General features: G+C 48.2%; 9 protein-coding genes and 2 pseudogenes across 11 annotated transcripts; 6 read left to right on the forward strand and 5 right to left on the reverse strand.

Moving 5' to 3' along the window:
• The first annotated feature begins 23,208 nt into the window (after positions 1 to 23,208).
• LOC125529209 (galactoside 2-alpha-L-fucosyltransferase) lies at positions 23,209 to 33,770 on the forward strand. 2 transcript variants are annotated; one of them, XM_087528659.1, is made up of 2 exons: positions 23,209 to 23,718; positions 32,094 to 33,770. In XM_087528659.1, exons 1-2 carry the CDS (start codon positions 23,424 to 23,426, stop codon positions 33,581 to 33,583), a joined length of 1,785 nt encoding a protein of 594 aa, XP_087384785.1. In that variant the 5' UTR covers positions 23,209 to 23,423; the 3' UTR covers positions 33,584 to 33,770. The 2 variants fall into 2 exon arrangements, with proteins under 2 accessions (XP_087384785.1, XP_087384786.1); XM_087528660.1 differs by lacking the exon at positions 23,209 to 23,718 and adding an exon at positions 28,751 to 29,290.
• A 1,339-nt stretch (positions 33,771 to 35,109) lies between these two features.
• On the forward strand, positions 35,110 to 39,043 carry LOC125529208 (peroxidase 2). 2 transcript variants are annotated; one of them, XM_048693616.2, is made up of 4 exons: positions 35,110 to 36,705; positions 36,870 to 36,935; positions 37,027 to 37,926; positions 38,012 to 39,043. In XM_048693616.2, exons 3-4 carry the CDS (start codon positions 37,645 to 37,647, stop codon positions 38,801 to 38,803), a joined length of 1,074 nt encoding a protein of 357 aa, XP_048549573.2. In that variant the 5' UTR covers positions 35,110 to 36,705; positions 36,870 to 36,935; positions 37,027 to 37,644; the 3' UTR covers positions 38,804 to 39,043. The 2 variants fall into 2 exon arrangements, with proteins under 2 accessions (XP_048549573.2, XP_087384787.1); XM_087528661.1 differs by lacking the exon at positions 35,110 to 36,705 and having other exon boundaries at positions 36,754 to 37,926.
• A 362-nt stretch (positions 39,044 to 39,405) lies between these two features.
• LOC147966116 (uncharacterized) lies at positions 39,406 to 39,816 on the reverse strand. The gene has a single exon (XM_087530724.1). The coding sequence runs from the start codon at positions 39,814 to 39,816 to the stop codon at positions 39,406 to 39,408; it is 411 nt and encodes a 136-aa protein (XP_087386850.1).
• Positions 39,817 to 41,587: 1,771 nt separating this feature from the next.
• LOC147966117 (galactoside 2-alpha-L-fucosyltransferase-like) lies at positions 41,588 to 44,138 on the forward strand. The gene is made up of 2 exons (XM_087528662.1): positions 41,588 to 42,060; positions 42,450 to 44,138. The coding sequence occupies exons 1-2, from the start codon at positions 41,742 to 41,744 to the stop codon at positions 43,919 to 43,921; spliced, it is 1,791 nt and encodes a 596-aa protein (XP_087384788.1). The 5' UTR covers positions 41,588 to 41,741; the 3' UTR covers positions 43,922 to 44,138.
• A 550-nt stretch (positions 44,139 to 44,688) lies between these two features.
• Positions 44,689 to 55,882, reverse strand: LOC147966118 (putative fucosyltransferase 8). Its single transcript, XM_087527112.1, has 2 exons — positions 55,225 to 55,882; positions 44,689 to 46,392 (listed from the first exon to the last, which is right to left on the reverse strand). The coding sequence occupies exons 1-2, from the start codon at positions 55,517 to 55,519 to the stop codon at positions 44,882 to 44,884; spliced, it is 1,806 nt and encodes a 601-aa protein (XP_087383238.1). The 5' UTR covers positions 55,520 to 55,882; the 3' UTR covers positions 44,689 to 44,881.
• Positions 55,883 to 58,094: 2,212 nt separating this feature from the next.
• Positions 58,095 to 60,193, reverse strand: LOC147966119 (putative fucosyltransferase 8). The gene is made up of 2 exons (XM_087527113.1): positions 59,811 to 60,193; positions 58,095 to 59,703 (listed from the first exon to the last, which is right to left on the reverse strand). The coding sequence occupies exons 1-2, from the start codon at positions 60,058 to 60,060 to the stop codon at positions 58,181 to 58,183; spliced, it is 1,773 nt and encodes a 590-aa protein (XP_087383239.1). The 5' UTR covers positions 60,061 to 60,193; the 3' UTR covers positions 58,095 to 58,180.
• Positions 60,194 to 62,144: 1,951 nt separating this feature from the next.
• On the forward strand, positions 62,145 to 87,599 carry LOC147966120 (uncharacterized). Its single transcript, XM_087527114.1, has 2 exons — positions 62,145 to 63,917; positions 87,537 to 87,599. Exons 1-2 carry the CDS (start codon positions 62,145 to 62,147, stop codon positions 87,597 to 87,599), a joined length of 1,836 nt encoding a protein of 611 aa, XP_087383240.1.
• An 11,783-nt stretch (positions 87,600 to 99,382) lies between these two features.
• LOC147966121 (putative fucosyltransferase 8) lies at positions 99,383 to 102,788 on the reverse strand. The gene is made up of 2 exons (XM_087528663.1): positions 102,249 to 102,788; positions 99,383 to 101,118 (listed from the first exon to the last, which is right to left on the reverse strand). Exons 1-2 carry the CDS (start codon positions 102,514 to 102,516, stop codon positions 99,641 to 99,643), a joined length of 1,746 nt encoding a protein of 581 aa, XP_087384789.1. The 5' UTR covers positions 102,517 to 102,788; the 3' UTR covers positions 99,383 to 99,640.
• A 2,317-nt stretch (positions 102,789 to 105,105) lies between these two features.
• On the reverse strand, positions 105,106 to 106,248 carry LOC147966122 (uncharacterized; annotated as a pseudogene).
• Positions 106,249 to 111,278: 5,030 nt separating this feature from the next.
• On the forward strand, positions 111,279 to 112,994 carry LOC125530560 (2-oxoglutarate-dependent dioxygenase 11). Its single transcript, XM_048694940.2, has 4 exons — positions 111,279 to 111,605; positions 111,663 to 111,928; positions 112,204 to 112,531; positions 112,630 to 112,994. The coding sequence occupies exons 1-4, from the start codon at positions 111,402 to 111,404 to the stop codon at positions 112,825 to 112,827; spliced, it is 996 nt and encodes a 331-aa protein (XP_048550897.1). The 5' UTR covers positions 111,279 to 111,401; the 3' UTR covers positions 112,828 to 112,994.
• Positions 112,995 to 124,699: 11,705 nt separating this feature from the next.
• On the forward strand, positions 124,700 to 126,751 carry LOC125532394 (tyrosine N-monooxygenase-like; annotated as a pseudogene).
• Positions 126,752 to 142,423: the final 15,672 nt, after the last annotated feature.

Here is a 142,423-nt window from a genome sequence, read left to right on the forward strand (position 1 = left end):
ACTCTAGTGATCCTAGTTTTGGTAAATGTCTATTTGAACTTACCAATCTTAAGCATGCTGAAGGAGATGTTGGAATCATTAATGATATCATATTCAAAGCTATAAGAACTCATAAAAGTGACCACTTTGATGATCATTTATCTAATGAATTACCCTCTCTAGGAAATGATGAGTCACAAGATCATGATGAACATGAATATTATGATGATGATGATAGTGACTTCGATCTTGATAATGCAATGGGACATTTTGGTCTTATGGCAAATCTTCGGGGATATGAATCAGGAGGAAAGGAATGGGTTCTTGATAGTGGATGTACTGATCATATGACCGGAGATGAAGAGATGTTTTGTGAGCTTGCTGAAAATGACGGCCCTCGAAAATATGTCACCTTTGGTGATAATTCAAAGGGTAAAGTGGTTGGCCTTGGTAAGGTGGCCATCTCACATGATAGTTCCATTCAAAATGTCATGCTCGTTGAATCTCTTGGCTACAACTTACTTTCAGTATCTAGACTTGCTGATTTCGGTTTGAATGTCCTATTTACTGAGGTAGATTGCCAAGTATTTCGTCGAGACAATCATAAAATGGTCTTTACGGGTATGCGTAGAGGTGATCTTTACATTGTCGATTTCTCTAAAAAGGCACAACCTAAAACTTGCCTTGTTGCTAAATCCTCAAAAGGTTGGTTGTGGCATAGACGACTAGGTCATGTTGGCATGAGAAACCTTGACAAGCTTATTAAAGGAAATCATATCCTTGGAGTCAACGATGTCATATTTGATAAGGATAGACTTTGCAGTGCTTGTCAAGCAGGTAAACAGGTTGGAGGAAGACATCCCGTGAAGAACATCATGACCACAAGGAGGCCACTCGAGCTACTTCACATGGATCTTTTTGGTCCCAACGCCTACAAGAGTCTCGGTGGAAATTCTTTTGGTCTAGTTATAGTTGATGATTTTTCAAGATTTACGTGGGTGTTCTTTCTTAATGACAAGTCGCAGGTCCAGAAGATCTTCAGAAACTTCGCTAGGAAGGCCCAAAATCAGTTTGATGTGAAGATCAAGAAGGTTCGGAGTGACAACGGAACGGAGTTCAAGAACGCAAATGTGGACACCTTTCTTGACGAAGAAGGGATTTCACACGAGTTCTCGGCTACGTACACACCTCAACAAAATGGAGTTGTTGAGAGGAAGAACCGGACGCTCATCGAAATGGCAAGAACGATGCTTGATGAATACAAGACGCCAAAGCACTTTTGGGCAGAAGCGGTTGAGACAGCTTGTCACGCAACAAATCGCTTATATCTTCACAAGCTACTCGGCAAGACGGCATACGAGCTTCTCACCGGTAACAAACCCCAAGTTGGATACTTTCGAGTATTCGGCTCAAAGTGCTACATTCTTGATAAGCATCGTCATTCAAAGTTTGCTGCTAAATCTCATGAAGGTTTTCTACTTGGTTATGGCTCAAACTCTCACACTTACCGTGTCTACAACAACTTCACCCGAAAGGTTGAAGAGACGGTAGATGTGAAGTTTGATGAATCTAATGGCTCGCAAGTAGAGCAATTGCCAATTGATGTAGGAGACAAAGACCCTTCAGAAGCAATTCAAGACTTGTCCATTGGCAAAATTCGTCCAACGAAGGTGAAGGAGAGTACTTCATCCGTCCAAGTGGAAGCTTCTACTTCACGACAAGGTGAACCAAAAATCGACACGAAAGCATCCACAAGTGGGACACACCAAGATGAAGAAAACGAGGAAGTACGTCAAGATGAACATCAACAACCTCCTTCTCCACCACGACAAGAGAACGACGACGTCAACAATGAAGAGGGCCAAGAAGAAGAACAAGATGAAGAAGATGTTCAACGAAGACCCAAGCAAAAGCTCTCACGAGTTTGAGCAAGAATTGCCAAAGATCATCCCGTCGAGCAAATCCTCAATGATATACAAACCGGGAGAATCACTCGCTCAAAAACTCGTCTAGCTAACTTTTGTGAAAACTATTCATTCATCTCTAGCATTGAACCTATGAAGGTTGAAGAAGCATTGGAAGATCCGGATTGGATAAACGCTATGCATGAAGAGCTACATAATTTTGAGAGAAACCAAGTTTGGACATTGGTCGAGAAGCCCGACAACAACCACAACATCATTGGTACCAAATGGGTGTTTCGCAACAAGCAAGATGAATATGGACAAGTGGTTCGCAACAAAGCACGTCTCGTCGCCCAAGGGTACACACAAGTCGAAGGTATGGACTATGGTGAGACGTATGCTCCCGTTGCTAGACTTGAGTCCATTCGCATCTTACTCGCCTATGCTAATCACCATAATATCACCTTGTACCAAATGGACATTAAAAGTGCTTTTCTAAATGGTGAAATAGAGGAGGAAGTTTATGTCAAACAACCTCCCGGTTTTATCAATCCTAAGAAACCAAATCATGTTTACAAACTTCACAAAGCTCTTTATGGTCTTAAACAAGCTCCTAGAGCATGGTATAAATGCTTGACCAAGTTCCTTACTACAAGTGGTTTTGAAATTGGTAAAATTGATTCTACTCTTTTTACAAAAAGGGTTAATGGAGAACTATTTGTATGCCAAATTTATGTTGATGATATCATATTTGGTTCAACTAACCCTCTCTTTAGTGAAAAGTTTGGAAAGCTAATGTTAGAGAAGTTTGAGATGTCTATGATGAGTGAACTCAAATTCTTTCTCGGGTTGCAAATCAAGCAAACTAAGGAAGGTACATTTGTCTCTCAAACAAAGTACACCAAGGACTTATTCAAGAAGTTCAATATGCAAGAATGCAAAGGTATGTCTACACCCATGCCTACTAGTGGACATAATGATTTAACCAAAGATGGTGAACCGGTTGATCAAAAGGTTTATCGCTCTATGATTGGTTCATTGTTATACCTATGTGCTTCATGTCCCGATATTATGCTAAGTGTGTGCATGTGTGCACGATATCAAGCTGCTCCTAAAGATTGTCATCTTAAGGCTGTGAAAAGGATAGTGAGATATTTAATCCATACACCAAATTTTGGCATTTGGTATCCTAAGAGGTCTTCTCTTGATCTTGTTGGCTATTCTGACTCGGATTATGCCGGAGACAAGGTTGATAGAAAGTCTACTTCGGGTACTTGTCAATTTCTTGGTAGATCTCTTGTGTCTTGGTCTTCCAAGAAACAAAACTCGGTATCCTTATCCACCGCCGAAGCGGAATACATTGCCGCTGGTTCATGTTGTGCTCAATTACTTTGGATGACCCAAACTCTTAAAGATTATGGGATTTATGTGAAACATGTTCCACTGCTCTGTGACAATGAAAGTGCTATCAAAATTGGTCATAATCCTGTACAACATTCTCGAACTAAGCATATTGAAGTTCGTCATCATTTCATTCGAGATCATGTTGCTAAGGGTGACATCAATCTTAAGCATGTTCGCACCGACAAGCAATTAGTGGATATATTCACTAAACCACTTGATGAGAAAGTGTTTTGCAGGTTGAGAGGAGAATTGAACATCATTGATGCTTCGAACTTGGAGTAGAAACGCCATTGGATACATGCAAGACATGAGCTTATGACTAATCCATGATGTATCTCTTATGATAACTATCTTATGTCTTGGATATATTTGCACCTTGCATGTTGCCTAACCCATGTAGGTGCTTGGTTGAATCTAATTCCATGAGATTGCGACTCACTCACATCTTGAGCAATCTCTACAAGACCAAGACTCTACACAATAGTGGTTGAAGACAAGGAAGCACAAAACCATTCAAACATATCCTTTGACAAATTCTATGTTAAGCTTCATGATTGTCATTTTTGGATACACAAGTGCTCTTCCTTGCAAGAACTAACCCATGTAGGTAGATGAACTCAAACTCCAAGTGGTCCTCCCAACTCTTGATGAGCTACATCAACCTTGAGCACCCACACAAGTTCAACTACATGAGCAAGAACCACACCACCACCCAAGGTATGTTATTCCATCTTAGAGAAGCTTTACTCCAAGACATGAGCCAAAGCAACTTCACAAGGTGAGAATACATCAAGATGCTTAAACGAAAAATGTTAACCCCATTTTGAGCTTAAAACGATGAGTATGACCTACGATCAAGTGTCCTCACTTGACTCCTAAGTCAATATACTCTAACATAGGTGACTATGTCACCGCCCAATTCTAGATGAAGTTCTCTTGTGTTCTTTTCTGAGTTATTGCATTTGTCCCTTGCATATTTGTTTCCTTCTTTTTCAAAAAAAAACTTCATCCAGAAACTTTCACTCTTTTCTCTTTGATTTTTGTTCTGCATATTTCTGCATCAAATTCCTTGCAAATCTTTCAGCTAATTTATTGCAAATCTTTGTGAGATCTTACTTGACTAGTGAGCTGAGGTGACAAGTGTTTTTCTCTGTGATGAACTCGGTTTCACCGAATTGCCATTTTCGGTCCAACTGAATCCCTTCGGTACTACCGAAACATGCCACTCGGTGCCACCGATTTCGCAACAGGAAAAACAATTTGCCACATATTCTATATTTCTTCTGATCCAGCTCCACTCAATGAATCTTGTCCTCTACAAGCATCACAGTTTTATTCCCTGCTTTGTAATGAATCTCAAGGACCAAACCTATTCGACGGATTCTAGGAAAAACCTTCTTGGAAATTGATGTCAAAGGGGGAGAGAGAGATCACATCAAAGCTTATCATCAGGGAGAGAGAGATCACATCAAAAGCTTATCACCTACAAAAGAGAAAGTACTAAGGGGGAGATAATACTCAAGGATCCCATATATTAAGGGGGAGAAAGAATATACTCAAGGATCCCATATATTAAGGGGGAGAAAGAAATCTCCAAGGGGGAGAGAATACTCAAGGATCCCAGATGCTTGATGTTCAAGAGGAGAGATGCCACATGTCTTTTTGGGGGAAAGACATGTTCATATGAACTCATTTGAATTAAGTTCTATTCATATCTTTCAGCCCTGATTTTCTGTTTCCTATCTTCTCCCAATATCCCATGTAAGATTCAGGGGGAGCAAGACACCTAAGGGAAAGAAATCAGTCAAATTCATTGCATATCTTTATTCTTGGGGACATGTTGAATTCAATGTGGTACCTTGTACTCACTCTCTACATGTCATCCCAGTCTTGGTATTCTTGTGGTTTCTTTTGTTTGCTCTGGCTAGTGGACGTACCTGTGTTATCTAACCTTGTTTGTGCAGGTTCATTCCATCCTAAGCCAACTCAAGACCACAAGGTAAGTATATGCATCAAAATCATGAGTATGAGGAGTTCTTGCTTATGTACATACTGTTTGCAAGAAGGGCTCATGAGCATGAAGGTATTTTCCTTGATAATCTTTTGCTCCGATGCATATGGCCAAGATGCATGTAACACACTGCCTACTCTGTCATGGTTATGCTCTCACATGTCTCTATATTTCATACTTACATGAGTGCATACATGTAGGGGGAGCCTATGCTTGTTACATGTCCTTCCAAAGCTTTACTTGCTGTTCTTTATATCTTTATCTAAAGCTTTGATGTATGTTGCCATCAATTACCAAAAAGGGGGAGATTGAAAGCACAAGTGCTCCCTAGGTGGTTTTGATAATTGATGACAACATATCTCTTGTTGGACTAACATTTCGATCTAGCATGTTTCAGATAAGTTCAACAATGGAGTGGCATGGACTAAAGGTTGTGGGAACTCCTTCAAGATGCTAAGGACAAAGGATTGGCTAAAGCTTCAAGCTCAAGACTCATCATTTTACATTTTAGTGATCCAAGATCACATTGAGTCTTTAGGAAAAGCCAATACTATCAAGGAGGGATGAGGTGTTGCTTAATGAGCCTCTTGCTTCATGTGCTTAGTGATATGCTCCAAAACCCTCAGCTACTTTCCCACTTCCACATATGACCTAAACCCTAAGCCAAACTCGGTCCTACCGATTCTTCCTATCCGGCGCCACCGAGTTTCACTTGTCATAAGCCACTGCCAAACCCTAATCAGTTCGGTCTCACCGATGGGATCTCGGTCTCACCGAGATGGGCTTGCAAACTCTCTGTTACCCATTGCAATATTCCCGGTCCCACCGAGATATGCAATCGGTTCCACCGAGTTTGCTTGGCCAAATCTCAGTTTCACTTATTACCCAAATTGGTCCCACCGAGTTTGAGTAATCGGTCAAACCGAGTTTTGGATTTACCCTAACCATAGCACATCGGTCCCATCGAGTTGATCCAGTCGGTCCCACCGAAATCTCTAACGGTCACTAGGTTTACCTTTTCGGTCCCACCGAGATTGGAAAACTGTGTGTAATGGTTGGATTTTGTGTCGAGGCTATATATACCCCTCCACCCCCTCTTCATTCGAAGAGAAAGCTATCAGAACGCATACACCATTCCAACTCATATGTTCTGAGAGAGAACCACCTACTCATGTGTTGAGATCAAGATATTCCATTCCTACCATATGAATCTTGATCTCTAGCCTTCCCAAGTTGCTTTCCACTCAAATCTTCTTTCCACCAAATCCAAATCCTATGAGAGAGAGTTGAGTGTTGGGGAGACTATCATTTGAAGCACAAGAGCAAGGAGTTCATTACCTACACACCATTTGTTACTTCTTGGAGAGTGGTGTCTCCTAGATTGGCTAGGTGTCACTTGGGAGCCTCCGACAAGATTGTGGAGTTGAACCAAGGAGTTTGTAAGGGCAAGGAGATCGCCTACTTCGTGAAGATCTACCGCTAGTAAGGCAAGTCCTGTGTGGGCGATGGCCATGGTGGGATAGACAAGGTTGCTTCTTCGTGGACCCTTTGTGGGTGGTTGCTTATTCGTGGACCCTTCGTGGGTGGAGCCCTGTGTGGACTCGCGCAACCATTACCCTTTGTGGGTGGAGCCCTGTGTGGACTCTCGCAACCGTTACCCTTTGTGGGTTGAAGTCTCCATCAACGTGGATGTAGGATAGCACCACCTATCCGAACCACGGGAAAAACATCCGTGTCTCAAATTGCATTTGATCTCTCCAAACCCTTCCCTTTACATTCTTGCAAGTTGCATGCTTTACATTCCGCTGCTCGTATACTCTTTGCATGCTTGCTTGATATGTATTGTGTGTGTTGAAATTGTGCCTAAACTCCACTTAAACCGAAAAAGATTAAAAATTGCAACTTTAGCATTAAGTGTCTAATCACCCCCCTCTAGACACATCTACTTCTAGATCCTACAGTCCAGCTTATCCGTGATGGGGTCACCGGTATGGATCTCTTGGTGGTTTTCCTTCAGTGGCGCATCCAGCCTCTTCAAGCCCGAGACCGTCCGATGTGGATGTATTCGGGTCTTGACGACACCACTCGGATTCACCCGGAGGAGGTCGATGACGACACACTGGAGAAGTGGCTGTCGGGCATGACCGGCAACAAGGACAACCCTAGGGGAGCCAGGAGAGTTCCTCCATTCGACCAGTCCCATGTACCAGAGAAGGTCCGATTCTGAGCTTTTGATTGTAATCTGAATTCACTCGCGCAGCTGCCTATACTGCGTCGACCGACTTTGTTCTCCCTGCTTTCTTTCAGGCCCTTATCGAAATGTATTCAATGCCCAACGGAGAGCAAGAGCAGGACCTAGAAGGAGAGGTGAGCGGCGGCGACAGTGGTGAATGGGATTCTGAGGAAGAAGTCGAGTCGTCTCCTCGCAGGGAGAGGCGGTCCAAGCTTGACCAAGAACGACCGAGCGCCCGTGAAAAGGCGACTGCTCAGGCTGGTCAGTCTTCAATGCGTCCTCGGACCTCTTCGCCAACTCCGACTGAAAAAGCGTCAAAGCATCCCAAAGTTGCAGAGCCGAAGCTTCGGAAGGCGTTGCCGAAGATTAAGATTGACATCCCTGTCGCTTCTGCCTGAGTGTCTCCCTTTGTATTCACTCGACGCCCCATGCTGTTTGTTTTTCTTGTTTTAACCGGACGAACTTTGCAACTGGCAGCGCTGCTACTTCCCAGACCTCAGCTTACAGGGACGATGATGAGGTAATGGAGGATGCGGTCACTTCCAATCTGGGTATGATTTCTGCCATTCTGTCTTTATTTGGTCGACTCAACTGCAATGTGTACCATTGGGTGATGTGATTTTGGCGATTGAACTTTGAACAGCTCCTAACATTATTGCCCTCCCCGATGATGATGATGAAGAGCCCAAGAGGCCTTTGACGAGGAAAAATAGGCAAGCTCCTGCAAGCAAGGTGCCATAGTCGACACCGAGGGCGGAACCAGTCGTTCAGGATGCTGGTGATGCCAATTAGGGCTGTATTACCTTCGCCATGCCATTGTCGAGTGCCTTGCCTTCTTCGTCGACTGCTCAGGCCCCTGTCGACCCACCTTCAGTTTTTGCGACCCATCATGTCCCAGAGGACGAAGTGAATGCAGCCAAGGAAGCCATACGCCAGGCGGGCATTATGATGGAGAAGATGAAGACGGTGCGGGACGCCAGTCAGGCGCCTACGACGCCAGCTCGGCTCTCCAAAGCAACGTTCAGGTTAGTTGGTCGCCGCTTGTTCTGTTAGGATATGCTATCTGAAGACTCTCTTTCCGAAAATCTTTGCATCTGTACACCCACTGGGTGCGTCGATTGAATTTTTGAACCAGTGGGAGCACACTGAGTGCACCCACTGGGTGTAGTCCCCGAGACTACGGTGGACTGCTGGCAGTCGACTGTAGTCTTTGTATTTTGATTCTTTCGCTCGATGTGGTCTGGCCGCGTCGAGTGTAAACCGAACTGGTAGTTTGTCTCTTCTGCTCGGTCTGGGCGAGTGGGATCAGAACCGGTGGGGGCACGCCAAGTGCACCCACTAGGTGTAGTCCCCGAGACCGCGGTCGTCTGCTGGCAGTCGACTGTGGTCTGAGTTCTTCTTTCTCTCCCCTTTTTTTTACTCCCTGCACTCGACTCCGGCGGGCCGGTCGAGTGGGATCATAACCGGTGGGGGCACACAAAGTGCACCCACTGGGTGTAGTCCCCGAGACTATGGTGGACCGCGGGCAGTCGACCGTAGTCTTAGTATTTGTTGCCTTTGTCATTTTTTGCTGTAAAATAACTTCTCCTCCCTGATTGCAGAAATCTTGTGATCTTGGAGCTCGCTTTGCTGACTTGGAGAAACAGCAGATCCAGCTGAACCTTGACTTGGAATTGGCCAATACAGAGCTGCAAAAGGCCAAGGATGACGCCAATGGTAAGATGAGCTTGTCGACTGGTTTGTCTTAGGCTTGAGTACCCTTCTGCTCTTTCTGAATTAAGCACCATTTCTTTGCAGAAAAACTGAGAGAAGCTCTGGCGAAGAAGGATCAGGATTTGGCTGCTACTCAAAAGGAAGCTGACGACAGAACCGCTCTGGCTGAACAGAAACTGGCTTCGGTCAGCCAGTTGGAAGAAGAGAACACCAAGATGAAATCTGCTCTGAACGAAGCCAACAAGGAGTGCATGTGCTTGAAGAAGGACAATCTCAACCTGTACGAGAAGATGGAAGGCATCGCTTGCAGGAGGGACGATCTAGAGAGCTATCTGAGGAGCCTTGCCAAGAAGTTGTTCATCAAGCTTGAAGGTACACATTTTGTTCCGACTGATGTTTTTTGTCGACTCAGCGTACGAAAATTGACTTATCCTTGGATCATGAATGCAGAGTTTTGCCAGAACTTCGAGGATGAGACCGGGTGGATTCAGCCAGGTTTGGACCCAATCAATTCTCCCGTGAAAGATGAAACGACCATGAATCTGCTCCGACTGGAATCCCGCATCGACGGTGTTGTGGACTAGTTGGCTCGACTGAAGGTCGCCATGTCACGGATCGACACGGCACTTTGGCCAGAGGCCACGCTCCAGAATGATCTTGAGTCCCTGATGACTTGACTCAACGAGATCCCTGATCGAGTGCAGGAGTGGAAGAAATCTTCTGCCCGGTGTGGTGCTGATGTGGCTCTGTCTTTGGTTCGTGTCCACTGCAAGGAGGTGCGACAAGATAAGCTGGCAGCAATCAAGGTCGCCAACACCCAGAAGCATGACTTCCGAACTTTTATGGAGACTTTCATCGCTGCAGCCACTCGGATCGCCGACGGTGTCGACCTGGACGAGTTCGTCGAGCCTGCCAGTCCTCCTCCTGCGGAGTGAACAAACTTTTATGCCCCACCTTAAATTTGCCTCGGAATGCCGAGTGGTTTTTGTAACCGCTAAACTCTTTCGGGCTGAATGCCCGAGCACTTCGATCTGTGGTCCGGAACCTTTAGGATTTATCTGAACTTGGTTTATCGTTGAATATCTTCATGAATCCTCCGTCGAGTGGAACTCGTTCTTCACTCGAGACAACTTTTGTATTTGTGGCGCAGCTCCGAAGGAGAAGGTAGCAGTCGACCTGCACCTCGTCATCCTTGCGGGTCGGTGATGGAGCGCACATTGTATTTGTGGCGAAGCTCCCAAGGAGAAGGTGGCAGTAGACCTGCACCTCGTCGTCCTTGTGGAGTGGGATGGAGCGCACATCGTATTTGTGGCGAAGCTCCCAAGGAGAAGGTGGCAGTCGACCTGCACCTCGTCGTCCTTGTGGATTGAGATGAGCGCACGTTGTATTTGTGGCAAAGCTCCCAAGGAGAAGGCGGCATTCGACCTGCACCTCGTCATCCTTGTGGATTGAGATGGAGCGCACGTTGTATTTGTGGCGAAGCTCCCAAGGAGAAGGCAGTATTCGACCTGCACCTCGTCGTCCTTGTGGATTGAGATGTGTTTCGTACTTAGGCGAGTACTGGACTGCAGCTAAGCCCCCGAGTGGGAGGCTGGCTCACCACTCGGTAGGATTTTCAAATACTTAGGCGAGTACTGGACTGCAGCTAAGCCCCCGAGTGGGAGGGTCGCTCACCACTCGGTAGGATTTTCAAATACTTAGGCGAGTACTGGACTGCAGCTAAGCCCCCGAGTGGGAGGGTCGCTCACCACTCGGTAGGATTTTCAAATACTTAGGCGGGTACTGGACTGCAGCTAAGCCCCCGAGTGGGAGGGTCTCTCACCACTCGGTAGGATTTTTCAAATACTTAGGCAAGTACCGGACTGCAGCTAAGCCCCCGAGTGGGAGGCTGGCTCACCACTCGATAGGATTTTCGAATACTTAGGCGAGTACTGGACTGCAGCTAAGCCCCTGAGTGGGAGGGTCGCTCACCACTCGGTAGGATTTTCAAATACTTAGGCGAGTGCTGGACTGCAGCTAAGCCCCCGAGTGGGAGGGTCGCTCACCACTCGGTAGGATTTTCAAATACTTAGGCGAGTACTGGACTGCAGCTAAGCCCCCGAGTGGGAGGGTCGCTCACCACTCGGTAGGATTTTTCAAATACTTAGGCGAGTACTGGACTGCAGCTAAGCCCCCGAGTGGGAGGCTGGCTCACCACTCGGTAGGATTTTTGAATACTTAGGCGAGTACTGGACTGCAGCTAAGCCCCCGAGTGGGAGGGTCGCTCACCACTCGGTAGGATTTTCAAATACTTAGGCGAGTACTGGACTGCAGCTAAGCCCCCGAGTGGAAGGCTGGCTCACCACTCGGTAGGATTTTCGAATACTTAGGCGAAACAGGTTCGCAGCTAAGCCCCCGAGTGGAAGGCTGGCTCACCACTCGGTAGGAAATTATTTTTACAAACTTAGGCAAAACGGATTCGCAGCTAAGCCACCCGCTGGGGGATTTCCCACGTAAACAAAAACAATAACAATCACTGGGAAAATTATAACGCTCTTGTCTTTGATAAATAAACTACAGAAGTTTTTCTTATTACATCTCATCCGAGTGAGAATTCAAGTATAAAAGGGGCGGAGCAGCTCCGCATTCCAGGCTCATGGCTCATCAATCTGGCGATCGACATTATAAAGGTGGTACGCTCCATTGTGGAGGACTCTGGTGACTATGAAGGGACCTTCCCAAGTAGGAGCGAGTTTGTGTGGTTTCTGTTGATCCACTCGGAGGACCAAGTCTCCTTCTTGGAAGGCTCGACTTTTCACATTTCTGGCATGGAATCGACGCAAGTCTTGCTGATAGATGGTCGATCGGATCATGGCCATTTCTCTTTCTTCTTCCAGGAGGTCGACTGCGTCCTGCCGGGCTTATTCTGCTTCATCTTCAGAGTAGAGCTCGACTCGGGGTGCGTTGTGAAGCAGGTCACTCGGCAAAACTGCTTCGGCCCCATAGACCAGAAAGAATGGGGTTCTTCCGGTCGATCAGTTTGGGATTGTCCTCAATCCCCAAAGAACTGATGGAAGCTCGTCGACCCATGCACCTGCTGCGTGCTTGAGATCACGCATCAATCGAGGTTTCAGTCCTTTGAGAATTAAGCCATTTGCTCTTTCCGCTTGTCCATTCGACTGGGGGTGAGCGACTGAAGCATAGTCGACTCGTGTGCCCTGAGAGGCGCAAAAGGCCCTGAATTTGTCGGAATCGAAGTTTGACCCATTGTCAGTGATGATGCTGTGCGGAACTCCATATCTGAATATCAACTCTCTGATGAAACTGATAGCAGTGCAAGCATCAAGATTCTTGATAGGCTTAGCTTCAATCCATTTGGTGAACTTGTCGACTGCTACTAGCACATGAGTGAAGCCGCTCCTGCCCGTTCTCAGTGGTCCAACCATGTCCAGCCCCCAAACAGCGAAGGGCCAGACGAGTGGAATGGTTTTCAGGGCTGACGCGGGCTTGTGCGACACATTGGAGTAAAACTGACATCCTTCACACTTGTCGACTATCTCTTTCGCCATTTCATTCGCTCTTGGCCAGTAGAATCCCGCTCGGTATGCTTTAGCCACAATGGTCCGAGAGGACGCATGATGACCATAGGTCCCTGAGTGGATATCATCAAGGATCATCTGACCTTCTTCTGGTGTTATACACTTCTGACTGACTCCAGTCGTGCTTTCTCTATACAACTGTCCCTTTATGACTGTAAAGGCTTTGGATCGATGGACGATCGGTCAAGCCTCTTCTTCGTCCTCTGGGAGTTCTTTCCTTAGGATGTACGCGATGTACGGTATTGTCCAGTCGGGAGTGATGACCAAGACTTCCATGATCAGGTCGACCACAGCTGGAACTTCAATTTCAGTCGGATCCGTGGCACTTTTTGGCTGCGGGGCCTCCTCAGTGAAGGGATCCTCCTGAACTGATGGTGTGTAGATGTGTTCCAAAAACACATTGCTGGGAATGGCTTCTCTTTTGGAACCTATTTTTGCCAAATCATCAGCTGCTTGATTTTTCAGTCGGGGTATGTGATGAAGTTCTAATCCCTCGAATTTCTTCCCCAGCTTTCTCACTGTATTGCAATAACCAGTCATGGCTGGACTTCTGACGTCCCACTCCTTCATCACCTGATTAACCACCAAATCTGAGTCGACATAGACCATGAGGTGACGGACGCCGAGTGAAATGGCCATGTGCAACCCATATAAAAGTGCTTCATATTCTGCCTCGTTATTGGAGGAATCAAAGTGGATTTGAAGAAGATATCTGAGCTTATCTCCTCGGGGGGAGACCAATACCACCCCGGCACCGGAACCATTCAACATTTTGGAACCATCGAAGAACATGGTCCAATGCTCCGAGTGAACCTGAGTCGGCAGTTGCTGTTCAATCCACTCGGCGACGAAGTCTGCTATTGCCTGGGACTTGATAGCTTTCTTTGCCTCAAACTTGATATCTAGAGGAAGGAGTTCAATCGCCCATTTTGCCACTCGACCAGTTGCATCTCTGTTATGCAGGATCTCTGACAATGGAGCGTCGCTGATGACTGTAATGGAATGATCAGAGAAGTAGTGAGCAACCTTCTTTGTGGTCATATAAATCCCATATACAAGCTTCTGATAATGAGGATATCTTTGCTTCGACGGGGCCAAAACATCAGAAATATAATATACTGGGCGCTGAACTTTGAATGCTTTTCCTTCTTCTTCCCGCTCGACCGTAAGTACCGTACTGACGACTTGTCCCGTGGCTGCGATGTAAAGCAGCAAAGGCTCTTTGCTGATTGGAGCAGCAAGCACCGGCTGGGTGGAGAGCAGAGCTTTGAGCTCTACAAATGCTGCATCAGCTTCAGGAGTCCACTCGAACTTGTTGGAGTTCTTCATCAATCGGTAAAGAGGCAATGCCTTTTCACCCAGACGAGAGATGAATTGACTTAAAGCGTCCAAGCAACCAGTAAGCTTCTGGACGTCGTGCACTTGCACAGGACTTTTCATTCGGAGTATAGTACCGACTTTTTTTGGATTGGCGTCGATTCCCCGTTCGGAAACGAGAAAACCGAGTAGCTCTCCGCCAGGAACTCCGAGTGTGCACTTTGATGGATTAAGCTTGATATCATACCTCCTGAGGTTGGCAAAGGTTTCAGCAAGGTCAGTCAGCAGGTCGGAACCCTTCCAAGACTTGACCACAATATCATCCATGTATGCTTCCACATTCCGATTGATTTGAGTGAGCAAACACTTTTGAATCATCCTCATGAATGTGGCTCCGGAATTCTTGAGGCCGAACGGCATGGTAACATAACAGAAGCACCCGAATGGAGTGATGAAAGCTGTTTTGATCTCGTCAGGTCCATACAGACGGATCTGATGGTACCCGGAATAGGCATCTAAAAAAGACAGTCGCTCACATCCCGCAGTCGAGTCGACTATCTGGTCGATGCGGGGGAGAGGAAAATGATCTTTCGGGCAGGCCCGATTGATATGTCTAAAGTCAATACACATGCAAGTGACTTGTCCTTCTTCGGGACCATGATAATGTTGGCGAGCCACTCGGAGTGGTAGATCTCTCGGATGAACTCTGCTGCTAAGAGCCGAGCCACCTCCTCACCAATAGCCTTTCTCTTCTGGAAGGCGGACCGTCGGAGATGCTCGTTGACAGGTTTTACTTTTGAGTCGACTCATAGGCGGTGCTCAGCCAGCCCCCTAGGAACACCCGGCATGTCAGAAGGCTTCCATGCGAAAATGTCCCAGTTCTCACGGAGGAACTGGATGAGCGCTTCTTCCTATTTGGAGTCGAGTGTTGTTGAGATATGAGTCGGAGCAGCACTGGGATCGGTCGGGTGAATGTGAGCCGGCTTCGTTTCGCCAGATGACTGAAAAGCCGATTCTGTAGCGGGCTTCTTGGCTCGCAACAAATCACTCGGGTCTGCAGTCTTCTGGTATTCCTGCAGCTCCACCACTGCCATCTGAGCATCAGCGATCTTTGAACCTTTCTGAAAACACTCTTCTGCTTTATTCCGATTGCCCGTAACAGTGATCACACCTTTGGGACCAGGCATCTTCAATTTGAGATACACATAACATGGTTGAGCCATGAAGCGTGCATAAGCCGGCCTGCCCAAAATAGCATGATAAGCACTCTGGAAATCTACAACTTCGAACGTCAACTTTTCTTTGCGGTAATTCTTGGAATCACCAAAAACCACATCAAGAGCAATCTGGCCGAGTGACTCAGCCTTCTTCCCAGGAATGACTCCATGGAAACTCATGTTGCTGGTACTGAGTCTGGACATCGGAGTGCCCATCCCTTTCAGCGTCTCAGCATATAGTATGTTCAAACCACTGCCGCCATCCATCAAGACTTTGGTCAGTCGAGTGCCTTCGACAACTAGGTCGACCACCAAAGCTTGCCTCCTAGGGGTGGCAATGTGCGTTGGGTGATCGAACTGGTCGAATGTGATGGCAGTCTGAGACCACTTCAAATAATTGGGTGTTGCCGAAGCAACCATATTCACCTCACGGTTGATAACTTTCAGTCGACTTTTGCTTTCAACATCAGCAAAAATCATCAGGGTGGAATTGACCTGGGGGTATCCATCATCACTGTCTTCCTTGTCCTCAACTTTGTCCGACTCCTTTTCCTTATCTTTGGGATGCTTGCCCTGGAACTGCTGGATCGAGAGCCGACACTGTTGAGTGGTATGTTTCGGGTAAATGAACTTACCCTCTTCATCTTTCTTGGTGTGGATGTGACATGGCAAATCCAACACATCATTTCCGTCTTGGTCTTTAACTTTCTTGGGGTTCCAAGGTCCTTTGGGTTTCCCCTTAAACTTTCCTTGAGTTACAGCCAAGGCTTCCCCAGGAGCAGCTGGCTCGGCTTTCCGCTTCTGTTTCCGATTGGAATTTCCTCCGGTTTCTTGAGCGACTGACTTGAGCTTGCCACTCGTGAGTCGATCCTCATCTTCACCATTAGCGTACTTGGTGGCAATCTCCATCATCCGATTCAGAGACATATCTCCGGTTCGACCAAATTTCAGATTCAGTTCTCTATACTTGACGCCTTCTTTGAAGGCACAGACTGCTTGGTGGTCAGGCACATTCTCTACCGTGTGATGTAACGTGATCCATCTCTGGATGTAATCCCTCAAAGTTTCATTCGGCTTCTGCACGCAAGACCGCAGTTCCGCCAGCCCTGCCGGTCGCTTGCATGTTTCTTCAAATGTGGTGACAAACACTCGGGCGAGATCTTCCCAAGTGTAAATGCTGCTGGGTGCTAACTGATTCAGCCACGCTCTGGCCGAGCCCTCCAACATGAGAGGCAGGTGCTTCATGGACACTTCATCATTGCCACCGCCAATCTGGACGGCCACTCGGTAGTCTTCAAGACAAGTATCGGGCTTGGACTCACCAGTGAACTTACTGACTCCAGTCGCCAACCTGAAGTTGGGAGGAATCACAGCGGCCCTGATGGCTCTACTAAAGCACTCTGGCCCCGAAACATGTACTCTGCTGCTGGTAGGTGCATCTCTGTCGTGACCTTCTCGGTGAGCTCTGTTCCTGTCGACCAAACCTTGAACGAGAATGGATCTTGCATCAAAGCCTGGTTCCCTGGGGTCGACTGGAATCCTTCGCCCAACACTATGAGGGCGCCTGTCATCCTGCTGTCGAGGCACATACGACCCGCTCCTCGGGGGAGGGGTGGGCACTCGACGTCGATCGTCACGATCGAATCGGTGATCATACTACTCACGGTTCCCGTACTGGTTACGCCGGTCCCCACGTCCCTCACGCCTCGGGGGCGATCTTGGGCCATGAGCCGACTGGACTGTGTCTTCAGCAACGGATCTGCTATGAATCCTGTTCCGCGACTGAGAAACAGCGGAATTCTGGTCTCCTGCTGCCCGGAGTAACGTTCTGATCTGCAGCAAGCCTCTGCCAGCCTCCGACTGGGAAGGCTGAATCGACTCTGCTATATGGGCTGCAGCTGTTAAATTCTGAATCGGAGTTCGATATACCTGCGGGGGCGGAAAGAGCTGGCGTCGACTGGATTCTGGAACCCGTTGTCGTGCACGCTCGTCGTGTGCTCGCTGGAGGTTCTCCAGTCGAGTGCGCTCGGCCAAGTTTGCCAGGCACACGTCCTCCAAGGCACGAGCCTCGGGGGTTTCTCCAACGATAGGAGTGTGTAGTGCATCCATGTTCCGGCGACGAAGTTCTTCTCTCTACAGCGACGTGAGAGGCTCGGGGAGATATTCCTCATGGGGACGCGATGGGTCGCCTCCACCTGCGCCTCCATCGGTGCGGGGAAAACCGGGAGGACTGGGCGGTCCATCGACCATCAGAACCTCCGCCGCCGGATCACTGCTGTCGCACTCGGATGCGGTCTCTGCGGAGCCGGTCGACAGGTCGAACAGGCCGTAGAGGGATTTGTCGGGCTCGATCGCCGCGACTTGAGGGGTGGCCGACTGGCGTGCCGCCGCGTGTCTCACCCACCGCTAAAGTCTCGACTGACCGGAGTGCTTGCGCCGGCGGGAAACAGGGAGGGAGGACAACACAGGAACCGACCGATAATGGGTCGACGGTTGCCGCAAGAGGACGCCGCGGACGCACGCGCGAAAGTGCGTTGCCCCGCGGACAGGGAGTGCGTCCACGTCGAGCGGAGCCTCCTGAAGCCAAGCGGAGTCGTCGGCGATGAACGTGAGCGCACCGAGACGGATCTCGTGGCCCTTCACCAAAACTCCGCCAGAAACCATGATGATTTGGATCGGAAAAGATCACAATTCCTCCAACAAATCGCTAAAACACCAGCCCCACGGTGGGCGCCAACTGTCGTGGTTCTAAGCCTGACAGTAATGTAGGGGGGTAGGTATGGAGAGGCAAGATCTTAGCTATGGAGTAGTTGTAAGCACACGAGGTTTACGAGTTCAGGCCCTTCTCGGAGGAAGTAATAGCCCTACGTCTCGGAGCCCGGAGGTGGTCGACTGGATTATGTGTGTATGAATTACAGGGGTGCGAACCCTTTACACTGAGGAGGGGGTGGCTTATATAGAGTTCGCCGGACCCCTCCGGCCCTCAGTTGTGCAGGGTTTTAAATACATTAAGGTCGGGCGTTACTGGTAACGCCCCTAATAAAGTGCTATGATGACCATAAAAGCTACTTAATAACCGACCGTTAGCGTGTGGAGTGCCTTTAGGTCTCCTGGTCGTCGAGTGGTTGGGTCATGGTCGAGTGATTGCTTCTTGGTCGAGTGTCTTCGAGTATGTCGAGTGGAACACCTCCAAGTCGATTGAAAGGTGATTTCTTCTAGAGATGTCCTTGGGTAGGGCAGTTGGGACAGGTCCATGACCCTACCCTAGGTACATAGCTTCATCACTTAGTTTCCGTAAGGACCCCGCTGCCACGGGAGGGTAGGACAAAAGATGTCATGCAAGTTCTTTTCCATAAGCACGTATGACTATATTCATAATACATGCCTACATTATATCAATGAACTGGAGCTAGTTCTGTGTCACTCTAGGTTATGACTGTTACATGATGAACCGCATCCGGCATAATTCTCCATCACTATCCATTGCCTACGAGCTTTCCATATATTGTTCTCCGCTTATTTACTTTTCCGTTGCTATTGCTATCATCACTACAAAATACCAAAAACATTACTTTTATTACTGTTACCTTTTGCTACCGTTACCACTACTATCATATTACTTTGCTACTAAACACTTTGCTGCAGATATTAAGTTTCCAGGTGTGGTTGAATTGACAACTCAGCTGCTAATACTTGAGAATATTCTTTGGCTCCCCTTGTGTCGAGTCAATAAATTTGGGTTGAATACTTTACCCTCAAAAACTGTTGTGATCCCCTATACTTGTGGGTTATCACGGACAGACATGTGTCGGCGTGTAGGGCTCATCACAGTTAAAGCAAAGGCCTTGGCGCCGCAGCTCCATCTGCTCCGCCGGAGAAAGACGATGGAAGGGTCGCGTCGTTGCTGGGGGTGCCGGCACGGCGTGAGGTGGACGGCCGGGCGTCGGGCCTGGACGTGTGGTTGGGCGGCCTCCCCGCGGTGGCGCGGCAGGCTGCATGGCCTGGGCCTGACTCTCGAAGGCGCGGGCGTAGTACATGGCCTGCTGGAGATCCTGAGGTCCACGGAGCTCCACGTCGACGCGGATGTGGTCCGGAAGGCCACCAACGAAGAGGTCGGCCCGCTGCTGGGCCGTAATGCCCGTCGCATGGCAAGCCGGGGCCTGAAAACGGTCGGCGAAGTCCTGCACCGTGGAGGTGAAGGGGAGGCGACCGAGCGCCGCCAGACGGCTCCCGCGAACCGGAGGCCCGAAGCAAAGGAGGCAGAGCTCGCGGAAATGCGCACACGCATGCATGGCGCCCTCGTCCTACTCGAGGGTGTAATACCAGGTCTGGGCCGCGCCACAGAGGTGGTAAGACGCGAGCCACGTCCGCTCCGACGCGAGGGTGTGCTGCCCGTGAAAGAACTGCTCACACTGGTTGAGCCAGTTAAGGGGATCCTCCGTGCCGTCATAGGTGGCGAAGTCGAGTTTGGCGAACCGCGGCGGTGTCGGCTGCAGCCCGCCGTGCCGAGCAGGCTCGGAGGCTCGGAACAGTGAAGCGGGGGGGGTGCCTGATCGGAGTAGTCCGGGTACTGGCTGGCGGGACCGGATGGCCCACCGAACTACGGGAACGGAGTCGGCTCAACCGGGGCCGTGGTGTAGACCGGCGAAGGCGAAGTCCCCGTCGCCCACGCTGGCAGGGGGGACGGGGACGGGGGAAACCGGATCTTATGGATCGGTAACCCGGTAGTCGAGGCCGCGCCCGAGCTGGTCCCGGATGATGATGGCGCGGAGAACGGCGGTGGAAGCAGGCCCTGGGACGCCGCCGGCGGCAGCTGGACCGGCCATGCGGTGGACGGCGGCTACTGCAACCAGGAGGCGGCCGAGGCTGCCGGCGGCACAGGCCAGAGGGGCGCCGCGACCGGCACTGGCCCGGATGCCAAGCCCGCCTGGATCAGCCAGAACGGGGACCCAGCGAGCGCGGGCGCGCCCTAGTACGGCCCTGGTGGTGGTGCAAAGGGGCCCGCCCCGCCCCTGTATTGCGGCTGCTGCTGTAGGAGAAGGCCAGGGGCGGCGATCGAGGCCGACAGCGGGTGAGTGTAGGCCCCGGCCCCATATTGCTGTTGGAGCTGAAGACCATGGACGGCGGTGACGAGGTGATGCAGCGTGGCAGCGAGTTGCTCCGGAGACAAGGCGGCCACCGGCGATGGTGCAGATGCGCCCGGGGACGGCGGCGCAGGCGACGCCGAGGAGGAGACGGGACACGCCAGCGAGGTCCCGGCGGATGTGGTCGGCGTGGTGATGATCGGCGCCGTCGTCATGGGCGTGGTGGTACCGACGGGCAGCGGCGGCGGTGATGGTGGCAGCGACATGATCGCAACGTGGTCTCTGATTACCAAATTGGTAGGACTAGGGTTCCTACCGGTGCGGCTACGCAGGTTATAGGGACAAGGTGGAGGAGAACGAGGGCTGGAGCGCGCGCGCCGGCGAGTGGGCGCCGTCGCGGCTAGGGTTTAGGTGCGGCGGCGGTTGGCTGGTGGCGGCTAGGGTTCCGGCTCCTCAGGGAGCCGGGCAACAGAAGATGATAATATCTTTATTGCTTGATTCTCAAAGAGTCTTACAACCTATATTTATAACCTAAATAATTTGCATAAGAATTAATCCTAAGATAACTTGTGGGCCAAGCACCTAACTAATGCCCGGTGGGCCTTCTCTGGTTATAAGCTAAACCGGTCATAACACACTCATAAACTTCTTCTCTCCTATTCACTTTGAAAAAATAATTTAATTACAATAGCCTCCCAAGTGAAAGAGTATACACCATGCAGACAAAGACTTGGAAAATATGTACCTTGTGTCCTCGTAGTGATATGAGTTGTTGTGGTCGGGCTAATATTGGGTTGCGTAATATCACTATTTCTACCATGATTTTGTCTTCCCCATCTGTACTCACGAGTTATCTGAATATATGCATCTCCCTATTCTGGAGCCATCCTCCAATATCTTACCCGATAAGAGCATCTCCAATAGATGGTCCAAATTTTAACGGTCCAAAATTGGAGATGTAAAATTTGGACCGTCAAAAAATGCATTTTGGAGCTCCGAAAAAGGGCCAACTCCAACAGATGGTCCAAATTCATGGTCCAAAAGAGCAACTCCAATAGATGATCCAAATTCATGATCCAAAACCGGACAGCAGCCGCGCAGCCGCTGTCCAGCCATTGTACAGCCGCACACATTGCATAAAACATGTTTTAAAACAACATAAAAAAATTCATGTCCACAACATCAAGTTATTATATAGTTCTTCAGATCCAGGAGATGAAATGCAACACAAATACAATATAGTTTTGAACAAACAAATAATGAATCTATGCGGATCTTTCGCCATGCCGTTTTCAATGCTCTTCCATCAAATCTTTCTGGAGTTGGTCATGCACATCGCTGTCTCTAATCTCGCTGTACACCTTCATGAAACGTCTGATGCGTTGTTCTTTTCGCATGGGGTTAACAAGAATGCCCATCAAGTGATAGAAGTTGTAATCTAAATCTTTTCCACGCTCGTTCTCAATGATCATGTTATGCATGATCACGCAAGCGGTCATGATGTACCAAAGGATCTTTTGATCCCAAAATCTAGCTGGTCCTCGCACGATGCACACGACCACCGTCAAACATCCTATCCAATCCCGAGTTAAATCATCAAGTTTTGTCATTTTTTTACCTTGAGGAATTCCGTCGAACACCTTGTGCGCGCGGTGGAGGAAGATGGCCGCCGGTTGGATTGGCTGCTGCTTTACGGCTGCGGACGGCTCCAGGCGGTGACGGTGATAACAAAAGAGGTTGGAGGCCGGCCAGGAGGAGCTCGGCGGGCGGCGAAGACAAATTCGGCAGTCGGGCGGAGGGATTGGTGCGGCGGTCGTCGTGCGGCCGGTGCAATGTCCGTGGACAGGCTCACGGCCGACGGGAGCAGGTCGGCGGCAGCCCGAGACCCTGCGGAGGCCTACCGCAGCAGCCGGACCGCCGGAGGGGCCGAATCCTGCGCTGTCTGCCTCCCGATTCGGCGGTGTCCGGGCGGTGGCGGGGAGCCGAGGGGGGGGGGCGACGGCGGCGGGGATGTGGGGTGGTGACGCGGGCGACGACGAGGTTTTGGGCGGTCGCGCCGGCGGATTCCGGCCGGCGGGTCGCAGGCGGGCGGACGGGCGCGGGCGAGAACGGAAATGAAGTGGCGGTTGGGCGTTCGCGGGCGGCGGCTGGTTTTGGACTAGATGCATCCCGTGATGTATATTTGCATCGCGAGATGTTGGATTTTACATCACGAGGAGGCCGCGGTCCAATTTTTTTTACATATGGACCGTCTGTTGGAGCAGTTTTTTTGCCCCAGACGGTCCAAAAGTTAAGTATTTTTACATTTGGATCGTCTATTGAAGATGATCTAACAACAATGTTTTATCTACGATGCATTTGTTGGTACAATGCCTCTATGCTGTGTGGGCTGTTGAGTCCTGATAATAGATGTCTTCCTTGATGAAAGTACTCCAGTCCAGTCGGCTCGGATCAGTGGTTTCCTAGTGGAAGTGAGGTCGATGGAGAGCACCAAGAGAAAGTAGTATAAAATAAGATTTAAAAATATGTTTGCAAAGGTCAGCACTAGGACTTCGAGCACTCCGCAAGAGAAAGTTACTGTATTTTTTTTCCTTCCTTCCGTGACACTGCAAAAATATTTCTTGGAGCATGGCAGATATAGGCCTCTCACGTCAGACCGAGTATCGTGTGGAAAGCGTCGGCTGAATAGCAGTGCTTGGTTGCCGAACCCACTGCCACGACTACGTTCCAAGCTCCGTCTTCAGCCCATCACGTCCAAACCCACGACGAATAAGGAGCCCCTGTTCTCTCGCAAGTTGCAGCGCCCACCCGATTGCCGCGGCTTTCCACAGCTTTGACCGCTCCCGTCCCCGAGCGAGACCACAAAGCAAAGCGCAGACAAGACGCTTCTTCCAGCCGGCCCGCTCTGCACGGCGAGCACGGAGCAGAGCAAACGAGCGAGCTAGAGGTAGAGCCTTAGAGCCAGCGTGGAGGCGGCTCGGTCATGGAGAAACAACCGAGCGGCTGGCGTGGGAGCAACGGCGGCCACGAGGAGAGTCTGCCCCTGCGCGGCGGCGGCGGCCTGGAGACGGAGGCAAGGGCGCCGCACCCCCACGCCGCGGACCAGCAGGAGGCGGGGCGGGGCAGGCACCGGCGCAACTGCGCGCGCGCCGCGCTGCTGCTCTGCCTGCTCACGCTCCCGGCCTGCATACTCGCCCTCTGGAACCTGCGGGCCGACTCCTCGTCGCAGATGCTCTTCGACGTCGACCTCCCAAAGGACGACGACGACGACGGGCAAGGTACCACTCGCGCTCCTCCACTTCGAATCCATACTCGACCGTAGAGGCTGATCGATGCTGCCCGGATGGATCATCGTAGACCTTGCACTTACTACCAGCCGCGATGGAGTAGTAGTAGACGCAGGGAGTGGTTTTTCGTCTAGAAAAAGAGGCCTGGGAAATGATGGGGGAAGTTCACGGAGGGAATCGTAGGGGGGCGCAAGATACCAGACGATACACATGGCTGCAAAGCAGATTCCCGTTGTCTTAATTAGCGTTGCTTATTTTACTCGGGGCGGCCAGGTCTAAATCCTAATCTGACTCTGGTCGCATCCCCTGCTAACGTAACGATAAAATACTCTTCTCTTGCTGGCCTGCTAACGATAAGCTTAATTAGACGCGAGGGCACATCAGAGGTGATCAATCGGCTAGCCAAAGGCCAGTTAAAATCGGTTGAGTTGGGCACAGAAGATCCGAGCCATGCGCCATTTTCTTTTCTGAGCCTAGTAAAATTGAGAATTTTGGGTGGACGTCGGACGACGACGGGCTTTTTCGTGGCGGAAAAGAGAGTAAAAGACAGCACCGCGTGACCGCTCAAAGAGCCTCTAGGCATCTTCGACGTGGACTCTAAAACCAAGTATCCGGTCGTGCACGTGGGCACGGAAGGAGGCCATTCAGCCGTGTAAAAATACCACAAACGTCTTCGTCTCCCATGTCCTGTTTTTTCCTCCTGGAAGTCCATAGCATGTATGTCGCTAGTCGAGGTGAGGTTCACACAGACTTGGACGTGCCGGCCTTGTGGTTGTTGCAGCCTGGCGAAAACCGTGTGGGCGATGTTAAGGACCCGAAGCTGCTGACGTTCTTCTCATCGATCGCCTGCGCCGCCAGCCACGTGGACCAGCCCGGTCACATATATCCAGCATCGAGCATGCACGGGACACGATGCAGGTGGCCCTCTCCTTCAGCACGCCGCTTCAATGCAGGTTTCAGTGACCGGTCGCGTACATTCTGAGCCGACATGAATGCAGTGAGAGGAAACGAAGGTGCAACAACGTGGTAGAGGGTGTGGGTGCGGGAGATATTTTTGGGTGGGACCGGGGTTGAGGGAGTTCTGGATTATGGGGTCCTCAGGTGTCCGGTCTATTTGATATGGGCTGCACTGATGGGTCGTGAAGACAAAGCAGAAGACCACCTCCTGTGTCCGGGTAGGACTCCTATGTGTGTAGAACGGCAAATTTAGTGTCCGGGTGTAATACTTCCTTCCTCTGTGAACCGATTCTGTATAACTCTAGGCCCCTCCGGTGTGTACATAAACCGGAGGGTTTAATCCGTGGAGGGCATCAGAATAATCGTTGGCTAGATGGCTAGGGTTTAGCCATTACGATCTCGAGGTAGATCAACTCTTATAACTTCCATACTCATCGAATAAAATCAATCAGGCCGTAGGGTTTTACCTCCTTTGATAGGGCCCGAACCTGGGTAAACACCGTGTCCCTATTGTCCCTCATTACCATCGATCCTTAGACTCACAGCTTGGGCCCCTCTACCCGAGATCTGCCGGTTTTGACACCGACAGGGGTGTCGGAAGCATACCCCCAGTCTGCGTCCGGTTTACGTAATCAAGCGAGTGCGTCCGCAGATCAATGAGGTATCATGTTGGATGGCAAAGTACGTTTTGAGGGTCCCTGCTGGAGATGCCCTTAAAGCTCGAAACTCCGGCTGTCCAAACATCAAAGTTCATCTAGGGAACCATAGGAGAACAATAGACCAGACAAAACATAGTTAGGGCAACTCTAACTCTGATTAATAAATTGACATCATCAAATGTCCGTTGACACGTTCGGTGAATAGGACGTCGACCATCCAACGGTAGTTATCAAGGCTAGAAGGATTGAGAGGAAAAAAAAAGGTGAGTGGGACACATGAGTTGTGGGGAGATGTGCAACTAATAGTGGGTGAGACGGACGTTTGGATCCTCCCTCTTTTAGTTTGGTGCTGGTTTTATTAGAAAATTCAAATGTCAAAACCACTTAACCCGCTATCCGTGAATATTTGAGGACTAGTGTTGGATGGCTAAAAATGCTCAAATCGTTCGGTGCGAACATTTGTCACATATTTGATGATCGGGTTGGAGTTGCCCTTACAAAGCATATTCCCCTTGCCTCTTGCTCATTATTTTACTTGGAGCAGCCATGTCTAAATCCCAATATGAAGTTGGTCGCACGACTGCGTCTCCTCTAGCCTCTATGGCTTGCCGGTGTCCTGAGGGCCTCGGCCACGGCGGTCTGAATCAACGTCTCCTCTAAGTCCTGGCTCATTGGTGTCGGTGTGTCCCCTGCATAAAGCCCCTTCGCCTCCTCAATCCCGGCCACCTCGTTGCCTCGCCCCTCATCAAGTCCAAGGTTCACGTCCGACGTAGCTCCCTTTCTGGTGGTGGTGGGTTTTCAACCAAAGTTTAACTTCCAACTCCCAGTTTCTGGCCCGGTGGCTTTAGATTGCTCACCCACATGCCATAGAGAAATCCATGCTCGTCTTGCCGGTTTTGGCAGCAGCATCATCAGGAGTGTTGTCCCCTCTTTGGAGGCATTGTCATGGCCTCTCTTTGCACCTCTCTTCGAAAACGAGGGAAAGCCCTACACGGGGTTTGATTCTTCGGATCGGACAATGCTGGCGTCGCGGCGTCCTTTTTCTTTCTGAAGGCACCGTCTTGCGTGCTCGTGACGCCCCCAGTGTTGGACTTGTGGTTGTTCGACTTAACGTTGGTTTGGACTGCCTCTTTAGTTAGGGGATTTAGCTATGGTTTTTGCTTGTCTGGGCGAAGCACCCCTTGTCTCTCTCCTTTGGGCACCGGTTTCACAACAACTTGCGTTTGTGCATGTGTTTTACCCTCGCTTATACTCATTCTCTTTTTTTCTATCAATAAGAAGATATGCAAAGCTTTGTGTATTAGAATATATTTTTTATATATTCCTTTGGAGGTAATTAACGATAAACCTCACTTGCACATGCGATCAACTAGCCAAAGGCCAATCAAACCCGGTTGAGTTGCACACAGAAGATCCGATCAGTAATTGCCGGCCATGCCGCTCTTTCTTTTCCGAGCATTCGTCAGCGAACACAGCCCATGCCACTGCTGAATACCCGCATTGGGTGAGCTAGAATGAAGCTTCTGGCTGGACGCCGGGCCAAACAGAAAACGACGGGCGTCCGGACAACGCCGCTGTGACGGCCGCTCAGGGTCAAAACTTGACAAAGCCGGGCGTCCGAACACCGGAGACAGAGCATCTCCGATAGAAGACGTAAAACAAAAGATGTAAAAATTTACATATTTTAAAAATATTTTTTTACCTTTAAAAAACTTCCAACTCCAACCAATGATGCAAAACGGAGATGTACAAGTGCAACTTCATTAGGTGATGTAAACTGGAGATGTAAAAATTAAAACTTCAAATACTACTTCATTTCAAATTCGAACATAGTTCGTTCAACTAGTAGTACTTCATTTCAAACATAGTTAAACATAGTCCTACTTAAAACATAATTCTAATTTGAAAGACTACTTACTAGTTCAAACCACTACATCCATCAAACTACTACTCCAACGACTACTACTAGTTCACACAACAACTACTCGAAGATGAAAGTACTTAGCGATGAGCTCTTGAACTGCTCCCAGAAATCGTCATTGTCCGGGTCGTCGCACCCCTCGTCCTCCTCCGAGTCAGCCCAGTCCGACGAGTCAGACTCGACGGGGATCACCGTCGAGGGGCCGACCTCCTCCTCGTCGTCCTCCTTCTTCTGCTCGGCCTACACATACTCCGGATGCTCCCGCGCGAACCTCGCCATTGCCGCCTCCTCGCTATCGTCGAGACCAACGACAATGGCCGACCTCTTCTTCTTGCCGTTCTTCTTCGGTATCTCATCCAGCCGGATGCCCTCCGGTATGAGGAACTCCGCATCCGCCTAGGTCTTGATCTCCGGGAAGTTGAGGCCCGTCTTTGGCCTCCTGGCACACCACACCGCCACGTCGTAGGCACGCGCGGCCTTGTCGGAGGCGGGGTAGGTGCCGAGCCAGAAGCGGCGGCCGACGTCGTTAAACTCGACGCCAAAGTAGCCCGTCTTGCTCTTCAGGAGCTTCTTCGGCGGCATGGCGTGCGGCGAGGTCGAATCGGGCAGCGATGACGTGCGGTAGGCGGGTGGAAGTGGGGTGTGGTGGGCGGGGGCGGCGGAAACACGGTGTGGGAGCGGCGTGGGAAGCGTCGGTGGGGCTTGGCGGGGGCGGTTGAGCGGCGACATGGTGAATCAGGCAGCAACGAGGTCGGACGACGACACGGTCGAATCGGGCAGCGACGAGGTTGGACGGTGTCAGGAGCGGCGGAAACACGGTGTGTGGCGGCGGCCGAAGGTGGGGTGGGGCGGCGACGGATTGGGGCCGGCGGAGGAGCGGTGGGGGAGGGGGCGAATCGCGCGGCGTCAGAGCCGAATCAACGGCGGGAGAAGAGGAGAAAAAACCGCCAATTCGCGGCGCCCGGGCGGCGGCCGATAGTGGAGGATGGTCGAAACCGGCAGCGGGGCGACGACGGGGCCGGATCTGGCACGGGGCGGCTGCGACGTGCGTGATGGGTGGGCGGGAGGAAGAAGGGAGAGAAGTGAAAGGAAACGACGGTTGACGGTTGGCGCGCGGCTTGCAAAGATACATCTCCTGTAGGTTGTAGGTGGTGATGTATATTTGCACTGTGGAGTGTTGTATTTTATATCTTCAGGGACTGAGAGGTAATTTTTTCTACATCTACATGAGAAGTGTTTTTGGAGCTGAAGATGAAAAATTAGGTATTTCTACGCCTTCTATTGCGGATGCTCTTACGATTCACAGAGCAGTTCGCTGCTTTACTGTCCCGGGTGGTCTGCGCTGTTCTTTCTTGATTTAGATAAGAAGAGTTGAGATCCCATTTTCGGCCTGGGGGGGGGGGGGGGGGGGGGGGGGGGGCACTCTGCCCGACGGATCTCGCGGACAAGCGCAGCGCGGTGCCGGTGCCGGTGCCAGCTACGGAAAAATAACGTGGGGAGTGCGGTGCAGGCAAAGCCGGGCAAGGGGACAGAACAGAAAAGGAACGAGAGACATTCAGACACTCTCCAAGCGCTGGCTGGCCTCACCCTCAGTCACTGGTCACTGCCCAGTAGCCAGCTGCTCCTGCAACCTGCTGCGCTCCCACGCGGACGAAGCGACGGCCGGACACGGACCGGCTCGGCCTCCCTGTCCCCGAAATTAAAGCGGAGCACGGCCATGGGAGCACCGGCTCGCCGCTAGCCCATGCGGGCGGTTGGGGCTGGCCGCGGACAGCCGCTGGCTCTGCTAGCTAGCTCGTGGCCATGGGGAGGAGCGGCGAGGGGCCGGCGCTGCCGCGGCGGCAGCGGGCGGGGCCGGGGGCGGGGGCGAAGGGGAAGCCGCCGCGCGGTGGCGCCGCGCAGCGGTTCGCGCTGTCGGTGTGCTTCCTGCTGATCCCGGCCGTGCTGCTCCTGCAGCGGCGGCAAGCCGGGCCGGCGCCGGAGTGGCTCTTCCGGGGGGATCTCTTCCTGCCGGAGGTGAGCCGAGGTACGTGTTCGGTTCCCGCATCTCTACCCCCTTGCGCGCGCGCGTGTTCGTCTCGTGGCCTTTCGTTTCGGGGCGAGATTAGTCTACTCTCTACTGTCTCTGTCTGTAGGCTGTAGGCTGTAGAAATGTAGTAGACGGTAGAACCACCCTCCTACATGTCGGTACCACTTGCGTGCATCAAGCAAGCAAAAATCCAGCCCCAACTTCACTGCAAGGATAGCGGCCCCACCTGTCAGTAACTTTCGTCTACCCGTGTGAACTCCCAAGGCTCCAAGGGACGAGAGCTGTTTAAGTATGAGTGTTTTATGTTTTTTTTTAGAAAAGGAGGATGACCCCCGGCCTCTGCATCTGGGCGATGCATACTGCCATTTTATTAATTATTCTCACAAGACCTTACAAAGTAATACAATAGTAAGACTAAAGCCGCCGTCTAAGCCACTCTATCCAGTTGATGAAGGGGCGTAGATAGCCTGGGCCTAATACCAAACAACCATCGCAGCCAAACCTAACATCTAAGACCTGAGATCCCATTCAGGACGCATGTCGGGCATGGGTCTCACCGGTCCGGCGTGCACTCAGAGGCCGCCGCCACCAACTTCCACCGTTCCATCTTCAGAACTGTACTAATGCATCAACCTTGCTCGGTCCAGCTATCGTCGACGCCACCACGGCGCCCAACGGCACCTCCTCCCTGCGCGCAATCAGCTGAGCACGTCGCAGTCACCACTGATACACCTCAACACCATGCTGCCAAGTACCACCAGCCGACACAGCTTGAAGTCTTTGGAAGATCTGTCGTGTGTAGCACCTGCCGACCAGGCATGACAAAGCGTAGCACCTGTCGGTCAGGCATGACTTGACATCTCCACCGAAGCTCCGTGCAAGATGAAGCCGCTCCACCTCCAGCCTCTCTGAACGGGACGGAAGCACCCCAGGAAGACACGGCGAAGAGTTGGGCACCACAATCACCACGAGAGCCGGACAGCCGACCGCCATGGTGAAGCGACACCACTAAAGAGAACCGCCGCCATCAGGAACGCCAAGAACGCGCTGTAGCTGTCCCACCTCCCCGCGGACCCAAAGCGGCGCCTTCAAGAAGGTGACGGAGCCGGGCACCGCCGCCGCCCAACCAAAGTTGTAGGTTTTCACCCGGGTGCAGGGGGAGGACGAGGGGGAGGGAGCTGGATCTCGAAGCCGCCTTCAAGAAGGAAACAACGCCTGGGGCGCCGCCGGCGTCGTGGCCTCCGCAGCCGGCCAAGAAATTACTCCGATCCAGAGATCCCACCCCACATCCGCGTAGTCCGCCAACGGATCCGGCCGGATTGATGAGGAGGAAGCAACAGCACGGGGGCGCCGTCTTCAAATCTGGCGTAGGAGAGCAGCAGGGGATCCCTCCACGTGGCGCCCGCATCCACCGCCAACTCGCCGCCCGCGCGGCCGAGAAGACGCGGTCCACAACTCCGGCAAGCGCCGCCCGCCGCCCGGACGACGCCGCCCTCACCAGCAGAGGCCGCCGCCTCAAACCCTAGGCCCGGGCCGGACGGATCTGGCGGATCCAATCCATGCGCCTGCCCAAGCGTGAGAAGCTCCCCGCCGCCACCTTCCTTGGTTGCGCCCAGGGCCTGCCCGGCGCTAGCCTCTGGCAGCGGCGAGGAAAGGAGGAACGTGGTAACGACGAGGGGCGGCGGCGCGAGATCGCCCCCGTGTCGCCCAAGCGGGGCGACTCGGGGGTATGGGCATGAAATCTTGGTGTGGGTAAAACTTGTACTGTATTACTCAACCCATCACAGTATTACAATCAGCTAAACTGAGTTTGTCCAATTATCGCCGAAAATAGGGCTATCTATTTAGAGTATCAATGATACATGGTACAACATTCTCAGGGTTAGTTGGGGTTGTTCTAGCATGTCTTTGTAACAGCCGTTTGGTTGGATGTTTATCTGTCTGCCTACCTTTGGTTATATCTGGGAGCTTGGAACTCTGTTGCTTCGTTTCATTAATGAAAATGGAGCCGGGGGAAACTCCTTTATTTCAATTTTTTTAATATATGATAGAATAAAGCATGGGCGAATTATCCGCATCGAAGCTGCAATTGTGGGTTCACCAAAAAAGAAGTACAGTTGTGGTAGGTGATTTTTTTGCGGGTAAATTGTGGTAGATGTTGGGCATGAATGATATGCTTTCTCGCGAAAAGAAGGAAAGGTGATACGTGTACCGATTGTTCTTGCTGGACCTCTCTATAGTTAGCTTGTGTGTTAATGGTGCTAAGCTGCTAGCTACTTTTGTTTGCATCAATGATGAATGCCACTAGAGAGTATCTTTTCATGCCACGCCGCTTTCTCAAGGAGATGACGAAGAATAAAGTAAGATGAGGAATATGGTGCGGTTCAAGTTCTCGATACATAGCTAATCAAACATTCACAAAAATATCCGTGGTCCTCACCTTGAGAGATAATTTGAGTTAGTTTTCGTCATAACAATCGGTGGGTACGATAGAATCATGTACATGAATGTTGGAAGGGACATATGGAACCAATAAAGAATAGTAGCTTGCCTTAGTATAGTGTTATTTCCGTTGAATTATAGGTGCTCCCTAATGTCAGTTTCCATGTCCCAATCCTTTGTAGGGTTTTTAAGTAACTCAAGTGATTGTTTCCGCTATGAGAATAATGACAACAATGTGATTCAACTTATATTTACCATTACTTTTTTTTAACTACAATATGCAGCAACCAACCAATACTATTATTTTGGTCCTTGTATTGTTTTCTTGCGCTGACTTAAAACATCTTATCTTTTTCAGATATAAGAGATGATATGCCTGATGATTTATCTCCATCGGCACAAATTGATTATGACAGACTTCTGGGTGGCCTTCTGATCGAGGGATTTGATGAAAGATCGTGTCGCAGCAGGTACCAGTTTGCACGTTATCACAGGAATGCAGCAAGAGTACTTTCTCCATACCTCATAGAAAGATTAAGGAGACAAGAAGCACTGCAGAAGAAGTGTGGTCCAGGCACCAAATCATACAACAATGCTGTAAAACAGCTCAGGTCCACTCAGAGCATCAACGGCACATCGGATTGCAACTATCTCTTCCTGATAATCCATGCCGGGATGGGTAACCGGATGCTTGAGATCACTTCAGCGTTTCTTTACGCACTTTTGACAGGCAGGGTTTTGCTCGTGGACCGTTATAAGCAGATTGCCAACACTTTCTGTGAGCCTTTTCCTGGAACTTCATGGTTGATTCCTTCAGATTTCCCTCTGAGCTATAATGAGTTCACCAAGCATAGTCCAGAGAGCTATGGTAACATGTTGCAGGAAAATGTTATCCGTGGCAACACATATCGGTTTCTAGCCAGTGCTAGGCCTCCCTATGTGTACCTCCATCTTGATGGTGACTACGCTTTCCACGACAAGCTTTTCTATTGCGAAGACGATCAACAGTTCCTGCAAGGTGTGCCGTGGCTGATCATGCGGACCGACATGTACTTTGTGCCGTCACTGTTTCTTATCCCAAGTTTCCAAGATGAACTGAGCAAGCTGTTTCCTGAGAAGGACACCGTTTTCCATCACTTGGGCCGGTATCTTCTTCATCCAACAAATGATATTTGGTATTCGGCGACAACGTACTACAGGGCCTACCTTGCTAAAGCTGATAAAGTAGTGGGGATTCAGATCAGAATATTTGAAAAGAAGGGCATCTTGCAAAGAAATGGGCCATTTCCACACGTTTTAGAACAGATCCTTTCTTGTGCTCAAGGTGAAAAGCTGCTGCCAGAAATCGGTGTGACCGATGAAGCTGCCGCTCGGAATAACCGGACAATCGCCGTTCTCGCGACCTCTTTGAGCTCTTGGTACAGTGATCAGATCAGGGAAAGGTACAGCGAGCACCACACCGTCGACGGCACCACGGTGAAAGTTTACCAGCCGAGCCACGAGGAGTACCAGAAGAAGAAGAACAGGAAGCACAACATGAAGGCGCTGGCGGAGATCTACCTGCTGAGCATGAGCGATGTGCTCATCACCAGCGGCTTCTCCACCTTCGGCTACGTCGCGCAGGGCCTCGCCGGCCTCACGCCGTGGATCATGTACAGGCCCGAGAACCACGTCGTGCCGGAGCCGCCGTGCGGCCGTGCCATGTCCATCGAGCCGTGCTTCCACCAGGCCCCCTACTTCGACTGCAAGGCCAAGAGGGACGCCGACCTGGGCAAGGTGGTGCCGTACGTGAGGCACTGCGAGGACGTCAGCTGGGGCCTCAAGATTGTAAATGAAACTCGGTTGTAGCTGTAAGTTTTCTTTTCTTTTCTTCACACGGTAACACAATTGTTTGCTAAAAAAATAGGGTAGGCTTCTTTTTAATTTACAGGAAAATATGTTTCACGAATGTATTTCTTTTTTCCTCTCATGCATTTGATCAGAACTGTAGATAGTTGATAAACAGATTCATTAATAGAAAATACTATGATTACCATGTTTTCTGTCATTCTTACTTAAGGGGAGGCATTGTTTTGCACATGTTGGTGTTAGTTGAGTTTCTGAGCAACGTTCAAATTTCGGTTTCTGCTCAGATTTCGCCGCCGCTGGAGTAAATTGCAGAAAACCCCCACTTTGAAAGTTAGGCTAGCAGAAACACTTTAGCTATATGTCAGTCACCTGAAAATTCCTTTTGGGTCAGTCGATTTTGTGGCCGTCTGATTCTGCTTTGAGATGTGTGCTGTTTTTTTTCCTGTGTCCTTTTGGTGGTGAGTTGGGCTGTGTGGTATCGATTGACCCCTATTTTGGGTCAGTCAAATTGCTTCTTGGGCTCGTTTTTGCTCTTCTAGTTTGTGTTTTTATTTTCCTTTTTTCTTTTCTTTATTGGCTATTTTTTTGTTTTGTGTGTGTTTTGGCTGAGTGCAATTATATACATACAAATACAATATAATATGTGCCAATAGTTCATAATTATTTGATTATTTTTGCATAGCACGATAAAGTGCAATTTCGGTGCAAAGTTGTGCGCAAGTTTTTTTGAATTTTCTTTCTTCTCAAAGGAAATATCAAAGCTACTAATTCATTCTTTAAAAAAATCATTATTTTGATATTGTTTTAGTCTTTACTTCATTTTCATTCTACTTTAATGTTAATACCAATGCCACTACTCATTTGTTCTTAGATTTTTTTTTTCAAAAGTTCCACTTTTATATGCTTATTCTTGCATATTTTTAAAAAGCGCAATTTTTATGTATATTGTGTGCAAGTTTTATGAGTGTTTGTTTTATTTTTTTCCCATTTTCTTTGTTGTTAAATGGTAATACCAATGCCACTAATTCATTCTTCCTTACAAATTTAATTCTTTATTTTGTGGGTATTTTTTTGTTTTATGTTTCTATGTGTTTTTCTTCTTCTTTTTCCTTTCCTTTATTGGTTATTTTTTGTTTTTTGTGGGTTTTTGGCTGAGTGTAATTATATACATACAAATACTATATATATGTGCCAAAATTTCATGATTATATCATTATTCTAGCTTATTTTCTAAAAACGCATTTTTATGTATATTTCATGCAAATTTTATCGGTGTTTGTTTTCGATTCTTTTTCCCTTTTTCTTTGTTCTTAGATGATAATACCAATGCCACTAATTCGTTCTTCCTTAGGAAATTTTATTCTTTCTTTTGTGGGTATTTTCGTTTCATTTTTCTATTTCTGTTTTCTGTTTTTGTGCGTTTTTCTTTTTCCTTTCCTTTATTGGTTATTTTTTGTTTTTTGTGACTTTTTGGCTGAGTGTAATTATATACATACAAATACTATATATGTGCCAAAATTTCATGATTATATCATTATTCTAGCTTATTTTCTAAAAAAGCATTTTTATGTATATTTCATGCAAATTTTATCGGTGTTTGTTTTCGATTCTTTTTCCCTTTTTCTTTGTTCTTAGATGATAATACCAATGCCACTAATTCGTTCTTCCTTAGGAAATTTTATTCTTTCTTTTGTGGGTATTTTCGTTTCATTTTTCTATTTCTGTTTTCTGTTTCTGTGCGTTTTTCTTTTTCCTTTCCTTTATTGGTTATTTTTTGTTTTTTGTGGGTTTTTGGCTGAGTGTAATTATATACATACAAATACTATATAATACGAGCCAAAATTTCATGATTATATGATTATTTTTGCATACTATGATAAGTGCAATTAAGGTGCAAAGTTGTGCGCAATTTTTTTTAAAATTCTTTCTTCTTAAAGGAAATACAATATTTCAGTTACATTATGTGTGAATTATAGTACAATGCGAAAAATGCACTATCATATGCTTATTCTTTGCATATTTCAAAAAGTGCATTTTCAGTGCAATTTGTGTGCAAGTTTGGAAGTTTTTTTCTTTTTCATTTTCTTTCTTCTTAAAGTGTTCCAATCTTTTCTAGAAAATTTCATCATTTGATTTTGTTTTAGGGTTTTTTTCTGAAAGGGTAATACCAATGCCATGAAAGCATTCTTCCATTGAAAACTTCATTTTTCTAGTTTTTATTTCATTTTTCATTTTCGTTTTCTTTTCTTTTGTAAGGTAATACCGATATCACTAATCCATTACTTTTTAGAAAACACTTTTTTTTGTGAAAATCTCACTGTATTATGCTGTGTTTCGCATAGTAATAATACATCTTCAATATATATGTATGTATAAATATAAATATGTGTGAGAGTGCTATTCATCGGTGAGATTGCACATGTATGAAAATAAATAAATAAATAAATAAATATATATATATAGCCAATAATCATTGCATGCAAATATGTGTGAGAGTGTTTTCGCAAAAAGAAAGTGTGAGAGTGTTATTCATTGGTCATCTGCAAACGCTTGGCCGATACTATAGCAGCCCGTAATTAGGCTGGCTTGGTAGTATACTGGACTGGAGCAGCCCATGGTCCAGTTGTAGGCTTGTTCAGACGCTGCATGATATTGTGCGGACGCTGCGTAATTGATTGAAACAGAGTTTGGGGTCAATCCACTTACCCAAAATTCATTTCCAGTCGATTGATCAGTAGCCAGTCCCTAGCGAAAAACACAACACTATGCTTCACACACCTTGTGTAACTTTTTTGCAAAAACCATCGATAGGTGGACCTGACTTTATTAAGTGAGTTTATGATAGATGGGTCCTGTTTTTTGTGTGTGGGCGTAGCCAGCCATCCCGACCGTTGTCGTTCGGTCGACCTGGCCAAAAGACCGAATCGTTACTCCTCGCTCCACCTCTTCTCCACTCTGTCTCACTTGCGCTCTCTCGCTCTGTGCTCTCTCTCTCTCTCTCTCTCTCTCTCTCTCTTTTTGTGCTCGTCGCCGCCATGCCGCGCCATGATGTCCTGGAGTGATAGCGACAGCACAACACTGTTGAGTACGTCAGCTCAGCTTCCGACGACGGCACCATGAAGGTAAGTTCTTAGAGTTACAGTTAGGGTTAGTGCTTGGGATTTGGGGATTGTTCTCAAATTTTGGATCAAATCTTTGGCTTTCCTTTGCATGCGCAAATCCCTGCTACCAACGAGGACTCCGATTTCGAGGGCCCTAAAACGTAGTTGTTTGTTTTATGTCACAGACACGGGAAGGCAGCAGAGAGGCGTGTTACTTTCGAAGAAATTCTCACTGGCAGGAGGTTTCTTTGGTCTGTAACGTACTTATGTTGATGTTACCCTTGCCGTTGTCGACTTTATTTATTTAAAGCCTGGTGCTCCTTGTGTATGTTTTTTTTTCAGGCACCCATCGATTTGAGATGACAAATCCCACGAAACGACGTCTTGGCTACAATTTTTGGTGCAAGGATCAATTATTGATCAACTTGTCACATGCAAGAAATTCTTATTTTCATCAATTTTTGAATAAATTAGTTGATACTTGAGAAATAATTGGCAACTATATTCGGGGAAAAAAATAACCCAACGACGGCAACAACAATTTTGCTGATCCACGCAAGAGAAGCTGGACATTGCCCTCCGTCACCAATAAAAGAAGTGCATCCATCCCTTACATGCGGCACACGATACACTATCAAAACCTATCGGAGCCGGTTGATGCCACCCGACACCCACAATAGCGGAGGAAACGGGCATGGAATGTCAACCGTGCGAGCTGTCACTATGTTCGCCATGCATGTTCCCTCTTGACTTAAACACCACAGCCTAGCATGCATGTTCAAAAGATCACGCACAGGCACAATCCCATGCATGCAGGCAGGCATAATGTTCATCCCATGAGCTTGTTCTCCTCAGCTTGCATCAATCAAGCTAGCTATAAATAGAGCCGCACAACACCAAGTTTGCTTCACCCATCCGTCTTCATCCTCTCTCTAGCTAGCTGGAGAGTTCATAGCAACCATGGCTGCTGTTAAGCTTGCTGCCTTGGTTCTGGTAGCATTGCTGGGTTGTGTGGCACACACATGCCAAGCGAGCTACGGGTATCCCAACCCATTGCCGCCCACCCCAAGCCCACCACCTCCCGCGGCACCCGCACCAGCAGCACTCACCGTGGGCTACTACCACAAGACGTGCCATAACGCGGAGAAGATCGTGAGGGAGGTCGTGGAGGATGCTCAAAAGGCCGACCCTGGCATCGGCGCCGCGCTCATCCGCCTCTTCTTCCACGACTGTTTCGTCAGGGTACGTCTTACGTGTGGATATTTACGCATGCATGGGTATGTTTGTGAATTGTGGGGTACTAACGTGCTCGAGCCTTTTTGCCCAGGGTTGCGATGCCTCGGTTCTCCTTGACAACACCACGGCCAACCCGCAGCCGGAGAAGTTGGGCATCCCCAACTTCCCCAGCCTCCGCGGCTACGAGGTGATCGACGCGGCCAAGGAGAAGCTTGAGAAGGAGTGCGAGGGGGTCGTCTCGTGCGCCGACATCGTGGCCTTCGCCGGGCGCGACGCCACCGTCTTGCTAATAAGCGGGAAAAAGAAGTTCAGCTTCCTCGACTTCCTATGGGGTGGCTGGAAGTCCGGCTTCGACATGCCGGCCGGCCGCTACGACGGGAACGTGTCCCTCGCCGGCGAGACCCTCCCCAACCTGCCCCCTCCCTTCGCCAACGTCAGCGTCCTGGAGGACATGTTCAGGGTCAAGGGGCTCAGCCTCGAGGACATGGTCACCCTCTCCGGCGCGCACACGGTCGGGATCTCCCACTGCTCGTCCTTCCGTGACCGCCTCCCCCCGAACCCCTCGTCGATGGACCCTACCTTGGCCGCATCCCTGCAGGGGCAGTGCAGCCGCGGCGGCGACCCCACCGTGGTTCAGGACCTCGAGACTCCCGATGACCTCGACAACCAATACTATGACAACGTGCAGAAACGCAACGTGCTGTTCAAGTCAGACGCCGCGCTCATGTCATCTGAGACGACATCGAGATTGGTGGACGGCCACGCCAAGGACCGGCAGGAGTGGTTGAAGCAATTCAAGGCGGCTATGGTGAAAATGGGCAGCATCGAGGTGAAGACCGAGGCCAACGGGCAGATCAGAAAGCACTGCCGGTTTGTGAATTAACCAGCTCACGAACGGCTGATCAGGATATGGCGTGCCTTATCTTGAGTTATTGACTCCTCACAACGGAGAGTAATCAGAATAAGCTCGTGCTTTTGTGTGTGCTAGCTAAGTTACCGGTGCTGTTTCTTTTTTCCTACGAGAATGTATTTTATTGGTTCATTCTTTGTTTTAAATCTGTATTGAATCTTTTCCGTGTACTTTATTATGGAGACATGATATTGTCAAGGTATGTTCAGTTTGCTAAAATGGGAATTTCAGCACTGCGGTGCAGGGAGCTGAATCTAAGAGCATCTCCAACAGGCGCCGAACGCGGCGCGCGCAAAAAACAGCTTTAGCGCGTGCCCATTGTCTGGTTTGGCGCGGCGCGCAACGATCGCTCCAGCAGCCGCGCTAAAATGCAGCGCGCGCCGCTCCAGCAGCGCGCAAAAAATGCAGCGCGCACGCTCATTCTACAAACTAGAAATGTAGGCATTGGAAGCATAAAAAATAAGATAGATTGCATAGATTTTAAACGATACAAAGGTATTTTACATCAGAAACATAAATTGCATAATAATAAAAACGACAAACGATAAAAAAATGAGATAGATTGCATAAAAAAACTACTCTAAGTCGCTATCATCATCACCATTATCATCCTCGGCGGTGTCGTCTGAGGTATCTAGCCAGATGTCCAGCCACCGATCATCGTTCGGCGTGAAGAACGACTGCCCACCTGCTGCAACGAGATTGGACTGCGCATTCGCCAACGCCTTCCGCCGACGCCTATCCAACCGCTCCCCGCGGCGCCTTCGCGTGTCCTTCTCGCGGCGCCTTGCCCAGTAGACCTGCTCGTAGGCGACGTCCTCCGGGTGACGCCGGCGCCACTCCGCCATGACCCGCTCATCCTCCTGGGTGACGAGGAGGCGGCGTTGCCGCTCGGCGTGCTCCGCACGGTCTTGCGCCGTGTTCAGACGAGGCGGTGGTGCGACGTCGAGCGCCTGCTGGAGCGTGTACACATCTTGGAAGTTCATCTGGCCGCGCGGCCGGCCTAGGTGCCACGCCGCCGCGTCGTACGCGCGGGCGGCCTCGCGCGCCGTCCCGTAGGTGCCGAGGCCGAGCCGGAGATCGCCGGAGCGTATCTCCGAGTAGTACCGCCGTTGGGGCGCAGGCGGACGCCGCGGTAGCCGGACGCTCCTCGGCGGCACGGCGGCATGGCGGCGCGTTGGTGGCGGGGCGCTGGAGCGGCGCGTGGCAGAGAGGAAGAGGAAGAAGAGAAGAGGCGTGGAGAAGGCGCGTGGCGCGCGCCGCACTTTATAGGCGCGCCGGAAGCGGTGCACAAAAAATGGCGCGCGAGCTGGCGCCTTTTCACGCACGCGCGCAAACGGTTCCCGCGCGCGCGAGTTTCCCGCCGCCGCAGGAGCGCGGCAAAATGCCCCGCGCGCGCTAAAAGCTTGGTTTACCGCGCGTGCGTCGTTTGGCGCAGCCGTTGGAGATGCTCTAAAGAAACACACTACTAACCCTGCTTATAAAAATTTTATTCCCTTTGTCCCAAAATAAGTGTTGCTAATTTAATACTACAAAGTTATACTTAATTAAGCCCAAAAAGGTTTAATCAGTGACACTTATTTGAAACGGAGAAAACATGATGATCGTTATTTAAGAAAAAAAATGAGCATGATGATCGATGCATTTGCACGGCTTGATTTGTTTTTTTAAAAGAATAATTACTTCCAACCTTTGCATCAATCAATGCACACAACCATCTTTATTGTTAATAGGATATCATTGGTGGTAATGCCCTCAAAATAATAAGCCACTATTGTGTGGGCCCTAGCAGCCTGACCCGACATAAATTAGTGGTGCCTTACATACTCTCGCCTTTTCGAACTATAAGATGTTCTAAATTTTATTTTGAATATATGTATATAGATAGATTTTAGTGTGTTCGTTCACCCATGTCAATTTGTATGTAGTTTATTTTAAAATATCCAAAATGTCTTATAATTTGGACCAGAGGTGTTATAGATATTCGATAGGATACATAGGCGATAAACACATGCGTTATAAGCTTCTTCGACATTGTCCATTTGAATCCTACATGATTTGTGTATTTGATTGCTTCACAAAAAAGTAATTTTTCGTTGAGATTGGATTGGAGTGGTTGCTAAATTTCTTTCGGAACGTGGAACAAATTATTCTTTAGAAAAAAATCTCAACAAGATCCAATCCTATGAATTAAATAACCACTTAGGGAATTTTCTAAGATCTTCTCAAAAAAAAAGAGAGCGGAGTTTCTAATAATTCTAATCCTCCGAAATTTCTATGAAAAATCTGTGAATCAAAAGAGGCCCTGAACTCCCGTGGGTTAGTGGGATACACCCTCCGTTTTTAAATGATAGACTTATTGTAAAGTGTAGATTCACTCATTTTGCTTTGTGTGTAGTTTGCATTGGAATCTTTAAAAATACGTATATTTAGAAACGGAGGGAGTAGTACTAAACAACTCTATTTTTTTTAAAAAAAAACCTCCGTTTTTATAACCATGCGCAAGTGGGGCAAAAGATAAGCTTCGTTTCAGTTGGTTTAGCATCAGCACTCGGCTCGTGATTCGCTGCTGTGGCTCTGCGTAATCACATTTGACGATGAACCGTGGACTCGCGGGTGCGATCCAAAAAGCATGCACGCAAGTGCCAGTACGATCCTACATTATTCTACGGTGTGATTAATTGCTCCTGTCCTGTTTTCAGTAGCGGCGGTGCAGGACAGGCCGTAGACCGTAGTAGCTCTTAAGATTTGACAAATCCAATGCGTTATCGATCGACTAAAACAAATCCGCGAGAAATGCGCAGCGCCTAATCCCGTGCAGACCCCGCCGCAGTTTCTGCTTAGATAGATAGATAGACGTCTCTGCTTAGCTTCAGTTGGTCAGCCGGGGTACACCGGGCGCGCGTCGGCGATGCAGCAGCGCAAGGCGCCCAAGGCGTGCGCGGAGGGCGCCACGGAGCAGGAGGCGTCGCCGGCGGCCGTGCTGCCGAGGACCGCCACGGCGCGCGACTTGCTGGAGGCGGAGGAGGCGGAGGACCAGTGCTCCATGACGCCGCGGAAGAAGAATAAGAGGAGGCAGGCGGGCGCCGGTGAGAGGCGGTGCAGGCCGGTGGTCAACCTGTTGCTCGTCGCCTTCGTCGTGGCCGTGCTGCTGGCCGTCGTCCTTCTTGTCGACGGCGGCCGCGCTCCCGCGGTCTGGATCGCCGCTGCCGGAGCCCAGCTGCGTCGAGGTAACCAAAGCTTAGTTTTGGCACACAGTATCATACATGCATGCTTACAAGTCTCTGTACAATAGTATGTGTTTCGATCGGGGTAGACTGGCAGTTGTAATCTTAGACCATAGATTTATCCAAGTTTTGCATTTCTTTCCAGTCTGCCGCAGGCTACATATGCGCAGCATCGGCAGCTGTAATAGCAGCATCGTGCAGACAGGGGTCACTGCTTACCGAGCTGAAAGTTAGCCATATTGCTTGCACTGTTGCACATAAGAGCATCTCCAAACCCCAGTCCACTGTTGCTTCAGTGTAGAGGCAGTGGTGTGCCAACTGACGCTAGCACTGTTCGTGCCCGATGAAGTTGACTCTGACGAGCTAAACTTTCTCTTTTCACGTGCATGCAGGTTCCGGTCACGCCTGGTTGCCGTACGCGAGGAACGCGCCGGACAAACTCCTCGGCGGCCTCCTGGCCGACGGGGTCGACGAGAAGACATGCCGCAGCAGGCACGAGTCCTCCGCGTACCGGCGGAGCACGCCGCGGCGGCCTTCCCCGCACCTCGTCTCGAGGCTGCGACGGCACGAGGAGCTCCAGCGGCGGTGCGGCCCCGGCAGCGACGCGTACGGCCGCGCCGTCCAGCAGCTGAGCGCCGGCAGGAGCGCCGTCGACGCCGAGTGCAAGTACGTCGTCTCCGTCTGCAACCGCGGCCTCGGCAACCGCATCCTCGCCGCCGCGTCCGCGTTCCTCTACGCGCTGCTCACCGACCGCGTCCTCCTCGTCGACCGGGGCAACGGCATGGGCGAGCTCTTCTGCGAGCCCTTCCCCGGCGCGACGTGGCTGCTGCCCCCGGACTTCCCGGTGGCGGGCCTCGCCAACATCACCGTCGACGCCGCCGAGACCTACGGCAACATGCTCAAGAACAAGGTGCTCACGACGGACTCGACTCACTCGACGCCGATGCAGGTGCCGGCGTTGGCGTACGCCTACCTTGAGCACGACTACGGCGACGGCGACAAGAGGTTCTTCTGCGACGACGACCAGCGCCTCATGTCCAACATCCAGTGGCTGGTGGCGAGGATGGACACGTACAGCGTGCCGGGGCTGTTCCAGGTCCCGTCCTTCGCGGAGGAGCTCGCCGCGCTCTTCCCGGAGCGCGACGCTGTGTTCCACCACCTCGGCCGGTACCTCTTCCACCCGGCCGACCACGTCTGGGGCCTCGTCTCGCGCTACTACCGCGCCTACCTCGCGCGTGCGGAACAGCTCGTCGGCATCCAGCTACGCGTCTTCGACAGCGAGCAGGGCAAGTCGCCGCACATCCTGCGGCAGATCACGTCGTGCGTGTGGAAGGAGAAGCTGCTCCCGGAGCTCCTCGCCGCCGGCGAGCCGGCCGTCACGCCGGCGCCCGGGGGCGTGTCCAGGACCGTCCTGATCGCCTCGCTCAGGCCGTGGTTCTACGAGCGCATCAAGAGCATGTACTGGGAGCAGCCGACGGCGAGCGGCGAGGACGTGGGCGTGCACCAGCCGAGCCACGAGGAGTACCAGCAGTTCGGCCGGAGGTCGCACGACACCAAGGCGTGGGCCGAGATGTACCTGCTCAGCCTCTGCGACGTGCTCGTCACCTCCGGCTGGTCCACCTTCGGGTACGTCGCGCAGGGGCTCGCCGGCGTCACGCCGTGGGTCATGTACCGCCCGCTCAACGTCAGCGAGACGCCCGACCCGCCCTGCGCCCGGGACGTGTCCATGGAGCCCTGCTTCCACACGCCGCCCATGTACGACTGCAAGCTCAAACACACGGCGGACACGGCGAGGTCGGTGCCGCATCTCCGCCGCTGCCAGGACGTGAGATGGGGCCTAAAGCTTGTTGTTGACCCCAAGTAGTAGTACCTAGTAGGCACTAGTTACACGTACGGTTTTAGACCCCAAACTCGATCACAAGTAAAATTCTGCTAGTAGAATTTTAGTACATGGGTTTTGTTTGTCTACTCTTCTTGCGGGTGTATCATGGTTAAAATCACCTCTCCAATCCAGACATGCATGTATCCACATCTTCATTACTCCTATCATATATATGAAAAAAGCAATAATATTCATAATATTTCAAAACTGCTTCCTCCGCTCCTAAATATAAGTCTTTTTTATAGATTTTTCAATAAAAACTACACACATATGTAGATAAACATATTTCAGAGTGTACATTCATTCATTTTGCTTTGTATGGAGTCTGTATTGAAATCTCTAAAAAAAACTTAGAAACGGAGGGAGTACCAATTAAGATGGCTACAGAGTTGTCTTTCACACTGTGTGTGTTCTACGACCAATGACATTGGGGGGGGGGGGGGGGGGGGGGTGGTCTTCGGCAGCAGTTTAGCATCATGTCAAGCACCGACCGCGGATATGTTGCGTGGCGGCGAAAGGAGGTATGTGGTGTGTTTCGGAAGCTTCTGGCGCACTGGCCTCGTGAGAGGTGTGCAGGCTGTTTCGGAACCTGTTTTCAGTTATTTCACTTCAACTCATTCTCACGAGACATGCCCTGATCGAGGGTATTGTTCTCTATGCTGTACATTGCTGTTGAGTTACATGCCCTCGAAAACTCAACAAACACCCAATACGTGCAAAACAATGCCTCGGTAAGTAAGAATGACAGGAAACATGGTAACTATAGTATTTTCCTATTGATGAACCTGTTTATCAACTATCTACAGTTCGGATCAAATGCACGAGATGGAAAAAAAATTACATCTGTGGAACATATTTTCCTGTAAAAAAAGAGAAGCCTACCCTCTATATCTTAGCAAGCAATCGTGTTACCGTGTGAAGAAAAGAAAAGAAAAGTTACAGCTACAACCGAGTTTCATTTACAATCTTGAGACCCCAGCTGACGTCCTCGCAGTGCCTCACGTACGGCACCACCTTGCCCAGGTCGGCGTCCCTCTTCGCCTTGCAGTCGAAGTAGGGGGCCTGGTGGAAGCACGGCTCGATGGACATGGCGCGTCCGCATGGCGGCTTCGGCACGACATGGCTCTCGGGCTTGTACAGGTTCTTCTCGGGCTTGTACATGATCCACGGCGTGAGGCCGGCGAGGCCCTGCGCGACGTACCCGAAGGTGGAGTACCCGCTGGTCATGAGCACATCGCTCATGCTGAGCAGGTAGATCTCCGCCAGCGCCTTCATGTTGTGCTTCTTGTTCTTGGACCTCTGGTACTCCTCGTGGCTCGGCTGGTACACTTTGACCCTGGTGCCGTCGACGGTCCGGTGCTCGCTGTACCTTACCCGGATCTGATCACTGTACCAAGAGCTTAAAGAAGTCGCAAGAACAGCAATTGTCCGATTATTCCCAGTGGCTGCTTCATCGGTCAAGCCGATTTCTGGCAGCAACTTTTCACCCTGAGCACAAGAAAGGACCTGCTCTAAAACATGTGGAAATGCCCCATTTCTTTGGAGGATGCCCTCCGTTTCAAGTATTCTGATCTGTATCCCCACTACTTTATCAGCTTTAGCAAGGTAGGCCCTGTAGTAAGTTGTCGCCGAATACCAAATATCATTTGTTGGATGAAGAAGATACCGGCCCAAGTGATGGAAAACGGTGTCCTTTTCAGGAAACAGCTTGCTCAGTTCATCTTGGAAACTTGGGATAAGAAACAGAGACGGCACAAAGTACATGTCAGTTCGCATGATCAGCCACGGCACACCTTGCAGGAACTGTTGATCATCTTCGCAGTAGAAAAGCTTGTCGTTGGAAGCGCAATCGCCGTCAAGATAGAGGAACACATAGGGAGGCCTAGCACTGGCTAGAGACCGATATGTGTTGCCACGGATAACATTATCCTGCAACATGTTGCCGTAGCTCTCTGGACTACGCTCGGTGAACTCATTATAGCTCAGAGGGAAATCTGAAGGAATCAACCATGAAGTTCCAGGGAAAGGCTCGCAGAAAGTACTGGCAATCTGCTTAGAACGGTCCACGAGCAAAACCCTGCCTGTCAGAAGCGCGTAAAGGAACGCTGAAGTCATCTCAAGCATCCGGTTCCCCATCCCGGCATGGATTATCAGGAAGAGATAGTTGCAATCTGATGTGCCGTTGATGCTCTGAGTGGACGTGAGCTGTTTTGCAGCATTGTTGTATGATTTGGTGCCTGGACCACACTTCTTCTGTAGTGCTTCTTGCCTTCTTAATCTTTCTATGAGGTATGGAGAAGGTACTCTTGCTGCATTCCTGTGATAACGTGCAAACTGGTACCTGCTGCGACACGATCTTTCATCAAATCCCTCGACCAGAAGGCCACCCAGAAGTCTGTCATAATCAATTTGTGCCGATGGAGATAAATCATCAGGCATATCATCTCTTATATCTGAAAAAGATAAGATGTTTTCAGTCAGCGCAAGAAAACAATACAAGGAGAGGACCAAATAATAGTATTGGTTCGCTGCTGCATTTTGTAGTTAGAAAAAAACTAATGGTAAATATAAGTTGAATTACATTTGTTGTCATTATTCTCATAGCGGAAACAATCACTTGAATTACTTAAAATCCCTAGAAAGGATTGGGACGTGGAAACTGTTAGGGAGCACCGAAAGTTTTTTTTTTTGTATCGCTTGAGTAAGCCAGTAACGGAATATTATAACAAAGTGGGTTGTACCCAAACACAATACAAGAGAAGACAGACCGAAAGAATGTCTTTTCAATGAACAATACAAAAAAATGCAACAAAGACAATTCATAGCAACTTGTGTTAGAAGTATAATTGTGTAGAGATAAGGAGTAGAGATAGAATAGTTTAAATATACTACGACTTGTCTTGTACACCAAGTCTCACCCCACGTTGTATTCATGTATATACCCCGAATAAGGGTCAGATCAATATAACAACATACAACACAAATATTCAGCCATCCTACAATTTTCTACATGGTATTAGAGCGATTAGTCTCACGACGCCGATCCTAGGCCTCTCCACCACTTCCGCAGCGCGCCGCCTCCGGGGAGATTAATCTCCTCTCCTCAGGGGCACGGCACCCGATCTATCAAAGATTAGATCGGTTCTTTAGTTTATGTTAGATCAATTTCGCAATTCCATCCCGTAGATTTTTTGTTAGCTACCAAATAAATCTTGAAGATCGGTGTCAGCTCAGCGTATGTATACGCGGCTACGAAGCACCAGGTCGTCCACCAGGGAAGTTTGGAATCACAGAAGGGCGATCTTCCGAATCCGGCTACTCGATCTGCATCAACAAAAAGCGTGCGGCCGCACTCCACCAAGCCTCCTCGAGCAGTCTCTATCGTCAAAGGTCCATCCAGCCATGCATAGGTACGCTCGTGCAAAGAAAACTTGCATGCTCACGTATCCATCCAGGAACCAGCACACGGCCACGCAAACTGATCTCCTACAAGGAGATCTGGAGATGCATGCAACAAGACTAGATGCACTTCATCGAGCCAGACGTCGACGTCGGCAAGACGCCACCGGCTGCACACCGAGCATTACGTCTACACCAGCCGTACGCATCGTCCTGCGAGCTTCGTCGAGCAGGCCAGATTTGTGTGGCTTCTTCGCGGATCAGCGTCGTACGTCGGCGCTTGCACGATCCGGAGCAGGCGTGCCGACCCCAGGCGCTGGAGCAGCCAGCTTCAACCACGCGACGCCGCGGTTCCATCCAGCTCAGGCGCAAAGCGACTTCGATCCGGAACCATCCACGCCACATGCATGGACGTGGGACCCAAAGTGACCAGCAGATTACATGTTCGCATGCAGGTTTCAGCGATGAGAAACTTCAAGCACGCGCCAGCATCAGACTGCATCGAGATGTTACACGACGCACCGTGTCTCCGATCACGGGAGGGCACTACACCAGATAGTCTTCATCGACCCCGAATCACTGCATCGAGTTGTACGACTACGCCAAGCTACGAGCCAACATACTTCTTGAGCACGACACGGATTCGACACTTCATCGCCGCATAGGGACGCCTTCAAGCGACGTATCACTGTCGACATGCCGCTGTAACCCCATCGCCGACACTTCATCGCCAAGGTCTTCATCAACGTGGTCTTCATCAACATCTTCGTCAACACACCGCCGCCACCTCGTTCACAAGATGAACACCTAGCGTCCTCTGACAGACTTTTTTGCAAGACGTGCCCCCGACGACGGCAATGACCGCGTCACGACGACGGCATCGACCGCGTCCTTCACGACGGCACGACTGCATCGACACGACGTCACTTCAGTGACGACCCTACTTGGCCACACGGTTCTGGTAAAACCGATGTGTGCTCGATGGGCTTCCTCCGGTGTTGGCAAAACCGGTGGACTCATCGCCGACGACACCCTCTGACATCCGCAAGGTGCATCGTCCACGTCTGCAGCTCCGTCATAGCGCATTTTTTGCGCCCCTGGCTTTGTGCGGTTCCATCATCTACGATGACTACACCATCGACCACGACTACCTCGACCATGGCTACATCACCATGATCGGCTACCTCGACATCAGCATATATGGCTACGTCTACAGCTACTCATCGGCAACAACTCCAGTCACCAGCGTCCGCGTCGTCACCAACATCCACGCCACTCCCGCTGTGACTGCGGGAGGGAATAGAGGAGAGACAAGGAAGACACTGGAAGGGAATGCAATCACCGCCCTAGGTGCTGACGCAATGATGAAGGCGAAGCAGAGAAGACGATGGAAGCGCAAGACTTCAAATTCAGTCGCAATCGTCCGCTTCACTCCCGCTACGACTGAGGGGAAATGTTAGAAGTATAATTGTGTAGAGATAAGGAGTAGAGATAGAATAGTTTAAATATACTACGACTTGTCTTGTACACCAAGTCTCATCCCACGTTATACTCCTATATATACCCCGAATAAGGGTCAGATCAATATAACAATATACAACACAAATATTCAGCCATCCTACAATTTTCTACAACTTGAAGCAACTTTTGTTTTAAGAATCAGTATTTTGGAAGTTGGCTGGTTGCTTGTTCTTTTCCTCGTTACAGTTACTTGCAAGTTGCAAGAGATCATGCACCTCATTTGGAGTACAATTGGGCTGCCCTTTGTGCAATTCAATGGACATGATGAGAAGAAGCAGTTCTTTGCTGCCTCCTCATGCAGTGGGGAAGGTATTAACTGGGTACAATCTAGAATAATTAACTGGACATGGACCTCTAGTTGCCCCCGGTTTTGTTCAGTGGCAGCGTATATATATATATTATGTCGTCACATTCACGTACAGCATATTGTTTCAAATGCCTAGTTGAACATTTGAATCAACGTGTGTTGTCATGTGTACAAATTTCTTCAACTTTCCTATGCGTGTTGTCATAACATATGCTACAAATATAAAGTGGTATACCCAACGTATTGATTCCTTTTATGACAAATATTTAATCACAAAAGATATTATTCTTGAAAAAAATATCCCTTCTAACATTTGGATCAAAACAATTCACAGATCAAAGCATTTTAGTAGAGTCTTAAAAAGTATCATTATTTATACCAAACTAAACACTTTTCTTTACAAAAAGGGCGTTATCACCCTTTCCATTAATTTTTCAACAGAAATAACATTATACTAAGACAAACTAGTATATTTTATTGGTTCGATATGTCCCTTCCAACATTCATGTACAAGACTATCTTACCCACCGATTGTTATGACGAAAACTAACTCGAATTATCTCTCAAGGTGAGGACGATGGATATTTTTATGAATGTTTGATTAGATATGTATCGAGAACTTGAACCACACCATATTCCTCATCTTACTTTATTTTTCGTCATCTCCTTGAGAAAGCGGTGTGGCATGAAAAGATACTCTCTAGTGGCATTCATCATTGATGCAAACAAAAGTAGCTAGCAGCTTAGCACCATTAACACACAAGCTAACTATAGAGAGGTCCAGCAAGAACAATCGGTGCACGTATCACCTTTCCTTCTTTTCGCGAGAAAGCATATCATTCATGCCCAACATCTACCACAATTCGCCCGGCAAAAAAAACACACATACCAAAATTGCAGCTTCGATGCGGCCAATTCGCCCATGCTATATTGTATCAGTTTTTTTTTTAATAAAGGGGTTCCCCCGGCTATGAAACCAAGCAACAGAGTTCAAAGCTCCCAGGCATAACCAAAGGTAGCCCGACAGATAAACATCCAACCAAACGGCTGTTATAAAGACATACTAGAACAACTCCAACTAACCCTGAGAATATTGTATCATGTATCAATGATACTCTAAATAGATAGCCCTATTTTCGGCGATAATTTGATAACTCAGTTTAGCTGATCTTAATGCTTCGATCGGCGATAATAATACAAGACCACACAAACTGGATTACAAAACACAAACCAACTGAATATGCTAGAACATTATGACAGCAAACTTTTGCTTCCCCATTACCTGCTGATAGGTCGCACCAGTGCAAAAAGTAATTAAGTAGGTGACTGCAGATCGATGCATACTAGCTCGGACATAAATCTTGTAAAATCGTAGCTGCACATTTACTTGGGTGAACAGCTTGTCTCGTCTAAATAGCGAACAGAGATGGCAAGAACGTGTGAAGTTGCAGCACAGAGAAGAATTCAATAGTAGGAGTACGTACAGTATTAGATACCAGCCTACTAATGAAATCAACATGCGTGTGAAGTAGCAGCAGAGAAAGTTGATTGGGTAAGAAATTTAAGATCTAACAAGAGTGGGGGAAATTACGATAGAGGAAAGGGGATCGAGGGCCTGGTTGAGGGAACGAGGGGGGGCTCCGGCTGGTGACCTTTCAGTGTGATTCACTTGAGAGAGGAGGAAGAGAGGTGGAGCATCGCTGGTGCCGGGTGGTGCAGTGCAGCTCAACGCCATCGATAGATGCAGATCGGGTGACGAGAGAAATAAGGAAAGAGACGAGGAGGAAGGGTCGCGGGCTCGCCAATTTTTTGGCGGACGTTTTCCGCGCCGCCGATTCGCACATGCGTTGCCGAAAACTGCACGGCCGCACGCCTAAGAACATCTCCAAGAGTGGCTGCAAAAAGCGCAAGCGCGTGGACTGTAAAATGAGATTTTAGCGCGTGCAAGATGTTTTCGTACGCTCCAGCGGATACGGGAAAATCAGGTGTGCAGGAAACGATTGCGCGCGTGAGGAAAAGCAAGCGGTCGCGCTAGATTTGGCGCGTCTATAAAGTGCAGCGCCCGTCACGCGCCGTTCCATCACTATCCACATCGCCACGCGCCCTCTCCCGCTTTCTTCCCGCTTTCTCTGCCGCTTTCTCGCCTTTCGCCGCCGACGCGTCGCCGGAGAGCTTCGGGCTACCGCGGCGTACGCACGCGCCCCTCCGGCACCTTCTACGCCGAGTTTCGGTCCGGCTACGTGCGCCTTGGCCTTGGCACCTTCGACACCCCCCACGAGGCCGGCTGCGCGTACGATGTGGCGGCATGGCGACTCTCGATGCCTCGCGCACAGATGAACTTTCAGGACGTCTGGACGCGCGAGCAGGCACAGGACCTCGCCCCTCCACCGCGGCTAGTAACTGACGCTGACCGTCAGGAACATCGTCGGCAGCAGCGCCGTCTTCTCATCACCGAGGCGGACGAGCGAGCCATGACGGAGTGGCGTCAGCGCCACCCAGAGGACGTCGCCAACGAGAACGCCTTCTGGGCAGAGAGGAGGGCAAGGCGGCGCGCGGAACGGGTGGATAGGCGTCGTCGGAAGGCACTGGCGATATCGCAGTGCGATCTGGGACATGTGTCATTCTTCTCTAGCGACGATGAGCGCTGGGAAGACACGTTTCTTGATACGTCGGATGTCACAAGCAAGGAGGAGGAGGAGGACGACTCGGAGTAGTCTTCTTTTAGTTTCTAGTTTGTGATGTTTGGTTGAACTTTGCTATTTGTATCAAACTAGTTTGTGTTGTTTGTGCTGTTTGGTTGAACTTTGCAATTTGTATCGTCAAATTATCTATTTGGTTGAACCTTGCTATTTGTGTCGTTAAATTATCTATTTCATTAAACTTTGCCATTTGTATCGTTTAATCTATTTGGCTGAACTAGTTTGTGTTCTGATTGCTCGCGCGTGCCGTTTTTTTTGAATCGTTTGTTGGAGCGGGGGGTGCGTGCAATATTTTATAGCAGTTGCCGAAGCCAGCGCCCTGCCGCAAGCCAAAAACCACTATTTCCGCGCGCAAAAAACTATTTTAGCGCACCGCTCGTTGCATGTCTGTTGGAGATGCTTTAAGTTTGATGGGGCAAGCCAAAATTGGTCCTCATCCAAATAATAGCCAAAAATTGAGGGCATGACCAATTTATTGGTATGGCCAGTTTTGGTGGCCATCCAAACGGCCCCTAAAACTACGCTAAATGTTTGTTTAGCACGGACACTTTGTGTCATCCAGTGTGGCACTGGCATCAAACATTCATGGACTGGTCTAAATGTGTGAGTTCCATCAACCGATAAGAAAGCTGGTGACTCTTTGAGAGCATCTCCAACACTGACCCGCAGTTTTGCTCTGTTACCCGTCCATGGATAGTGAGGGACCAGTCCGCGAACACGGGTGCGGGAGTAAGCCACCCAACGTTGCTCGCATACATTTGACACCAATTTTTTTTAAGTCCATGCGATCAAATAGCCACATATATAGTCTAAAATAGTTCATATGCATCAGTAGTTCAAATTAAAAAAAACAAATATTACACTCCAACAATGTTGTCACCCTTAACCGCCCACATATGCTAAATTAGATCTTCCTTTAGTTGCTCATGAGTTGCTCGATATCGAATTTGTTGATGCATTAGAGCAAACTCTTCAAATGTGGCCGGATTTCGGTGGGGAAGTTTGACATGATCATCCGTGTTCTCAAATTCAAGACCTGCGGCAGCATCCTCACCCTCATCATCAACGATTATGTTGTGCACGATCACATAATTGGTCATCACCTCTCACAAGGTCTCCCGAACCCATTGTTTAGCAGGTCCACAAACAACTGCAAAATGTTCTTGTAGAACTTCAAAAGTCCTCACGACATCCTTTCTAGCTGCTTATTCTTTGGACAAAGTGAGAATTTTTCTGACACATAAGGTTAGAGATGGTGTTCACAAAGATAGCCAAGGAGGATAGATACCGTCAACTAGATAGTAGCCCAATTTATACTCATGCCCATTGACAGTATAGTGGCAAGGAGGAGCATTTCGTTCAGCTAGTCTAGCAAACAATGGTCATCGCTACAACACATTGATGTCATTGTGAGACTCGGGCATATGCCAAAGAAAGTGTGCCAAATACAAAGATCTTGCGATGCAACTGCTTCAAGAATGATGGTGGGCTTCTTACCACGACCCTGATATTGTCTTCAATCCTATGTAGCACCTGCTTATTCACAATGAGCTGGGGATACAAGGTGTTTTTTCTTTGCCCTTGTAATGCTTTCGAGCAGTTCTTTCATTTCAATGCATGCAGTCAAGTGATCTGAGCAAACCTGGCCACTCTCTTACTTCCGAGATTGCCAAGAGCCTCTCAATGTCTGTCATAGTTGTTTCTCTGGGGTACTGAGGTCCAAACACCTCGACCACGACAGTTGCAAACTTGATCATGACATCTTCACATGTGCTCTCGGACATCCGTAGGTACTTGTCCCACAAATCAGCGACCGTGCCATATTCAAGCATTCGTAGTGCGCCCGTGCACTTCTGGTATCCAGAGAACCCAATCCTTCCCACATCGTCCTTCTTCAAGATGAAGCAGTCATCAAAGGACCGGACGCCATGGTAGAGACGATCAAAAACATTTTTGCGCATCCAAAAACATCGGCTATTGTCAGCGAAGAGGGCATCGGGGGCAAAGTAGTCATCCATTAGCGTCAAGTGGCCGTGCGCCCGGTTGCGGCTGAGCACTCGATGACTCTTGATTGATCCCTTAAAATTCAGAACACGCCCCGCACATTCCGCGTCTGCAAGCACCGTCGGCATCATCGCCGTGTCATCCATGTAGTCATCCTCGTCAGACGAGCTGTCAGACGACTCAACATAGTGCTCGTATATGTACTCTCCATATCCGAATCCATCGCTTCAAAGAAGAAGGGACAAACAAAACTTAGCTCGGGCAATTCACCGAACAGTTGCCGGGCATGGTGAGCATCATTGGAGCGGATGGTACCTGCGCGGCGGTCGGAGAAGAGGAGAGGAACGATGGCGAAGGAGAAGCTGCATGGAGCACGGGTGTACAGTTGGAGGTGACGGACTCATCGAGTTTCGGCAGGGGTGCGGCATGGCAGTCGGGGTGGTGGAGTAGCGGCGAAGGCAAGAGAGAAAGACTGGAGAAGAGAAAATGGAAGGACGAAGGTGTGGGGTCTAGGAGTGTTTTTGGGTGGCTGGGGTGTTGATGTTCTACGTGACTGCTGTCTGAACGCTTACAAAGCCCTCACTTTGTTTTGAATTTACAGAAAAAGATGCGTCCGTACCGCTCGATAGACCGATACAAATCCACGTTAGATGGCTTAATACCTTTGAACCATGCAGTCTGGACGGTTTGACGGTCCGCTTTCGAGATGACTGAGCGGTTATAGCGGTGTTGTCTTTTACTCTCTTTTGACTCGAAAAAAGACCGTCGTCCACCCAAAAATTCTCAAGCTAGTCTAGGTTCAGAAAAGAAAACCGCATGGCTCGGATCTTCTGTGTCTAACTCAACCGATTTTAACTGGCCTTTGGCTTGTTGATTGATCGCCTCTGCTGTGCCCTCGCGTCTAATTAAGTTTATCGTCAGCAGGCCAGCAAGACGAGAGTATTTTATCGTTAGCAGGCGATGCGACCAACGTCAGATTATAGGATTTAGACCCGGCCGCCCCGAGTAAAATAAGCAACGCTAAGACAACGGGAATCTGCTTTGCAACCATGCTATCGTCTGGTATCTTGCGCCCCCCTACGATTCCCTCCGTGAACTTCCCCCATCATTTCCTGGACCTCTTTTTTCTAAAGAAAAAACATTCGTCCATTCCCTGCGTCGACTACTAGCTGAGAACCTTTGTCTCTCTGGCGAAAGCCATCGCAGCTAATAAGTGCAAGTTCTACGATGATCCATCCGAACAACATCGATCAGCTTCAGCTTCTAGACTAGAGTCGCACAGTACTTGCGTATGCGTATGCGCATATGTGTGAATGGTCGAGTATGTGTGTATGCGTATGCGTATGTGGCAGTACCTTGGTAGCCGTCGTCGTACTCTGGGAGGTCGTCGACGTCGAAGAGCATCTCTGAGGAGGACTCGGCCCGCAGGTTCCCGACGACGAGGACGCAGGCCGGGAGCGTGAGCAGGCAGACCACCAGCGCGGCGCGCACGCAGTTGCGCCGGTGCCTGCCCCGCCCCGCCTCCTGCTGATCCGTGGCGTGGGGGTGCGGCGCCCTTGCCTCCGTCTCCAGGCCGCCGCCGCCGCGCAGGGGCAGCCTCTCCTCGTGGCCGCCGTTGCTCCCCCGCCAGCTGATCGGCTGTTTCTCCATGATCGAGCTGCCTCCACGCTAGCTCTAGGCTCTACCTCTAGCTCGCTCGTTTGCTCCGCTCCGTGCTCGTATAGAGCAGGCAGGCAGGCTACAAGATGCGTCTTGTTTGCGGTTTGGTTTGGGGTCTCCGCCGTGTCGGGGACGGAGCGGTCGAAGCTGGAAGGCCGCGGCCGCGTGGGCGCTGCACCTTGCGACAGGAGGGTTGAAGACGGAGCTTGGAATGTAGTGGTGGGTTTGGCAACTTATTACGAACTTTCTTTCGCTGTCATGAGTGGATTTGCGCTGTAATCCATGAGGACGTTCATGTGAGGTCCGACGGAATTGCAGAATATAACTGAAGAGGTACATGCCGTGTGATTTTTCATATGATCGAGCAGGTTTGTAAGGTCCGTCGTCTTGATCAAGTCAGTCCATCGGTCTCGACGTACGTAACAAATCTCAAGGTGCACTCCAGCTGACCGAGGTTGATCTAGTCAATGGGGACAGCGGCCTATATATCTCTGTCTTTTCTTTTTCTTCTTGATTGAGAGAGAGGCCTACATCTGTCATGGTAGAAGAAATTTGTTGCATTGTTATGGAAGGAAGAAAAAAAACTAAATACAGTAACTTTCTATTGGCGCAGTGCTCGAAGTCTTAGTGCTGACCTTTGCACACATATTTTTTTATCTTATTTTATACTTTCTCTTGGTGCTCTCCATCGACCTTGATTGTACACTAGCTGAAGTTTGGGCTTACTAGATTTTCTCTTTGACAAGGTGGGGTCTGATTCGATGCAAAAAAAAAAAAAACGAGTGGGGTCTGATTTGCAACCAAAAAGACCATGGTTAAAAAATAGGTGTTCGTTCAATAAATCATTGTACAGATTACTTACTTACTGTAGACGGTTTTGGCATGAATTGGTTAGAAACAAGTACTTCCACTCAAAACCCACTGATCCGAGCCGACTTGAATGGAGTACTTTCACCAAATGTCTTCCAATGGGAGCTTCATAGATTCATACCTGTGAAGTGTTTCCAGTTAAATATATTTGGAAACTAACAGTTAGCTATGTATGCATTCTTCTAATAGCAATTTGTTGAGCATTGTATAAGCATGATGGTTATCTTCAAATTTGGGGTACCTGGACAACATCTCTACTTCATTGGTTGCTTGTATGAAATATAATCTTGAAAGATTCGCGAGATACTTTATAGTCTCTACTTCATTTGCGTTTTTTCACACACGGTAAATTCATTACACAAAACACGGCAATTCTTGATACGAATTTGCCATGGCAAGTTTCTTGTTCATACTTGATTTCCAACTGTATGTATTTTTTGGCACACGGTAAATTCATCATTCAATGAATGTGCCATGGCAAATGTTTTGTTCATACTTGATTTTCAACTTTTTGTGTTTTTTCTCACACATGGAAAATTTCTCATTCAAAACACGAGAATTTCAATTAAATTTTCATTGCAATTTAATTAAAAATGCCATGGTATTTTTATCTTTTAGTGTCCTGGCAAATTTTTGTGTTTTTTTCACATGAATTTTCTACCTTTTGTGTTTTTTTCACATGGCAATATAGAAATTTTTTTGTCATGTCAGATTTGCCATGCTTCATTGTGGAATAAAATATGTGTTTATAAACCTTGCCATTCTAAAGAAAACAATATATTGGCAAGTAGTTGGGTCAAACTCGAATGTCAATTTTTCTGGAAATTTCATTTTTTTCTGCCATTTAAAGCTGATGGCATTTTTAGTAGCTGAGCAAAAACTAGGCTCTGATTTGTCATAGGAAAAAAAATCTCGGCCTATTCATATAATTCATTGTCAGTGGGCCTTTTATTCCTTTTTTTGATTTTCATGAGGGAAAGGGCCTGGAGTGATGGAGACTTTCGGGCTGTCGGTTCCTCCTACCGAACGAATTCGTTTGGCGGATCGGTCCTCTCATACCAAATGACTCGTTCGGTACGGTGCTACTCCTGCCACATGTGTGGTGAATATCAGTGTTTTTTTACTGGGCTTTTTTTTGTTTTTACAAGAATATATGGTAGTTTTATTCATTAGAGGATAGCAACCTTTTGTCTTTAATATGTTTTTTCTAGGTTATTTTCAGGAATGCTTTGTTGGTCCTGGAGCGGTTTTTGGGCCGACAACATTTTAATTCTTGTGTTTTCTTAGTTCTTGAAGGCAATTAGTGTTTCTGGGCTGGTCCGCTTGAGGCCATTGGGCTGAAAGACTAGAGGTTGAATGGGAGCATGTTGTTAAACGTTCGGTTCGATCGATCGTTCCCACTGCACAACTTACCGCCGGTTCTTCTTTAGCCTGCACATGTGGGTAGAATTGCTTCGTGTCACACGTATGACGTCTTAATAATATAATAATTTATGTACATTATTGATATATGAAAGCCAAAGGCTTTTTCGTGAGGACAAAACTTCCAAGGTTTTTTTGGTAAAATAACAGGCCACACCTCTTCCAATGGCTGACAGCGGGACCCACGCCACGCATGCGAGCCTAGTCAGCACCGCTTTTGGTATCCAAACGCAATTTGCATCCTTTTTACACCAGTTCAATGTATGCCGCAAGTTTTAGCATCGAAGTGACTGTTCACGCCAATTTCTAACATCACCGGTGCAATTGACTATTATGTACACAGACAAAGAAATGGGCGCGCTAGCTAAATAACTTGACGCCTCCATGCACATCCTCGCAGTGCCGGACATATGGCGCGAGAGCTCCAACGTCGCTCCCTTTGGCCGCACCGCACATCTGTCTCGGCGCGGCCTGCATGCAGGGCTCCACGGTCAACGACCGGACGCAAGCAGGCTCAGCAGGCGTCTCCGGTGACGGCGATCGCAGCAGCACCCACGGCCGTACCCCGGCCAGCCCGTGCGCCACGTACCCGAACGTCGACACGGCCGTCGTCACGATGTGGTCGCAGAAGCTCAGCAGGTATATCTCCGCCAGCGCCCTCTGGTTGTGGCCGCGCGCCTCCGTCTGCTGCACGCCGTCGTGGCTCGGCTGGTGCACCGCCACGTAATCCCCGGTCTCCGTCCGGTTGGCGTAGTACACGCCGCGGATGCGCTCGTAGTACTCCGGGGACAGCGACGTCACCAGTATCGATGTCCGCTTCGTCTTCCTGCCGTCCGGCGGCGGCACGTCGGAGGTGTTTCTCGGCGCGGCGGCATTCCGCTGTGCGGCCTTGGGCAGCAAACCCTCCTGCTCCGAGCAGCGCATGATCTGGCCGTACATGGTCTCGAACGGCACCGGCAGCTCCGGGAACACGCGCACCTGCAGGCCGATGCGCTCGTCTGCCCCGGCGAGGTAGGCCTCGTGGAATTCACGGACGATGCCCCACACGTCGTTGGACGGGTGGAAGAGGTACCGCGCGAGGTGGTGGAACGCGGCCTCCTTCTCCGGGAACAGCCGCGCGAGCTCGCGTCGGTACATCGGCATGAGGAAGAACGCGGTGGCGAAGTAGACGTCCGACTTGACCACAATCCAGTTGAACTTGGCGAGCACGCGCTGGTCGGCCTCGCAGAATGCGGCGCCGGTGTAGGACTGGATGAGGTCGAGGAATACGTAGGACGGCAGAGACTCGGCAGTGACGTTGAGATGGTCACCGCCGTTTATCGTGCGGGCCTTCTTCATGTTCTTGTAGCTCGTGGGCGACAACATGGTGAAGGTGCCGTCGAAGTCGGCGATCGGAAAGCCGGCGGGCAGCGTCCAGGAGCTGCCGGGGAAGGGCTCGCAGAAGAGGCCGTCGAACTCGTGCGACGCGTGCACGAGCATGACGCGGTCGGTGAGCAGCGCGTACAGGAACGTGGAGGCGAGCGCGAGCATGCGGTTGCCGAGGCCATTGAAGGGCGTCCACACCGCGTACTGGCACTCGGAGCGCGCGGCGTTGCGGCCGGAGCGCAGGCGCTCGACGGCTTGCTCGTAGAGCGGGGAGCCTGGGCCGCACCGCCTGTGTTGGGCCTCGTACCGCCTGAGCCGCGCCACGAGGTAGGAGGACGGGCGGAACGGTGACGGACGGCGGTAGAGAGACGGCAACGCGTACCGGGAACGGCACGATTGGTCGTCGAAGGCCGGGGAGAGCAGCCCGCCGAGGAGGCGCACGTCTTGGTCGCGCCGAGGCGACGACGCCGGCTTGCCACGGTCGGGTGCCGCATGCACGGGTGATGGCGCCGCATCGACTGCACGGTACAAGGCTTCAAGATTACGACCGCACCGCATTTGCACCGAATAAGTGCAAGCTCAACCATCGTCTCGTAAGTGAATGAATACGACCGTTGCTGCTTACCTGGTTCCTGCACGAACCGCACCCCTTGCAACGCGGACGGCAGCAGGCCGCCGCCGGCGCCGAAAGCCATCACGAGCAACGCCACGGTAGCCAACAGCCCGAGCACGACCACCTCGGCCGCGGGCGCACGCCATCCCCGCCGCACCGTCTTCCCGCTGCCGCCACCCCACGTCCCGACGCAGGCGAACTCCCGGCCGATCGCCGCGGCCTTGTGCGCTCCGCCGGGCGTGCGCGCTCTCTCCGCCTCCATCCGTTGGCCCGACGTTCCGCTGGGACAACAGCCAGTTACATCGCGCGCCACGTACGGCACAACAGAATGATCTGGATTCGCAAGCAGTCCACGGTGCCGACGGCCAACGCCTTGCTAGGGGATCGCCCGGTTAATTTGCCTCTGCGACTGCGCTTTGTGTCCCCTAGCTTAGCTTACTTGAGGCCATTCCCGCTGGGACGACGCGTGTGGGCAACGTCCACGGCACGGAGGTGTCAACGTAACGCTAGCGAGATTTGTTTATGTTCATCGTACGCTAATTAATTAATGGCGGTGTTGCCATCTTACACAGCCCAGGTAAATGCAGATGGCTAGGTCGGTGTATAATCAGGGCGTATATTAACCCTTCTCCTTTCAAGTCGTTTCTAAGAGGAGTTGTGTGTGCTCTTTTTGTCTAGGAAGCTTAATTAACACGCAAAACGTTAAGTGTTTGTTCTTGCTGCTTTTTTCTTTTTTGCGGGAAGTATATATCTCTGATCGCCATATTAAATGTCAAATGAATCAAGATAGTAATTTAGCACCGTTGTCATATGGCTTTCGATCGTCATACTTTGTGGAGGTTGCTCCATATCGAGGTTGCGGGCCTCCATATATGGAGGTTGTGGGCGTTGGTATAGAGTGTGTGCCATCCGTCAATCGTTTGTGTTGTGTGGGTGGAAAGTTTCATCTCTCTCTCAACCGCCTGCACGGTCCATCTTCTTTCTCTATCAATGGGTAGACGGACAGACGCCCATGGCACCAAGAAACATGCCAATTAACAATGGTCGCCACATGCCAACTATCCGTAGTTCGCCATATTTTCCCTTCGCCGCCCACGGCTATAAAATGGTCGTCGCCATGTCCCAATAGTTCACCTCCCCCGCCTTGCCACATTTTGCCACCATACACCTCACATCCACCCTTCCACCTTACTCCACGCCCCCAAGTCGCTTCCTCATGTGAACAGACTGGGTGCCGCTCTCAAGGAAGGAGGAGCAGATGGTGGGCATGGAGCAGGATCATCATTATGCGTTGGAGACCGTGGAGGAGGATCTTGCCCTCAATGAGTGGCTGGATTGAAGATTTTTTTTCAAAACTATGATATATTATATAGCATTTTCGAGAACTATAGCACGTAATGCAAAAAAAAAAAACTAGTAGCCCATCGGCCAGGTGTTGGCCGAAGTGGCACTTTTCGGTCGCAGCTTGGCCGAAATGGGCTTTTCGGCCAGCGGTTGACCGAAGACACGCCTAGCTGGGCCGTCGGTGGAAGTATGGCCGAAAATAGTAGCTTTGGCCTGGGGCCGACCGAAGTGGGCCTTTTCGGCCAGGCAACGGCCGAAGTACTTTCGGCCACGCATCGGCCGAAAAGTGCCGGATAAGGCACCACGCGGCGTCTCCTTCCTCTCGCCTGTGCGCCTCTGTTCTTCTTTCTCTCTCTCGTTTCTTCTCTGTACCTCACCACCCCTAGCTGATCTCCTCCGTTTGCCACCCATTTTCACATCTAAGCCACTGAATCGGTAGATTGTAGCAATCTCAAACGGCCTACGGTGTTTTTTTTGCTATGGGATAGTTTTCTGTGCGTTTGGGGAGGAGTAGCCATGGTGGGGAGGAGGAGCCATGGTGGGGAGGAGGAGATGCGGTTGGGCAGGAGGTGTTGATGAGGAGGAGCAGGAGTTGTGGGGGAGCAGCAGCTGTGGAGGAGGAGGTGCAGCTTGGGGGTGACTGGAGTTGAACCTCCGGTTGTCGAGGGGCGGCGGTGGTGCTGTCGTTGTTTGGTGGTGCAAGCACCTCCGCTAAGGTATAATCATCTCCTCACAAATTTTCTCTGAGTTGCATAGTTTAGTTAGCGTAGATAAATTATATTGCGAATTGTAGTGTTAGTTTGTATGTGGTGGCATTTTAGCGGAGTAATAATTGTGTTAGTGTAGCAGAATAATAATGATTGTGTTAGTTTAGGGGATAATAAAAATTGTGTTAGTGTTAATTTGTATGTGGTGGCATTTTAGCGGATTTTAGTTAGTGTAGCGGATAATATTAGTGTTCGTTGTGATTAATGAGAAGATGGCAATGTCTGACAGGTGAAAATGTCTGAATCAGTAAATCTGAATGTTTACTACGGCGCTCGTAATGTTCGATATAATGAGTTGGGGGTTGATCTTAGCGAGTTTAAAAATGGCGTCATGACACTAGCAGACCCGGACAGACTGGACATTAGACAATTGAAGTACTGGTTGACAACTAGTTTCGGGCTGGATCCTGAAGTATGTTCCGTCAGTATTCATGCATTGTGGACCAAATCTTGTAAAAATGTCAAGTGGGAGTTGATGCCGGTAGATAGGAGCCAGCATTGGTTGTCCTTGTTAAGACGGTGCCGAGACCGAAGAATCCATCCATATGCACTTGTGCAACCTGTGCCGAAGGAGGAGAATATCGTACAACTCCACAAGGGGTATGAACCCGGCCAAGGCAGTGAAGTGGCTAACGAGATTGTTTTATCCGGGTCACAGCCACAAGATGTGGATGCTAGGCAACCCGAGAAAGAGTTAGACTACGTGCCACACAATGTTTGTGGTCCTGATACTGGGCAGAGTAGCCAGTCGATAATATTAGCTGGTTCTGGTATTGCTGATGGGGATGAGGAAGGGGATGAAATGCAGAGGGTGATGGAGGAAGAGGACGAGGATGGATTGGTGGAGGAACTGGATTCTGAAAATTCTGAGGATGAAGTGGAGGTACCGATTCCTTCTGCATGGGAGCAGGACATATCCACCGGCCTTACGGTCAACGATGGCCATGAGACTCCATGGCAGTATAATCTGAACCAAGTACAGATAGGGGCTATGTTTGATACAAAGAAAAAATTGAAGTATGCGGTGATAAAGTGGGCTATGTCTACGCAGAGGGTTTTCCGGACACACATATCAAGTCCAACAAACTATACCGTGAAATGTGTTGTAACAGGTTGTCCTGGGAAGGTGCACGGGCACGTGCCGAAGTATGACATCCACTGGGTTGTCACCATTGTCGTCCCACATAATTGTGTGAGGAAGAACCTGCTGGTCAAGCATCCGAACCTGACTTCAAGTCTCATTGCGCAACTCATGTATACTGAGATAGTAGAGAAGAAAGATATGGAAGCAAAACACATCCAGACAGCAGTGAAGGTCAGATGGAATTATGTCATTCCTTATGGGAAGGCTTGGAGGGCTAAGCAGAAGGCTATGGAGGAAAGGTTTGGGACGTTCTTCGACTCATATGATAATGTTGTCCGTCTCCTGGGCATACTAAAGGAGAGGAATCTCGGCACTTATGTGAACGTACAACACATGAGGTTGCTGAGTATACCAGATTTCAAGGTGTTGAAACGAGTGTTCTTCTCTTTTGCTATGTGCATCGAAGCTTTCCGGCATTGTCCTCCTGTTATGTTTGTGGATGGTACATTCCTGACCGGTCAGTATAGAGGGCAAATCCTGACTGCTATTGGTGTGGACGGGAACAATCAAATCATCCCACTTGCCATGGCATTTGTGGAGGGTGAGAACTTTCTCAGCTGGGTATGGTTCTTCCGCCAAGTGAAAATTGCCATCATGAAGGACCGACCAAACGTGTGTGTCATTCATGACAGACATGCTGTTATATTGAAGGCCGTGAAGACACTTCGTAATCCAACAGATGACGAACCAACACCTTGGAGGGACTTGCAGAGCCAGTGGTGCATGCGCCATCTTGGGGCTAATTTTTTCTCACAATTCAAGAACAAGCGGTTGATGAACTTGTTCAAAAAATTATGCAAGCAGAGCCAGCAGTGCAAATACGAATTTATTTGGTCAAAACTAGATGAGTTTACTAAGAAGCAGGTCCGTGCGAGGAAGAAAATGGAAGAAGATCAGGTTAAATTAGCAGCACTCATCGCGGAGCTAGAGGAGCCAATAGGTCTTTGTGACTTGCCAGCAATTGACCCTCCTAATACTAAGAGAAAGAAGGGAAGGGCAATAAAGAATTTTTCTGAGTGGATAGAGAAAGAGCCTCCAATCAATTGGTCTTTTCTGCATGACACACATGGAGCTAGGTATGGCCACATGACAACTAATCTTGCAGAGGTGTATAACTTTGTGCTGAGAGGGAATAGAGCATTGCCACTCACAGCTATTGTGGAGGCTGTATTCCATGGCACTTTGAGATATTTCAGAGAAAGGCATAAGTTAGCAAAGAAGCATATTGAAGATAATCAGAACACACCTTATTGTAGCCCTGTCATGGAATACATGGCAAAAAAGATAGAGAAAGCAAAGAAGCACACTGTTAGACTCATAGGGAATCAAGAAAGGAGGTATGAGGTTCAGCTTCCTACCGATGGTTTTGGTTCTGGAAATGAGGTGAAGACACACGAGGTAAAAATTGGAACGGAATTTTATCCAACGTGTGAGTGTACATGCAACAAACCGAAGTTGTTGCACCTACCTTGCTCTCATGTGTTGGCTGCCTGTGGCTAGATTGAGTTGGATGCTATATCCTTCGTGTCCCCATACTATTTAAAAGAGGCAGTGCTCAACACCTGGACATGCGAGATGACAGGGTTTAGAGTCGTCGGCAATTTCAACAAGGTAAACGACGGTGAGAGATTATACATCCCGCATCCAGACCTTCGGCGAACAAGTAGGGGCAGATGAAAGGCCCGCCGCATCCAGAACGATATGGACCAGTCTGAAGCTGGTGGAGCAACCAGACAATGTTTGTTATGCGCGTCTTATGGGCATAGTATGAAATATTGTCCCGACCTGAACAAAGATGGTGCTTCCGCATCGACGAGTGCTTCCACATCGATGGCTGCGACAACAGGAGCAAGAGGCGGACGTGGTCGTGGCAGTCGAGGCCGAAGGGGCGGACGAGGAAGAAATAACTCACAAGTTATATAATGTGTCGTAGTGGGTTTTAATATGTAATATGTCAGGACTACGTTTTAATATGTAATATGGCAGAACTATGTTTTAATTTGTAATATGTCAGGACTATGTTTTAATTTGTAATATGTCAGGACTATGTTTTAATATGTAATATGTCAGGACTATGTTTTAATTCGTAATATGTCAGAACTATCTTATAATTTGTAATATGCCGTACTATGTTTTATTTGCACCTGATATTTGTTGTTTGAATTGCAGATATGTCTTCGTATCCGTTGCTTAATGGTAACATCGATAGAAAGCACTGGGGAGCCCTTACGGAAGCGGGCAACAACTTAGACGTGTTGGTCACTCGTACCCCAAAGACTAACTGGCTGATACACGATTAATGGATTGATAGGTATGTGTGCATATAATGGAGTCCATATAATGACTTACTATGTTTGACATACTTTTCATAACCGCTAACAATCTCTTTATTTTGTAGGTTAAGTTGGGCTGGACTTCTACCCTTGGCACGGCTGGTTGAGTGTACATTGGATGAGTGGGTTGATGGTCCGGACTTAGATAAGGCAGGTGAACCATTGCAGTTACACAAGAGGCAAGTGAAACGTTTCTCTTACGACAAGTCACTCCTTACCTGCTTAGTAGATAGATGGAGACCAGAGACACATACGTTTCACTTTCCCTGGGGAGAGATGGCGCCTACTTTACAGGATGTGTCTTACTTGTTGGGATTACCTCTGGCCGGTGCTGCCATAGGTCCCTTAGAGGCAGAATCTGGGTGGCAAGCAGCGATGCAGACCCATTTTTTGGCTGCGGTCCCGACTGCTAGGGCCATAGACAACGATCCTCATGGACCTCTTTTTAGATGGTTGAGCCAGTTTCAGGTAACCATCACCGCCACTTAAACAAATGTTGTTTTTTAGTTGTCCGATGTTCATACAATTATTACGTTTCTATGTAGATTGTCTCGTTAGGACATCCCGGCGTTCAGTTGTCGGAGGCACAGATTGACCGGTCCCTAGAGGCATATATTCTTTGGCTGCTCGGCAAGACAATGTTTACGGAGAACCACGTGACCACTGTCGATGCACGACTCATCGGTATTGCACGAGATATAGCTGACGCACGTTGCCCTGCGGATATTCTACAGAGGAGTTTTGGTTCTGCTGTGTTAGCGGCTACATACAGAGGCCTGTGCAAAGCTTGCTTGTTGAAGTCTAGAAAATCTAGTCTTGTTGGATGTCCATTATTGTTGCAGCTCTGGTCATACTGTTGGAAATATGCCCTAGAGGCAATAATAAAAGCATTATTATTATATTTCCTTGTTCATGATAATTGTCTTTATTCATGCTATAATTGTATTATCCGGAAATCGTAATACATGTGTGAATAATAGACACCAACATGTCCCTAGTAAGCCTCTAGTTGACTAGCTCGTTGATCAACAGATAGTCATGGTTTCCTGACTATGGACATTGGATGTCATTGATAACGAGATCACATCATTAGGAGAATGATGTGATGGACAAGACCCAATCCTAAACATAGCATAAGATCGTATAGTTCGTTTGCTAGAGTTTTCCAATGTCAAGTATCTTTTCCTTAGACCATGAGATCGTGTAACTCCCGGATACCGTAGGAGTGCTTTGGGTGTGCCAAACGTCACAACGTAACTGGGTGACTATAAAGGTATACTACGGGTATCTCTGAAAGTGTCTGTTGGGTTGACACGGATCAAGACTGGGATTTGTCACTCCGTATGACGGAGAGGTATCACTGGGCCCACTCGGTAATGCATCATCATAATGAGCTCAAAGTGACCAAGTGTCTGGTCACGGGATCATGCATTACGGTACGAGTAAAGTGACTTGCCGGTAACGAGATTGAACGAGGTATTGGGATACCGACGATCGAATCTCGGGCAAGTAACATACCGATTGACAAAGGGAATTGTATACGGGGTTGTTTGAATCCTCGACATCGTGGTTCATCCGATGAGATCATCGAGGAGCATGTGGGAGCCAACATGGGTATCCAGATCCCGCTGTTGGTTATTGACCGGAGAGCGATCTCGGTCATGTCTACATGTCTCCCGAACCCATAGGGTCTACACACTTAAGGTTCAGTGACGCTAGGGTTGTAGGGATATGTATATGTAGTAACCCGAATGTTGTTCGGAGTCCCGAATGAGATCCCGGACGTCACGAGGAGTTCCGTAATGGTCCGGAGGTAAAGATTTATATATGGGAAGTCCTGTTTCGGCCATCGGGACAAGTTTCGGGGTCATCGGTATTGTACCGGGACCACCGGAAGGGTCCCGGGGGTCCACCGGGTGGGGCCACCTGTCCCGGGGGCCACATGGTCTGTAGGGGGGGCGCCTTGGCCTACATGGGCCAAGGGAACCAGCCCCAAGAGGCCCATGCGCCTAGGGTTTCAAGGAGGAAGAGTCCTAGGAGGGGAAGGCACCTCCTAGGTGCCTTGGGGAGGAGGGATTCCTCCCCTTGGCCGCACCACCCTAGGAGATTAGATCTCCTAGGGCCGGCGCCTCCCCCTTGGCCCTCCTATATATAGTGGGGAGATGGAGGACTTCTTACCTTGATCTTTGGTGCCTCCCTCTCCCTCTCCAACACCTCCTCCTCCTCCATAGTGCTTGGCGAAGCCCTGCCGGAGTACTGCAGCTCCATCACCACCACGCCGTCGTGCTGCTGCTGGAGCCATCTTCCTCAACCTCTCCTTCCCTCTTGCTGGATCAAGAAGAAGGAGACTTCACGCTGACCGTACGTGTGTTGAACGCGGAGGTGCCGTCCATTCGGTGCTAGGATCTTCGGTGATTCGAATCACGTCGAGTACGACTCCCTCATCCCCGTTCTTTGAACGCTTCCACTCGCGATCTACAAGGTACGTAGATGCATCCAATCACTCGTTGCTAGATGAACTCATAGATGGATCTTGGTGAAACCGTAGGAATTTTGTTTTGTTTTCTGCAACGTTCCCCAACAGTGGCATCATGAGCTAGGTCTATGCGTAGTTCTCTTGCACGAGTAGAACACAATTTGTTGTGGGCGTTGATGTTGTCAACTTTCTTGCCGCTACCAGTCTTATCTTGCTTCAAAGGTATTGTGGGATGAAGCGGCCCGGACCAACCTTACACGTACGCTTACGTGAGACCGGTTCCACCGACTAACATGCACAAGTTGCATAAGGTGGCTGGCGGGCGTCTGTCTCTCCTACTCTAGTTGGAGCGGATTCGATGAAAAGGGTCCTTATGAAGGGTAAATAGAAGTTGACAAATCACGTTGTGGCTTTCACGTAGGTAAGAAAACGTTCTTGCTAGAACCCTACTTCAGCCACGTAAAACTTGCAACAACAATTAGAGGACGTCTAACTTGTTTTTGCAGCAAGTGCTTTGTGATATGATATGGCCAAAGTTGTGATGAATGATGAATGATCTATATGTAATGTATGAGATGTTCATGCTATTGTAATAGGAATCACGACTTGCATGTCGATGAGTATGACAACCGGCAGGAGCCATAGGAGTTGTCTTTATTTTTTGTATGACCTGCATGTCATTGAGAAACGCCATGTAAATTACTTTACTTTTTTGCTAAACGCGTTAGCCATAGTAGTAGAAGTAATAGTTGGCGAGCAACTTCATGGAGACACAATGATGGAGATCATGGTGTCATGCCGGTGACAAGATGATCATGGAGCCCCAAGATGGAGATCAAAGGAGCTATGTGATATTGGCCATATCATGTAACTATTATTATTTGATTGCATGTGATGTTTATCATGTTTTTCATCTTGTTTGCTTAGAACGACGGTAGTAAATAAGATGATCCCTCATAATAATTTCAAGAAAGTGTTCCCCCTAACTGTGCACCGTTGCGACAGTTCGTTGTTTCGAAGCACCACGTGATGATCGGGTGTGATAGATTCTAACATTCACATACAACGGGTGTAAGACAGATTTACACGTGCAAAACACTTAGGTTGACTTGATGAGCCTAGCATGTGTACATACATGGCCTCGGAACACAGAAGACCGAAAGGTCGAGCATGAGTCGTATAGAAGATACGATCAACATGAAGATGTTCACCGACGTTGACTAGTCCGTCTCACGTGATGATCGGACACGGCCTAGTTAACTCGGATCATGTTATACTTAGATGACAGGAGGGATGTCTATCTAAGTGGGAGTTCATTGAATAATTTGATTAGATGAACTTAATTATCATGAACTTAGTCTAAAATATTTACAATATGTCTTGTAGATCAAATGGCCAACGTAGTCCTCAACTTCAATGCGTTCCTAGAGAAAACCAAGCTGAAAGACGATGGCAGCAACTATACGGACTGGGTCCAGAACCTGAGGATCATCCTCATAGCTGCCAAGAAAGATTATGTCCTACAAGCACCGCTGGGTGACGCACCTGTTCTCCCTGCAGAACAAGACGTTATGAACGCTTGGCAGGCACGTACCGATGACTACTCCCTCGTTCAGTGCGGCATGCTTTACAGCTTAGAGCCGGGGCTCCAAAAATGTTTGGAGAGACACGGAGCATATGAGATGTTCGAAGAGCTGAAAATGGTTTTCCAAGATCATGCCCGGGTCGAGAGATATGAAGTCTCCGACAAATTCTTCAGCTGTAAGATGGAGGAAAATAGTTCTGTCAGTGAGCACATACTCAAAATGTCTGGGTTGCATAACCGCTTGACTCAGCCGGGAGTTAATCTCCCGGATGACGCGGTCATTGACAGAATCCTTCAGTCGCTTCCACCGAGCTACAAGAGCTTTGTGATGAACTTCAATATGCAGGGGATGGAAAAGACCATTCCTGAAGTATTTGCAATGCTGAAATCAGCAGAGGTAGAAGTCAAAAAGGAACGTCAAGTGTTGATGGTGAATAAAACCACTAAGTTCAAGAAAGGCAAGGGTAAGAAAACCTTCAAGAAAGACGGCAAGGGAGTTGCCGCGCCCGGCAAGCAAGCTGCCGGGAAGAAGCCAAAGAATGGACCCAAGCCCGAGACTGAGTGCTTTTATTGCAAGGAAAGTGGTCACTGGAAGCGGAACTGCCCCAAATACTTAGCGGACAAGAAGGCCGGCAAAACGAAAGGTATATGTGATATACATGTAATTGATGTGTACCTTACCAGTACTCGTAGTAGCTCCTGGGTATTTGATACCGGTGTAGTTGCTCACATTTGTAACTCAAAGCAGGAGCTGCGGAATAAGCGGAGACTGGCGAAGGACGAGGTGACGATGCGCGTCGGGAATGGTTCCAAAGTCGATGTGATCGCCGTCGGCACGCTACCTCTACATTTACCTATGGGATTAGTTTTGAACCTCAATAATTGTTATTTAGTGCCAAGTTTGAGCATGAACATTGTATCAGGATCTCGTTTAATACGAGATGGCTACTCATTTAAATCCGAGAATAATGGTTGTTCTATTTATATGAGAGATATGTTTTATGGTCATGCTCCGATGGTGAATGGTTTATTCTTAATGAATCTCGAGTGTAATGCTACACATATTCATAGTGTGAGTACCAAAAGATGTAAGGTTGATAATGATAGTCCCACGTACTTGTGGCACTGCCGCCTTGGTCACATAGGTGTCAAACGCATGAAGAAGCTCCATGCTGATGGACTTTTAGAGTCTCTTGATTACGAATCATTTGACACGTGCGAACCATGCCTCATGGGTAAAATGACCAAGACTCTGTTCTCAGGAACAATGGAGCGAGCAACCGACTTATTGGAAATCATACATACTGATGTGTGCGGTCCAATGAGTGTTGAGGCTCGCGGTGGCTATCGTTATGTTCTCACCCTCATTGATGACTTAAGTAGATATGGGTATGTCTACTTAATGAAACACAAGTCTGAAACCTTTGAAAAGTTCAAGGAATTTCAGAGTGAGGTTGAGAATCAACGTGACAGGAAAATCAAGTTTCTATGATCAGATCGTGGAGGAGAATACTTGAGTCACGAATTTGGTACACACTTAAGAAAATGTGGAATAGTTTCACAACTCACGCCGCCTGGAACACCTCAACGTAACGGTGTGTCCGAACGTCGTAATCGCACTCTATTGGATATGGTGCGGTCTATGATGTCTCTTACTGATTTACCGCTATCTTTTTGGGGCTATGCTTTAGAGACTGCCGCATTCACTTTAAATAGGGCTCCGTCGAAATCCGTTGAGACGACACCGTATGAATTATGGTTTGGGAAGAAACCTAAGCTGTCATTTCTAAAAGTTTGGGGATGCGATGCTTATGTGAAGAAACTTCAACCTGAGAAGCTCGAACCCAAGTCGGAAAAATGCGTCTTCATAGGATACCCAAAAGAAACTATTGGGTACACCTTCTACCTCAGATCCGAAGGCAAGATCTTTGTTGCCAAGAATGGGTCCTTTCTAGAGAAAGAGTTTCTCTCGAAAGAAGTAAGTGGGAGGAAAGTAGAGCTTGATGAAGTATTAACTCTTGAACCGGCAAATGGCGCAACTCAAGAAAATGTTCCTGAGGTGCCTGCACCGACTAGAGAGGAAGTTAATGATAATGATCAAGATACTTCTGATCAAGCTCCTACTGAGATTCGAAGGTCCACAAGGACACGTTCCGCACCAGAGTGGTACGGCAACCCTGTCTTGGAAATCATGTTGTTAGACAACGGTGAACCTTCGAACTATGAAGAAGCGATGGCGGGCCCGGATTCCGACAAATGGCTAGAAGCCATGAAATCCGAGATAGGATCCATGTATGAAAACGAAGTATGGACTTTGACTGACTTGCCCGTTGAACGGCGAGCCATAGAGAATAAATGGATCTTTAAGAAGAAGACAGACGCGGATGGTAATGTGACCATCTATAAAGCTCGGCTTGTCGCTAAGGGTTATCGACAAGTTCAAGGGGTTGACTACAATGAGACTTTCTCACCGGTAGCGAAGCTAAAGTCCGTCCGAATCATGTTAGCAATTGCCGCATTCTATGATTATGAGATATGGCAAATGGACGTCAAAACGGCATTCCTTAATGGTTTCCTTAAGGAAGAATTGTATATGATGCAGCCGGAAGGTTTTGTCGATCCTAAGAATGCTGACAAGGTGTGCAAGCTCCAACGCTCGATTTATGGGCTGGTGCAAGCATCTCGGAGTTGGAACATTCGCTTTGATGAGATGATCAAAGTGTTTGGGTTTACACAGACTTATGGAGAAGCCTGTGTTTACAAGAAAGTGAGTGGGAGCTCTGTAGCATTTCTCATATTATATGTAGATGACATACTTTTGATGGGAAATGATATAGAACTCTTGGACAGCATTAAGGCCTACTTGAATAAAGGTTTTTCAATGAAGGACCTTGGAGAAGCTGCTTATATATTAGGCATCAAGATCTATAGAGATAGATCGAGACGCCTCATAGGTCTTTCACAAAGCACATACCTTGATAAGATATTGAAGAAATTCAATATGGATCATTCTAAGAAGGGGTTCTTGCCTGTGTTACAAGGTGTGAAATTGAGCTCGGCTCAATGTTCGACCACGGCAGAAGATATAAAAGAGATGAATGTCATCCCCTATGCCTCAGCCATAGGTTCTATTATGTATGCCATGCTGTGTACCAGACCTGATGTAAACCTTGTCGTAAGTTTGGTAGGAAGGTACCAAAGTAATCCCGGCAAGGAACACTGGACAGCGGTCAAGAATATCCTGAAGTACCTGAAAAGGACTAAGGAAATGTTTCTCGTTTATGGAGGTGACGAAGAGCTCATCGTAAAGGGTTACGTCGATGCTAGCTTCGACACAGATCTGGATGACTCTAAGTCACAAACCGGATATGTGTATATTTTGAATGGTGGGGCAGTAAGCGGGTGCAGTTGCAAGCAGAGCGTCGTGGCGGGATCTACATGTGAAGCGGAGTACATGGCAGCCTCGGAGGCAGCGCATGAAGAAATTTGGGTGAAGGAGTTCATCACCGACCTAGGAGTCACACCCAATGCGTCGGGGCCGATCAAGCTCTTCTGTGACAACACTGGAGCTATTGCTCTTGCCAAGGAGCCCAGGTTTCACAAGAAGACAAGGCACATCAAGCGTCGCTTCAACTCCATCCGTGAAAATGTTCAAGATGGAGACATAGATATTTGTAAAGTACATACGGACCTGAATGTAGCAGATCCGTTGACTAAACCTCTCCCTAGAGCAAAACATGATCAACACCAGAATTCCATGGGTGTTCGATTCATCACAATGTAACTAGATTATTGACTCTAGTGCAAGTGGGAGACTGTTGGAAATATGCCCTAGAGGCAATAATAAAAGCATTATTATTATATTTCCTTGTTCATGATAATTGTCTTTATTCATGCTATAATTGTATTATCCGGAAATCGTAATACATGTGTGAATAACAGACACCAACATGTCCCTAGTAAGCCTCTAGTTGACTAGCTCGTTGATCAACATATAGTCATGGTTTCCTGACTATGGACATTGGATGTCATTGATAACGAGGTCACATCATTAGGAGAATGATGTGATGGACTAGACCCAATCCTAAACATAGCACAAGATCGTATAGTTCGTTTGCTAGAGTTTTCCAATGTCAAAGTATCTTTTCCTTAGACCATGAGATCGTGTAACTCCCGGATACCGTAGGAGTGCTTTGGGTATGCCAAACGTCACAACGTAATTGGGTGACTATAAAGGTAGACTACGGGTATCTCCGAAAGTGTCTGTTGGGTTGACATGGATCAAGACTGGGATTTGTCACTCCGTATGACGGAGAGGTATCACAGGGCCCACTCGGTAATGCATCATCATAATGAGCTCAAAGTGACCAAGTGTCTGGTCACGGGATCATGCATTACGGTACGAGTAAAGTGACTTGCCGGTAACGAGATTGAACGAGGTATTGGGATACCGATGATCGAATCTCGGGCAAGTAACATATCGATTGACAAAGGGAATTGCATACGGGGTTGATTGAATCCTCGACATCGTGGTTCATCCGATGAGATCATCGTGGAGCATGTGGGAGCCAACATGGGTATCCAGATCCCGCTGTTGGTTATTGACCGGAGAGTCGTCTCGGTCATGTCTGCTTGTCTCCCGAACCCGTAGGGTCTACACACTTAAGGTTCGGTGACGCTAGGGTTGTGAAGATATGTATATGCAGAAACCCGAATGTTGTTCGGAGTCCTGGATGAGATCCCGGACGTCACGAGGAGTTCCGGAATGGTCCGGAGGTAAAGAATTATATATAGGAAGTGCTGTTTCGGCCATCGGGACAAGTTTCGGGGTTATCGGTATTGTACCGGGACCACCGGAGGGGTCCCGGGGGCCCACCGGGTGGGGCCACCTGTCCCGGGGGGGCACATGGGCGGTAGGGGGTGCGCCTTGGCCTACATGGGCCAAGGGCACCAGCCCTACTAGGCCCATGCGCCTAGGGTTTCCATGGGGGAGGAGTCCAAGTGGTGGAAGGCACCTTTAGGTGCCTTGGGGGGGAGGGAATCCTCCCCCTGGCCGCCGCACCTAGGAGATCAGATCTCCTAGGCTGCGCACCACCCCCCCCTTGGCCCTCCTATATATAGTGGGGGAGAGGAGGGATTTCATACACCAGCCCCTGGCGCCTCCCTCTCTCCCCGTTACGTCTCTCTCTCGTAGTATAGGCGAAGCCCTGCTACTGTGACGCCCTGCATCCACCACCACGCCGTCGTGCTGCTGGATCTTCATCAACCTCTCCTTTCCCCTTGCTGGATCAAGAAGGAGGAGACGTCTCCCGTCCCGTACGTGTGTTGAACGCAGAGGTGCCGTCCGTACGTCGTGTAGGACTACATCATCACCGTTCTTTCGAACGCTTCCGTGCGCCATCTACAAAGGTATGTAGATGCATCCAATGACTCGTTGCTAGATGAACTCCTAGATGATCTTGGTGAAACGAGTGGGAAAATTTTTGTTTTCTGCAACGTTCCCCAACAGAAGCACCACGTGTCGTCCGCCTTGCGGACGAGAAGCACCGGCGCGGTGAAGGGTGATGTGGATATCCGGATAATGCCGGCGGCCAACATGAGTGCACATTGGCGCTCCAACTCATCCTTCTGCAGCTGAGGGTAGCGGTAAGGCCGAACCGCCACCGGGGTGGAGCCCGGCAAGAGGTGGATCCGATGATCGTATACCCGGGCGGGTGGAAGGCCCCGCGGCTCGTTGAAGATGTCGTGCTGCTGCTGCAGAAGAGAATCCAGGAGGGGGTGGTCGGCCTCCGCGGACGCAGTGGCCATCTGGAGCTGGGGCACGGCTGGCGCGGCGCTCCCAAGGTCGTCCCACCGGATACGGTGGTCCATCCGCCAGAACGTCATCGTCAGTGCGTCGAAGTCCCAAAGGATGGGACCGAGGGTTCGTAGAAAATCCACACCAAGGATGAAGTCGAAGCAGCCCAGGTCGATCCCGGCACAGGTAATGGAGAAGTTTTCGCCGCCGATGGAGATGGGAACGTCGCGTGCTAGCCCATGACACTGGAGGCGATCGCCGTTCGCCACGGTGACCCGCAGGCGCTCCTTGCCTGTCGACGGAAGTGCTAGACGACGCATGGTCGCCGCAGGCAGGAAGTTATGGGTGGAGCCGGTATCCACCAAGGCCACGAGCTGCTCGCCCTGTATGAGCACCGGCAACAGCATGGTCCGCTCGTCACGGATGCCGGCGAGGGCGTGGAGGGAGACGACGAAGGCCGTCGCTGTGGGATCCGCGGGGGTGTCCGCAGCCGCTGCAGGTGGCGGGGTCTCGTCGATCGAGGCGTCCTCCTCGGTCGACCGTCTCCAAGTAGAAGAGGCGCGGACTGATACGTCTCCAACGTATCTACTTTTCCAAACACTTTTGCCCTTGTTTTGGACTCTAACTTGCATGATTTGAATGAAACTAACCCGGACTGACGCTGTTTTTAGCAGAATTACCATGGTGTTATTTATGTGCAGGAGCAAACGTTCTCGGAATGACCTGAAACTTCACGGAGACACTTTTCAGAAAATAAGAAAAATATCTGCCAAAGATGAAGGCCAGGGGGCCCACCGTCTTGCCACGAGGATGGGGGAGCGCCCCCTACCTCGTGGGCCCCCTGTTGCGTCTCCGACTCCAACTCCACCTCCATATATTGAGTTTTGATGAGAAAAAAACCAGAGAGAAGAAATCATCGCGTTTTACGATACGGAGCCGCCGCCAAGCCCTAAAACCTCTCGGGAGGGCTGATCTGGAGTTCGTTCGGGGCTCTGGAGAGGGGAATCCGTCGCCATCGTCATCATCAACCATCCTCCATCACCAATTTCGTGATGCTCACCGCCGTGCGTGGGTAATTCCATCGTAGGCTTGCTGGACGGTGATGGGTTGGATGGGATCTATCATGTAATTGAGTTAGTTTTGTTAGGGTTTGATCCCTAGTATCCACTATGTTCTGAGATTGATGTTGCTATGACTTTGCTATGCTTAATGCTTGTCACTAGGGCCCGAGTGCCATGATTTCAGATCTGAACCTATTATGTTTTCATCAATATATGAGTGTTCTTGATCCTATCTTGCAAGTCTATAGTCACCTATTATGTGTTATGATCTGTTAACCCCGAAGTGACAATAATTGGGATACTTACCGGTGATGACCGTAGTTTGAGGAGTTCATGTATTCACCATGTGTTAATGCTTTATTCCGGTACTCTATTAAAAGGATGCCTTAATATCCCTTAGTTTCCGTAAGGACCCCGCTGCCATGGGAGGGTAGGACAAAAGATGTCATGCAAGTTCTTTTCCATAAGCACGTATGACTATATTCGGAATACATGCCTACATTATATCAATGAACTAGAGCTAGTTCCGTGTCACTCTAGGTTATGACTGTTACATGATGAACCGCATCCGGCATAATTCTCCATCACTGATCCATTGCCTACGAGCTTTCCATATATTGTTCTCTGCTTATTTACTTTTCCGTTGCTATTGCTATCATCACTACAAAATACGAAAAACATTACTTTTATTACTGTTACCTTTTGCTACCGTTACCACTACTATCATATTACTTTGCTACTAAATAGTTTGCTGCAGATATTAAGTTTCCATGTGTGGTTGAATTGACAACTCAGCTGCTAATACTTGAGAATATTCTTTGGCTCCCCTTGTGTCGAATCGATAAATTTGGGTTGAATACTTTACCCTCGAAAATTGTTGCGATCCCCTATACTTGTGGGTTATCAAGACCATTTTCTGGCGCCGTTGCCGGGGAGCATAGCTCTATTCTTTGAGTCACTTGGGATATATATCTGCTTATCATTATGAAGAACTTGAGAGATCCAAAAACCAAGATCTATCCCTCAACTACGAGGGGAGGTAAGGAACTGCCATCTAGCTCTGCACTTGATTCACCTTCTATTTTGAGTAAGCTTGCGACACCTACACCTGCTTCTGCTATTCGTTCTGATATGTCGCATGTTATTGATGATGCCACTTCTGCTATGCATGATACTTATGATGAAACTACCTCTATGCCTGATACTACTATGTCACTTAGTGCTTTTCTTGATGAACAACTTGCTAGGGCTAGAGAAATTGAAAATATTGAATCTGATGATACTGATGAAAGTGATGATGAAAAACCACTTGCTATTCCTAAGGGTTATGTATTTGATCAAGATGCTTCTTTAGCTATTTTAGCTTGCAGAAATAGAACTGAACTTAAAAAAGTATTAGCTAAATGGAGTAAGTAATCCCTAAATGATAGAATGAAACCTGACCCTACTTTGGCTACTTCACCTATCTTTGTTACTAATAAGGATTATGAATTCTCTGTTGATCCTGATATAATTACGTTGGTTGAATCTGATCATTTTCATGGTTATGAACCTGAAATTGTTGTGGCACATCTTACTAAATTGAATGATATAGCAACCCTGTTTACTAAAGATGAGAGAACTCGTTACTTTTATATCCTTAAAATATTTCCGTTCTCATTAAAGGGTGATGCTAAGATATGGTTTAATTCTCTTGATCCTGGTTGTGTGCGTAGTCCATAGGATATGATTTATTACTTCTCTGCTAAATATTTCCCTGCTCATGAGAAACAAGCTGCTTTAAGGTATATATATATATAATTTTGTGCAAATTGAAGAAGAGAGTCTCCCACAAGCTTGGGGGAGGCTTCTCCAATTACTTAATGCTTTGCCTGGTCATCCTCTTAAGAAAAATGAAATACTTGATATCTTTTATAATGGACTAACCGATGCCTCCAGAGATTACCTAGATAGTTGTGCTGGTTCTGTTTTCAGGGAAAGAACACCGGATGAAGCTGAAATTCTATTGAATAGTGTTGACAAATGAAAATAATTGGACACCTCCAGAGCCAATTCCTGAGCCTATTCCTAAACCAACTCCGAAGAAGAGGGGTATTCTATTTCTCTGTCCTGAAGATATGCAAGAGGCAAAGAAATCTATGAAAGAAAAAGGTATTAAAGCTGAAGATGTTAAGAATTTACCTCCTATTGAAGAAATACATGGTCTTAATTTACCGCCTGTTGAAGAAACATATAATCTTAATCCTTTACCTATTGAAGAAACTCATGGTCTTGATAACCCGACACAGCTAGTAAAGGTAAATTCTCTCTATAGATATGATAAAGCTGTAATCCCATTTACTAAAATTGCTAGCCATGCTTAGATGAGTTTGATAAATTTATGGCTAAGCAAGAAGATTTTAATGCTTATTTTGGTATACAATTAAAATACAACTCAAATATGCTTGGACACTTGGGTGATTATATAGCTAATGTTAAAAGTGAACTTAAACTTATTAGTAAACATGCTTCTATGGTTACCACTCAAGTAGAACAAGTACTTAAAGCTCAAAATGATTTGCTCAATGAATTGAATAGTAAATATAATGATAATGTTGTTAGAGTGGCTACTAGAACTGGTAGAATGACTCAGGAACCTTTGTATCCTGAAGGCCATCCTAAGAGAATTGAGCAAGATTCTCAGAGAAATAATTTAGACGCACCTAGTTCTTCTAAAAACAAGAAAAATAAAAATGATAGGACTTTGCATGCTTCTAGTGATCCTATTGTTGAAACACCTGAAAATCCAAATGATATTTCTATTTCTGATGCTGAAACTCAATCTGGTAATGAACCAGAAACTAATGATAATGTTAATAATAATGTTCATAATGATGCTCAACCTAGTAATGATAATGACATAGAAATTGAACCTGCTGTTGATCTTGATAACCCACAATCAAAGAATCAACGTTATGATAAAAAAGACTTTGTTGCTAGGAAACATGGTAAAGAAAGAGAACCATGGGTTCAGAAACCCATGCCTTTTCCTCCCAAACCATCCAAGAAAAAGGATGATGAGGATTTTGAGCGCTTTGCTGAAATGATTAGACCTATCTTTTTGCGTATGTGGTTAACTCATATGCTTAAAACCAATCCTTATGCTAAATATATGAAAGATATTATTACAAATAAAAGAAAGATATCAGAAGCTGAAATTTCCACCATGCTTGCTAATTATACTTTTAAGGGTGGAATACTGATATGTCTCCATCGTATCTATAATTTTTGATTGTTCCATGCCAATATTCTACAACTTTCATATACTTTTGGCAACTTTTTATACTGTTTTTGGGACTAACATATTGATCCAGTGCCCAGTGCCAGTTCCTGTTTGTTGCATGTTTTTTGTTTCGCAGAATATCCATATAAAACAGAGTCCAAATGGAATAAAAACTGACGGAGATTTTTTTGGAATATATATGATTTTGGGAAGAAGAATCCACGCGAGACGATGCTCGAGGGGCCCACGAGGTAGGGGGCGCGCCCTGGGGAGGCAGGCGCACCCCAGACCCTCATGGCCACCCGGTAAGGTGGTTGATGCCCTTCTTTCGCCGCAAGAAAGCTAATTTCCGGATAGAGATCGTGTCAAAATTTCAGCTCAATCGGAGTTACGGATCTCCGGGAATATAAGAAACGGTGAAAGGGAAGAATCAGAGAACGCAGAAACAGAAAGAGACAGAGAGACAGATCCAATCTCGGAGGGGCTCTCTCCCCTCCCTTGCCATGGAGGCCATGGGCCAAAGGGGAAACCCTTCTCCCATCTAGGGAGGAGGTCAAGGAAGAAGAAGAACAAGGAGGGGGGCTCTCTCTCCCCCTCGCTTTCGGTGGCACCGGAGTGCCACCGGGGGCCATCATCATCACCGCGATCTACACCAACACCTCCGCCATCTTCACCAACATCTCCATCACCTTCCCCCCCCCCCCTCTATCTACAGCGGTCCACTCTCCCGCAACCCGCTGTACCCTCTACTTGAACATGGTGCTTTATGCTTCATATTATTATCCAATGATGTGTTGCCATCCTATGATGTCTGAGTAGATTTTCGTTGTCCTATCGGTGGTTGATGAATTGCTATGATTGATTTAATTTGCTTGTGGTTATGTTGCTGTCCTTTGGTGCCCATCATATGATTGCGCGTGTGGATCACACCCTAGGGCTAGTTGTATGTTGATAGGACTATGTATTGGAGGGCAAGAGTGACAGAAGCTTCAACCTAGCATAGAAATTGATGCATACGGGATTGAAGGGGGACCAATATATCTTAATGTTATGGTTGGGTGTTACCTTAATGAATGTTAGTAGTTGCGGATGCTTGCTAATAGTTCCAATCATAAGTGCATAGAATTCCAAGTCAGGGATGACATGCTAGCAGTGGCCTCTCCCACATAATACTTGCTATCAGTCTAGTAAAGTAGTCAATTGCTTAAGGGGCAATTTCGCAACTCCTACCACCACTTTTCCACACTCGCTATATTTACTTTATTGTTTCTTTATCTAAACAGCCCCTACTTTTTATTTACGTACTCTTTATTATCTTGCAAACCTATCCAACAACACCTACAAAGTACTTCTAGTTTCATACTTGTTCTAGGTAAAGTGAACATCAAGTGTGCGTAGAGTTGTATCGGTGGTCGATAGAACTTGAGAGAATATTTGTTCTACCTTTAGCTCCTCGTTGGGTTCGACACTCTTACTTATCGAAAACTGTTGCGATCCCGTATACTTGTGGGTTATCAAATACCAAAGAAACTTGGAGATCCAGGAGTACCCACTATACCATGCTCCATTAAAATAAACTATGTTAAAACTGCTTTATGTGATCTTGGAGCCGGTGTTAGTGTTATGCCTTTCTATTTATATCGTAGACTTGATTTGAATAAGTTGACACCTACTGAAATACCTTTGCAAATGACTGATAAATCAACTGCTATACCTGTCGGTATTTGTGAGGATGTGCCTGTTGTAGTTCCAAACGTCACTATTTTAACTGACTTTGTTATTCTTGATATTCCCGAGGACGATAGTGCTACCTCTTGAGCACTGCGTTGGATTTCCCCGAAGAGGAAGGGATGATGCAGCAAAGTAGCGTAAGTATTTCCCACAGTTTTTGAGAACCAAGGTATCAATCCAGTAGGAGGCTACGCTCGAGTCCCTCGTACCTACACAAAAACAATAGCTCAATGCTACCAACGCGCTTAGGGGTTGTCAATCCCTTCACGGTCACTTACGAAAGTGAGATCTGATAGAGATGATAAATAATATTTTTGGTATTTTTGGTATAGAGATGCAAAGTAAAAAGTAAAAGCAAAGTAAAAGCAAAGCAATAATAAAGTAATGGAGATTGATATGATGAGAAAGAGACCCGGGGGCCATAGGTTTCACTAGTGGCTTCTCTCAAGAGCATAAGTATTCTACGGTGGGTGAACAAATTATTGTTGAGCAATTGACAGAATTGAGCATAGTTATGAGAATATCTAGGTATGATCATGTATATAGGCATCACATCCGAGACAAGTAGACCGAAACGATTCTGCATCTACTACTATTACTCCACTCATCGATCGCTATCTAGCATGCATCTAGAGTATTAAGTTAAAAACAGAGTAACACCTTAAGCAAGATGACATGATGTAGAGGGATAGTTTCATGCAATATGATAAAAAACCCATCTTGTTATCCTCGATGGCAACAATACAACACGTGCCTTGCTGCCCCTTCTATCACTGGGAAAGGACACTGCAAGATTGAACCCAAAGCTAAGCACTTCTCCCATGGCAAGAACAACCAATCTAGTAGGCCAAACCAAACTGATAATTTGAAGAGACTTGCAAAGATAACCAATCATACATAAAAGAATTTAGAGAAGATTCAAATATTATTCATAGATAGACTGGATCATAAACCCACAATTCATCGGTCTCAACAAACACACCGCAAAAAGAAGATTACATCGAATAGATCTCCACGAGAGAGGGGGAGAACATTGTATTGAGATCCAAAAAGAGAGAAGAAGCCATCTAGCTACTAACTATGGACCCGTAGGTCTGAAGTAAACTATTCACACTTCATCGGAGGGGCTTGGATGATGATGTAGAAGCCCTCCGTGATCGATGCCTCCTCCGGCGGAGCTCCGGATCAGGCCCCAAGATGGGATCTCGTGGATACAGAAAGTTGCGGCGGTGGAATTAGGTTTTTAGCTCCTGTTCTGATCGTTTGGGGATACGTGGATATATATGGGAGGAAGAAGTACGTCGGTGGAGCTTCGAGGGGCCCACGGGGCAGGGGGGCGCGCCCTAGGGGGGCGCCCTCCACCCTCGTGACCACCTCGTGGCTTTCTTGACGGAGGGTCCAAGTCTCCTGGATCTTATGTGATGAGAAAATCACGTTTCCAAAGGTTTGATGTGTGCGGTCCAATGAGTGTTGAGGCTCGCGGTGGCTATCGTTATGTTCTCACCCTCACTGATGACTTGAGTAGATATGGGTATGTCTACTTAATGAAACACAAGTCTGAGACCTTTGAAAAGTTCAAGGAATTTCAGAGTGAGGTTGAGAATCAATGTGACAGGAAAATCAAGTTCCTGCGATCAGATCGTGGAGGAGAATACTTGAGTCACGAGTTTGGCACACACTTAAGAAAATGTGGAATAGTTTCACAACTCACGCCGCCTGGAACACCTCAGCGTAATGGTGTGTCCGAACGTCGTAATCGCACTCTATTAGATATGGTGCGATCTATGATGTCTCTTGCCGATTTACCGTTATCTTTTTGGGGGTATGCTTTAGAGACTGCCGCATTCACTTTAAATAGGGCTCCGTCGAAATCCGTTGAGACGACACCGTTTGAATTATGGTTTGGGAAGAAACCTAAGCTGTCATTTCTAAAAGTTTGGGGATGCGATGCTGATGTCAGGAAACTTCAACCTGAAAAGCTCGAACCCAAGTCAGAAAAATGCGTCTTCATAGGATACCCTAAAGAAACTATTAGGTATACCTTCTACCTCAGATCCGAAGGCAAGATCTTTGTTGCCAAGAATGGGTCCTTTCTAGAGAAAGAGTTTCTCTCGAAAGAAGTAAGTGGGAGGAAAGTAGAACTTGATGAAGTATTACCTCTTGAACCGGAAAATGGCGCAACTCAAGAAAATGTTCCTGAGGTGCCTGCACCGACTAGAGAGGAAGTTAATGATGTTGATCAAGATACTTCTGATCAAGCTCCTACTGAAATTCGAAGGTCCACAAGGACACGTTCCGCACCAGAGTGGTACGGCAACCCTGTCTTGGAAATCATGTTGTTAGACAACGGTGAACCTTCGAACTATGAAGAAGCGATGGCGGGCCCGGATTCCGACAAATGGCTAGAAGCCATGAAATCCGAGATAGGATCCATGTATGAAAAACGAAGTATGGACTTTGACTGACTTGCCCGTTGAGCGGCGAGCCATAGAAAATAAATGGATCGTTAAGAAGAAGACAGACGCGGATGGTAATGTGACCATCTATAAAGCTCGGCTTGTCACTAAGGGTTATCGACAAGTTCAAGGGGTTGACTACGATGAGACTTTCTCACCGGTAGCGAAGCTAAAGTCCGTCCGAATCATGTTAGCAATTGCCGCATTCTATGATTATGAAATATGGCAAATGGACGTCAAAACGGCATTCCTTAATGGTTTCCTTAAGGAAGAATTGTATATGATGCAGCCGGAAGGTTTTGTCGATCCTAAGAATGCTGACAAGGTGTGCAAGCTCCAACGCTCGATTTATGGGCTGGTGCAAGCATCTCGGAGTTGGAACATTCGCTTTGATGAGATGATCAAAGTGTTTGGGTTTACACAGACTTATGGAGAAGCCTGTGTTTACAAGAAAGTGAGTGGGAGCTCTGTAGCATTTCTCATATTATATGTAGATGACATACTTTTGATGGGAAATGATATAGAACTCTTGGACAGCATTAAGGCCTACTTGAATAAAGGTTTTTCAATGAAGGACCTTGGAGAAGCTGCTTATATATTAGGCATCAAGATCTATAGAGATAGATCGAGACGCCTCATAGGTCTTTCACAAAGCACATACCTTGATAAGATATTGAAGAAATTCAATATGGATCATTCTAAGAAGGGGTTCTTGCCTGTGTTACAAGGTGTGAAATTGAGCTCGGCTCAATGTTCGACCACGGCAGAAGATATAAAAGAGATGAATGTCATCCCCTATGCCTCAGCCATAGGTTCTATTATGTATGCCATGCTGTGTACCAGACCTGATGTAAACCTTGTCGTAAGTTTGGTAGGAAGGTACCAAAGTAATCCCGGCAAGGAACACTGGACAGCGGTCAAGAATATCCTGAAGTACCTGAAAAGGACTAAGGAAATGTTTCTCGTTTATGGAGGTGACGAAGAGCTCATCGTAAAGGGTTACGTCGATGCTAGCTTCGACACAGATCTGGATGACTCTAAGTCACAAACCGGATATGTGTATATTTTGAATGGTGGGGCAGTAAGCGGGTGCAGTTGCAAGCAGAGCGTCGTGGCGGGATCTACATGTGAAGCGGAGTACATGGCAGCCTCGGAGGCAGCGCATGAAGAAATTTGGGTGAAGGAGTTCATCACCGACCTAGGAGTCACACCCAATGCGTCGGGGCCGATCAAGCTCTTCTGTGACAACACTGGAGCTATTGCTCTTGCCAAGGAGCCCAGGTTTCACAAGAAGACAAGGCACATCAAGCGTCGCTTCAACTCCATCCGTGAAAATGTTCAAGATGGAGACATAGATATTTGTAAAGTACATACGGACCTGAATGTAGCAGATCCGTTGACTAAACCTCTCCCTAGAGCAAAACATGATCAACACCAGAATTCCATGGGTGTTCGATTCATCACAATGTAACTAGATTATTGACTCTAGTGCAAGTGGGAGACTGTTGGAAATATGCCCTAGAGGCAATAATAAAAGTATTATTATTATATTTCCTTGTTCATGATAATTGTCTTTATTCATGCTATAATTGTATTATCCGGAAATCGTAATACATGTGTGAATAATAGACACCAACATGTCCCTAGTAAGCCTCTAGTTGACTAGCTCGTTGATCAACAGATAGTCATGGTTTCCTGACTATGGACATTGGATGTCATTGATAACGATATCACATCATTAGGAGAATGATGTGATGGACAAGACCCAATCCTAAACATAGCATAAGATCGTATAGTTCGTTTGCTAGAGTTTTCCAATGTCAAGTATCTTTTCCTTAGACCATGAGATCGTGTAACTCCCGGATACCGTAGGAGTGCTTTGGGTGTGCCAAACGTCACAACGTAACTGGGTGACTATAAAGGTATACTACGGGTATCTCCGAAAGTGTCTGTTGGGTTGACACGGATCAAGACTGGGATTTGTCACTCCGTATGACGGAGAGGTATCACTGGGCCCACTCGGTAATGCATCATCATAATGAGCTCAAAGTGACCAAGTGTCTGGTCACGGGATCATGCATTACGGTACGAGTAAAGTGACTTGCCGGTAACGAGATTGAACGAGGTATTGGGATACCGACGATCGAATCTCGGGCAAGTAACATACCGATTGACAAAGGGAATTGTATACGGGGTTGCTTGAATCCTCGACATCGTGGTTCATCCGATGAGATCATCGAGGAGCATGTGGGAGCCAACATGGGTATCCAGATCCCGCTGTTGGTTATTGACTGAAGAGCGATCTCGGTCATGTCTACATGTCTCCCGAACCCGTAGGGTCTACACACTTAAGGTTCGGTGACGCTAGGGTTGTAGGGATATGTATATGCAGTAACCCGAATGTTGTTCGGAGTCCCGGATGAGATCCTGGACGTCACGAGGAGTTCCGTAATGGTCTGGAGGTAAAGATTTATATATGGGAAGTCCTGTTTCGGCCATCGGGACAAGTTTCGGGGTCATCGGTATTGTACCGGGACCACCGGAAGGGTCCCGGGGGTCCACCGGGTGGGGCCACCTGTCCCGGGGGGCCACATGGGCTGTAGGGGGTGCGCCTTGGCCTACATGGGCCAAGGGCACCAGCCCCAAGAGGCCCATGCGCCTAGGGTCTCAAGGAGGAAGAGTCCTAGGAGGGGAAGGCACCTCCTAGGTGCCTTGGGGAGGAGGGATTCCTCCCCTTGGCCGCACCACCCTAGGAGATTAGATCTCCTAGGGCCGGCGCCCCCCCCCTTGGCCCTCCTATATATAGTGGGGAGATGGAGGACTTCTTACCTTGATCTTTGGTGCCTCCCTCTCCCTCTCCAACACCTCCTCCTCCTCCATAGTGCTTGGCGAAGCCCTGCCGGAGTACTGCAGCTCCATCACCACCACGCCGTCGTGCTGCTGCTGGAGCCATCTTCCTCAACCTCTCCTTCCCTCTTGCTGGATCAAGAAGAAGGAGACGTCACGCTGACCGTACGTGTGCTGAAGTCTGAGGTGCCGTCCGTTCGGTGCTAGGATCTTCGGTGATTCGAATCACGTCGAGTACGACTCCCTCATCCCCGTTCTTTGAACGCTTCCGCTCGCGATCTTCAAGGTACGTAGATGCATCCAATCGCTCGTTGCTAGATGAACTCATAGATGGATCTTGGTGAAACCGTAGGAATTTTTTTTTTGTTTTCTACAACGTTCCCCAACACATACGAGAGATTCCCTATTGGACGACCCTATGTCTACGTTGATAAACCTTTTGGTTTGGAGGACTTAGCTGGGACTTATGTGCCTGCTATCGGCGGCTTACCTACTATGGGATCTGTTTGGACACGGCGAGAGGTACTTTTATATTAAGTAACAATTAATTCAATTATTTCTTGCCATTCAATAGTATTACAAATGCTTATTTTGTTGTCATGCACAGAGACGGTTTGCGCATACTCAGGTTAGGGGATGCTACCCGTCCTTCATGGCACAGTTTGATAGTTTGCACGAGGATCAAGTTATTTGGGAGCCATACTCGCCTCAGGCTATATCATCGAGGTACCCAGTTGGGATTTCTGGATTGTGCACTAGAGATCGGCACTTTTGGATGAACAAGGCCAAGTTGGTGTTCGACGTGACGGTTGAGGAGATGTCTCTTCATAGGGTGATGAGACAGTTCGGTCTATATCAAGAGCCTGAGATTCCAGATATTCCACACTTGCCAGAACACGTGCACAAGTAAGTACTAATACTATTTTAGTTGTCAGCTCTGCATTCATAATATACCTAATCATGTATCGCGCATGTCAATCTCAGGGACAGTCGCCTAGGAGGAAACAAGTCCATGGCTTATTGGCTTCAGAGCACTACCCCTTACGTTGACGAATGGACTACCGCTGCGACAAATATCTGGGGTGAGGTTCGGCCCTTTAACTGGGAAATGTTTGGGTTGTATCTGCAGCGTTACCGGCATACAACGAGGATCTACTTGGTTCCATCAGCTGCTCCTGATCAGATCGAAGCCCCTCTCACCAGCGATATGTACCCAACTGCCTCTGTTGTGGGAACCAGACACCATGCGGTAAATGCCTTGGTTCTCATATGTTAAGTCTTTTGTTAATCTGGACATATTCGCTTGGTTGTCTATTCGTGGTGTCTATCATACAACGAGGATATAATTGGTTAACTCTTTGTGTACAGGGTGACTTGACAGTACAGGCGCGAGAGGAGGTTTCCGCTTTAATGCGGCGCTTTCAGAGGGGAGAAACTATCCCACCGCAAGAGGGCGTCTCATGGTTGAGGCGTCTTGATGACAAGCTACGAGGGATTTACGCAGCTGTTACGTGTAGACGGACTTTGGATGTTGCACTTTGTCGGTGTCAAAACCGGCGAATCTCGGGTAGGGGGTCCCGAACTGTGCGTCTAGGCGGATGGTAACAGGAGACAAGGGACACAATGTTTTACCCAGGTTCGGGCCCTCTTGATGGAGGTAAAACCCTACGTCCTGCTTGATTAATATTGATGATATGGGTAGTACAAGAGTAGATCTACCACGAGATCAAGGAGGCTAAACCCTAGAAGCTAGCCTATGGTATGATTGTTGTATCATCGAGTCGTCCTACGGACTAAAACCCTCCGGTTTATATAGACATCGGAGAGGGTTAGGGTTACACAAAGTCGGTTACAATGGTAGGAGATCTTGAATATCCGCATCGCCAAGCTTGCCTTCCACGCCAAGGAAAGTCCCATCCGGACACAGGACGAAGTCTTCAATCTTGTATCTTCATAGTCCTGGAGTCCGGCTGAAGGTATAGTTCGGCTACCCGGACACCCCCTAATCTAGGACTCCCTCAGTAGCCCCTGAACCAGGCTTCAATGACGACGAGTCCGGCGCGCAGATTGTCTTCGGCATTGCAAGGCGGGTTCCTCCTCCAAATTCTTCATAAAAGTTTGTAAACACTAAGAGTAGTGTCCAGCTCTGCAAAATAAGTTTCCACGTATTGCCATAGAGAGAATAATATTAACACAAATCTAATCTGCTGACGTATTCCGCAGCATGACATCACACTACGGCCAAGCCTTTATTCGAGTCGTTTTCACCTCTCCACCTCAGCGTGTTTTGCGAGGCGGTTTCCTTGGCACGTCTTGCCAAAGCAGAGATCGTGTCCCCCTTATTTACGGGATTCTCATTAATACGGACGTGGGTAACCCAATCGTGCCCGTTAGCTTGTCTTCTCGATTAAAGGCGAGTCCCAAACGGTTACGGGGAAGGCTCCTGGTATTCAACCTCTAATAAAGAGACCAAGGCCTTACTCCTTTTCTCCAATCTCAAACAAGTTCGCCCGTTGCCTCGAGTTCCAACACCCTAGGCTCCAGATTCCAGGCGCTTTGGACCTTCGACAATGTCCGGTTCCGACCTTCAAGGCCGATGGATGCCCTCCTCCGTCACGGAGGAGGACGTGCTAAAGTTGAGAGAGGCCAAGTTCTTGACCGGCGAAATTTCGCATAGGTTGCCTGCTCAAAGGCAGGCTATTCCCAGTCCCCAGCCCGGTGAGAGCGTGGTGTCCATGTCTCACTTCCTTCGGGGATTAGGCTTCCTGATGGATCCCTTCGTGAGGGGGCTGATGTTCTATTATGGGCTGGAATTTCATGACTTAGCTCCGGAGTCCATCCTCCACATTTCCTCATTCATCATTGTGTGCGAAGCGTTCCTCCGTGTTACTCCTCACTTCGGATTATGGCTCAAGACTTTTGGAGTGGAGCCGAAGATGATCGAGGGACGGCACGCAGAGTGCGGAGGCACTGTCATAAGTAAGAATGCTGATGCTCCATGGCCCGAGGGCTCCTTTCAAGAGGAGCTCGGCTTGTGGTAACGAGAGTGGTTCTATATCACCGCTCCCAGGAGCACCAAGTGGGTGGCGCCTCCCGCCTTTCGCTCGGGTCCCCCACCACGGCTAGCGTCATGGGTCAACAAAGGATTAGATTGGGGGTTATCCAAAGATGTGCCCTTGTTGCAGGGCCGCATTAGAGATCTCTTAGAAAGAGACCTCAACCTGGTCAAGGTGACGCAGGTCATGCTGATTCGCCGAACACTGCCCGGCAAACGTCGCTCCCTTCGTCTGTCGGAGTTTAATCCGGAGGGACCACGATCTCTCCAGCATTTTATGGGCGCAACGCCCGTGGAGATGTATAAAATGTTCTTCGGATAACAAGCAATGTGCCCGGATTTGACCGAGGACGCAGGTTTAAGCTGCAATCGCCCGGATACTCAAGTAAGTAACCTTGTGCCCGGACTCGCTATCCGTAAAATTGTCATAAACTCGCCCCTAAAAGAGCTGTCCTTTTAAACAGGAGTGGATAGCGAAGGAAAAGCTGATCAGGTGTCCGGCTCCCCTTCCTGAGACCAGGCTGGATCCCGTGCTAGTCAGGATGTTGAAGATCGTGCCTTTGGAAGGAAGTGAGGGGGAGGACAAGGAAACTATGGCCTCCTCAAAGGAGCCTGCTCCGAAGGGAGGAACCGACAATTCCTCTCCTAAGGGGAAGAAGAGGGCCACCTCTGACGACCCAGAGACCATGGCCTCAAAGCGGGGGGAAAAGTCCTCGTCAGAGGGTCCGACGCCGGGGAGATCCTCGGCCGAACTACGCCCTCAAAGGGATCAGCCCTCCAGCGAGCCGTAAGTAGAGAAAGATTTTCCTTTAAAGGAATGAGAGAAATCCTTGCTTTTTATCTGAGAAGATTAACCGAAATTTTACTTTGTAGCTCGGACCTCAGCCCTTCTCAGTAGAGCTCGTCTTCGGGGGATCTTCTTCTGGAGATGATGGAGAGTGGAACGCCTCCCCCTGCCGTACCGCCTGGCGAGGCGGGCGACCCTGAGGTGTCGCCGCGGAGGGTTTCTCCGAATCCGGCAGGGGTGGAAGGTAGACATATGGCCCCCCAAGGTTCTCCGCGTCCGGCCTTCGATGCAGGTCGTAGGACGAGTCCGGCACCGTCCAATGCGCGGTCGGAGGAGCTGATGATTCTGCTGGGGCGAGCTTCTATCTCAGAGGAGCACCGTGCATTGATGGGTACGGTGATTGGAAGGATTTCATCCGCGGAAAGCGGATTGCATGAGGCCGTCAGAAGTTTGCTGACGGGTTTTGAGGTATGTTTGACAATGTACTTCTTTGTCAGTTGCGCATAGACAAGATGCGCCCTGTGTAGATAGTAGCCCCTAAGACTCTATGCGTTGTCAAAATTGACGGCGTGCAGAGGATCATAATCCCAGGTCTAAAATGTCGCCTTTGTATACAGGGGGCAAAGTGTCCGGAATCGAGCCGAACTGATGATTTTGCCGAACTAAAGCGGCAACTTGACGTGGCAGATGCCGACATCGCGCTCGTCAACGAGCGGCTTGATGAGTCTCAAGGTATGCAATTCCTCGGGCGGCATCTGATAAGAGGAGCTTTATGCCAGTATCTTACAATGTGTGTGCTTGACGCAGATGGTGCGGCCGCCGTGGAGATTCTTCGGGCGGAACTTGCGCGAGCTAAGGAACAAGCCAGGAAAAGTGATGCGGTTGCCGAGAAGGCCCTTGAAGAGCTGAGAGCCGAACAGGCTGCTCATTGCCGAAGCAAGAAGGAGATGGCCGTGAAGTTAAAAAGCGCTGCTGACCGTTGTAAACTTCTTGAGAAAGAAGACCGGGCGAGACAGACGGACTTAGAGAAGGCCGTTGCTGATGCCAAGGACGCTCGCTCTGCGATGAGAGCTGCGAAGGAGGAGCTGCGTCAGGCCGGACAGATTGCGGCTGGAAAGCCCTTTATGCTGCGGAGGAAGTTTTGCGATCTGAAGTTTGCTCCGTTGGACCAGATGTGGAGTGTGGAGGACACCTATCTGGATTTGGCAGCGAGTGCTGCTGATGCGACGGAACACTTTCGAGATCAAGAAGGTCGCGAAATGCAAAGGCTTTTCTGGTCGCAGTTCCACAATCCAGAGCATCCACTGGCAGTGGACGATCGTCTGACTCAATGGGCCGAACTGAATAGATTGTCGGGACTCGCCATGAAGTACGTCATGGGTCATTTGTGGCCGCGGAGATCGGAGCCGAAGAGTTATTTCAGCTTGGTGCAGCAATTCCTTGGCACGATGCCACGTATCAATGCGATGAAGAGATCAGCATGCATAGAGGGCGCACGGATGGCTCTTGCCCGTGTCAAGACATACTGGGTAGAGATGGAGACCACCGTTGTTGCATCACGAGATTCGGACAAAAGCCGAGTACCCTCCGAGCACTATTTTCAGGAAGTCCTTGAAGGCGCTCGTGTAATAGAGACGCAGTGCTCGAAGGATGCTATGTTCTGATAGCATATGTAATTATAAAGCAATATTTTGATGAATTGTAGTAGCCTTTTATACTTGTGCCTTCAAGTTTTTGGAACACCTCCTGTGCGGCCGTTTTAAGATATACATACAAAATCTGAAAGATGGCAGTCGTTGGCTTCAGCCCCCACGCACATAGTGCGGGGGTGCTCGCAGAAGGCGCATTTTCACACTTAATCCAACGTCTTGGTCCTACAAAGGAGGTGATAGCGCAGCGAGCTGGGCAACCGGACTATAATGCTTTAACACTTTCACTTAGCCATAGGAGCTTGACAATGGGACTATTTAGGTAGCCCCTGGTGGCGACTGCGCTCGCCCGAATTCGGGGCGCGTATGTGCCTGGCCGGGAAACGGCCCTTCGTTAATGCGGAGGAATCCTACAGATTCCGGAGAGTCATCGAGTGGTTGACCAGTCTCACGCCATATCATGACAGTCGGTTTTCGGCTTTCTCTACTGAGGTGCTCGCCTGGCCAAACCAGGGCACAATCGCAGTAGTTCTCCTGGTGCCGCCTTAGCCGATAGAGCGGAACGTAAGGCGGCCGAACACAGGAGCCGGGCAACCCAACATTTGACCAAAATCATGACTCGGAGCTGATGCATATAAGGCCAAACTCGCGACGCCGAACACTCCCTAAGGTATTCGGTCTTTATGAGAGCGGGCGAGGTAACGCTCTGAGGTATAAGCCCCTAGTGTCCAGGTACGCGCAAGAATTCTGACGTGGCCACATGCCAAGACGCCAGCCTCCTCCTTGGTCATAGAACCAGGGGATGTGTATCAACAAGAGACAGTAAAAAAGGTTTACGCAGGGTCTTAATCTGAAAAGAATCCTTGGAACGGGTCTCTACTGCACGTCTGCGCCTGTGTCTCCGTTGTGCCGTATTCTGGACGGGCGCAACATGACGTTCATCTGTAAAAAGAGAGCAACTAAGTTGAAAAAGGGGCGTGCCGAACAAAAGTTATATGAAATAAACAAAGTGTAAAGTAAAATATGGAAAATTGAGCTTTATTGTCTCTTATTTTATACGTGTGAAGCCCCTAGTGCAGGGGTATGTGGCCACTAAGCCTTTATCAACGATACTTTTGTGCCGGACTCGGCTATCCGTGTTCGTGGTCTTAATGACCTGTTCCGATGTTCTGGCTGGTGAAGCCATTTATATTGTGGGGCTGTTAAAGCGGCCACACAATCCTCCGCTTGGGGGAGGCGCCCTCACTACTTCCCCTTTAAGGAGATGATGCCGCGTGGACCGGGCGTTTTAAGCATAAGAGATGCATAATGCGGTATTGCGTTAAAGCGGGCGAAAGCTTCGCGTCCCAGTAGTGCTTGATAGCGACTTGAGAATGGGACGATGTGGAAAGTCAGCTTTTCGTGACGGAAGTTATCGGCAGAGCCGAAAATAACCCTCGAGCCGGAGAAAACCCATGCAATGGGTGTCCGAACCTGGCGTTACTCCTTGAAAGGAGGTTTTGCTGTGGCGAATTCTTTTTGGGTCGATCCCCATGTGGTGGATTGAGTCCTGATATATCAGGTTGAGTCCGCTGCCACCGTCCATAAGGACATTTGAAAACTGGAGTCCGCCAATTATTGGATCGAGTACCAGGGCAGTCCAGCTTGGGTTCCTGATACTTCTAGAATAATCCAGATGATCGAAGATGATTGGTTTTGACAACCAGTGGCGGGATTCCTTTGGGATAGGCCATGGGGCACGTACCTTCATGGGTGCCGCACGTTTTCTTATGTGAAGTGAGTTTACTATTTTTACTTCTTGTGGGAAATTCTTTTGTTTCTTGGTACTCTGCTTTTGGGGTTCGTCCTCGTCTTCGCTTGGTGTGTCGAGCCCCTTGTGTTTGGCGTTGAGTCTGCCGGATTGTTTGAAAACCCAACAATCTCTGTGGTTATGGTTAGCAGGCTTTCCGGGAGTACTATGTATTTCACATATCCTATCCAAGATTTTGTTTAGGTTGGATAGGTCGTCCCTGTTATCTTGCAGGGGCGGCTTTTTCTGATTCTGTCGTTAGCTTTTGAATCCAGCATTGACTGCCGTGCTCTTCGGACTTTTTTCCTTAGTCCGGCGACGGTCCTTATTGCGTCGCGGTTTTCCGTTTCCATCCCTAGTTTCGGATGTACTTGGGTCGCTGGTGCTGCATCTTGCCAACCAGCTGTCCTCTCCTGCGCAAAAGCGGGTCATGAGGCTTGTTAGTGCGGCCATTGTTCTTGGCTTTTCTTGGCCGAGGTGTCTGGCGAGCCATTCGTCTCGGACATTATGCCTGAAAGTTGCTAAGGCTTCAGCGTCCAGACAGTCGACTATCTGATTCTTTTTAGTAAGAAATCTATTCCAGAATTGCCGAGCTGACTCTCCGGGCTATTGAGTTATGTGACTAAGATCGTCTGCATCCGGAGGGCGGACATAGGTCCCTTGAAAATTTGCTCGAAAAGCGTCCTCGAGCTCTTCCCAACTTCCGATTGTGTTTTCAGGAAGGCTTTTAAGCCAATGCCGGGCTGGCCCTTTAAGCTTGAGGGGTAAGTATTTTATGGCGTGGAGGTCATCTCCTCTAGCCATATGTATGTGGAGGATATAATCCTCGATCCAGACTCCAGGGTCTGTTGTTCCATCATATGCCTCTATGTTTACGGGTTTGAATCCCGCTGGAAATTCATAATCCAGGACCTCATCGGTGAAACATAGGGGGTGTGCGGCACCCCTGTATTTGGGTGTGCCGGATTCTGATAATGGCTTTATTGCATTGCTTACGAGAGCTTGCTTTCTTGGCCCGTAAATGGACCTGGCTGGGCCATGATGCGAATCCTTAAGTGGGTCGCACACCGGCTTAAGTGCGGCGCTGCTTGCCGCTTTATGCTGGCCATGGGGTCGTTTATCCGACCGTGTGGCTTTCTTACTTTTTGAATGCGAGGGCTCTAAGGCCTCCTCGTCGAATTTAGGCAGTAGCTTTCTCTTCGGATAGCTTTTAGTGCGGCGACTGTCGCCGTATTTGTCTACGGTATTGATTACTTTACTCCATCTGATCCTGAGTGCATCTTCCGCAGTTTTTAGCTTCCGCTTCTGCTTTTTCAGGCTGCATGCGGTTGCAACGAGCTGTCTGTGGAGGTTCTTCTGCTTCGTGGGCTTGTCCGGCGTAGGGTCGTCCGGAATGCCATTTTCGCCGGGGGAGGGATGTTCGGTTTCTCTATCCGGGTTGTCCTGTTGGGACGGTTGCTCTAAGGCATGCTCATCGTCTACCGGCTCATCCTGCTCTATGGCTGGGTCTTTATCGAGGCGGGGCTTGGGTCGGCGTTTACGCCGACGCTTTGATTGTTTTTTGAGAGATCGATCCCTCTTTCCATCCCCGTTTTCCTCGTTGTTGCTTCCTTTAGGGGTATCCACCATGTACACATCATGAGATGAGGTGGCTGTCCAATGCCCTATAGGCGTTGGTTCTTGGTTGTCTCCTGCATCGCCGTCCATACCGTCGATGTCTTCGGAGTCGAAGTCGAGCATGTCGGTTAAGTCGTCGACAGTGGCTACGAAGTGGGTGGTGGGTGGGTTTTGAATTTCTTCATCGTCCGTATCCCAACCTTGCTGACCGTAGTCCGGCCAGGGCTCTCCTGATAAAGAGAGAGACTTTAGAGAATTCAGGATGTCGCTGAAGGGCGAGTGCTGAAAGATGTCCGCGGCGGTGAACTCCATTATCGGCGCCCAATCGGATTCGATCGGCAGGGGCGCGGGGGGCTCGGAGTTCGGAGAGGAATCCGGCTCCTCGGAGTCACGGGCCATGCGGAGTGCGGGGCTGGAGTTCGGCTTGATCGCCTCTGAGATAGCAGCCCCTGAGGCAGCGTCCAACCGCTGATCCTCGATCGGCGCAGTAGGCTCCGTATCAATGGTTGGAACCGGTGCATGTGCGGCCTCTAAAGCGTTGTTCGGCGGCAGAGCTATATCATGCCCATCGAGACAGTGCGACGCGCTTGGCTGTGGCTCGAATCCGTCGAAGATCAAGTCCCCGCGGATGTCAGCCGTGTAGTTTAAGCTTCCAAACCTGACCTGATGGCCAGGGGCGTAGCTTTCGATCTGCTCAAGGTGGCCAAGCGAATTGGCCCGCAGTGCGAAGCCGCCGAAGACGAAGATCTGTCTGGGGAGAAAAGTCTCACCCTGGACTGCATCGTTGTTGATGATCGAAGGAGCCATCGGGCCTAAAAGCGACGACACAGAGGAACTCTCAATAAAAGCACCAATGTCGGTGTCAAAACCGGCGGATCTCGGGTAGGGGGTCCCGAACTATGCGTCTAGGCAGATGGTAACAGGAGACAAGGGACACAATGTTTTACCCAGGTTCGGGCCCTCTTGATGGAGGTAAAACCCTACGTCCTGCTTGATTAATATTGATGATATGGGTAGTACAAGAGTAGATCTACCACGAGATCAAGGAGGCTAAACCCTAGAAGCTAGCCTATGGTATGATGTATCATCGAGTCGTCCTACGGACTAAAACCCTCCGGTTTATATAGACACCGGAGAGGGTTAGGGTTACACAAAGTCGGTTACAATGGTAGGAGATCTTGAATATCCGCATCGCCAAGCTTGCCTTCCACGCCAAGGAAAGTCCCATCCGGACACGGGATGAAGTCTTCAATCTTGTATCTTCATAGTCCTGGAGTCCGGCTGAAGGTATAGTTCGGCTACCCGGACACCCCCTAATTCAGGACTCCCTCACACTTCCTCCTCCAGCACATCGTCCGCCACGTCCCTCTGTACAGCATTCAGAACCACGACCCTCTGTGCACCGTTCAGAACCACGACCCTCTGTGCACCGTGCAGAACCACGACCCTCTGTGCACCATGCAGAACCTCATCCTTCACAGCCAGGGAGCTCTTCCTGGCATGAGCCACCTCCTTCACAGCCAGGGAGCTCTTCCTGGCATGAGCCACCTCCTTCACAGTCAGGGAGCTCTTCCTGGCATGAGCCACCTCCTTCACAGCTAGGGAACGCTTACTGGCATCAGCAGATGAATCTAGGTAACACTACTCACTACATTATTTTGAACAGTGTAGTAATCGTTCTTGCATTCTCAGCAGTCACTGATGCTTACTGGTGGTGCTTCGTTCATGCATTTGTATCAATTTTGCATGTTTTACTTTACCGCAGGCGGCAACCAGTCGCAACCGTTCATGCATTCAGAGCAGTCATCGATCCTTAGTGGTGGTGCTTCGTACTTTGAGGGCGACCGCGAGGATGATGACCAAGCTACAAACATTTATGGCTTCTCGCAGACAGTGTTTCACACTCCACCACCACCACCGATGCAGGAGACACAGACCGTGACAGACGAGGTTAACTATGGTCGTGGTTATCGCGAGCCTCGTCCATTGCCTCAGCGCTTATCGCCTTCCCCCGCAGTGATATGCTTATCTATTTATGTATGACTCATTATCTATGTTAGTTTCAGACTATTCGCAGCTGTGTGTCAGTATTTATGTATGAGACATGCTTCATGTATGTGTTACTATCGCACTTGCTTCTATGTGATCAGGAGACATATATTGTTTTATGTATGCGAGAGACATATTACTATTAATTTGCATTCTTATTCCAATTACATTTCCAAATAGACTACAACCGATAATTAAGATACAAGTACATCTGAATTAAACGGTGCGGCTGAACTTGTGCAATACATCTTACATACTACAAAATGAAATTCAGATAGAACATAATGCCCTACAATAATACAATACAAACTAATAATGCATATACATCTGAATGAAACGGTACAACTGGAATACATCTTACATACTACATGAAGTCATCATCGTCATCCTCCGTTGATGCAGCCCTCTTGCCCTTCGACGATGCGGTCCTCTTGCCCTTCGTCGATGCAGAACTCTTGCCCTTGGTCGATGCAGAACTCTTGCCCTTCGAGGATGCAGAACTCTTTCCTTTGGACGATGCAGAACTCTTGCCCTTCGACGATGCAGAACCCGGAAGCGGCGGCATGAAGATATCATCGTCGTCCTCGCTCTCCTCAGTCCATAAAAATGGATTCTTTTCTGCAGTCCTTCTGAAAGTTTCACTCTTCGGATCCACCACCTTCTTCCACCTTTCATGCAACCTAAGAAGTTCTTTACGTACCTCCTCATAGGTCCTTTCAGGCCACCCAGACCTACGTAATTCGTGAGCCAACTCATTCATTATGGTGTCACTACCGGTGAGTTCGTCCCATGGAACTATCCTATTGTCCATCCTGAAATCGGTAGCTAGACTCATCAGAGTGCTACTCATCTCAGGGTGAAAACTACGATCGAATGGATAATGGGATATCTCGACTACACTACACTGGAATGCTTATCCACATCCGCCTGAAGGGGGTTTTATAGATACAGAGGAGAAAATGGCGGGAAAGAATAACTGCGGTATGGCGGGAAAGGGTTGGCGGGAAAATAAGGCGGGAAGGGATTGGCGGGAAAATAAGGCGGGAAAGGATTGGCGGGAAGGGGTTGGCGGGAAACGGGTGGCGGGAACATATGGCGGGAAGGGGTTGGCAGGAAACAGGTGGCGAGAAAATACATTTCACTGTATTATATGAGCCATGCAACTTCGGCCTACATGAGACCAAAAAGTACTTTTCGGCTTAGACTTGACCAAAAAGTCTATTTCGGCCAAGACTTGACCAAAAAGTCCTACTTCGGCCTATATGTGGCCGAAAAGTCCTACTTCGGCCAAGAGATGGCCGAAAACTCTACTTCGGTCTAGCTGTGGCCGAAAAGTCCTACTTCGGCTCAGAGATGGCCGACGGGCTACTACTTTTGATTTTTAAGAAAATCATGCTATAGTTTCCGAAAATGCTATAAAATATATCATAGTTTTGAAAAAAAAATCTGGATTGAAATCCCAAAACATAATCCATTGAGTGGGATATCCAACACGGCTACATGTTGATCCCGTGTGAGCGGGAGTGAGGAGAGAGCTCGCCCACGCAGTTTATATCAGCCACCGGGTGAGAATAAAAGGATACCAAGGTACATCTAATGTTCCCTCTAGAGGATAGAACGAGCGAACGACCGTTCCCCCAGCCAAGACAAAACAAATGTTTTCGTTTGGTAAAGAAAAAACACTCCCAACAAACGCTTAAGAATTGCCTTGCGAAAGCAGATAAATTTGTCATGTTGTTGTATAAGAATTCATCATGTTTTGAAGTAAAAATTGCCATGATGCATATAAAGATTATCAGAAATTTGCCATGCATTTTTCATGGATTTTTAAAATATGTCGGCAAAGAAAACGATATGGGTAGGTGTATAGCCGGAGGTCAAATAGTGATCTGTGTAATGTGTATACGCGTGTACGTACGCGACATGTCGTACAAAGAACGAATTTGAATACAGTACGAAACGAATGCAAGAGGGCATCCCCCCAACACCTAATTAATCCACTGGTGGGGGAAGAAGAAAAACTGAAAAACCTTACTTATGTAGTTTTCGGAACGTAGAACTGAACCGAACACGATCCTAGCTCCATGTCATATTTAGGTATCGAACAGCTTGAGGCCGAAGCCGACGTCCTCGCAGTGCCGGACGTAGGGCTTGACGCGGGCCACGTCCACCTCCTTCTTGGCCCGGCACCCGAGGATCGGCGGCGAGTGCAGGCACGGCTCGACGGACGTGGAGCGGACGCACGCGACGTCGGAGACCTCCTTGTTCCAGTCCGGGCGGAGCAGGATCCACGGCTTGACGCCGGCGAAGCCGTAGGCGACGTAGCCGAAGGTGGACCAGGCGCTCATGGCGATCTTGTCGCAGTAGCTGAGGAGGTAGATCTCGGCCAGCGCCTTCTGGTTGTGCTCGTTGGACGCGTACTCCTGCTTCTCCTCGTGGCTCGGCTGGTACACCGCCACGATCTCCCCCGTCTTGGTGGGGCTCTCGTAGTAGAGGCCCCGGATCTTGTCGTAGTAGCCCGAGTAGAGCGACGCGATCAGCACGGCCTTCACCTTCCCGTCGTCGCCGGTCGCGTTCGCCGGGGACGCCGGGTCGCCGAGCTCCGGCAGCAGGCGCTGCTCCCTGATGCACCTGGTGAGCTGGTCGTACATGTTCTCAAACTTGACCGGCTTCTCCGGGAAGATCCTGATCTGGAAGCCGATCTTCTCGTCCACGCGGGCGAGGTAGGCCTCGTAGTAGCGCCGCACGATCCCCCACACCCGGTCGGTCGGGTGGAAGAGGTAGCGGCCGAGGTGGTGGAACACGGCCTCCCTCTGCGGGAACATCCGCGCCAGCTCCTTCTCGTACATGGGCGTGAGGAAGAGCGCCGGCGCGAAGTAGCTGTCGGACTTGAGGATCATCCAGGTGAACTTGCGGAGCAGCCGCTGGTCGTCGTCGCAGAAGATGTTGTCCGACAGCCGCAGCCGGGTCTGCTCGACGTGGAGGTACACGTGCGCCGGCAGCGACGCCGCCGGCGTGTCGTGCCGGATGACGCCGTTGTTGAGCATGTTGACGTAGCTCTCGGGCGCGCCGACGTTGAGCTTCATGGGGTTGCCCTCGGGGAAGCCGCCGGGGAGCACCCAGGAGGTGGCCGGGAAGGGGTCGCAGAAGAGGCCCTCCTGCTCCGGCGGCACGTTGAGGAGCATGACCCGGCCGGAGAGCAGCGCGTAGAGGAAGGTGGAGGCGATGGTGAGCATGCGGTTGCCGAGGCCGTTGCAGGGGAACCACACCACGTACCTGCACTCGGCGCTGTCGGCGTTGCGCCCGGCCTGGAGCTGCTCGACGGCCGTCCGGTACCGCTGCGTGCCCGGGCCGCACTTCTTGTGGTACGCCTCGTACTTGCGCAGCTTCTTCACCAGGTACGGGGAGAGCGGGAACGGCGACGGCTTACGGTACAGGGACGACTTGTATCGGCTCTGGCAGGTGGACTCGTCGAACGCCGCCGAGAGTAGCCCTCCCAGGAGCTTGTCCTGCGACGGCGACGGAGTTGTGGCTGCTGGCGCGGTTACGTTCTTCGGAGGGATTACGTTCTCTGCAAGAAAATTTTAAATGAATGGTTAGAATCACATATCTTGGAGGCATTTGCAGACGAAAAAGTTAACTGAATGGTTAGTAAAATGCTAGTAACTCGCTTTCTACTCGCCCGTCCCCTTAAACTCTCTGGCTCGGAACTCTGTATTTCCGTTGTTATTCGGTTGATGAAAAAGGGGGTAGTGCCCCGTTCAAAAATTTGCAGACGAAGAATGGCTTTGATTTGTCAGTAACATCAAGCAATTACTCCCTCCTTGTCGAAATATAAGAACATTTTTTACACTAGCATAATGTTAAAAACGTTCTTATATTTTGGGAGAGAGGGAGTAATATCTACGGTGCTACAATTGAGAGCTGATTTCAGGAGCGGCGTAGCATTTTAATTTTGAGTGTTTTCCTGACATTGTGCAAGCGAAGATTGAGAGACTACTCAGGTTGGAGTCAGGCTCACCACTTTTGGCCCTCAGTAGTTTAACAAATTATTACTTTTACGGAGCCTCAACCAGACAGATGGACACATGGAGTAGTACTTGAAGAATAACAGTACTACTACTTGTCTCACAAAGTGAGGGACCACTCATCATCAAGTAAAAAGGTGTGGACATTTTGGAGCACCCTTTGCAGGGGCAATCCACCGACATTACGGCACAAGCCACATCCCTTGGGGAAAAGATTGATGAGGCAGGACAAGATCCGCAAAAGGATGCGCCAGCGTCAGAGGCAGCACTGTCGCCACAGCGCCAGAACCAGAGGGAGAGCTGACTATTCAGTCGCCCTGCTCCTGCTAGCGAGCGCGATCTGATGGTCTGATCCACGAGATCGCCAGCGATCCGGGCACAAATCCGGCCAGATCTGTGGTAATGATAATGCCGGTGTTTTAACTCACTAATTGCTGAAGATGGCATCCTCGTACCTCCTGCAAAAAGCCAATTTCCGCACTGCAGCACTACTCTGCTGGATGGTGTGAATAAAGACGCGGATTTTGCTTACGGCGGCGGCGTGCTCGTAGGCCAACAGAACCAACCCCGACCAGGAATTCCTCCGCGTACTGGCGGTCAACGATCGGGCTTTTCGGCCATACGTGGGACGTGATCTCCGCAACGAAATTCACACGGGGAAAAGGAAGCTTACTTTTGGGCGTTGCGCTTTTGCCGCCGGCGGCGGCGACGACGTGGCGGCCGCCGGCCTTGGGGACGGAGGACGGCGAGGAGGGGGCGGAGGGGAGGGCGACCGGGCGGCCGCCGAAGGTGAAGGCGAGGAGGGCCAGGGTGACGAGGAACCCGACCAGCACCATCTTGGGCCGGACGGCGCCGCCCCACTTGGCGCTCGCAGCCCGCCTCTTGTCGTCGTCGCCGCCGTCGGCCGGAGCCCGGGGGCTCCGCGCCCGCTTCATGTCCATCGCCCTCGCCCCTTCGCCGCTCGCTCTGCCTTTTGACCCCCTCCGCGGGCCGCCTGTCTATGATCCAGTTTGTGTATGGCGGCTTCGCTTGTGCCGGCCTCTCTCCTCTCTTGTGCAGTTCTGCTTGGTGGCTGCTTGGAGGTGGTCAAACTGCGGGAAGCTACGCGGGCAAGAGATGGGGGGAGGGAGCGAGTGATGCCGACGTGTGCCCGCCGGGGCATGGACTTCTCTCCCTTGTGATCTGAAGAAAGGAAGAAAATAGACGGACCTGCGTCCGTGTTTTTATTTTTTGTGAATGCATCGTCGGTTGTTGCAATGGAGACTATTTGTACGTGCACCCACATTCCCCAGCAATTTTAAATATTTCGTTGGTTGTCTCACGGCACTTGTTGGCTTTCGTGGTGTCTGATTAGCTCATTGGTCGTGGCGTGTGGAATCGGTTGAGGACTTGGAGCATGATTGGTTTGTTGCCAATATTCGGCTAGCCAAATGTTGGCATTGTCAAATGTTGGCGGTATCAAGACTTGTCAAATATTGACAACATTATATGAGATAGGCAACAAAACTTGGCAAACAATGAATAGCTAATATTTGGCATAATGCCAAACATTGACATGCCAATTTGTGGCACTAAATCAATTATGCCCTTGTCCAGCGCACTTCGCAGAAAGGGTCTTCCTGTGTAATTTGACTCACTTGCTAGGATCCAAAAAGGATGGTATCGAAAAATAAAGGTATACCCTCTCCTCCGGGCAAATCAGACAGCTCCGTCACATCAATCCAACGTGTAAACGGCTGGACAAGGATTTTCATTCAGCATCCAAAACGTTTCACCATGGATGTGTAGTGACCTTCTGGTCACCATTTCCATGGAGGATCTTATGAGAGCTATGTCATTCATGATTTCACTTGAACCCACCGCGGTGCTCTTCGGGGCTAGCTCATGGTAGCCCACGAGCGGAACTCCTCTCTAGTGTGATCCTCCATCAAAGCCACGCCAAGAGTGGAACCGCAACTCTATCCATCTTCAAAAGAGAAGTGCATCACCGTCGTAGGTGATCAGCAAAGTGAAGGGGTGATGCTAACGACGAGTTCCGCGGGAGCGCCTATGCCCACCATTTGCCGTGGGAAGCAACCGAGCATCACAATACGGACGATGCAAGAAGCAGCAATGCCCCCCCTCCTCGCGTACAGATCGATGAGGTTGTCTGCGGGTGAGCCAATGCATCGTATTGCTAGCGATCCGAAGCCCGCGCGACCACCCATGTTAGGAAGGGGCACCACATTGTTGGATTTCTCGAACGAGCTGCTTGAACCAGTTTAGCGATTCCCCAAATATTGCATCCGGACTCATTGCGTATGCAACAAAATGTCAAGGTTGTCTGCGGGTGAGCCAATGCAGCGTATTGCTGGTGATCCGAAGCCCGCACGACCACCCATGTTGGGAAGGGGCACCACACCGTTGGATTTCCCAAACGAGTTGCCTGAACCAGCTTACCGATTCCCCCAAACATTGCATCTGGTCTCATTGTGCGTATGCAACCGTCGCCATCCTCAGTTAGTGAGAACCTCGACGATTACCGTGTAATACAACATGCACTTTGTTTGGCGGCACTAAGGGGACAAAGAAGAAGGTAGGAGGTGGCGATGGCGAGGGCTAGGGTTGCCCTGGTCACCGCAGAGGAGAAAAAAATACGGACGTGCTCACCGCAGAGGTGGCGATGGCGGGACGACCTTTATGTGCATTGTAAAATTTGGGACACCGCAAATTCTTCAAGGGCGCCTACAAAACAAGAAGTGCTCATGTCTTGAAGAATTGCCCACACATTTCCCAGTAGTGTGCCGGTGTACGTTTTGTGCCACTCCATGTTGTACTGCTCTCCCCTTTTTTAGCAGGGAGTCAAAATAGCACACGACACGGCTAGCGGCTAGCCCGGGGGCTCCGTCTCTTTCCCGATGCGTTGGCCTTGGGCAGCCCCACATGGAGCTGTCAGTTTGCGACATGGACCTGTGCAGTTGCGTTGGAGCCGTGTAGATGTAGCTGCAGTTTCTCTCCCTCCTCTCCTTTTTCAGATGAAGACGACCTCCCGGAGGCGAGGCCGGAGGTAGGTCATGTGGGTTGATCCTTCCACCGTGGTTGCGGCTTCGTTTTCATGGGGCGACGTGACGGACGCCACCCTCCTCCCCCTCCGGGATCGCCACTGCTCGGGCTTAAATTAGACGCCGGTAGGTGGCGGTGGCGGTGGCGGTGGTGGAGCCTGGAATCTTTCAGCGCCCAACGAGCCGGGCAAAACGGCCTGATCAATCGGCCGTGGACGCGAGTTGATACGCTCCTCTCCCGATTCACATTTTTTTTCTCTCTGTCCACTGGCTCTGACACAAAACTATCACATCGCCTTACCGCAAAACGCGCGCACACCGTCGCACGACCCATAGCCGTGTAGGCCTGGACGCGGTAATTTTATACTGTAAGTAATTTTTTTTATGTGCCACGAGCATGACAATCTCTTTAAAAAGCACGATGATTCTTACTGTGGCGCGTGCGCTGTTAGGTTTAGCTGTGGATTTTCGCTTGGGTGCGGCAGGTGGTACCAGGTGGCGAGTGATCATGGTCTCTTGACGCAGCCATTCCGCAAGTGCAACGGAGGTGCGCAGGGGAGGGAGACCCTTTCTGCACAAGCAACCTTGGGTGGCTCCGTGTAGTAGGTGGGAGCCACTGTGAGTATTTGACACCGTCAAGTGCCGCTGCGCATTGCCCTTGTTTCAGTGAAGCAGCCCGTGGTCGGTACCAAGCATGTCTAGCAATGTTTACCCGAATGAACCAGTATTCCTGTCGTTTATCTGCAGCAGAAGCATACTCTACCTAGCAGAAGTGCAGAACAAACACAGCGGGCGTATTTGGTTAGTTTCTCCAACGGGCATGGCTAGGAGAGCAAAAAACGAGCCAGATGACCGAGCAGGGCCAAAAACGTAGATGGCCAGTTGATTGGTTGCCTGCATTAGGATTAGGGGTCTTGTCATCGAGATGCAATTTTCATCCGGCGTTTGGTTGCGTACGTGCATATGATTAGGAGTTAACAACAAAGCTTAACACCCATCAGGTTTGGCATCTCGTGTCGTTGAACACTTTGAGCGCGCCGGAGCTTCCACTGCCCATCGTGCCCACCACCAGCTCCCGGTGACCGTGGCCGTGGCCGCGCCCGGCTCGCCTGAGGGACTCTGAGCACCGGTCTGTCTTCAGCAGCAGTGTGTCGAGCACGGCCTCCGCGTCTGCGGCTGGCGGAGCCTCCTCGCCGTCGAACATTCCCGAGGCGGCCACCTCGACCATCTCGTCCACCTCCCTGTCCCTCCAGCCACCTTTCTTGAGCACTGATCCGAGCTTGTCCAGGTAGTTGTCGACCCAGCGCGGCATCGACCTCTGAGGTGGCGAGCAGTAGCCTGACGAGGATGTGTTGCGGTGGAGGCTTCGGAGGACGATGAGTCGCGGCGGCGCCTGTCGGAGGCGGTGTCGCTCCAGAACTGGATCCAGCGCGGGGCCGGGCCGCCGTAGGCCGCGTCGAGGCTGCGGCGCGAGCACGGCGTGCTCGTGCTGGAAGAGGTCATCGCGGCGAACGGGGATGAGATGTCCATCGGCTGGAAGGAGGACTCCCGGGTGAAGAAGTAGACGACGCCGACGCCGCAGCAGAGGACGCGGTCGTCGGTGACGAAGAAGACCGGGTTCCCACAGAGTTGTCAGCTGCAAAATCATTCTTCAGAACCAGCTACAGAGTTACTATTCCATATTCGACATGTGCAATTGTCTAACCTGAGGTGGCAATGACACAAGCAAGGCTGCCCACAGAGTTGCCAACAAGCATGGTGGGCGTCTTGACGACCTCGTCCAAGAACTCTAGGATCAACTGCTTGGCACAAAACCGATCGAAGAGGGGCACCAGCGGAGCGGGCGAGCCGCCTCGCGCGGTCCGGGTCGGCCGGCCTCTTGCCCCAGCAGCGCGGCCACAAAGAGGTCACTCGGTGGGCGCGGAGGTAAAGCCGCAGCGGCGGCGGCTGGCCGAGCGGCTCGCGACTGGCTCGGGTCGGCAGCTGAAGCGGCGTGACCGGCCTGAGGCGGCGTAGCCGGCGAGTTGAGGGCACGACAGAGGCAAGCCTGCGGCGGTGAGGCGCAGCTTGTGGTACAAACGGCGCGAGGTAGAGGCCGACTCAGCGGAGGCCACTTCGTCGGTCGTGGAGACGGCTTGGCGGCGAGGGGCGGGGCCGGCTCGACCGCTCCAGCGAGGGCGCGACAGCGTCAAGGAGCTGCAGAGTCGGATTGAGGATTAGGGAGAGAGGGAGGGATTAACTCGAGACACACGTCTCCAGAGAGCCACCCACGTGCGCCTCGAAGCGTCCCTCGGACCTGCCTTTCGGAAAACTGCCGATTCGATCGTTCATAACAGGCCAGGTCCAGAGTTGCTTTAAGAACCGTGTTATGTGGGCTCAAAAATATATGCGAGGAACCAAACAATCAAGGTCCGAAAAAATGCTGCACCGCGCGGCCTTGATTGGCCTCGATACAAGCAACCAAACTCGCCCAGCGTCTCGCTCTAGAGAGCGGATGGGTCAAGAAAGAACTCCCACATGCCGGTAGTATAAGCACGGTCCTGTTTCCTAACTTGCAACTCGGAAACTTTTAGACGCGCGTGAAGCAGAGTCGGCGGCGCCGGTGTTGGCGTCAAGGCATCTGTCCTTTGTTTTTTTCTGTATCCCCACACCAGTTAGCTTTTTCTGTTCGAAGCTGAACTCGTGCAGAGGCGGGAGCGTGCAGCCTCCAAGCTTGAGGCTTCGCAAGGACGAAGCGCGAGGCTCCTGGCAGAGGCCGTAGCTGGGGAAGGTGTGGACGGATTGCCGGAAGTAGATCGGTCTGGCAACAGCTTCGAGGTCCCTGACCCCCCAATGGTCGATGCACTTGGCGATTAGCCTGTTCATGCAGCCGGTGTTGTGAGTGATGAAGAACTCGAGCCTCAGCCTGCTCAAGCTCCGGCTAGCTCCTCGAGCGCCATCCTCATCCAAGAAGCTCTCGACGGAGCTGGTCAATGCGCGCATGGCGCGGCGCTCATACCTCATAATGTTGGCATAAAGGCGAACTTTTTAAACAGACGATGAGGTCCATTCCTGTTCGTGTCGTGGTGAAGAAACACCAGGCCATGGTAGCGCGGTGGGAGCATGTTGCTGACCCGGAAATCGAGGGCCGGGAGCTCACGCTGGAGGCGGCCCCAGCGCCTGGACAGCAGGCCGGTGCCGAGCGCCGTGCGGGTGTCGAGACGGCGCAGGACGAGGAGCAGGAGGTCGTCGGGGAGGGCGCTCACCCGGTCGTCGCCGCGGGCCGGCCGCAGCCGCCGGCGCAGGGGTCGATCCGTCCTGATCCGGGCCATCAGCAAGGTGCCTCCACCGGCGCCTGCGCGACGAATCGAAAAGCGAGTAGATGTCGCTCCCGCGGCCGCGATTAAATAGAGCCATCGGCATCGACAGCGATATCTCTTCGGATCCGGAATCAATGGTGGCAACGGAGGAACTCTACCCGATTCCGAATGAGAGACGTGAACCGCCGGCGAGTAGGAGGTTGGGATATTGGGGGGGAGGAGCGCCGCCGGCGAGTAGGATGGAGTTGCAATAGGGGGGGAATGGTCGAATGGATTTTTTTCCCCATGCATTGGTTGCCCGAAAGGCCGGCATTGCATTCTGAATTTGTGACTCTTTCTCGCCACAATTTTTGACACTATCGGCTAAGAAGGCCGACAGCAACAACAATGAGCGTCCACAATGTGGCAGAAAAACGAGTAATTTGACACGAGTTCGTCTGAAGAAACAAGCAACACTGCCCCTTTTGAAACAAATACTATACTCTAGCTGTTACAATGTATATCAGTTGTTTTGTTATACAGTGTATGATCTACAAATGAAAGAAACATACCCCTGTTTTGCCCAAGACCCTGAGGACTGCTTCCAGCTGAGCACATGCTCCTCACAAATCGTGTTGTTCTCGTCGAAGATAAGGTAGATAATCTCAGTCTCAGGGATATAACTGGACTGAATACAAGCGCTTTACTGTATACATTGTTTTTCAAGAGTTTTATATACCACAGCTACATCCTCTAGAGTCAATTAGTACACTATAATATTCAGTACTGCAGTATTATTTCAGCAAGCAGCAGAGGAGTTTTTTTTAAAGTGTTGTTGCATGTTGCGTAACTCCCGAAGACATGTTATGTACTCCCTCCGTTTTTATTTAGTTCGCGTATTAGCTTTGGTTAAAGTTAAACTTTATAAACTTTGATTAAATTTATAGACAAAAATATTGGCATATATAGTAACAAATCAATACTATTAGATTCATTGTTGAATGTACTTCCACAACATATAGATTTTGTTATGATAAATATTTATATTCTTTCCTCTAAACTTGGTCAAATATTAGAAAGTTTGACTTCGGTCAACTCTAATATGTAGAGTAAATAAAAACAGAGGAAGTATGAATCTCTGCCATAGGCAAGCGCAGGTGATTCATATAATTCGGTAAGCAGCATAGCATATTGGTGGATGTGTGATTTTTTTTTTAAAAAGGGGGATTCCCCGGCCTCTGCATTAGAAAGATGCATACAGCCATCTTATTAATCAAATAAAGTAGTGCCAACATGATTTTGAAGGTCTCCAAAAGTAATAAAAAAGTATAGAAAGCTCACACAGAGCCAATAAGGGCTATAAACACCAACTAGCCAAGAAAAGACGCCACAACCGGCTGGCTAAAACTAGATAGGGAAACTAATTGCCTATCCTATTACATGACCGCCATCCAAACCGGTTGAAGATATTCCGAACTACCATCTCCCAGCGGAAAGACCCAGTAACCAAATGCTCCCTGGCCTCCGTCTGGATGAGTAGCGACCACGAACGGATCAGAGCCGTAGTTCGGAATATGACCTGCAAAAAATATATACATGATATTCTGTTAAAAACCAAATCATTTCTGCAAGTCCAGATAGTCCACAGCAAAGCACAAACTCCAACCCGAATATGTCTCGCTAAGTCAGGCTCAATCCCATTAAGCCATGTCCCAAATAACGCATTAACAGAATTCGGTGGATTGATATTAAAAGCAATGTGGACCGTCTGCCAAAGTACCTTGACCAACGGGCAATCAAAAAAGAGGTGTTTGATAGTCTCATCCCGATCGTAGAAACTACACCTAGCAGGTCCTGTCGAATTACGCTTTATCAAGTTGTCCTTAGTTAAAATAACTTGTTTATGGACAAACCACATTAACACTTTTATTTTCAAAGGAATTTTGACATCCCAAACATGCTTGGACGTAGGAATGGAGTTCGAATTAATAACATCAATATACATTGATTTAACCGTGAATACTCCAGACTTAGTCAATTTCCAGCGTAATTCATCGGGTTGTTGTGAAAGCTGGACCTCCATCAGTCTCCTAACTAGACGGAGCCATTCTTCCCAACGATTGCCCGCTAGCGTTCGTCGGAACTGAATATTAAGGGGGGTAGATTGAAAGACCGATGCGACGAACACCTCACGTCGTTGAACAATGCGGTATAAAGACAGATATTGGATGGCCAAGGGTGTCTCGCCGAGCCAAGTATCCTCCCAGAAACGTGTACTCGTGCCGTTTCCAATAACAAACTTCGTCCTATTAAATAAGGACTGTTTGACTTTCATCAGGCTTTTCCAGAAAGGTGAATCGGTCGGCCTGACTGTAACCTGGGACAAAGTTTTTGTCTGGAGATACTTGCTGCGAAGGATTTGAGCCCACATAGCATCATTCTTCGATGAGAGCTTCCACAGCCACTTGCTAAGAAGGCATTTATTCTTAACTTCTAGATTCTCAATACCTAGACCCCTTGGTCTTTTGGTCTACAGATGATATCCCTTGGATGCGTGATTGACTCTCCCCGCTGCCCTGCTGCCTCAAGGCACTACGATTTTGGCTCTGGAATTCCAGCACCACCACAAAACAAAAAATATGCAAGACATGTATGCGGTCGATTCAGTCAATGAACTCTGGACATACTTGAAGAGAATCCAATTAATGAATTCTTTCATACAGTAACAGTGGCTACTTGAAGATTATTGAGTGGTAAACATTGACAGAATTCCAGACCATCTTAGGTCAGGCATTGCATTCTGAACTTGTGAATTTCAGCTAAAAAGGGCAACAACAATCGGCATCCGCGCCATTGAAAAAGCTCTGCCTGAAGAACAAGCAACTTGTTCATCTGAAAAACAAGGAGCATCCTCGACAAAGCGCCTTCAATATAACCGGGCTCCGGCCTACTTTCTAAAACAAAGCGTCACAGCACCTCAAGAATCTCCTAGATACTGCCACTGGGATTCCTTGAGGTGCCTGGAGGCTGTGGATGGCACAATGAAACTGAATGGGCAAATCTTAGCTCTGTCGCAATCCTACTGGACTGGAACTCTGGAAGATGATATGAGTTGTGACTGACAAATCAAAGAAGAGTGGCATGGAGTGGGTGAGTGCGTCACGCATGATCTCACGAAATGTAGGGAAGGCACCTTCCTTTTTACCTTTTTTTTGCGACAATTTTTACCTTCAACTTCATCAGTAAGCAAGCAGTAGTACTAACAGGACACGTAGTACCCAAGAAGAGACACAACTGCACTAGTACTTTATATTATCGAAAAAAAGTAAGCACTAGTAACCCAACACGTTGGCACCCAAGATTGGAATGATACACTGCCGTCTCCCCTCCTCTCTCCTTCTTCTTCCTCTCCAAGTTTAGCTCCTCTTACATATAGACCTCCATCCGTCGGGATACCACGGCAAGGTTGTCACAGTGACCAAGAACAGAGGCTACAGAGCTCCCTCGATGGTGCGGACGACGGTGCAGGAGCTGGCGGCGGCCGTCGAGGAGCCGCCGCGGCAGTACGTGGTGCACGAGCGAGACCAAGACCACCTGCTGGCCGCCGACGAGATGCCGGACCCCATCCCTCTCATCGACCTTGGCCGGCTCACGGCCGCCGACGAGGCCCACAAGCTCCGGGAGGCCCTACAGACCTGGGGCCTCTTCCTGGTGAGCACCTCAGTTTCTAGCTAAAATCATTATACTTTTGCTGAGATTTTTATCCAGGTCACCAACCATGGAATTGAGGAGTCTCTTATGGACGCCATGATGAGCGCGTCGAGGGACTTCTTCCGGCAGCCGTCTGAAGAAAAGCACAAATGTAGCAACCTGAAAGATGGCGGCAGGCACTTGGAGGTGGAAGGCTATGGAAATGACAAAGTGGTAACCCCCCAGGATCAGGGCCTCAGCTGGAACGACCGGTTGCATTTGAGAGTGGAGCCGGAAGATGAGAGGAATTTTGCCAAGTGGCCCACCCACCCGGAATCTTTCAGGTTAATCACCTACCCCCTTACCTTCATTCTCTGTTGCTTCTCTTGATGATGTAATATTTTTTTTGCTTGCGATGCACTTTTCCCAACGACAAGTATTTCGGTACAGAGGGATTAGTTTTGTGAAATTTATTGATTAATTGCTTTCTTTAAAAGATATTCAGATCTTTTCAAAGAAGAAAAAAGGATATTCAGAGCGAATTCATAGAAACTGAAGAAAGAAATCAAAATCTTTGATTGACTATAAACTATTAATTCCAGAGTCTTTCTGTGTACAGGGATGTGCTACTTGAGTACGCAACAAGAACCAAGAGAATAAGAGATCTTATCTTGCGATCAATAGCCAAGATCCTGGACCTTGATGAGGATTACTTCGTCAACCAAATATCAAACAAGGCTCGTGGGTTTGCTAGGTTCAACTACTACCCCCCATGTCCGAGACCTGACCTAGTTTTGGGTATGAGGCCTCACTCTGATGTTGGTCTCCTTACCATCCTTTCTGTCGACCACGACGTCGGTGGCTTGCAAGTTCAGAGAGATGGGAAATGGTATAATGTTCCAGCCAAGCCTTATACTTTGGTGATTAACTTAGCTGACTGCATGGAGGTATGAAGCCAAGCACTTGCTCTCTTGAATAATCTGCAATCATCAGTGTACATATATCCTATTTCCTGCATCCTAATACAAGTATTTGATGCAAGCAGATAATGTGCAACGGAATCTTCATGAGCCCAGTTCATAGGGTGGTGACGAATGCCAAGAAGGAGAGACTTTCACTGGGTGTGTTTTATGTTGTGGATGGCGAGATGGTGCTGGAGCCTGCGCCTGGTTTGCTGGATGACGAGCGACCACCAAGATATGGGAAATTCAAGGCCAATGATTTCGGTTTTTCTTTCGACTGAATGTTTTCGTCAAGGGAAGAGATTCATCGAGACCCTGAAAATACAAGTTCAACATATTAACTAGTTGGCTTGTAGTAGTGATTACCTATATATGGACAATAATTAAAGAGATGCTTTCTCTTCTGTGAGTGGGTTTTCTACCTATAATATAATGGCCTTTCTTAGTAGTGATCAGTTGAAGATTGAGTGATATACATTATATATTTCCAAACAAATAAATATACACCAATTGTTATAACAATCTTCTATATCTAAATAGCTAGCCCCCACTAACTATTTCTCTCAACATGCAAGCATGCTACATCATCACACCACATGCATGAGAAAAGGCCCACCTTCACTATCATTTGTCTCTCAACATGCAAGCATGCTACATCATCACACCACATGCATGAGAAAAGGCCACCTTCACTATCATTTGTCTCTCAACATGCAAGCATGTCACTTTATCATGAAACATGCATGAAAAAAGACCCATCTCAACATGCAAACGTACATGAGAATTTTTGTTGTATTAAGTTACTTATATTTAATAAATATTTTACAACTATATAGTAATCAAACATAATAAATTATAGTATGTATTTTCAGTTTTAGCTTTTTGTATTATTACTTCAAATATTCATGTTTCATAATCACATAAAAATATGTTACAAAATATTCCCGCAACAACGTTGTTTCTCAACATGCAAGCATGTCACTTTATCATGAAACATGCATGAAAAAAGACTCATCTCAACATGCAAACGTACATGAGAATTTTTGTTGTATTAAGTTACTTATATTTAATAAATATTTTACAACTATATAGTAATCAAACATAATAAATTATAGTATGTATTTTCAGTTTTAGCTTTTTGTATTATTACTTCAAATATTCATGTTTCATAATCACATAAAAATATGTTACAAAATATTCCCGCAACAACGTGCGAGGTATCATCAAGTATGATGTACCATGTACCCCTCCGCTATACCACGACTGCTATACATGGGAGCATCTTCGCCTCCTGTCCATCGAAAGATGACCATGTTTTGCCCAAGGCTCTGAAGACTGCTCCAGGGATGTAACCTTGCTAGTTTTTTTTCCGAGAAGGCTCTGAAGAATTGCCCTATCTTAGTTCGTAGGTTTCTCTTCTCTTTCGTTCTTCATATTTCTGCCGCCGCCTAGCTGCCCGGGGGCTGTCGCCTAAGTCGCACAAGGGCGTCCGCTCCTTCTCCCGCCCTGCGGTCGCCGTTGCCTGAGTTGCACAGGGGCGGCTGCTCCTTCTCTCCCCCCTGTGGACGCTCATACTGACTCATATTGACGCTTATGGGTCCGGAGCAGCCATAATGGCACTTGTGGGTTTGAACATCTCATACAGACATTTATGGGTCCGGAGGAGCTGTACTTGCACTTATGGGTCCGAAGCAGCCGTACTGGCACACGTGGGTCCGGATGACTCATACTGACACTTGTGGGTGCGGATCAACCGTGCTGAAACTTGTGGGTCTGGATGTCTCATACTGACTCGTACTGACGCATGTGGGACTCATACTGACTCGTAATGGCACTTGTGGGTCCGCTCGACTTGTACTAATACTTGTGGGTGCGGAGCAGCCGTACTGGCACATGTGGGTCTGGACGACTCGTACGGACTCTTGTGGGTGCGGAAGCAGCCGTATTGGCATGTGTGGGTCCGGTCGACTCGTACTGCACTTATGGGTGTGGAGTAGCCGTACCCACACATGTGGGTCCGAACAACTCGTACTGACTCTTATGGATATAGAGCAGCCGTACTGGCACATGTGGGTCCGGACGACGCTAACACTTATGGGTGCGGATCAGCTGACTGACGCATGTGGGTCCGAAAGGCACGTACTGACACTGTGTGGGTCCGGAGCAGCCATATCGGCACTTGTGGGTCCGGATGACTAGTACTAGCTCGTACTTACGCATGTGAGTCCAGGCATCCCTTAAATGGGCCCAATTAATGCCACCATGGCAATTTGTAACCGAAGGAGCGTCCGACATGAAATAAAGGCACTGAAAAAGGAGTTGGACAAGCTCAGGGGCGACCCTCCCAGAACAGCGCCAACACATGCAGAACTGAAAATCAATGAGAGGTTAATCGAGCTTTATTACCACGAGGAGATTATGTGGAGACAGCGTGCACGGATTGAGTGGCTTTCATCCGAAGATAAAAATACGAAGTTCTTCCATCTTCGTGCGAGTTTAAGAAGGAAGAAGAACATGATTCGGGCGTTACAGAACTCATTGGGAGTGCATGTGGATGATCCGACAGAACTCAGGGTTTTGGCCAACAACTTCTATCAACAATTGTACACATCCGAGGGAGTGCAGGGGCTTCAGAATGTGCTCGATCATGTGCCTTAGAGAGTGACAGCGGAAATGAACTCTGCTCTGTGTGCGCCATATATAACCGAAGAGGTAAAATGTGCTCTGTTCCAAATGTTTCCAACGAAAGCACCGGGTCCAGACGGATTTCCTGCCCAGTTTTATCAGAAGCATTGGGAGGTGTGTGGGGAAGATGTCACCAACATTGTGTTGAGGATAGTCAGGGGGAGGAAAGCCCCGAGTGCATCAATGACACCATCCTTGTGTTAATTCCAAAGGTGACAAACCCTATGCTTCTTGCTCAATTCAGGCCAATCAGTTTATGCATTGTGTTATACAAGATAGCTTCGAAGGTTGTCGCGAACAGATTGAAGCTTATCCTTCCAGACATTATCTCTCAGGAACAGTCGGCCTTTGTACCTGGAAGACTTATAACTGACAATATCATTTGTGCTTATGAGTGTCTACACTTCATGAAACGGTCCAGGTCAAAGAATAACAGTTTCTGTGCTCTAAAGTTGGACATGATGAAAGCCTACGATAGACTAGAGTAGCCGTACTTGAAGGCTATAATGGCAAAACTTGGTTTCACACAGGCGTGGATTGATACAGTCATGACCATGGTATCATCGGTGTCTTTTTAGTTTTGTTTAACGGGGAAAAGCTTGAGTCTTTTAAACCATCTAGAGGGATTCGGCAGGGAGATCCAATCTCCCCTTACCTTTTCTTGATAGCGGCAGAGGGCCTTTCGTGCCTCCTGAAATTTGGTTCTCAGTCATCACTTCTTGCAGGTATTAAGGTGGCGCCGACGGCTCCGGCTGTTAACCATCTTTTATTTGCAGATGATAGCCTGTTGCTTTTCAAGTCAAGTGTGGAGGAGGCTAATGAAGTATCAAACCTGCTGGACATTTATTGCAAGGCATCAGGCCAAAGGATAAATAATGAGAAATCTTCAATTTTTTTCAGTAAAGGATGTCCTCAAACAATAAGAGATGGAGTCAAGAACAGTCTCCAGGTACATAATGAATCTCTCAGTGAGCGTTACTTGGGCATGCCGACAGATGTGGGGCATTCCAAGAATGGCACATTCAAATACCTGCGAGACAGAGTATGGGAAAAGGTGCGAGGTTGGATGGAAAAACTCCTGTCTGCGGCTTGGAAGGAGGTACTTATAAAGTCCATTGCAGAAGCGATCCCGGTTTACTCTATGTCATGCTTCAGACTACCGAGAGGAGTATGTGACAGCGTAACATCCATCATCCGTCAATTTTGGTGGGGGAGCAAGAGAGGTAGGCGGAAGCCAGCATGGGTTGCTTGGGATGTGATGATCAGACCTAAGTACATGGGGGGTCTCGGGTTCAGAAACTTGGAGATGTTTAATTTGGCTCTCCTGGCTCGACAAGCATGGAGAATTATGAACGATGAGGACTCTCTGAGTGCTAGAATATTGAAGGCAGTCTATTATCCAAAGTGTTCCTTGCTGGAGGCAACCCTTGGGTCTAACCCATCACAGATTTGGAGGGCAGTAATAGATGGAAGGGATGTCATGGCCCAAGGAATTATACGCAGAATTGGAGACGGCGAGTCTACTCATATTTGGCGCCACAACTGGATACCCAGGTCAAGCTTCAAACGTCCCATCGCCTTCCTTGTTCAAGATCCACCGCAGCGGGTCTCTGAGCTCATAGAGACTACTACGGCATCTTGGAGGGTAGATCTTGTGCGTTCAGTTTTTACACCTTTTGATGCAGAAGAAATTTTGAAGATCCCTATCTGCACTAGAAGGGTGGGCGACTTCTGGGCTTGGAGTGAGGAGCAGCGTGGACACTTTTCTGTTGGCTCGGCCTATAGGATGTTGGTGCGCACTAAATTCAACAGAGAAAACTGGATTGAGAGAGTGGAAGGGCCATCCGATATCAACACCGGAAGCAATGAGTGGACCTCCATCTGGAAGGTGAAAGTTCCATCAAAGATCAATGTTTTCTTGTGGCGTCTTGCAAGGCACTCGATCCCTGCTGGTGAGGTTCTTCACCGTCGCAATATGTCGACGACGACATCCTGCCCATTATGCGGAGCCCATGACACCTGGAAGCATGCATTACTAGACTGCCCGATGTCCCGTAGCACATGGGCTCTGTCTTCAGATGACGTGATTGATCAGTTAAGCGGGGTTCAGTACGAAGGGGCGAGGCACTGGATTTTTGCTATGAAAGAAAAACTGAAACAGGATGAGTTTGTGAGGCTGGCTGTAACTTTGTGGGCAATATGGGGAGCCCGTAGGAAAGCAATCCACGAGGGTATTTTTCAGAGCCCATTCACGATCCATAGCTTTATCAGCTCTTACTTGCGTGAGATTGAAATGTTAAATCAACCGAGTTTGAACCCGGAAAGAGCAGCTGTGACGAGACCATAGCGCTGGCTACCTCCCCAAGAGGGTCTCTTTAAGATAAATGTGGATGCAGCTGTAGGTCGTCGAGGCGAGCATGGATCAATGGGCACAGTATGCAGGGATCAAACGGAACGTTTTGTGGGAGCATCAGCTTTTGGTTTCACAAATATAGGGGATCCACCCACCCTGGAAGCGCTCGCGATCAGAGAGGCGCTTGACCTAGCCGATGAGCTTAACCTACATCACATTCAAGTAGCCACGGATTGCAAGGAAGTTGTGGAAGAAATCAAGAAGGGAGGGGCAACTAGATATGGTGCGATCGTCCAAGAGATAAAACTACATGCAGTTTCTTTTATTTCTTGTAGGACAGGTTATGAGTTTAGGAGCTTAAATTATGAAGCTCACAATCTTGCGAAGTTCGCTTTAACTTTGGGGCCGGATCGGCATGTCTGGCTTGGGCAACCCGATGGGATTCCTTTCGTCCCTGTAAACATTGTGACGGTTGAATAAAAAGCTTCGCGAGATTGCCTAAAAAAAAAAAAACTGAGGGAGCGCATTATATGAGAACGTGATTCTTTGTACACAATGTCTGGAGCGAACGCATTATTTCAGGACGTGATTGTTGGTAAACGAAAGAAATGATATTTTAGCGCAACGAACATTATTTTAACGAACCAGGCGTACCCAATCATATATTTTCGGAAGGAAGATTTTTGTGGATTCTAGAAACTTACGGCCAATTCCATCGGCAAGAAAGACAACACGCGGTTATCTCATCGGCAAGAAATAAATTACGTGATTGGAAACTACGCGCTTCCGTACCCAGCTACTCATTGACCTAAACATCACCGCAACCCAGCCTTCCTCCTTGAATCGAGCATAACCAGCGAACCTCACCAGCGCCATCACCATCGCCATGTCTTCCTATCATCCTGCTCCGTCCGCAAGGCTAGCACAGTCGTCCACGAAAAATTCCCAATCAGGTGCACCAAAGGCTGCAACTTCGTCGACAAAGAGGTATACAAATCTCTTCATCGACAAAGAGGTATACAAATCTCTATGCTAGCGTAACATCTATTCAACTTGTATAGATCATGAAGACGCATCATACAAATCTCTGTGCTACTTCTTAGCTTAACATTAATTCAACTCGTATGTCAACTCATATAGATCAGCATGACGCGTCTGATGTAGATCTGTCCCGATTTCCTGCAGTTTACATTAGATCTACAGCACAAAAGTTTAGTAGATTACAACAAAATACATAGAGGTTACACTCCATGTACAAAATTTTGACACCAAAATAAAATTTTGTATTATTATTACTGAAGGGTAGGATGTTTTTTTAATGGAACACTCGTGTTCCATTTATAGCACGGCGGAATCGCTGGTTACAGCACGGCTTGCATCAGCAGGGTAGCTATGAAACCATTCACAGCGATCATCATGAGCTAAACATGAACCTAGAGCTGCCAGCACATGAGCCGGCTTGTTACAATTGCGAGAGACGTGAAGCACTATGGCCTGAATAAATTGCGTGGCTAGTTTGTAGTGAAGTTCTCTGAAATGATGACCCAAAGGCGCCTGGTCATAAGCACTCGAAGACATCGCTTCAACAAGCATTTCGTTATCTGTCTCAAACTGCACCCTGCCCACTCCCAGTTGCTCTGCCATATAAATCGCATGTAAGAGAGCTATTAAAACCATTCAGCTGTGCATCAAGGGCGAGCCCTTGCGATGTCCACGTCGGCAACGGTACAAGACTCCCGCTCCAACCAACGCACGTCACTTCCTTTTTCCCTTCTCTCTTTCTCCCCACTGAGGCAGGCAGAAAGGATGCTCTCTCTTTCCGTCGCCGTCGGGTCCACGCCCCTGCCGCCAACGCGTGCGCGCGGATGCTGGTGACGAGGATAAATGGGAGGACGCCGCCGCCACCGATGTCAGAGGAGGAGGAAGGGGAGGCGCTTCTTTGGCTAGATCCGTGACCCCCACGTCGCCATCTATGTCCACCCTCCTTGACAGATCGATGGAGCGGACGTCGCCGAGCTCCACGCCTTCTCGTCTCCCTCTCGGCAGAGGGTGTCCGCTGGAGATGGGTTCTTGCGGGTCAAGGGCGTCGGGCTGCCCAAGAAGCCGCGCCTCGCCTCGTCGCCGCCGTCCAAAGACAAGAATGCTGTCGACGGCTTTCTGGTTGGTGTCGACCTCAAGATCGAGTTGTTCGTCCCAAGTGGCGGCGGGCGTCCTCGTCGAGGTCGTTCTTGTCGTCAACTTCATCTCCAACCCCATCCACATGTGTACCAGCTCCTGGAGTGCCCAATTTGCTTCCTGGTCAGCCCCCTTTCCCAGATTTTCTTCACTGTTTTCTTTCTCTTAGATGCGCGGTCCGCCCCTCCTTGTCATATGCATATCCTATATGCATTAGTACACAATCATTCATTATACACCTACACCATCAGACATTAGCTCAGCGCTGATATTGTTGCAACTGACTTCGTTTACTTCATCTTGTTTTACATTGTTGGTCTTGTGTTGTACGAGCAGGAATTGATTTTCGCTAGGAACATAACCTTCAACGGTTTGTAGCTGAAGGAGAGCAGAGTAAGGATGCAACAAAAGCTTTTATGGCATTCCAAGTGCGTCTCTGCATTCGTTAAGAAATTGTTGATGATGTTCATACTGACATCTGCGGCCAATTGTTTGAAAAGGTGATGCATTTTATATTTTTATTGTGCCTTTCATTAACACACTACATAATGTTAGGTTCAATTCCAGATATGCTTAGTTCAGCAAAGTTGTTGCCTGTTGTGTGTCAGTATTCTTCTTACCATTTTAGGATGTCGCAGGTTGTCAAGGAAGCAATTTTGTCAGTTGATGGCACAACGTTGATAAACGAGAGGCAGTTAGGAAAGCATCACAGGGTCTAAACTTGAAAAAGGAGGCTGCTATGACCATCTTTAGTAAAGAAAGTATGCCTCTTCTCCAAAAAATATGTTACATAGATTGGCGTATATTCCTCTGTAAAAACTACTATATCTTTTGGTATATTAAACTGCAAATCCAATTTATTTTTTGCCCAATTCAATGACAGGTACGAAAATTATTCCTGAACTACATTCAGAAAGCAAAAGCAGCTGGGAACTGCATTGAACAGGCAAAAGAATTGAAGAAGTTAATTTCCTCCTGTAAGTGAGCTTCTACCTGACATTAAAGGAGAGCTTTACCTTTTTCCTGCATATTCAGTTACAGGTGTCCAGGGGACATCACTAGAAGTAAACCATCAAGCAAAGGATATGCACCTCTGTTTATGTAGCATTGGCGCATCTTGTAGAGTGTGCAGCATGATCATACGTTTACTTTCACGTCATGTTTGTAGTTCTACCATGTTTTATTTTAGATCTCTCTGTAGTATGCATCATAAATAGACTGCAGATTGTTCTTGCATGTTCATGTGGAACACGTTTCCATCTTGGCACTCATTGAATGGACGTTTGGCATGCCTTGAGCTCACTGTGCCATGTCAAAATATTTGCTGAAGGTGTGTTGATGAGGGTTTTTGGATTTTTTAAAGATTACACGGAATCTGAAGGATTTCTATCCAACTAAATTCCAAATCCCCCTCTCCTACTGGAACACGCCCTTACCGTATAACAAAATGTCTATCATCTTCTATATTTTACTGGTTATAGTTTTGAAACATTGATGCTATATATAAAACACAAAATGAGATGTTCTTCCACACTGCAGTGCAGAGACCCAGGGAGCAAATAGCGGATGCAGAGGCTCTACTGGACATTACAACCACCTTGGTAACATCTGTGTGGTCCCAGTCAAGTGAAGGAATCACACCTTCTGATTTCGTAACAGCGTTGCTGAAGAAATTTGGGCAGCAAGCAACCCTTGATTCTGAGCCTGGCTCATTGCGCTAGGTTGATATTGGGCTTTCTGATTCACATGCCTTCAGGGCTGCACCTGGATGCTGCACCATGTAATTAAGCTCCTTTCTCCTTATTAGTTCTCAACATTTTTTGCAGTGCCTACTTGGTATATGACTTAAACCATGCACCCTCTTAAACCTTGCAGGCTTGGACCCATGGATATGGAAGTAAAACAGCGTAAGCTTTCAGTTTTTAATTGAAAAAGAAGTAGGCCAACTGAAAAAACTTGTCCTGAAGAGGTATTCACATGCTTTCGTTTATGATAATTAATAAAGCACTAGAGATTGATATCATCCATTTGTACATTTCTCCCATGATTTGTTTTCCCATCTGTTTGCCTTCTGTTGTTGACGGGCGACGTAATGTGTACAATCTTTGGTTACTATTGCTTAAATCTTAGTTAATTATATGCTCAAAGTTATCGAGCACCTTTTGTTTTTTCGAAAGACACATCTTAGGCAGTATCATTCATATGCTTGCTATACTCTGTAGCCGCCATTAAGTTTCTGGGTTGCTAGCTAGACTTCTTTCCCTACCATACATTGTTATTTTCTAAAAAATGTATGATCACTTCCAACAGTGGATTCATATAATCTCCTTAATGTGCAGCTTGCTGATTCTTCGGAGGGAGCAAAGCCAGACACTAGCCGAAATGTGACTGTTGTATTTTTTTTGAAAGATCCAGCAAAATGTTGGCTTGATTCGATTTAGCAGGAAGCAAGGGAAGAACAACAATATGAAGATCCGAAGATCAAATAAAAAGAAAAACAACAGCCCTATTAGCTGCCGAGCTACCCACCACAGTCAACACCACTACAAAGCAAAAAGGGCATGTCCTAGGCTAAGCGTGACCGCCGCGTCACTTGACCAACGCCGGTATCCTCCGGCGACAACAGCAGCTCCAACTAAGACTTTCTTTGTCAACGCACCATCCACCCTTGAAGCAGAGTGCAGGCAGATGGCGGAACTCGGTCGGTCCCAGAAAAAGCTTCGTCTTGGACTTATCAGTGATGGCGTACATTGCGTCTGGAGCTTCACCAAAATCAGCGGCGAGCATCGGAGGAGCGCCATATAGAACCTCCAAGTAGTGTCTCAAAAACATGATGCTCCCAACAGAGGAACGACGTCGGAGACGCCGTCATCACGCCGATCCAACCGGACCTAGGCTTCCGCCCGGAGACACTACCAACCAAGCCCGAGGAAGATGTCGACACACCTCGGTGGTGCCTCCAAGGAGGAAAATGACACCCTCAGGCGCCATCGGCACCGGCTCTTGTTGTGCAGGACTTTCGTCCGTATCGTCGCACACCTCCGCTCAAGCCCTACAGAGCTCGTCCATGTCGTCTTTACATCCAACACAAGACAATGATTTAGACAGCTTCGGGCCCCGGGAAACATCATCCGGAATAGCCCTACATGCTGTTTGCGGCTAGATCTCATTATGCTCATGAGAATGTCGCCGCATAAGCCGGCTCCTCCTTTGTGTCTAGCCCTAGATATTGTTTCTTGTCGCTTGTCCCTCTTTGGGGAGCCCTGCCCTTAAAGGGGCGGGTTACATGACTACTCCTAGTAGGATTAGGATTAACCTATTACAAGTGGAGTCCTAGTCCTTTGTAGGAGAATATTTATTATGCCTTTCCTCTTAAACCGGCCCACCATAACTTGAGTCGGCCTTCTAGGCCTTGGGCCTATCATCTATCTGACCCGCCGTTAGGGCCATCCGTGAGTCGCCAGGCTCGTGAGTCGCCACTCCGGCGGGGTACCAATGAAAACGCCAAGCCCGGCCGGGTCATACCGCGGGGTATATCCCCGACACATTTGTTTGTGCAAACTTTTATTTGTCATGAACTTGGTTGGATGATTTTGAACTATGCCGTGCAAGTGAACAATGCTATATATGTCTTTGTTTTGCACATTTATTTAATGTTTGAAACATCATCATATTGTCAAATGGACATGTGAAAATCATATTTGCAAGCGCCGGCTGCTCGCGCGCGCTGTAATTTAGCGCGCCTTCTGAATTACAAATTTTTTCATCAAATTCAAATTTTATTCATAATTTTTTCAAAAAATGTTCTTGAATTACAAATTTTGTTCATCAAATTAAAAAAAGTTCATAGAATGCCAATTTTTTTATTGATGTTCAAAATATGTTCGTCAAATTCAAAAAATATTCATTCCTTTGAAATCGCGAACATTTGTTGAATTCAAGAAACGTTTTGGAATTTGGTGAACATTTTTTAATTCCGTCAGCATTTATCATTTCGTGAACATTTTTTTCAAATCATGAACAATTTTCGAATTTACAAACATTTCACAAGTTGTAACTTTATTGAAATCCCGAATTAGTCTTACAATGGAAAACAATTTAAAAAAGGAAAAACAGATGCTTCTGCTTTCCCTCCACAGACATGGTCCAGCCCATGAGGCAGCACAGGGAGCGGGGAGTACGCACTCCGTCGTTCGCTGGCGCGTACAGCGCTAAATAGGAGGTCTCGATAGCATCTCATTGAATCCCGAATGCATGGTCCAACCATCTCTTCAAACCGGAAGCTGCCCATATGGTCCATCATCCTGGCGTCTGAAATACTTTTGGAAAGACAATTATGATTAGATTTGGATAAGTACTCTCGAAAATCTACAAATAGGAGATGTTTTGTTCTATTTTGATTATGTTTGGATAGGCAATCATTATTATTAATATCATCCTTCATATCTAGATAAACTAAGACAAACTATAAATAGAATATATTTTTCTTCTGTTTTGATTACGTTTGGATAGACAATTATTATTATTAGTATCAGCCTTCGTATCTAGATAAATATAAGGCAATCTATAAGTAGAAGCTTTTTCTGTTTTGACTATGTTTGGATAGACAATTTATTATTATTAGTATCAGCCTTCGTATCTAAATAAATCTAAGACAATCTACAAATAGAAGATTTTTCATTCTGTATATAGTTATTATTATTAGTATCAGCGTAAATACATTTGAAATGACATGTGATAAATGATCCACACATAAGGAATGAATATTTTCCATGGAATATATCTAGACATGTTTTAGTGTTAGATATGTAGATACCTTCGTATCTAATAAATCTGACCCAATTTTTTGGGACCGAGGTAACATATAAAGAGGGGTCTCGCCCCTCATGGGCAGAGCAACACGGAGAGCAAAGTTGGCTTCCCTACGCACCGATAACAAGGAAAGCTACCTCGCAAGCCTGTGTACACTTAGCAAGCAGCAGTCTCCACAATGCTGGCTTGGTGCTGCTTTGTTGTGTCCCAGCTGCTCATCATAATAACGCTCATATACCTTGTCATGACCAAGAGCAAGGTCCGCGGTGGCACGTGCTCATCGAAGATGGTGCCGCTTCCACTTCTGCCGGGGCCATGGCCATGGCCACTGGTGGGTAGCCTGCCCGAGATGGTGCTCAACAAGCCGGCGTTCCGTTGGATCCATCGCGTGATGAAGGATATGGGCACTGACATCGCCTGCTTCCGCCTCGGCGGCGTCCACGTCATCCCAATCACATGTCCCAAGATCGCAAGGGAGGTGCTCAAGAAGCAGGACAAAAACTTCTCGTCTCGCCCACTCACCTTCGCCTCCGGCACCATCAGCAGCGGGTACAAGGACGCCGTGCTCTCGCCGTTCGGCGACCAGTGGATGAAGATGCGCAAGGTGCTCACCTCTGAGATCATCTGCCCCTCCCGTCACAAGTGGCTCCACGACAAGCGCGCCGACGAAGCTGACAACTTGACGCGCTACATCTACAACCTCACCGCCGGGGGGTCGTCATCTTCAACATCGGGACTAGCCAACGTCAATGTCAGGCACGTCGCGCGACATTACTGCGGCAACGTTATCCGTCGGCTTGTCTTCGGCCAACGGTACTTCGGGGAGCCTCAGCCGGACGGCGGGCCGGGGCCGATGGAGGTGGAGCACATGGACGCTTCCTTTGCCCTCCTAGGGTTCACCTTCGCGTTCTGCGTCAGTGACTACCTCCCGTGTCTACTTGGCCTAGATCTCGACGGCCACGAGAAAATTATTAAGGAGGCCAACACAAAAGTGGATAGACTGCATGACGTGGTCATCGAAGAGCGTTGGAGGCAGTGGAACAACGGCGAGAGGCAGGACGGGGTCCAGGACTTCCTTGACGTTCTCATCACGCTTGTCGACGGTGACGGCAAGCCGTTGCTCAACATCGATGAGGTCAAAGCACAGTCCAAGGTAAGCAAAATATTAATTAATGAGAAATTTTAAGATGGTTCAAGGGCCTAGATTGAATTTTGTGACCAATTGCCTCATAGTCCTAAATGGTACTAATACGTCATCCATGAGAAAAGGTAATAGCTCACACTATTAAATACTAGATATTATAGCTCACACTATTAAATACTAGATCTTATACCGCATTTCGCAGGTGTTAGAAAAGGGAAACAATAGAATAAGAAATTATGAATTAATAGTTTAAACATAGCATTATTGTAATTTTCTACCATTTTGATGTGATTTCAACTTAAACTGTATTTAAAATTCCAATTATTCAATTTAATCTCTCTTAATGCAAAGGTATAAATTGTAACAACTTACATTTATCTCCATGGAATGCATGCAGGGCATAATATTAGCGGCCATAGATAACCCGTCAAACGCAGTGGAGTGGGCGCTGGCGGAGATGGTGAACAACCCAGAATTGCTGGCCAAGGCGGTGGAGGAGTTGGACCGGGTGGTTGGTCGCGAGCGACTGGTCCAAGAGTCGGACATCATGCAGCTCAACTATCTCAAGGCGTGCATACGTGAGGCATTTCGCCTCCACCCAATCGCTCCCTTCAACCTGCCGCACGTCGCGATTGGCGACACCATTGTTGCGGGCTACCGCGTGCCCAAGGGTAGCAACGTCATCCTCAGCAGGCTGGCCCTGGGCCGGAACCCCACCGTCTGGGATGAACCGCTCCACTTCAAGCCAGAGCGCCATATGGGAGACAACATCAATGTGGTGCTTACCGAGAGCGAATAGTGGTTCATCTCCTTCAGCACCGGACGGCGAGGATGCATCGCAGCATCACTAGGAACAACCATGAGTGTCATGCTCTTTGGCAGGCTCCTGCATGGCTTCACCTGGACCAAACCGGTTGGGGTGTCGGCCATCAATCTCAGCGAGTGCAAGCACAACCTCTTCATAGAGAATCCGCTAGTGCTACATGCTGAGCCACGTCTTCCAGTGCACCTCTACCCTCTCATGCATGTTTGAGAAAATAACGAGCTATGAATCACCGATATGGCAAGTATGCTAGCTATTTTTTTGATGAATCTATACTTACTAATAAAGGAAGGAGATATTCTTTTTTTCGTCCCACTTTGTTTCGTTCCACTTCGATTGATTTTCACGTATGCTAGTGTTCCATGCTAGTGTTGGGGAACGTAGCAGAAATTCAAAATTTTCTACGCATCACCAAGATCATTCTATGGAGAAGTCTACCAACGAGGGAAGGAGAGTGCATCTACATACCCTTGTAGATCGCTACGCGGAAGCATTCAAGTGAACGGGGTTGATGGAGTCGTACTCGTCGTGATCCAAATCACCGATGATCCTAGTGCCGAACGGACGGCACCTCCGTGTTCAACACATGTACAGCCCGGTGACGTCTCCTAAGCCTTGATCCAGTAAGGGGAGAAGGAGAGGTTGGGGAAGACTCCATCTAGTAGCAGCACGACGACGTGGTGGTGGTGGAGGAGCGTGGTACTCCAGCAGGGCTTCGCCAAGCACCGCAAGAGATGAGGAGGGAGAGGGGTAGGGCTGCGCCAAGAAGGAGAGGAACTCATCTGTTGGCAGCCCCAAGTCCTCAAGTATATATAGGGGAGAGGGAGGGGTGCGCCCCACCTAGGGTTCCACCCTAGGGGCGGCGGCCAGCCCCAATCCCATCTAGGGTGGCGGCCAAGTGGAGGGGGAGAGGGAGGCGCACCAGGCATGGGCCTTAAGGCCCATCTGCCCTTAGGGTTTGCCCCCTCTTCCCCTTAGGCGCATGGGCCTTGGTGGGGAGGCACCCCAGCCCACTTAGGGGCTGGTCCCTTCCCACTATTGGTCCATGTAGGCCTCCGGGGCTGGTGGCCCCACCTGGTGGACTCCCGGACCCCTCCGGTGGTCCCGGTACACTACCGGTGATGCCTGGAACACTTCTGGTGGCCAAAACCATATTTCTTATATATTAATCTTTACCTCCGGACCATTCCGGAACTCCTCGTGATGTCCGGGATCTCATCCGGGACTCCGAACAACATTCGGTAACCACGTATATCTATTCCCTATAACCCTAGCGTCATCGAACCTTAAGTGTGTAGACCCTACGGGTTCGGGAGTCATGCAGACATGGCCGAGATAACTCTCCGGCCAATAACCAACAGCGGGATCTGGATACCCATGTTGGCTCCCACATGTTCCACGATGATCTCATCAGATGAACCACGATGTCGAGGATTCAATCAATCCCGTATACAATTCCCTTTGTCTAGTGGTACGATACTTGCCCGAGATTCGATCGTCGGTATCCCGATACCTTGTTCAATCTCATTACCGGCAAGTCTCTTTACTCGTTCCGTAACAAATCATCCCGTGATCAACTCCTTGGTCACATTGTGCACATTATGATGATGTCCTACCGAGTGGGCCCAGAGATACCTCTCCGTTTACACGGAGTGACAAATCCCAGTCTCGATTCGTGCCAACCCAACAGACACTTTCGAAGATACCTGTAGTGTACCTTTATAGCCACCCAGTTACGTTGTGACATTTGGCACACCCAAAGTATTCCTACGGTATCCGGGAGTTGCACAATCTCATGGTCTAAGGAAATGATACTTGACATTTGAAAAGCTTTAGCATACGAACTACACGATCTTTGTGCTAGGCTTAGGATTGGGTCTTGTCCATCACATCATTCTCCTAATGATGTGATCCCATTATCAACGACATCCAATGTCCATGGTCAGGAAACCGTAACCATCTATTGATCAACGAGCCAGTCAACTAGAGGCTTACTAGGGACATGGTGTTGTCTATGTATCCACACATGTATCTGAGTTTCCTATCAATACAATTCTAGCATGGATAATAAACGATTATCATGAACAAGGAAATAGAATAATAACCAATTTATTATTGCCTCTAGGGCATATTTCCAACAGTCTCCCACTTGCACTAGAGTCAATAATCCAATTCACATCGATATGTGATTAACACTCAAGGTCACATCCCCATGTGACTAACACCCAAAGAGTTCTGGGTTTGATCATGTTATGCTTGTGAGAGAGGTTTCAGTCAACGGGTCTGCAGCATTCAGATCCGTATGTACTTCGCAAATTTCTATGTCATCTTGTAGATGCAACTACTACGCTACATTTGGAGCCATTTCAAATAACTGTTCTACTTGGAGCTATTCTAAATTATTGCTCCATTATACGTATCCGGTATCTCTAATCAGAGCTATCCGGATAGGTGTTAAGCTTGCATCGACGTAACTCTTTACGTCGAACTCTTTATCACCTCCATAATCGAGAAACATATCCTTATTCCTCTAAGGATAATTTAGACCGCTATCTGGTGATCTACTCCTAGATCACCTTTGTACCCTCTTGCCAAATATGTGGCAAGGCACACATCAGGTGTGGTACTCAGCATGGCATACCGTATGGAGCCTATGACAAAAGCATAGGGGACGACCTTCGTCCTTCCTCTTTCTTCTGCCGTGGTCGAGCTTTAAGTCTTAACTTCATACCTTACAACTCAGGCAAGAACTCCTTCTTTGACTAATCCATCTTGAACACCTTCAAGATCATGTCAAGGTATGTGCTCATTTGAAAGTACCATTAAGCGTTTTGATCTATCCATATAGATCTTGATGCTCAATGTTCAAGTAGCTTAATCCAGGCTTTCCATTGAAAAACACTTTCCAAATAACCCTATATGCTTTCCAGAAATTCTACATCATTTCCGATCAACAATATGTCAACAACATATACTCATCAGAAATTTTATAGTGCTCCCACTCACTTCTTTGGAAATACAAGTTTCTCATAAACTATGTATAAACCCAAAATCTTTGATCATCTCATCAAAGCGTACATTCCAACTCCGAGATGCTTACTCTAGTCCTTAGAAGGATTGATGGAGCTTTGCATACTTGTTAGCATTTTTCCAGGATTGACAAAACCTTCTGGTTGTATCTCATACAACCTTTTCTCAAGAAAATGTCGAGGAAACAATGTTTTGACATCCTATCTGCATGATTTCATAAATAATGCAGTAACTGCTAACATAATTCCAACAGACTTTTAGCATCGCTACGTGTGAGAAAGTCTCATCGTAGTCAACTCCTTGAACTTGTCGAGAAACATCTTAACGACAAGTCGAGCTTTCTCAATGGTGACACTTACCATCATTGTCTGTCTTCCTTTTAAAATCCATCTGCACCCAACAGCCTTACGACTATCAAGTAGTTCTTCCAAAGTCTACACTTTGTTTTCATACATGGATCCTCTCTTGGATTTTATGGCCTCGAGCCACATTTTTTTTGGAATCCGGGCCCACCATCGCTTCTCCATAGCTCATAGGTTCATTGTTGTTTAGCAACATGATTTCCAAGACAGGATTACGTACCACTTTGAAGTAGTACGCATCCTTGTCATCCTACGAGGTTTGGTAGTGACTTGATCCGAAGTTTCATGATCACTATCATAAGCTTCTACTTCAATTGGTGTACGTGCCACAGGAACAACTCCCTGTGCCCTGCTACACACTAGTTGAAGTGACGGTTCAATAACCTCATCAAGTCTCCACCATCCTCCCACTCAATTCTTTCGAGAGAAACCTTTTTCTCGAGAAAGGACCCGATTACAGAAACAATCCCTATTGCTTTCGGATCTGAGACAGGAGGTATACCCAACTGTTTTGGGTGTCCTATGAAGATGCATTTATCCGCTTTGGGTTCGAGCTTATCAGCCTGAAACTTTTTCACATAAGCGTTGCAGCCCCAAACTTTTAAGAAATGACAGCTTAGGTTTCTCTAAACCATAGTTCATACGGTGTCATCTCATCGGAATTATGTGGTGCCCTATTTAAAGTGAATGTGGTTGTCTCTAATGCCTAACCCATAAACTATCGTGGTAATTCGATAAGAGACATCATGGTATGCATCATATCCAATATGGTGCAGTTATGATGTTCGGACACACCATCACACTATGGTGTTCCAGGCTGTATTAGTTGTGAAACAATTTCCACAATGTCTTAATTATGTGCCAAACTCGTAATTCAGATATTCATCTCTACGATCATATCATAGACATTTTATCCTCTTGTCACGACGATATTCAACTTCACTCTGAAATTACTTGAACCTTTCAATAATTCAGACTTATGTTTCATCAAGTAAATATACTCAGTATCTACTCAAATCATCTGTGAAGTAAGAACATAACGATATCCACTACATGCCTCAGCACTCATTGGACTGCGCACATCAAGATGTATTACTTCCAACAAGTTGCTTTCTTGTTCCATCTTACTGAAAACGAGGCTTTTCAGTCATCTTACCCATGTGGTATGATTTGCATGTCTCAAGTGATTCAAAATCAAGCGAGTCCAAACGATCCATCTGTATAGAGTTTCTTCATGCATATCTACCAACAAACATGGTTCGCATGTCTCAATCCTTTCAAAAATGAGTGAGTCCAAAGATCCATCAACATGGAGCTTCTTCATGCGTTTTATACCAATATGACTCAAATTGCAGTGCCACATTTGTGTGGTACTATCATTACTATCTTATACCTTTGGCATGAAAATGTGTATCACTACGATCGGGATGGTATTATTCAAATAAACAGAGTAACCATTATTCTCCTTAAATGAATAACCGTATCGCGATAGACATAATCCAATCATGTCTATGCTCAACGCAAACACCAAATAACAATTATTTAGGTTTTAATACCAATCTCGATGGTAGAGAGAGGTACGATATTTGATCAACCTTGGAAATACTTCCAACACATGTCGTCATCTCACCTTTTAGCTAGTCTCCGTTTATTCCGTAGCCTTTTGTTTCGAGTTACTAACACTTAGCAACCGAACCGGTATCTAATACCCTGGTGCTACTAGGAGTACTAGTAAAGTACACATTATAATGCATATCCAATATACTTCTGTCGACCTTGCCATCCTTCTCATCTACCAAGTATCTAGGGTGGTTCTGCTTCAGTGACTGTTCCCCTTATTACAGAAGCACTTAGTCTCGGGCTTGGGTTCAACTTTGGGTTTCTTCACTAGAACAACAACTGATTTGTTGTTCCATGAAGTATCCCTTTCTTGCCCTTGCCCTTCTTGAAACTAGTGGTTTTACTAACCATCAACTATTGATGCTCCCTTTTGATTTCTACTTTCGCGGTGTCGCGAATAGCTCAAGGATCATATCTATCCTTGATATGTTATAGTTCATCATGAAGCTCTAGTAGCTTGGTGGCAGTGACTTTGGAGAACCATCACTATTTCACCTGGAAGATCAACTCCCACTCGATTCAAGCGATTGTTGTACTCAGACAATCTGAGCACAAGCTCAAGATTGAGCTTTTCTCCCTTATTATGCAGGCTAAGAAAATCATCGGAGGTCTTATACCTCTTGACGTGGGCACGAGCCTGAAATCCCAATTTCAGTCCTTGGAACATCTCATATGTTCTGCGATGTTTCAAAAACGTCTTTGGTGCCTCAATTCTAAACCATTTAGCATTACGCACTGAACTATCATGTAGTCATCAAAATGTGTATGTCAGATGTTCGCAACATCCACAGACGATGTTCGAGGTTCAGCACACTGAGCGGTGCATTAAGGACATAAGCCTTCTACTGTCTGCATAATTGCTACTATCAACTTTCAACTAATTTTTCTCTAGGAACATATCTAAACAGTAGAACTGAAGCGCGAGCTACGACATAATTTGCGAAGACCTTTTGACTATGTTCAGGATAATTAAGTTCATCTTATGAACTCCCACTCAGATAGACATCCCTCTAGTCATCTAAGTGATACATGATCCAAATCAACTAGGCCGTGTCCGATCATCACGTGAGATGGACTAGTCATCATCGGTGAACATCTCATGTTGATCACATCTTCTATACGACTCATGTTCGACCTTTCGGTCCTCCGTGTTCCGAGGCCATGTCTGTACATGCTAGGCTCGTCAAGTTAACCTAAGTGTTTTGCATGTGTTCCGAGGCCATGTCTGTACATGCTAGGCTCGTCAACACCCGTTGTATTCGAACGTAAGAATCTATCACACCCGATCATCACGTGGTGCTTCGAAACGACAAACTTTCGCAACGGTGCACAGTTAGGGAGAACACTTCTCTTGAAATATTAGTGAGGGATCATCTTATTTAAGCTACCGTCGTTCTAAGCAAATAAGATGTATAAACATGATAAACATCACATGCAATCAAATAGTGACATGATATGGCCAATATCATATTGCTCCTTTTGATCTCCATCTTCGGGGCTCCATGATCATCATCGTCACCGACATGACACCATGATCTCCATCATCATGATCTCCATCATTGTGTCTCCATGAAGTTGTCTCGCCAACTTATTACTTCTACTACTATGGCTACCGGTTAGCAATAAAGAAAAGTAATTACATGGCGTTGTTCAATGACACGCAGGTCATACAATAAATAAAGACAACTCCTATGGCTCCTGCCGGTTGTCATACTCATCGACATGCAAGTCGTGATTCCTATTACAAGAACATGATCAATCTCATACATCACATATCATTCATCACATTCTTCTTGGCCATATCACATCACATAGCATACCCTGCAAAAACAAGTTAGACGTCCTCTAATTGTTGTTTGCATGTTTTACGTGGCTGCTATGGGTTTCTAGCAAGAACGTTTCTTACCTACGCAGAAACCACAACGTGATATGCCAATTGCTATTTACCCTTCATAAGGCCTCTTTTCATCGAATCTGATCCGACTAAAGTGGGAGAGACAGACACCCGCTAGCCACCTTATGCAAGTAGTGCATGTCAGTCGGTGGAACCAGTCTCACGTAAGAGTACGTGTAAGGTCGGTCCGGGCCGCTTCATCCCACAATGCCGCCGAATCAAGATTGGACTAGTAACGGTAAGCATATTGAACAAAATCAACGCCCACAACTACTTTGTGTTCTACTCGTGCATAGAAACTACGCATAGACCTAGCTCTGATACCACTGTTGGGGAACGTAGCAAAAATTCAAAATTTTCTACACATCACCAAGATCAATCTATGGAGAAGTCTACCAACGAGGGAAGGAGAGTGCATCTACATACCCTTGTAGATCGCTACGCGGAAGCGTTCAAGTGAACGGGGTTGATGGAGTCGTACTCGTCGTGATCCAAATCACCGATGATCCTAGTGCCGAACGAACGGCACCTCCGTGTTCAACACACGTACAGCCCGGTGACGTCTCCTACGCCTTGATCCAGCAAGGGGAGAAGGAGAGGTTGGGGAAGACTCCATCCAGCAGCAGCACGACGGCGTGGTGGTGGTGGAGGAGCGTGGTACTCCAGCAGGGCTTCGCCAAGCACCGCAAGAGATGAGGAGGGAGAGGGGTAGGGCTGCGCCAAGAAGGAGAGGTGTAGGATCGAAAGTATGTCTAGAGGGGGGTGATTAGACTACTTGACCAAATAAAAACTTAACCTTTTCCCAATTTTAGTTCTTGGCAGATTTTAGCTATTTTAGGACAAGTCAAGCAATCATCACATAATTCAAGCAAGCATGCAAAGAGTATATTGGCAGCGGAAAGTAAAGCATGCAACTTGCAAGAATGTAAAGGGAAGGGTTTGGAGAATTCAAACGCAATATGAGACACGGATGTTTTTCCCGTGGTTCGGATAGGTGGTGCTATCCTACATCCACGTTGATGGAGACTTCAACCCACAAAGGGTAACGGTTGCGAGAGTCCACACAGGGCTCCACCCACAAAGGGTAATGGTTGCGCGAGTCCACACAGGGCTCCACCCACGAAGGGTCCACGAAGAAGCAACCACCCACAAAGGGTCCACGAAGAAGCAACCTTGTCTATCCCACCATGGCCATCGCCCACACAGGACTTGCCTCACTAGCGGTAGATCTTCACGAAGTAGGCGATCTCCTTGCCCTTACAAACTTCTTGGTTCAACTCCACAATCTTGTCGGAGGCTCCCAAGTGACACCTAGCCAATCTAGGAGACACCACTCTCCAAGAAGTAACAAATGGTGTGTAGGTAATGAACTCCTTGCTCTTGTGCTTCAAATGATAGTCTCCCCAACACTCAACTCTCTCTCATAGGATTTGGATTTGGTGGAAAGAAGATTTGAGTGGAAAGCAACTTGGGAAGGCTAGAGATCAAGATTCATATGGTAGGAATGGAATATCTTGGTCTCAACACATGAGTAGGTGGTTCTCTCTCAGAACATACGAGTTGGAATGGTGTATGTGTTTTGATGGCTCTCTCCTCGAATGAAGAGGAGGTGGAGGGGTATATATAGCCTCCACACAAAATCCAACCGTTACACAGTTTTCCAATCTCGGTGGGACCGAATCACAAACTCGGTCGGACCGAAAATGTAAACCTAGTGACCGTTAGAGATTTTCGGTGGGACTGACATGCAACTCGGTAGGACTGATATGGTTAGGGTTTGGGCATAACGTAATCTCGGTGAGACCGATTACACAAACTCGGTGAGACCGAATTTGGTAATTAGCTAACCAGAGAGTTGGTCAGGCAAACTCGGTGGGACCGATTTGCTCTTTTGGTGAGACCGAAAAGTTACAAAGGGGAAACACTGAATTTACATTGCAATCTCGGTGGGACCGATTCGCTCTTCCGGTGAGACCGAAAAGTTACGAAAGGGAAACAGAGAGTTTGCAATCCCATCTCGGTGAGACCGAGATCCCTATCGGTAGAACCGAATTGCTAGGGTTTGGCAGTGGCTAATGACAAGTGAAACTCGGTGGCGCCGGATAGGAAGAATCGGTAGGACCGAGTTTGGCTTAGGGTTTAGGTCAAATGTGGATATGGGAAAGTAGTTGAGGGTTTTTGGAGCATATCACTAAGCACATGAAGCAAGAGGCTCATTAAGCAACACCTCATCCCTCCTTGATAGTATTGGCTTTTCCTAAAGACTCAATGTGATCTTGGATCACTAAAATATAAAATGAAGAGTCTTGAGCTTTTGAGCTTGAGCCAATCCTTTTTCCTTAGCATTTTGAGAGTTCCACTTTCACATCCATGCCATGCCAATCATTGAGCTTTCCTGAAATAATCATCTTGGAATAGCATTAGCTCAATGAGCTATATGTTGTTATGAATTACCAAAACCACCTAGGGATAGTTGCACTTTCAATCTCCCCCTTTTTGGTAATTGATGACAACATATAGATCAAAGCTTCGACAAATGATAATAAGCATGAAATATATCGTCGCTTTGAGAAGTATGTGATAAGTAAGAGCTCCCCCTAAATTTGTGCATATTTAAAATTTGCTTTGGACTGCAAATGCACAAGGAGTTAGAGTCATGGGTTACTCTTCCATGTCACATACATCTTGGTGGAGCGCTTAAAATGATAAGAATGAAATACATGCACTCATCACCAAGAATAGTGAAAGATCACATAAGATAGATAAGATAATAGCATTAAGCAAGCATTAAGTGTAGCTTATGATCAAACACATGATCATCAATGTCTCACAAATAATGACGTAGTATCTCAAGCACTCAAAAGCAAACAAGTTTGAAAAACCACCAAATAAAGCAAGAGAGAAAAGCAACACTCTCTCTCTCGAAGCCTATGATCTATACATATTTCTCCCCCTTTGGCAACAAGTTACCAAAAAGTTCCTAGAAAATGCATAGTACTAGATCGACGCTCAGGCTTGATCTTCTGGTGGTGGTGGAGTCCGAATCACTCCAAGGACGAAGGCTTCTGTAGACGCTGAAGTAGACGCTGGAGTTGGAGCTGAAGTAGATGCTGGAGCTGGTGGAACTGAGGCTGTAGCTGGTGCTGAGGTGGTGGCTCTTGTGTCAGCAACTGGCACGGCAGCCGACCTCGGACCTCGTGGCACTCTGGCAAAGGCATGAGTGGTAGTCCTGCCTCTCCTCTCCTGCATATCATCTTGGAGCTGCTCCACTGCAGTCTGAATCTCTGTTACCTTGACATCCAAGTCATAGAACTTTTGTTCCATGATTCTCTCTAGGCTTGCCTGGTTTTGAGTTAGGGTGGCTAGTCCTTGCTCAATCCGCAGGGTGGATGCAATCAGGTAACCAAGCTGCTCTTGTTTGGTCTTCAAGAAATACTCAGATGCCTCCTCTTGAGTTGGCATCTTGGCAGCTTTCTCCTTCCTTGCCTTCTCCTTCTTTGCGTATGCTTGGGCAGATGATGGCTCGTTCTCAGTCATGACAACTTGATTGTCCTCAAAATCTGGACGGATGGGCAGGTGTTCCTTGTCCAATAAATATATGCCCGTGCCCATCTTGGAGTTAATGAGCTCCTGGATCTGAGGGGCATATCCGCAACTCCTCTTCTGATCTGCTGCAGTCCTTTTGATAGTTTCCACTATGAGGCTCATCACCTTGAACTTCTGAGGTATATCAAATACATGTAGCAAGTTGATAGCATGGCCTCTGATCATCTTGTGATCTCCAGACTTGGGCAATAAGGTGTGCCTCAAGATCCAACTGATAGTTGGCAGCCCTGACAGAAGGTAATGCACAGACCCAAATTTGAAGGTGTCAAGAGCTTCATTGGGAATTTCCTTGTACATATTGGACATAGAGTTATGGTCCATCTTCTTCTTGGCATATATGTCCAAGTCATCATCATGCTCCTCTGGGGCATTAATGATCTGTGCCCACTCAGCAACTGTGGATTGGTACCTTGTACCCTCAGACATCCATGTGATCCTCCCATCTGAATAAAAATGTGATGTGGAGTAGAACTGCATTATAAGCTCCTCATTCCACTTTGTGAGCTTCTGCCCAACAAAGTCAGCTACTCCACAAGCTATGAAGCTATCTTGCACTCCAGGATAGTGCTCCTCATTGTCCTTGATGTACTGCTAGTCAACCCATCTCATATCACAGACTATTGGCTTCTTATCAAGCAACACTGTCTCATAGAAGTCCTGCTGTTCCTTAGTGTGGAATCTGTAGTCAACAGCAGTCCTCCTCCTTGAAGCATACAGGTCTGCTTCTCTCCACTTCCTCAGCCCTGAATCTCTCCTGAGCTTCATGTCCTCAGCCACAGGATGCGCATCGTTGTGGTCTGGGATCTTGGGCTTGAGCTTTCTCAGAACTTGCTCTTCATACTCTTCTTCAGCAACAGTCTCAGGCACTGGGGCCTTGTTCTTCTCAGCTGCAGGAATGCTCCTTGTATTCCTCTTTGGTTTTGGCTTGGAGGCAGCTTTGGGCTTAGATGCAGTAGCCCCTGATCTTATGGCATCACCCATCAGCTTGGGTGCCTTGGGTGCTGGTGCAGCTACCTCTTCTTCCCCTTCCTCTTCCATGATGGAAGCCTTTCCTAGCACTCTGGCTACGGTCTTCTTGACCCTTTCCTTTCTTTTCTTTCCCTCAGCAGCAACTGGCTCTTTGGGTGCAGGCTTCTCAGTTGAAGCTCTTGCCTTTGACATGGGCTGCCTGCCTGCTGGCCTTTTGATTTTCAGCCCTGGCTTTGTGCCTTGAGCTGGCTCAACTCTCTTTGATGTGGCCTCTTCCTCTGCCACATAATCTTCATCTTCGAAATCAGAAGTTTTCTTCTTCCTCTGTCTGGTGGCAGCTTTTGGCAAGTTGCTAGGGGTGCTCCTGCTGCCCTCATCTGAAGAGCTGGAGGGACTAGTGCCCTCACTCATGTGCACCTGCTGCTCTGACATGTTCTGGCTGTCACTTTGATCAGACATGCTGCAAACTCTGACTGCTGACCCTGTGAACAGTTTATAGATGAGGTAGAAAAGATGAGCATCACAAAATGCAGAGATTTTTGCAAAAGAATGATCCAAAAACTTAGTTTTAGTTTCCCACTGAAATCATCTCGGATTTACCGATTTTCAAACTCGGTGATACCGAAGTAGTTTTGGAACCTAAACTAGTGAACTCGGTAGGACCGAGTCACAGTTCGGTGGCACCGAGACTGCTAGGGTTTCACAGAGTTCCAAAATCGGTCACACCGATAGGTAATTCTCGGTCAGACCGAGTCTCACTTGTGCAATGGCATAAGCCAAATCGGTGGGACCGAGTTTTTCAACTCGGTGGGTCCGAGATGGTTTCGGCGGAAACCTAACCCTAAAATTTTCGAATCAAAGCTAATCTACGGGCGTATTGACTGGATAGGAGTGTTTCAATCGTGGCAAGAATCATGAAGAACACAATGTGCTAGGAATCGGACGGGGAATAGCACTGTGATCGAGTCCATACCCTAGTTCGGCGGAGACTCGCTACAGCGGCAACGGCGGGGCAGAATTCCCGTTGACGGCGACGGAGACCAGCGACTGGAGGCGGCTGGCGGCGAGAAGACGATCCGGAGACCACGTTGGCAGAGCAGGCTATCGCACGGGCGAAGGGGTTTGGAGAAATTTCCAAATTTTGCCCGTGACTATATATAGCCCGACCCTATCGGTGTGACCGAGTGGAACAACTCGGTGGCACCGAGATTCATAACTGCAGGCAGTTACTGAAACTCGGTGTGACCGAAATGTTCAAATCGGTTGCACCGAGATCGAAAACCTAGATCAACTTAATGATCTCAGTAGGACCGAAGTGGGGTATCGGTCAGACCGAGAATCATAAAGAGGTTTTGGAAGTTTAAGTCTATGACGAATCGGGGACTCCGAGCGCTCCTCACACAGAGTGGTTCGAATCTGACTTGATCAAATTTTGTGATGCAGCATGAATAGAGTTTGAGACGAGAAAAGCATAGATAGCTAGAGGAGGTACTTAGGCATTCTTGTCCATCCACTTGGCAAACGAAAATAAAACCAAACAATCAAAACAACAAGTGGATGTCCTCGAATGAGCAAAATATGCAACCAGCATGCTCACACAATAAGATGGCAAATGAAATATGTGGCAAGGCATGCACAACCAATTCTAGCATCTATCAAGCAATTTGCGATGACAAGGTCATCTATATATGAGTATATTGACTTAGGAGTCAAGTGAGGGCACTTGATCATAGGTCATACTCATCGTTTAAGCTCAAGTGGGGTTACCACTTTTACATAAAGCATTGTTGTGTTCACATCTTTAGAGTTGCTTTAGCTCAAGTCTTAGAGTAAAGCTCCCCCTAGATGTGATATCCCCCCTAAGAGGGATGAACTAACCTTGGGTTTTGTCGATGATGACTTCATGTAGATGTTGAAGATGTGGATGCTCAATGTTGATGTAGATCACTTGGAGCTATCCATTTGAGTGAATTGCACTTTCAATACCTACATGGGTTAGTCCCACAAGGAACAAACAAGGATATCCATAGACATAGAGTGATGCACACAAAAGATGATGTCCATGAAAACTTTTAGGTTACCTTGTCCCTTGTCTTACCAACAAGAGGGTTTGTGACTCCTTGAACTAGTGCAAGATGTGGAAGTTGATTGCACTTGTTCTTGCCAAAATGATAAGAGTGAAGTATGTTGGCGGAGTCACCCTCAAGAACTCTCTAGTTCTTCTTCTTTTGGATCCACATCATCTTGATGGGAATCCTTGGAGTTGTAGTTGTACTTGATGAAGTGGAACTTGAAGTAGTCTTGGGAATCCACTTGACTAAGGTCTTAGGAGCTTCTTCAAATGCATCAATTTCCTCTTGAAGCTTGTCCTTGCCTTTTTGCTTGTAGTCTTGTGGTGGAAGATCATCTTGAGCTTGTGTCCCCTTGAAAGAAGTATACTTCTCTTGTTGAGGAACAAACTTTGTCTTGGGGTATTGATCTTTTTCCCACTCAACTCCATTGTCATTGAACTTTCATTCAAACCAACACCTTGATTCTTCCGGTGCATTCCTTGCTTGCGCACAATTTCCTCGAATTGCTTACTCCCGGCAAGGCTTTTGTACACTCCTTTCTCTATAATTCCCTTCAATAAACTATTTTCTTGCTCAAGTGTAACTTGGCTAAGAGAATCATTAGTGGAATCAAGAGAACTACTAGAAGCAACAATATTGGATTTAGCATGATCATTGTTACTGCTAGAGGAAGAATCTTTCTTGTTCTTGTTACTAGACTTGACTTGAGGCATGTAAGTGGATAAGAGTAAACGCTTGGCAATGTAAGAAGAGCTTTTCTTGCGGAGATCATCATTGATTGCTTTAAGAACTCATGCTCTTGCTCAAGATTGAGCTTTTCAAAGCGTAATTTCTCATGATCTCTTAAAAGTTCTCGATGATCTTCGAAGATAGTTTCATGAGCTAACTTAAGAGTGTTTAGTTCTTTAGTTAGAGCCTCAATCTTCTCCTTATCATTGTCATTCGTTTTATCTTGATTAGCATGTTTAATTGACGTTTCATCATAGTATTCATCACTAGAGTTGTCAACAAGCAAATCATCACCTAACAAGTCATCTTCATCACTATTGAAATCAACATACTCGGGGTGTGTTACCTTAGGACCTTTGGCCATGAAGCATCTTCCAATTCCTTCATTTGGTGAGTCAAATATGTCGTAGGAGTTGGTTGACACAAGTGCTAGACCGGCAACACCTTCATCTTGAGTATCTTCGGAGTCGGAGTGATAACTTCTCTCGGAGTGGCTGTCGGAGTCAGAGCCGGATACCCATTCACCAACATGAGCTTGATGTCTTCGTCTTGTGTAGCTCCTTGATGATTTTTCCTTCCTTTCCGAATCCTTGCTTCTCCGTGAGTATCTTCGTTCATAACGATCATCTCTACTCCTCCTCTCTCTTGGTGGTGATTCTTTGCTTCTTCTTTTTGGAGAATCTTCTCTTCTCTTGTAGGGAGCCGTACACTCATTGGAATAGTGTCCGGGTCTTCCACAACTGTAGCAGTTTCGCTCTCGACTAGAAGATCTTTTGTCATTGTAGGACCTTGACTTGAAGCTTCTATCTTTGCTTCTACTCTTGTAGAACTTGTTGAAGTTCTTCACCATTAAGCTCAATTCTTCATTGAAGTCTTGTTTCTCACTTGATGATGTAGGGGCTTCACATGAGGCTTTCTAGGCACCACTTGATTTGTTGTGAAGTTCCTCTTTATCCTTAAGTGACATCTCATGAGCAACAATTCTTCCAATCACCTCCGTTGGCTTGAGATCTTTGTAATTGGGCATCATTTGGATCAATGTGCACACGGTATCATATTTTCCATCCAAGGCTCTTAGAATCTTCTTGATGATGAATCTGTCGGTCATCTCTTTACTTCCTAAGCTGGCAATCTCATTTGTGATGAGAGCAAGCCTAGAGTACATTTCAGTGACACCTTCACCATCCTTCATCTTGAACTTGTCAAGTTGGCTTTGAAGCACATCCAACTTGGATTCCTTGACGGAGTCGGTACCTTCGTGCATATCAATCAAAGTGTCCCAAATTTCCTTCGCATTCTCAAGACGGCTGATTTTGTTGAATTCTTCGGGGCACAATCCGTTGAAGAGAATATCACAAGCTTGAGCATTGTATTGCAACATCTTCAACTCATCCGCGGTAGCTTCACGGTTTGGTTCTCTCCCATAAAAGAAGTCACCTTGCAAACCAACACACACAATAGCCCAAACGGCGGGGTTATGTCCAAGAATATGCATTTTCATTTTATGCTTCCAACTGGCAAAATTAGTACCATCAAAGTAGGGACCTCTACGGTGGTAATTTCCCTCGCTAGACGCCATACTCTCCTAGGTTGTGAAACCAAG

This window comes from Triticum urartu, chromosome 6A, assembly GCF_056163025.1.
Source record: "Triticum urartu cultivar PI428250 chromosome 6A, HENAU_Tu73, whole genome shotgun sequence".
Taxonomy (NCBI): domain Eukaryota; kingdom Viridiplantae; phylum Streptophyta; class Magnoliopsida; order Poales; family Poaceae; genus Triticum; species Triticum urartu.

Coding starts and splice junctions, on each gene's coding strand:
- LOC125529209 (XM_087528659.1), top strand. CDS start 23,424: ATGGAGAAACAACCGAGCGGCTGGCGTGGGAGCAACGGCGGCCACGAG. Junction 23,719..32,093: donor CGACGACGACGACGGGCAAG/GTACCACTCGCG, acceptor TATCTTTTTCAG/ATATAAGAGATGATATGCCT.
- LOC125529208 (XM_048693616.2), top strand. CDS start 37,645: ATGGCTGCTGTTAAGCTTGCTGCCTTGGTTCTGGTAGCATTGCTGGGT. Junction 37,927..38,011: donor TCCACGACTGTTTCGTCAGG/GTACGTCTTACG, acceptor CTTTTTGCCCAG/GGTTGCGATGCCTCGGTTCT.
- LOC147966116 (XM_087530724.1), bottom strand. CDS start 39,816: ATGAACTTCCAAGATGTGTACACGCTCCAGCAGGCGCTCGACGTCGCA.
- LOC147966117 (XM_087528662.1), top strand. CDS start 41,742: ATGCAGCAGCGCAAGGCGCCCAAGGCGTGCGCGGAGGGCGCCACGGAG. Junction 42,061..42,449: donor CGGAGCCCAGCTGCGTCGAG/GTAACCAAAGCT, acceptor ACGTGCATGCAG/GTTCCGGTCACGCCTGGTTG.
- LOC147966118 (XM_087527112.1), bottom strand. CDS start 55,519: ATGGAGAAACAGCCGATCAGCTGGCGGGGGAGCAACGGCGGCCACGAG. Junction 46,393..55,224: donor GTACGACGACGGCTACCAAG/GTACTGCCACAT, acceptor TATCTTTTTCAG/ATATAAGAGATGATATGCCT.
- LOC147966119 (XM_087527113.1), bottom strand. CDS start 60,060: ATGGAGGCGGAGAGAGCGCGCACGCCCGGCGGAGCGCACAAGGCCGCG. Junction 59,704..59,810: donor GCGGTTCGTGCAGGAACCAG/GTAAGCAGCAAC, acceptor TGTACCGTGCAG/TCGATGCGGCGCCATCACCC.
- LOC147966120 (XM_087527114.1), top strand. CDS start 62,145: ATGTCTGAATCAGTAAATCTGAATGTTTACTACGGCGCTCGTAATGTT. Junction 63,918..87,536: donor ATGAGTTTACTAAGAAGCAG/GTCCGTGCGAGG, acceptor TTTAGTTGTCAG/CTCTGCATTCATAATATACC.
- LOC147966121 (XM_087528663.1), bottom strand. CDS start 102,516: ATGGACATGAAGCGGGCGCGGAGCCCCCGGGCTCCGGCCGACGGCGGC. Junction 101,119..102,248: donor CAAAAGCGCAACGCCCAAAA/GTAAGCTTCCTT, acceptor ATTTTCTTGCAG/AGAACGTAATCCCTCCGAAG.
- LOC125530560 (XM_048694940.2), top strand. CDS start 111,402: ATGGTGCGGACGACGGTGCAGGAGCTGGCGGCGGCCGTCGAGGAGCCG. Junction 111,606..111,662: donor AGACCTGGGGCCTCTTCCTG/GTGAGCACCTCA, acceptor ATTTTTATCCAG/GTCACCAACCATGGAATTGA. Junction 111,929..112,203: donor ACCCACCCGGAATCTTTCAG/GTTAATCACCTA, acceptor TTCTGTGTACAG/GGATGTGCTACTTGAGTACG.